The sequence below is a fragment of the Mobula birostris genome, unplaced genomic scaffold, assembly GCF_030028105.1.
Source record: "Mobula birostris isolate sMobBir1 unplaced genomic scaffold, sMobBir1.hap1 scaffold_458, whole genome shotgun sequence".
NCBI lineage: Eukaryota > Metazoa > Chordata > Chondrichthyes > Myliobatiformes > Myliobatidae > Mobula > Mobula birostris.
The window spans coordinates 132,353-276,531 of NW_027277693.1; the positions used below are offsets into that span (position 1 = coordinate 132,353).

Below are 144,179 nucleotides of genomic sequence, written 5' to 3' on the forward strand. Positions count from 1 at the left end.
TTCAGAGTCAGTTGACTGGACAGTCCAATTTCTCAGGGAAGGCCAAATGCAAACAGGCAGCGAAGCATTGCTGTGCTCTGTTCAAGTCTCAACAAGCACTACAATAAGTATGGAGTTAAATACTATCACGATTAAATAATAATTAGATGACATTTGCATATTCTCAAGCGCAATTGCTGTATCTACTGCACTACCAAATCTGTGTTTGTGATACAGGGGGTCCCTGCATTCTCTTTGTCTACAAAGTGTCTCATGAAATTCAGGATATTCGAAATGCCCTTCACTGGGTCACAGGTAAATACTTAATAAGACCATGGAATATAGGAGCAGAATTAGGCCATTTGGCCCATCAAGTCTTCTCCACCATTTCGTCATGCTGATCCATTTCTTCTCTCAGCCCCGGTCTACTGCCATCTCCCTGTATCTCTCCATGACCTGCCCAATCATGAACCTATTAATCTCTGCCTTAAATATACCCAATGACTTAGACATTCCCACCATAGGAAACATACTCTCCACATCCACTCTATCAAGGCCTTTCAACATGCTGCAGATTTCAATGAGGTCACCTCTCATTCTTTTGAATTCTAATGCATTCCGTCATTAACATAGGCCATTCCTCTTCCAGGGAGAAGATTTTTGGAATTTGTGAGTTGAGGAATTGTCTTCCCCAAGGTCTATACCTCATCTGACTGGAGAGCTGATCGTTGGGCTGAAAATCCCAGTGGAGAAGAGTTGCCTCTTTCAGTGCTGTACCTGAGTACCAGGAGAGAGGATGGGAAGACTGACTTGTACACAGACAGCATCACCGCTACACCACCCAGACAAAAACACACTCACACTCACACTCAAGGTGGGCACAACCCAGATGGAAGATGCTGAGCCCAGGGATGATGCACCCTGTGGGTTCCTGCAGTGGGTGGGACACACACCCCTCCCACAGCAGTACCTAAATCACTCTGTTACTCTGTGTTTCAGGAGGTGAGACAGTGTGGAAGGAAGACATTTGCTCTTTTGTTGGAAAAATCCGGAGATTTTGGAGTAAACAAGATGACGACTGATCCAGGGTTATTCCATGAGGAAACCAATGTTTTTCAGATATTTTGGACAGAACTGAGTGTTACGTGGACAAGCACTGATGAAGGCCACGCAGCGATTCAGACCATCAGACAGAGTCTCATCAACAAGACAAAATCCAGAGGAGGGTCCTGTCCCGGTGGGTAAAACCTGCCTCTCCCCATCCACATGTCACGTTTCACTGTAAACTTCCCATATGGAACGTGTGTGTCTGGGGTGGGAGTGATGGGAGTCTGTCAGAACTGTACCCCAGTCAACCAGTAACCGCTCCGGGATGGGAGTATGGGAGGGAGAGAGGGTCAGAACAGAAGATCCCCATCGGTTCTAAGGTAACATCAACACCAAATCCCAGGCTACAGGTTTCTATCTGATGTGTGTGTTGTGCACTAGGGTCGAGCGAGGATCCGCAGGGTAGTGAGACTTCCTCATTGAGCAGTGAGCAACCAGATCATTTGACATCTTCAACCCGCACGCAAGAGAAGAGCGAAAAGAGCCCAGAGAAGCTTCAGTGTAACGGTGAGAAGCAAGGATTGGGGCACGACTCATGGCATAACAAGGGTGTAGATGCATTCTGTTTGCCCTTTTCCACAGGAGCTGCCTGACCTGCTGAGTTCCTCCAGCATTTTGTGTGTAATATGTTGCGTTTAAGTTGGGGACAAGTAAATCTCATGCTGACTATAAAAATATCAAGAATGCACTGGAGGTAAATCTGGAGGGCAAAGTGAGAGTATATTCAAAATTATTCAAAAAAAAAGTAAAAAATAGCTATAACAGTAAGAAACAGCTTAAAACGATTATAAGCATTGAATAGTTCCTTCTTACTCATATTTCGAAGAACATCAAACGTTAGATCATATTACTATATTAATTTTTCATGTATAAATGATTGGAAGAGACAGAAAGGATTCTGAGGAGAAGAAGAAAACAATCCACCATTTTCAAATATAATACTCCAGTAACATTTCAAAAAGAAAACCAACATTAACATTGTAGCTAAATAACTTTCAAAAAGTATTAAGAGTAAGATATACAAGGTCACTAACAGAAAAGCATCATATCATTTAAGAATATAAAGCGAACCTACATTGCAAGATCAAGGGAAAAAAAACCCTCGAACTATACAAATAAAAGACGAGAGAAAAAAAACAAAGCAATACATTAGTTAATCCTCTGCAGAGGACGACAGAGTATTAAGGAAACTTTGGGCTTCCATCGGATTTTTAAACAGGCTACGTGAGTTGTCCGGCATAACCACTCTTGGAGGGCTGGAAACAGTAATGCTATTTTATAGCCCCAGCGATAAAGTTCTGCCATCTGTGGTTTAAAAGCCATCCATTTTTTCAGTACGTCTTGGCTGTAGTCTTCAATAATTCTGAACTTGAAATCTCGAAATTCGATCATACCTTTCTTCCGAGCAGCTCGGATAACTCAATCCTTATCATGGACATAATGAAACCGAATAATAATTGGTCTCAGTCTGGCCACATTCTCTGGATTAAAACGAAATGAACGATGTGTGCAATCTAATAGTGGGGGCTCCTCCAATATATTGGAGCCAAACGCATCCATTAGCAATTTTGAGAAATATTTGGTAGGATCTCCCGTCTCAACATCTTCAGGAAGACTGATTATTCACAAATTCTGTCTTCAGGAGCGAGTTTCAAGATCGATAATCTTAGCTTGATAGCGATCCAGTTGCTGAGTTACCGAAGTTAGACTTTTTTCAAGAGTTTCAATTTTTCTATCCCTTTTGCAGCCCTCTACATCTAGTTCCGAAATTCTGACTTGATGTTGATCGAGTTCACATCTGAATATTCTTGAATCTTCTTGCATCGACTTCAACACTTCTTCAATTGTGGTGAGTCTTCGATTAACTGTATCTTCTAGAAGTTTCTTCATTAGTTCCATAGCTACCGAAACTTCCTTCGCTGTTCCAGGATCACCATCTTTTTTTCCATCCCTGCCAGGACCCTTTCCATTTTTAGCTTCTCGTCCTATGGTGTGCATTTTCAGTAAGTAAAAGTCAAAGTTCGACGATATATTTGTAGTATAATTCGTTTAGTGTCAGTATAGGTAAAGTAAATAAGAGTGGTTACATGTAAAAAAGTAAAGGGTATGGAGCGACGCCAAAGTACAGCTCACTCTATGAGTCTCCCTTCTTGAAAAAACTCCTGACTTCTAAAAGAACCTTAGATTAGAACATCAGAGTCCAACAGCATCTTGAATATCCTTGAATGGAACACCTCAACATGAGGACAGATGAGGTGGAGGCAGAGAAACTGATGGGAGAGGAATAGTCAAGATAAAGTTCAAAGTACATTTATTATCAAATTATGTAGATGCAACCCCCTTACGGGGGCTTGTATAACAACTTAACTCGTTCACTAACTCTGCGAACAGCCACATGACTCAGTGGTGAGAAGGGCAGCTTCCATAAGCAAAATACGTCTAGAGTCGGAATAATTCAGGCTTCAACCAAACCGGAACGTTGGGATGTTCAAATTAAGGATGTTGATTGTCGCAAATGCTGTGTTATTACTGTCCACACACAATTATTGGTCACCAATAAATGTCAGATCGTACACAAAGGAAGTATATTTACCAGTTTTCAACTTTACCAAACGATTAATAGGAAAGGGGGGGGGAAAGGGGCCTATTATAGTTAAACCAGTCTAAATGTGCACATAAGCACTGGAACGTTTCTGTAGTAACTGTGTGTATCACGTTGCTCACAGCGCTAAATTCCCATTGCCAACCACAGGCAGAACTTCCCTTCTTGGAATCCTTTATCTCCCAAAACACTCCTTGCATTAGATGGGATCGTCCCGGCATCTTCCCTGATGCTCTTCTCTCTTCCTCCCCAACGAAAAGACCCAAACTAGACTTACAGTCCTTCAGAAATCTCATTCCTCCCAGTTCTCTAATCTTCTCTTGCATCCCACTGGGCAGAAAGTTACAACACATGCCAAGACAATCCTGACTGGCTGACAACATTCCTAAGTTGAACAACATGGCTCCTTATCTTTAGCCAGAGCCAAAACACTCTTATTGGCAGCACACATTGTTTTTGTAGAAAACTACTAAAATAAAATAACTCACAGCATAGTAGTGAAATCCTAACCAGGTCATTATATATATTATATACAACTTTGAGATTTATCAGCGGGCAGGCAGCCGCAAAACAGAGAAACACCCTGGAACCCATTTGAAGAGAAACCTCACAGAACAGGACATCAAACACAGTGTCTGAAAAAAGGGAAGGGAGGTGTTGCAGATGGGCCAAGTTATTTCCAGGACAGGGTGGAAGCTGGAGGCAAGGTTTCTGAAATTGATGAGATCAGAATGGGTGAAGGAAGCTGCATCAATGCAGTCAGCAATGTAGTGGAGAAAGATTCTGGGAGTGTTACTGGCGTGAACTTGGAATGTGGAATCTTCCATGCCATCAATGAAGTCAAAGTCGTGCCCCTGGAAACACATTTGGTTTCCACCTCCTTATTCTGGATCTGCCCTCTTCCTTCCCATTCCCGATGATGGGTCTTTCCCAGAACCCGACTGATTACATCCATTGATGATGCTGCCTCATCTGATGAGTTTGGCCAGCATTTTGAGTATGTTCCTCTCCATCCCACTCCTCCACTCTCCACGTTGGCTGATCATGAGCAGATGGGCTGTTCAGGGTAATTTTCATCACTGACAGAGGGTAGTACACATCACAGGAGTCACATCACTATCACTCTTTTAGTGACCATCAGTGGGGCAGACAGAGGGTCTGAGCAGGCAACACAACACAATTTCAGTGCAATAACTGTGATCAAACGCCCTCGTTCAGGATGAGGGTCTGCAGTTTGTTTCTGGAGTCAGAGCTTCTCAGAACCGGATGGGTTGTATTCAGTAATGTGTTCAGAGCAGGTCAGGGCAGACGTGGGGAGCAGCAACATTTCAGGCTGGGTCTGGGCAGCAGATACCCCAAACGATGAGTGTGTCAGGTGATCACCAGCCTCCTCCTGCAGGAGTTCCTGGAACAGGAAATACAGACGGTCTCTATCAGTTGTACACTAACTGACATTCCTCCCTGCAGGAGTGGGAGCACAGTGCAGGAACACGGAGATGATACACACTTCCTCACTCCAAGCCTACCCACTGGACCAGCTGTGCTCAGTGACACCGACACCGACGGAGATTAATAACATCACACAGAAGTCAACAGAAGCCTCGGATCCTGTCCAGTGAGACAGAATGGAAAGTGAAGGGATTATGTTGACTTTGTAAAGAGCTTTGTTCAGCCAACTTCTGGGAGACTACACATGGTTCTGGTCACCGTGGTGAAGTGAAGGTTCACACTGAATAGTCACAGATCAGAATCACTGCACCGGCTGGGAAAGGGAAGTCTCAGGGTTGTCCTGTGGGACAGAAGGTTACAGACGTGTCTGATGGGGATAAGATACCTCCACTTGTGTCTGGAACTGGATATAGGGTCATTAATACAGGGTAGTCACTGAGAGATCAGAAAGAACTCAGGGAAACTTCTCCCCCAGAGAGAGAGAGAAGGTGGAACTAACCCCACCCCCACTGGGAATGGCTCAATAATCAGATATGGATGAATTAGAAGGATAGAGAGGGGTGTGATGGACAGGGGCGGGAGAAAGCTGGTGTTGCACAGAAACACCAGCATTAACCAGCGAGGATAATTGTTCCGATTCCCTGCTCTAAACACCATTGAACCCTGCCCAGTGCAGAATGTGGGACCGAGTCACTGAAGATACAGGTAGATGAGCAGCAGTGACCAGCAACTGGAGAACATCTGGACTCTCCTGCCCTGGGAAAAGGCTGTGGCCATCTTTGCCCTCTCATGGTTTTCAATACCACTGTATGATCACCGCCATTAAGTTCCAAGGAATCCTCACCTGTCCAATCTCTCGCTATTAACTCAGGCCTTCCAAACCTGGCAATATTCTTGTAAATCTTCCCTCCCACTTTCAAATCTCCTACTATCTCTTCCTCCAGTTAGTCCTAACGAAGGGTCTCGGCTCGAAACTTCGACAGTACCTCTTCCTATAGATGCTGCCTGGCCTGCTGTGTTCACCGGCAATTTTTATGTGTGTTGCTGGGAACTCCAGCATCTGCAGGTTTCCTTGTGTTTGCGCTTCTAGGCGGTATGTTGCCTACCAAGCACCAGGATCCAGAACATCTCATATCGAGTCCTCGGCATCCTTAAACAGCCTGAGTTCTTGGTCCGTGTATGTACCAATGATATAGGAAGGAAGAGTGACAAAGTTGTGTAAAATGAGTTCAGAGAGTTAAGCGTTAGGTTAAAGATCATTGAGCTCTGTTCCAAGGAAGGCTGAACCTGTACAGATGTGGTTTACACTGAAACGGGAGGGGGACTAATATCCCAGTGGGAAGGCTTGCTAGTACTGCACTGTTGGGGGGAAGGGGGAGAGTTCAAACTAGAGTTGCAGGAGGATGGGAGCCAGGGTGCCAGAACAGATAGTTGGGAAGTTGTGGAGACAGATGTTATTAAGACCTTTGACAAAGTCAGGAATCAAAATGCTGAGCATGGTGTGAACACCAGCCTGAGATGTATATATTTCAATGCAAGAAGTATTGTAGGAAAGGCAGAGGAGCTCAGGGTGTAGATCAACACATGGCATTTATTGTAATCATTAGTTAGACAGTTGCAGGAGGGGTAAGACTAGCAGCTCAATATTCTGGGGTTCCATTGCTTTAGACGGGAAGGATTAAATGGGGAGAGGTGGCATTACTAGTCAGGGAAAATGTTACAGAAGGTCTCAGACAGACTGGACAAGTCATCTAGTGAGGCTTTATGGGTGAAAATGAGAATTAGGAAAGGTATGACCATGTTAATGGGGCTATATTATAGATGAAGCGCTATTCCATCCCAGTGGATGAAGTTGAAATTATTTCACCAAGCACAGATGATGAAGTCTTTTCAACCACTGATTCACAAGCCACAGCGATTCGCTTTGGAGAGAGTCATCATACCCCAGGTCAGACGAGAGATAACCCAGGTCAGGTTTCAGACCACAGTACCCAGGTAGATTCTTCGCATGATGGCGGTGGTGAGGAGGTAGAGAAGAAGAGGAAGGTCAAGTGGCCAGCAATGGCAAATGAGAAGGCTTGGCGTGTGTTTGATGAGGATATCAGTATGATGTTGGAGAACACGCTCAGGGGAACATCAAAGAGAAAGTTGGAAGTGATGGCGATATGATTTACAATGTTGGAAAGCACCGGTTTGGTTGAGTTTAAGAAAGCAAAGCCAACACAGACACCAGGCAGGCACCAAAGAGAGTTTAATAGGTTGAGCAGAGAGCTTAGATCATTGAGACAGAGGTGGAAGGTAACAAGTGAGGCTGACAAGCGAGGGCTTGCTGATCTCCGAGAGCATTTTCGATTAAAGTTAGCATCACTCCGTCGTGCAGAGCCACAACGTAAAAAGAGAAAGAAGAGAGAGAAGGCAAGAAAGTCATTCTTTGAGAACCCTCACCAGTTCACAAAGAAATTGTTTGAACAAAGTAAAAGCGGGCAGTTTAACATCTCACAACAAGAACTTGAGGATCACCTGGCAACCACATACTCTAACGAACAGCAGGAGGCTCCTTTGCTTGACATTTCAGGGCTTGTGAAGCCTACCAAGCCAGGAGTGAAGTTCGATCTGTCAGAACCCAAACTGGCAGAGGTTGAACCGTTCATCAGAAAGGCAAGGTCAGGTTCAGTGCCAGGACCTCATGGAATGCCATATAAGGTGTTCAAGAAGTGTGAAGAGCTGAGGAAATAATTGTGGAGATTGTTAAAGATGGTGCGGAGACAAGGTGTTGTTCCTTTGTCATGGAGTGAGGCTGAAGGAGTTTACATCCCAAAGGAAGAGAATTCTACTACATTGAATCAGTTCCAACTAATTTCACTCCTGAATGTAGAGGAGAAGATTATGTTTGGCATTCTAGCAGAAAGAATATCTTCATTTGTGATAGAGAATGGATTGGTAAATACGTCTGTGCAGAAGGCAGGAATACCAGGCTTCCCAGGATGCCTTGAACATACTAGTCTGATATAGCATACCATCCAGGAGTCGAAGAGGTTGAGAAGAAATCTGGCTGTAGTTTGGCTTCATCTTGCAAATGCGTATGGTTCTGTTCCCCATGCCCTAATTGAGTTTGTGATGGAATTCCTATGGATTCCTGCTAAGGTGAGGAACTTTGTTATGCAGTACAACAACGATTTCCGAATGAGGTTTCCCACTCATCAGTTTACAACTAGGTGGCAGAGCTTCGATGTTGGAATCCCAATGATATGTGTGATTTCACCCATTGTGTTAGCCATGGAGGTCATTGTGAGGGCTGCAGAATCAGTGGGACCAGGTGCTGCACTTGATGGCGGAGGGAAGTTACTACCAATACGAGCATTCATGGATGATCTCACCCTTTTGGATCCCAGCACAGAGGCAGTGGCAAGTGTACAATCTAGACTCGAGGAGCTAATGGATTGGGGAAGAATGAAATGAAGACCTAGAAGTCAAGGAGCCTTGTTCTTAGGAGCTAGTTGACTTTCATTTCACCTTTTGTGGAGAGGAGATTCCATCCATTCAAGACCAACCAGTTAAGAACCTCGGGCAATGGTACACAGGAGCTGAGAGACACAAAGAGGGTTCAAGAGACAGGAGAACAGATCAGCAGAGGTCTGATGTCTGTCGACAAGTGTGGCTTGCCTGGCAAGTTGAAGTTGTGGTGCTTGCAGTACGGACAGATGCCACGGATAATGTGGCCACTAACTGTCTATGAAGTGGCAATGTCCCATGTTGAGGCAATGGAACAGAAGATCAACGGGTATGTGAAGAAGTGGCTTGGAGTACCAAGCAGCCTTACCAATGTTGCAATCCACAGTAACCAGACAAAGCTTACCATCCCAGTGCAATCCCTTGTTGAAGAGGTCAAGGTAGCCAAGGTAAGATCATTCTTGATGCTCCGGGACTCAAAAGACCCTGTCTTCAAGAACACCCAGCCGAATGTGAGATCAGGCAGGAAGTGGTCAGCCCATGTAGCAGTTGATGAGGCAGAATCTAGATTGAAGTACAAGGAGATGGTTGGGGCCATCCAGCTAGGCTGCCAGGGACTTGGATGGACAACCCACAAGTGGTGGTCATCTTCTACAGGTAAGGAGCGCTGTGAGCTTATAACACAAGAAATAGGAGAGTTAGAAGAGGAGAAGAGGTTAACTAAAACAGCTGGCCTGGCCAAACAAGGGGCTTGGACCAGGTGGGAAAGTGTTGAACAACGACATCTATCTTAGAATGTTCTGTGGCAGATGGAACTGCTCCACATTTGCTTTCTATACAGAGCAGCGTACGATCTGCTCCCAACACCTGTCAACCTCAGCACCTGGTATGAAGATAAGACAGACAGGTGTGCTGCTTGTGGCGAGAAGGGAAGATTTCAACATGTCTTGAGTGCATGCAGAGTCAATCTCTCCAGTGGCATGTGCACTTGGAGACATAACAACATTCTCAAAGTTGTAACAGAAGCGGTTGAGCAGAGAGTACTGCAGCACAACTTATCTCATGCCCCATGCTGCACAGAACATCGCATATCATTTATGAAAGAAGGCTCCAAGTCAAGGGTGTACAGCGCAGGCTCACAATCAAGCATACTTTCTTCAGTCAATGATTGGTGTGTCAAGACTGACCCGAATGGGAAAGGCAGTTTCTTGGAGCAAATAGCTTTCACCACATTGCCTCCAGATATAATCGTATGGTCTGACACCAGTAGGGAAGTGGTTATTGGGGAGACAACATCAATGAAGCCCATGAGTGCAAGTTAACCAAGTATGCAGAATTAAGATCAAAGTGCAGAGACAGAGCGTGGAAGATCTCATGCTACCCATTCAAAGTAGGTTGCCGTCGCTTTACTGTTTTCACTTTCCAGAAGTGGCTGCGTGACCTTGGCTTCACTAGAAGAGAGATCAAGTCAACCAGCAGGGCTGCAGCAGAGAAAGGATTATCATGGGTGTGGACCAAGTATCTCCAGAGGGGCAGATATTCGGACAGTGTATACATCTTTTGCAAACCCTTCAGTAGTTGCATAAACACCTAAAGAGCAGACCATCTGTTGGATGGAAGCGACCAACAACTCTGACTGAGGCAGATGCCAAGTTTTTAAGCTCACCAGTGGGAGGTGGTGCTTTAGCACTGCTGGCCCACCACCTCGAGGGAGTCTTGATCATAAGTGGGCTGAAGCTCCTGAAGACAGGTGGCAGATCAACTGATGATCCCACTGGTGATAGCACAGGACATTTAACATTTCAGTCCAAGTGTATTTTCCATTCTTAGAGGACACAGCAGTCCACAGGATTTAGAGGAATAAATTTGCAGAGGGATCACAGACTGGTTTTTGCTGTTGCTTGCACAGTGGGGGTGGGTTGGGGGGGTTAATGTTTTTATTGCTGCTTTTGCAAAGGATGGGGGGCTTCAGGGCTTCAATGCTCTTCCATTCATTTTATGGGTTCTCTTGTTTTGTGGATGCTTGTGAAGAGTACGAATTTCAGATTGCAGACTGCATACATTCTGTGATAAGAAACAAACCCAAATCTAATCTAAAAAATAAAGCTGTGGTGATGGATCATTTTAACTTTCCACATGTTGATGGCGACTCCTGTACTGTAAAAGGTAATGCCATTACTATCAATTAATGAAAAGGATAATCTGGTCATCAACTTGAGATTCTAAATTGGAGAAAGGCCAATTTTGATAATATCAGAAAGGATCTGGCTAGTGTAGGTTGGAACAGGCTTGTTTCTGGCAAAGGTGGTAAGTGGGAGGCCTTCAAAAGTGAAATTTTGAGAGTACAAATCTTGTATGCGCCTGACAGAATAAGAGGCAAGGATAAAAGGTTTAGGGAACCGTGGTTATTGAGGCCCTGGCTGAGAAATAAAAGGAGGTGCATAACAGGTTCAGGCATGAAGGAACAATTGAAGTACCTGAGTATAAGAAATGCAAGAGAACTCTAAAGAAAAAGATCAGGTAGGCTAACAGAAGGCATGATATTGCTCGAGTAGACTAGATGAAGGAGAATTATAAGGGCTTCTACAGATACGTTAAGAACAAAAGGATTGCAAGGGGGAAAGGTAGGTCCTTTGGAAGATCAGAATTGTAATCTATGTGTGGAGCTGAAAGAGATGGGAGAAATTTTAAATGGATTGTATTTACTCAGGAGATCATCGCAGAGGCTATAAAAGTAAGGCAAAACAGCAGTGAGGTCATGGAACCTATACGGATGACAGAGGAGGTGGTGGTTGCTATATTGAGGCAACTTACGATGGACATATCCTCCGGGTCTGACAAGATGTTCAATCAGATCCTTTGAGAAGAATTGCAGAAATTGCAGGGGCCCTAACAGAGATATTGAAATCATCCTTAGTGACAAGTGAGGTACTGGACGATTGGTAGATAGGTAGTGTTGTTCCGGTGTTTAAGGAAGGCTCTAAGAATAAACCAGGAAATTATAGTCCTGTGAGTGTCACAATAGTAGTGGGAAAAGTATTGTAGGCATTCTAACAGACATGATATATGAGTATTTGGATAGACAGGGACTAACTGGGGACTGTCAGTATAACTTTGTGCATGGTAGGTCATGACTAATCAATCTTATGGAGTTTTTCGTGGAAGTTACCGGAAAGATGATGAAGACAAGGTGGTGCATGTTGTCTACATTTGACAAGATTCCACATGGGAGGTTCCACATGAAGCTTCAGTCACTTGGCATTCAAGATGAGGTAGCAAATTGAACTGGACTTTGGATTTGCGGGAAAAGCATATCATTTCCACTCTGACTTGAGGCCTGAGACCAGTGGAGTGCTTCAGGGACCAGTGGTGAGTCCATTGTTGCTTGTCATCTATATCAACCATCTGGATGATAATGTGGTTAATTGGATCAGCTAACCAAGATAACCAATGACACGAAGACTGGGGGTGTAGTGGACAGTGTGGAAAACTATCAAATCTTGTAGCAGGATCTGGACCAGCTGGTAAAATTAGCTGAAAAATGGCAGATGGATTTTAATGCAGGGAAGTGTGAGGTTTTGCACTTCTGGGGGGCCAGCCAGGGTAGGTCTTGCACAGGGCACTGAGGAGTGCAGTAGGACAAAGGAATCTGAGAAAACGGGTCCATAATTCTTTGAAAGTGGTGTCACAGGTAGATACGGTTATAAAGAAAGATTTGTCACATTGGCCTTCACAGATCAATGTTTCAAGCATATGTGTAGAGATGTTGAAATTTTATAGTTCCGGTCAACTACCTACAAAAAAGATGTAAGCAAGGTTGAAAGACTACAGAGAAAATTTACAAGGATGTTGCTAGGTCTGGAGGACTTGAGTTGTAAGGAAAGATTGAATAGATTAGAGCTTTATTCCCTAGAACGTAAAAGACTGAGGAGAGATTTTCCTCAATCTGAGAGATATACAAAATGACGAGGGGTATAGATAGGGTAAATGCAAGCAGGCCTTTTCTACCGAGGTTGGGTGACATGACAACCTGAGGTCATAGGTTAAGGGTAAAAGATGAAATGTATAAGAGGAACATGAGAGGAAATTTGTTCACTCAGTTGGTGGTGAGAGTGTGGAATGAGCTGCCATCTCAAGTGGTTGAAGTGATTGTGATTTTGAAGAGAAGTTTGGATAGGTACATGGATGGGAGCACTATGGTCTGGGTGTAGGTTGGTGAGACTAGGCAGGCTAAATGGTTCAGTACAGACTCGCTGACTCTATGACTGTGACAGGAGAAGGGACAAAGCCGGGTTACTGGTGCCTTAGAACCAGTCACTTTGGGCAGATGGGGTCATCAGTCATGGTTGCCAGCTCATCTATAGAAAGAAAACTCTGATCTAAAACATCTGATGCCTTGCAGTATAGCCATTGATGATGGGAAGGCATTGGAAGTAAACCCGAGGAAAAAGTCTGGAGCTGGAGATCCTAAGGCAGTCAAACGTTGAGCTCAATGCTGAATGCAACTCCTGTGACACCACTGGTGCCAAAATATCAGTTTCTGCTGCTCCTTTGGATTCACCTGCTGTGTGGAGAGGGGGAGCTGCTGCATGGGCAACAGCCTGATCTCCAGATCATACTGCCCGAGCTTGTGTATCACATAGACAGCTACGATGCAGCGTCCATGGTCAACCCCAACCAACAGAGGGTCTGGCCTCACTGACAAGGAAAACCCCATTCAAATCTGTAGATAAGAGTTCATCAAATAGAAAGTTATTGTTCAATACTCCACCACCAAGATAACCAATGAGAAAACATTTATTCAAGTAATGCAGAACAAAGAAGCTTCTTGAGATTTCCAGAATTATACACCGTATAGCCACTAGAGGCATATTAAACTGTTATGTACACATAGAACTATTTAAAATACAAACAGATAGTTAATTATTAAACAGTGGAAGTGTGGCTGTAGAATGGGGTTACAAGTGCATTTAAGGAAATGGGGATTTAAGCTCCTTATACCAACTATCTTGCTGGCAAGCATGCAGTCTCTGGTGAATAAAATTGATGATCTCAGAGCAAGGGTGCTGAATCAGAGGGACATTAGGACCGCGTGTGTCCTTTGTTTCACTGAGTCCTGGTTAACCCCTTCCTTACCGCATGCAGCGATTCAAATTGACAGGTTTACTATACACCGTCAGGATAGATCGATAGAGTCTCTCAAAAGCAGGGGTGGTGGAGTATGCCTCATGATCAACTCTCCTTGGTGCACAAATATATCAGTGCTGTCCCAATTCTGCTCACCAGACCTGGAATATCCAGCAGTTAAGCGCCGTCCTTTTTACTGACTACGGTAGTTCTCCGGGGTCATTTTGGTAGCCGTCTACATTCCACCTCAGGCCAGTATTAATCAGGCTTTAGGTGAACTGAGCAATGGGATCAACATGCACAAACAGCACATACTCATGCCATCACCATTGAATACTTTGTTTCAGTATTCACTATGGAAAAGTATCTTGGAAATTATAGGGATGACTTACAGCGGATTGAAAACCCTGAGCATACAGACATTAAGAAAGAGGATGTGCTAGAGCTTTTGGAAATCATCAAGTTGGATAGGTCTCCAGGACAGGATGAGATGTACCACAGACTACTGTAGGAGACGAGGGAGGAGATTACTGAGCCTCTGGCAGTGATCTTTGCATCATCAGTGAGTACGAGAGAGGTTCCAGAGCATTGGAGGCTCACAGATGTTGTTCCCTCATTCAAGAAAGGGAGTAAAGATAGCCAAGGAAATTATAGACCAATAAGTCTTACTTCCGTGGTTGGTAAGTTGATGGAAAAGATCCTGAGAGGCAGGATTTATGAACATTTAGAGAGGCATCGTATGATTAAGAATAGTCAGCATGACTTTGTCAAAGGCAGGTCATGCCTTACAAGCCTGACTGAATTTTTTGAGGATGTGACTAAACACATTGATGAAGGTAGAGCAGTAGATATAGCTGATATAATGTATATATAGATATAGTGTATATGGATTTCAGCAAGGCTTTTAATAAGGTATCCTATGCAAGGCTTATTGAGGAAGTAAGGAGGCAAGAGATCCAAGGGAACCTTGCTTTGTGGATCCAGAATGGTTGTAGACAGGTCATATACTGCATGCAGGTTGGAGACCAGTGGTGTGCCTCATGGATCTGTTCTGGGACCCCTTCCCTTCGTGATTTTTATAAATGACCTGGATGAGGAAGTGGAGGGATGATTTAGTAAATTTGCTGATGACACAAAGGTTGGGGGTGTTGTGGATAGTGTGGAAGGCTGTAAGGTTACAGTGGGACATCGATATGATGCAGACTGGGCTGAGAAGTGGCAAATGGAGTTCAACCCTGATAAGTGTGAAGTGATTCATTTTGGTAGGTCAAGTATGATGGCAACATATAGTATTAATAGTAAGACTCCTAGCAATGTGGAGGATCAGAGGGATCTTGGGGTCCGAGTCCATAGGACACTCAAAGCTGCCACGCAGGTTGACTCTGTGGTTAAGAATGCATACGGCATATTGGCCTTTAACAACCGATGGATTGAGTTTAAGAGTTGAGAGGTAATATTATAGCTATATAGGACCCTGGTCAGGCCCTACTTGGGTTACTGTGCTCAGTTCTGGTCACCTCACTACAAGAAGGATGTGGAAACCATAGAAAGGGTGCAGAGGAGATTTACAAGGATGTTGCCTGGATTGGGGTGCATACCTTATGAGAATAGGTTGAATAAACTCGGACTTTTCTCATTGGAGCAATGGAGGATGAGAGGTGACCTGATAGAGGTGTATAAGATGATGAGAGGCATTGATCATGTGGATAGTCAGAGGCTTTTTCCCAGGGCTGAAATGGCTATCATGAGAGGGCACAGTTTTAAGGTGCTTGGATGTTGGTACAGATCAGATATCGGGATAAGTTTTTTACTCAGAGGGTGGTGAGTGTGTTGAACAGACTGCCAGTGTCGTGATGGGGGCAGATACGATAGGTACATGGAACTTAGGTACATGGATACTGGGACAGGTAGGTGGAACTTAGAAAAATAGAGGGCTATGGGTCATCTCTAAAGTAAGTACACATTCGGCACAGCATGGTGGGCTGAAGGGCCTGTATTGTGCTGTAGGTTTTCTCTGTTTCTATGTTCCTACGTTGTTGCAGGTATAAAGAAGGCAAGACAGCAGCTATACTTCATTAGGAGTTTGAAGAGATTTGGCATGTCAAGCGGGAACAGTGACCATCCATAACTGTAACCAGCTGTAGCAGTGACAGTTATTAAAGTTGACTGGCTCTAACTGTGAGCATCCATAACTGTGCCCGGCTGTAACTATGACTGACTGTAACTGTGACAGAATGTAATTGTGACTGACTGTAACTGTAACAGTGATGATCCATAACTGTGACTGGCTGCACCAGTGACCGGCTGCAGCAGTGACCAGCTGTAACTGTGACCAGCTCTTACTGTTATTGCTGGATCTGTGAATGGCTGTAACTGCGACCGGCTGTAACAGTTACCTTCTGAATCTGTGACTGGCTGTATCAGTGACCAGCTGTGACAGTGATAGGCTGTAACAGGGATGATCATAACTGTGACCTACTGTAACAATGAATGCCTGTAACTCTGACCACTGTAACTGTGACCAGATGTAAATGCGTCTGGCTGTAACTGTAACCAGCTGTAGAGTGACTGGCTATGACTGTGACCACTGTAACAGTGAATGGCTGTAGAGTGACTGGCTGTAACTGTAACCATTGGAACAGTGACCAGCTGTAACAGTTGAAATCCTGAGGTTTCCTTGGCTGCATAAGTCCAGGGAAGACACTCTCTGGTCCCACCAAATTTGAGAGATTGAGACGGCTCTCCCACACCAAACCCAGTTTGTGTGGATGCTGTGTAATTTGCTACCCTGTTACAAATTAATGCATGAAATAACAGACAGTACACTGCATACGAGTCAAGGCATTATATATATATCAATCTTAACTAAAGGGTTAGTAAAGAAAAACAAAACAGAAAGGGCCCATTTTAATTAAACAATCAAATGTGTATAAGTTGGAGCTCAGATTTTCATCATATTGACCAAACCTTGATCGGTCTCGCCCTTGGCTTCGATTAATCACGGTCCCCTTCAGGTCGAATTCTATGACCTCCTCTCTCCAGCGTCTTCTATCTTCAGCTCCAGCTGAACAAAAGCCCTAAGCCTAGCCTTAGCGCCTCTCCCCAGAGAAACGTCCCCTCAGCTCCACCATCCTAATTGGATGGTACACAGTTCTCCTCATCCCTTATCTTCAGCAATGACCCAAACAAGCTGAAAACAGAACAGACTGCTCTTACAGAGCTGCTAAATGAAATACATACAGCACAACAGTAAAAATGTGAAACAGGGCATTACACTCTCCCCCCTCCAAATTAGTCATGTCCTCATGACTTTGAAATAATTTGTCATTCCATATTAATAACACCGTTTCCAAAAGAATCCCGTGATGTGAGAGCCTCTAGTCTATTTGTAAATGGTAGTGTAATGCCCTGGTTCATATTTTTTACTGTTATACTGTAGGTATTTCATTCAGCAGCTCTGTAAGAACTGTTTGTTCTGCTTCCAGTCTGTGTGGGTTATTGTTGCAGATAAGGGATGATGTGGAATGTGTTCCATCCAATTAGCAGGAGGTTTTTCTTGGTGAGGGACAGTAACATTGGTCTTGGGATTTTGTTCAAGAGGAGATGAAGAGAGAAGACACTGGGGAGCTATGTTCCCTCTAAGCTGTGCGCATGTGCGCACGCACACACACACACGTTTTCCAACCAGGGCACAAAGGAAATTAATGTGCGCACAAAAGGCTAGTTACCTAAAATAATGTTAAAAGTTAAAGTCTGTCACGAGCCTCGTGGCCCATCAGGCCGGTGCTTATGCCAGTTTCCAACTAAAATAATGTAGTAATTAATAATTAGACTTATTGAAAATAATCTTTTAGCTGAATGTTTCTGTTAACTAGTTAGTCGGATTTCAAATACCACAATGCACGTCACTAATTTACGTCACCTCACCCTTCCTGTTCTGGATTGTACAGCTGCATCATGGCGGCAGCCATCTTTGGCGGACAGTGTTCATATCGTAAAGTTTATAAAGATCTGTTTCAAATCCTGTAGATAGCTTACTAAGTTTATATTGAAAGAGATCATTCAAATAACCCTGTGGTTAAATACTGTCACAAGAAATTGATAAATATCACAAACAAAGTAACTTCACAGGTTTTAAGTGATATCTCTGATGAACTGGCTGCACTGTGCAAGATTCTGCAAAAGAGTGGCCTGACACCGATTGATTCACTTCATTTTGCATGAGGCAAAATTAACAAGACAAGAAAGCACTATCTGGGAGACAATGGTTCGTGGAGTGACAAAGTTAAAATTTTGCTAAACCAACAACATGAAAAAAACGTCACAGTAGATACAAGTTTGCTGTTGACTTTTATAAATAGTCTTTGTGTTCACTTAGAAGAAAGGTTTCCTGGAGAGGAGGTACAAGAATGGTCAGCTTTTGATTTCTCCGCGATTGCAGATTGTGACTTCACATTTGGTGATGAACAAGTTAATGCCTTATGTCTAAAATATCATGATCTTCTAGCTGAAAATACTGTAATAGAGAGTTTTATGATTTCAAATTTTTCGTGAAAGAAAAAATTAAATCCGAACTGATTTCAAACTTTACTCAAATGGTGGCATTTGTACTTCAAAATGAACAGTTTTACGACCATGCACAGTTGATGGACATTGGGGGAACCTTTCTTGTATCTAGTGCGGACTGTGAGCGAGGTTTTAGCCTAATGAATCAACTCAAGAACAAGCTGAGAAACCGTTTAGGTGAATGTCATTTGGATATGTTAATGAGAATCAAAAGCTATCAATTGGATGGAAGTTCTATTAGTCTAGATAGAGTTTACAATGAATGGGTAAATGCCAAAGGCAGGAGAGAGAAAAAAATAACTGAGGGACTTAAATATGTATGTTATCTTGCTGCTATTCTGTGCAGTTTTATGTCAAATATTTTGTAAACCTACATAAACTGTGTCATGTGTGCATTCAGTGCGCACCTACTTTTGTCACAGGAAAAAAATTTGCACAACATAAGATTTTTGCGTACACTGACTACTAAAAATTAGAGGGAACATTGCCGGGGAGTATTGCTCGTAGCATACGATCCGGTGGGGGACCCGTTTGTTCAAGATGGGTTGCGAGCTACGTTTGGAAGGTGGCGTGTGCTTTCACATTGATCGAGGACCCTGCGCATGAGTGGAAGAGCTCCAGCTTGTGCACATTTGACTGTTTAATTTGAATGGGCCCTTTTCTTTTTGATATTCTTTACTAACCCTTCAGTTAAGATTCATAAATATAATTCCTGTAATCGTATGCGGTGTACTGTCTGTTATTTTGTGCCATTAATTTCTAACAGGGTAGCAAACGACACAGCATTCACACAAACTGAGGTTTGGGCTGGGATCCGGTGCGCCTCAATCTCATGAGTTTTGTGGGGCCGGACGTTGTCTTCCCCAGACTTACACAGCCAAGGAAACCGGGGTGTTTCAGTAGTTCCATATCTCACTGGGGGATAGTCGTAGCACTCTCTTCCCCCAGTGCTACATGGGCCAGTCTATCTGGGGGTCTCCTAACTCTCTGAGACCTTCTTATCCCATCATCTTCAATATCAGACTTCTGGCCTACGTGGCGAGGCCTCCGCCTGTCTGTCACTCGTGCCTTCCTGCAACTTGCATCCCTCTTCACTACATAGGGCGTAGTCACCCAGCGGTCAGCTAACTTATGCTACCCAGGTAGCCCCCAATTCTTTATGAGGACTTGGTGTCCAGGCATGAGTTGGGAGAACCAAATCTTTTGATCATCCCTCCTCTTGTTTCCTTCATTCTGCTTGGCAGCTGCGACCCCAGCTAATTCATAAGCCATTTTCAGCTCCCTTCTCATATCAGACACATACTTCTGATAGGTCTTTGGTGGTAATTCACCCTCATCAGTCCCAAAACAAAGGTCGATGGGTAACATTGCCTCGTGCCCAAACATCGGATAATATGGCAAGTATCTGGTAGCTTCATTTCGTGTACAGTTGTAGAAGTGGATCAGATGTCCAATATGTTGACTCCACTTTTTCTTCTTGCTGATCTTCAAGGTTCCGAGCATATCTAACAAGGTCCGATTAAACCTCTTGGGCTGGGGATCACACTGCGGATGATAAGGAGTTGTCCTTGGGTTCTCAACTCCAAGCATGCTCAGTAACTCATAGATGAGTCTGCTCTCGAAATCCCGTCCCTGATCACTATGTATCTATGGATTGGGAAAACCACGCCAGTACTAGACCTCAAGAGAGAGAATTTGTAGAGTATCTAAGGGATGGCTTTTTAGAACAGCTTGTTGTTGAGCCCACTAGGGGACCAGCTGTGCTGGATTGGGAGTTGTGCAATGATACAGAGATGATAAGAGAGCTTCAGGTTAAGGAACCCTTAGGGAGAAGTGATCACAATATGATCGAGTTCACTTTGAAATTTGAGAAGGAGAAACTAAATTCCAATGTGTCTGTATTTCAGTGGAATAAAGGAAATTACATTGGCAACTAAACAATGTTGACTGGAAAGGGACGCTAGTAGGATGGACAGCAGAGCAGCAATGGTTTGAGTCTCTGTGAAAAATAAGGGAAGTGCAAGAGAGATATATTGCAAATAAGAAGAAATTTTCAAATGGAAGAAGGACACTACCATGGCTGACAAATGAAGTCACAGCCAAAGCAAAAGCAAAGTAAAAGCATACAAGGAAGCCAAAACTAGTGAGAGATAAGGGATTGGGAAGCTTTTAAAAACTTGCAGAAGGAAACTAAGAAGGTCATTAGGAAGGAAAAGATGAATTATAAAAGGAAGCTGGCTACTAATATCAAAGAAGCTACTAAAAGCTTTCTTAAATAAATAAAGGGTAAATGACAGTAGATATTGGACCAATAGAAAATGACATTGGTGGTATTGTAATGAGAGACACAGAGACAGCAGAGGAACTGAATGCATATTTTACATCAGCCTTCACAGTGGAAGACATTTGCAGTATACTGGACATTCAAGCATGTCAGGGAAGAGAAGTCTGTGCAGTGAAAATTACGACTGAGAAGGTGCTCAGGAATGGTCTGAAGGTGGATAAATCTCCTGGACCTGATGAAATGCACCCCTGGGTTCTTTAGGAAGTAGCTGGATAAATTGCAGAGGCATTAGCAATGATCTTTCAAGAATTGATAGATTGTGGCATTGTACTGGATCACTGGAAAATTGCAAATGTTACACCACTATTTAAGAAGGGTGGGAGGCAGCAGAAGGTAAACTATAGACATTTTAGCCTGACATTAGTGGTTGGGAAGTTGGTGGAATTGATTTTCTAGGGATGAGATTACAGAGTATCTGGAGGCATATGACAAGATAAACCAAACCAGCATGGTTTCCTGAAAGGAAAGTCCTGCCTGACTAACCTACTGCAATTTTTTTGAGGAAATTACAAGCAGGGTAAACAAGGAGATGCAGTAGATGTGGTGTAGTTGGATCTTCAGAAGGCCTTTGGCAAGGTGTTGCATATGAGGCTCCTTGGCAAGATAAGAGCTCATGGAATTACAGGGGAGTTACGAGCATGGGTGGAACATTGGCTGATCGGCAGAAAACAGAGAGTGGGAATAAAGGGATCCTATTCTGGATGACTGCCAGTTACCAGTGGAGTTCCACAGGGGCTGGTATTGGGACCGTTGTTTCTTTACAATGTATGTCAATGATTTGGCTATGGGATTCATGGATTTGGGGCTAAATTTGCTGATGATACAAAGATAGGTGGAGGAGCAGATGATGCTGAGGAAACAGAGAGCCTGCAGAGAGACTTAGATAGTTTAAGGGAATGGGGAAAGAAGTGGCACATGAAATACAATGTTGGAAAGTGTATGGTTATGCACTTTGGTGGACAAAATAAATGGGCAGACTATTATTTAGATGTGGAGAGAACTCAAAATGCAGAGGTGTAAAGGGATAGATCCTTGTGCAGGCTACCCTAAAGGTTGACCTCCAGGTTGAATCAGTGGTGCAGAAAGTGAATGCTATGTTGGCATTCATTTCTAGTGGTATGGAATGTAAGAGCAGAGATGTGATGTTGAGGTTCTATAAGGCACTTGTGAGACCACACTTGGAGTATTGTGTGCAGTTTTGGGCTCCTTATTTTGGAAAGGATATACTAACATTAGAGAGTTTGGAGAAAATTCACGAGAAGGTTTCCAGGAGTGAAAGTCTGAGGAACGTTTGGCAGCTCCTGAGCTGTATTCCCTGGAGTTCAGGAGAATGAGGGGGGAATCTCATTAAAACGTTTTGAATGTTAAAAGGCCTGAGCAGATTAGATATGGCAAAAATATTTCCCGTGGTAGGGGATTCCAAGACAAGAACGCATGACTTCAGGATTGAGATGCAGGGAAATTACTTTAGTCAGAGGATGGTAAATCTGTGGCATTTGTTGCCACGAGTGGCTCTGGAGGCCAAGTCATTGGGTTCATTTAAAGCAGAGATAGATAGGTTCTTGATTAACCAGGGCATCAAAGGGTCTGGGAAGAAGGCAGGGTAGTGTGGATGACTGGAAGAATTGGATCAGCCCATGATTGAATGCCGGAGCAGACTCGATGGGCCGAATTGCCTACTTCTGCTATATCTTACGGTCTTATTGCTGGGAACTTATTCCAACCCACCCTCCCCGCCCCCGAGACGCCAGGCCATTCCCTCATTGGGTCTCTTCCGGACGTCCCTCTCCGCTTAGGTACCCGAGGGCTCACTCTCTGAGGGGTTTCCCGTCGTTCACACTCCCGCCTGAAGTGTCCCTCTTCACCATAGTTTTTTTTATTTCAAAATATACTTTATTCAAAAATAAATATATACAATAAACCATTCAATAACTTCCCATCCTTTACATACGTTTCCATTATAGTCAGTACATATCCGTATTTATAGCCACCCACGTGGCACTCCAGTAGTTCAGCTTACCATATCATTGTTGAGGGGTATACTCCCCGCCCCCGCCCCTCCCACTCCCACGGGTGGAGAAGCCTATACTGTGGTCCTTCCCCACCGGGCCCTTGCGGTGGCTGCACCGAGTTTCAGTGCGTCCCTCAGCACGTACTCCTGCAGCCGAGAATGTGCTAGTCGGCAGCATTCTCCCACGGACAACTCCATGTGCTGGTAGATCATCAAGTTTCGGGCCGACCAAAGAGCGTCTTTCACCGAGTTGATGATCTGCCAGCAGCACCGGATGTTGGTCTCCGTGTGCGTCCCCGGGAACAGCCCGTAGATCAGAGAGTCCTCTGTTACGCAGCTGCTGGGGATAAAACGTGACACCAGCCCGTCCATCCTCCTCCACACCCTCTTTGCGAACTGGCAGTGTCCAAAGAGGTGGGTCACAGACTCCTCCTCACTGCAGTCCACCCGTGGGCAGTGGGGTGCGGAGACGACATTCTGGGCGTACAGGAGGGCTCTGACTGGGAGGACACCTCTCACCGCCAGCCAGGCGAGGTCTTGGTGCCTGTTGGTGAGATCTGGCGATGAGGCATTTTGCCAGATGAACTGGACAGTCTGCTCAGGGAACCACCCCACTGTGTCCATCACGTCCTTCTCCTGCAGTGCCTGCAGGACATTACGTGCTGACCACTGCCTGATGGCCCTGTGGTCAAAGGCGTTCTCCTGGAAGAACTTTGCTACGTAGGATAGGTATGCCGGCAACGACCAGCTGACTGGGGCGTTGCGCAGGAGTGGGGCCAGACCCATCCTTCACCAGTTATAACAGACAATACCGGGCGTTTCCGTTCTCGCGGAATCCCGGTCACTAGCGGCCCTCTGCGTAGTCCGTCCCCTCGGGAGGGTCCGCATCCCTATCTTTGTCAGGGAGGCCTCACCCACTGATAACGACCGGACATCCCAGTTCTTAACTCTGCCACAAGCTCCTTTACCACTCCCCGAGGTGGGCTATCACTGGTCACTTCAGCGCAGAGGACCATGCCCTGCTGATGGAAGATCAGCATTTCAAATCAGACCACTTCTTCCCGTCACTCTGCAGAAACGAGAGAGCCCTGTCTTTGAAGTCTCCGCCCCCAGCTACGGGAGATTCGGCGTGTGATTCCACTCGGTCTCCTACACTCTCCTCCTCCCGGAAAGTATAGACAGCCCACGACCTCACCCCTTCCTGGTGCTCCAATAATACCGGGCAGATCCAATGCCGTTACCTCAGCGCTAGTCTGAACTAAAGCAAAGTCTTTGCTCGCCACAGTCGTAAATGCTCCTATTGCTAAAAGTTCAAATTAACAATTTATCGGAAATACAAATATCTACCCCACCCAATACACACGCATTCGTTACCAGTAACCCGATGGATTCGCACCACCGCTCAATCCCAGCAGCGTCCATAATCACGTATCTTAATCGCATTACCGGACAATAGTTTAACACACACCCACTGGATCAATGCTCAGGGTAATCACACAGCATCCTTCGAAATCGATCCCGGACGATACCCCACAGCGAAACCTCGTGGTTTCTTTGGCTGCGTAAGTCGAGGGAAGGTACACTCCAGTCCCACCAAACTCGCGAGACTGAGACGGGTTTCCAGAAAGAAACCCTGGTTTGTGTGCATACTGTGTAATTTGCTAACCTGTTACAAATTAGTGCCACAAAATAATAAACAGTGAACTGCCTACATTTCAAGGAATTATATTCATGAATCTAAATTAAATAGTTAGTAAAGAAAAATGAAAAGAAAAGGGACTATTTTAATGAAACAGTCAAATGTGCACAAGCTGGAGCTCAAAGTTTCATCATATTCTGCGACCCTTGATGGATCTTGACCCGGTTTCATTGAATCACGGTCCTCTATGGGTCGAATCCTACAACCTCCTCTCTCCAGCATCTTCTCTCTTCAGCTCCAGCCGAACAAAAGCCCAAGCCCGTCCTTAGTGTCTCTCACCAGAGAAACATCCCCTCAGCTCTACCATCCTAATTGGATGGCACACAGTTCTCCTCATCCCTTATCTTCAGCAATGACCCAAACAAGCTGAAAACAGAACAGACTGCTCTTACAGAGCTGCTAAATAAAATACATACAGTATAGCAGTAAAATTATGAAACAGGGTAGTACACATTGACTGGCTGTAACAGTGACTAGCTGTAAAGGAGACTGCTGTAACTGTGACTGCTGTAACTGTGACAGGCTGTAATAGTGACAAGCTGTAACAGTGACTGGTTGTAACAAGGTCCATCCATAACTGTGACTGGCTGTAACAGTGACTAGTTGTAAAGGTGACTGCTGTAACTGTGACAGGCTGTAATAGTGACCAGCTGTAACAGTGACTGGCTGTAACAGGGACCAACCATAACTGTGACCAGCTACAGCAGTGACTGGCTGTAACAGTGATCAGCTGTAACAGTGACTAGTTGTAGCTTTGACCAACCATAACTTTGAGCAGCTGTAACTGTGACTGGATGTAACAGTGACCATGTGTAAGTGTGAATGGTTGTAAATTGTGAATGGCAGTAACTGTGTGTGACTGGATATAACAGTGACCATCCATAACACTGACCATGCATTACTGTGACAGGCTGTAATGTTCACAGGCTGTAGCAGTGACCGTCTGTAACTCTGACTGGGTGAAGCTGAGTGTAGCTATAATGGTGCTTGCTGGTAACTATGACTGACTATAAAAGTGACTGGCTGTAACTGTGACTGCTAGCACTGTGACCGGCTATAACAGTGACTGGCTGTAAACTGTGACCAATGCATCTGTGACTGCCTGTAACAGTGACCATCCATAACTGTGACCAGCTGTAGGAGTGATGAGCTGTAACAGTGACCAGTTATAACTGTAACAATCCATAAATGTGAATGGTTGTAAATGTGCCAACTGTAATAATGAATGGCTGTACCTCTGACCACTGTAACTGTAACAGTCTGTAACTTTGACCAGCTGTGACTGTAACGGCTGTAACTATGACTGACTGTAACTGTGACAGGCTTTAATAGTGACCGACTGTAGCAGTAACTGTCTGTAACTGTCTGTGGCCGTACCTGTGACTGGCTGTAACTGTGACCAACTGAAACAGTGACCATCCATAACTGTGACCGACTGAGCAGTAATCTGATGTAACACTGACGAACTGTAACTGTGGCTGGCTGTTACTGTGACTGCTCTAACAGTGACCATCCATAACTGTGAAAGGTTATAACAGTGACTATCCATAACAGTGATCAGCTGTAAAAGTGACTGGTTGTAAGTGTGACCATCTGTAACTGTGAACTGCTGTAAATGTGCTAACTGTAACAATGAATGGCTGTACCTCTGACCACTGTAACTCTAAATGTCTATAACTTTGACCGGTTGTAAATGTAACAGGCTGTTACTGTGACCAGCTGTAACAGTGACCATCTGTAACTGTGACTGGCTTTAACTGTGACCGACTGTAACAGTGACCATCTATAATTATGACTAACTGTAACCATCTGTGTCTGTAACTCTTACTGCTGTACCTGCAACTGACTGCAACTGTGACCACTGGAGACTCCGCCTGCTGCCCAATGGAGTGACACACATTTTATGTGTCTGCATTTAATTCTTCCTTTTCCCCAGTTTAAACTCTGAATTTTTAACTTTTATTAGTCGGATCTCAGAGGAGAATAGTTGTTATTACGTCACAGTCTTTAAGAAGTGGAAAGCAGGTCTCTGAATCCAGCAATGGAAAGAGAAAATCTTCGAAAGAAAAATCAGAGGATATGCCTGTTTGGGCTGAGCTTTTAGAACATAAGTTGATGGCTCTCGACAAGAAAACAGATTACAACACATCTGAGTTGAAGTTGTTATGACAGAGCTTTCAAATTGTCGAGGAAAATATTATTTCCTTGAATTCTGAACTTAAAGAGTTGAAGCGTCAGATAGCGGATATTTCAGCCCGCTTGGAACAGTCTTAACGTAAGATTATCGATCTGGAAGCAAGATCTCGGCGGAATAACATTCGAATTGTTGGACTGAAGGAAGGATCTGTGAGTGGGGATCTATTGGACTATTTTGCTAATTCGTTTCAATCTCTGTTTCCGGATAGTTTACCTTAGCCTCCTGATATTGAAAGCCTCCTGCATAGAATTTTCACTTCGAAATCTCAAGATCCGAAACCAACGTCAGTTTTGGTCTGCTTTCTTCGTTTCAAGGTTAAAGACCAAATCATGAAATATGCAAGGAAACACAGAGTTTTGAAATTCAAGATTCATTTTTATGAAGATTATCCACAGGAAGTTATGGAACAGCGGTTCAAATTCGTTCCAGCTATGAAGATAGCCCATGATAAGGGATTATCCCCATCACTTTGCTATCCAGCCTGATTAAAATTATTTCCTAAAGATTCGACTCCACGTGTTTTTCTGGATTCCAAGGCGACAATGGACTATGTTAATTCTATTCTGGAGGTGGCCGAGGTTTGAATGGCTTTAGGTCTGCTGAATAACTGTTATTTTTAAAAGAAAACAAGCTTTGAAGATTTCTGATTTGTTGAAGATGTCCTTTGATTGATGGACCATTTAAAGAAGATGTGAACTTTTTGATCTGACTGATGAATGACTTTTACGAAATCTGTTTGGTTTACAGAGTGAATTAACATAGCGGACAGATTGTTAATCAGTTTGATTATTTGTTTCTATCCTCCTTTTTTTCATTAATTAAGTGATAGTTTTCATAGTTTATAAGGACTTTTTCTTATTTATAGTGGGAAGTGCTTAGTAGATAGATAATTAGTTTTAGTTTTGCTTCTAAAAACAGTTTTTTTTAATTGGGTGTGTAAGTCATATGGAAAATGGCACCAATTTTTCTTCGTTAGAGATTACATAGACATTTTTCTTTTTGTTTAATTTTATTGTTTTGCTGTTTTTGGAGATTGTTTTTGCATTCCCCAGTTTATTTTTAATGATTAAGTATAAACATTTTTTTTTCCCTCTGCAGGGCTTTCTTATTTTAGGGCTGTGTGTGTTATTTTTTGTAAATGGTGGGGGGGTGGTGGAATTAAGGAAAACTTTTAAAATCGCTATTAAAAAGTGGGCAGCTCACGGAGTCTGTTTCTCTTTTTTTTATTTCTATAGGGACGCATTTCAGCTTTTCTTTTTTTGCCGAATCTCGGGCTTTTGGGCTAGTGGGAGGATTGGGGTTAGTTCTGAGCTATAGGATTCATTGTAGGATCAATTTTAGTGTTTTTATTGTATTTTTCCCATTACAGAGTTCCGGAGCACGCGTGTTTTGTATATGGTTATACTTATCACCGCCAATTTCGATTAGCCTGCATTGGTATGCGTGTATTTATGTGTTTAAAAAAAATAAATTTTCTTTTTGATAACTAAACAGATAAACATCATTAGTTGGAACATACATGGCTGGAATAATCCTATTAAGCGAAAGAAGACTTTAAAAATCCTCAATCGATTCCAACCCAATATAATTTTTGCTCAAGAAACGCATATCAGAACGGGTGATCAAAATAGAGTTTTTAAAATGTGGAGGGGCCTTCAATTTCGTGCCACTTGTCAAAACAAGACAAAGGGAGTATCTATTTTTATTAAATCTAATATTCTATTTATCCAAGAAGACATTGTGTCAGATACTAATGGTAGATTTTTAATTGTTAAAGGAACAATTTGTAATAGAAGAATTGTCCTGGTTAATCTATATGGACCTAATGTAGATGATCCTTCTTTTTTTAAAAAATGTATTGGTTTTATTGCCGGATTTAAATGAATATAGGTTATTAATGGGTGGTGATTTTAACTGTTGTTTGAATCCTTTGATTGACAAGATTTCAACCAATCAGGGGCTTCCGAGTTGTTCAGCATCACATATTAACTCTTTTTTTAATTGATTATGGCCTGGTTGAAGTTTGGAGACATCTACATCCTAATGACAGAGATTATTCTTTTTTTCACATGTTCACAGAAAATATTCGAGAGTTGATTATTTTACAGCGGATTTCCGTTTTTTGTCTCCAGAAATGTGAATATGATGCTATCGTTGTTTCGGATCATGCGCCTTTATGCTTAGCTTTTGAATTGAATGATGTCGGTATTGCAAATTTGCCTTGGCGTTTTCCAGAAAATCTATTACAAAGTTCGAACTTCGTCAAATTTATTGAGACTCAGATAAAAGATTTTTTTTTCTTTTTAACAATACGGGAGATGTGTCGAAATAAATAATATGGGATACATTTAAAGCATATTTGCACGATCAAATAATCTCCTATTTAGCTAAGCTTAAGAAACAGACAAAAACAGAGTTAGATCCGATTTCAAAACAAATTAAGGACTTGGATAATATTTCTGCAGTCTCTCCTAACATTGATTTATTTAAACCAAGGGTTGAACTACAATCACAATACAATTTACTGTTAAATTATCCTATTGAAAGAAATTTGCTTAAATTGAAAAGTCAATTTTATGTGTTTGGAGATAAAAATAATAAGCTATTAGCAGCTAGAGCCAAAAGACAAATTTTAAACATTCGCAAGGGAGACAGTAGTTTAGCTTGTAATTATGAAGACATTAATAACATTTTCAAGACTTTTACATTGCACTTCATAAATCTCAGTTTCCAGCTGATCCTTCTAAAATGAATGCCTTTTCACAAAACATTGATTTTCCTCGAATTTCTGTTGAAGACCAACAAACTCTTGCTACTCCTATCACTGAAAACAAAATTCAGAAAGCTATTCTTTCAATACAATCTGGTAAAACTCCTGGATTGGATGGTTATTCTGTAGGATTTTATAAACAATTTGAGAAATTGCTTTCTCTATATATGTTGGAAATGCTCAAAGATTCCCTTTTGATAGGAGAGTTACCTCCCAAATTTTATGAAGTTTCTATTTCTTTAATTCTTAAGAAAGATAAAGACCCTACTGACTGTGCTTCATATAGACCTATTTCATTATTAAATGTGGATGCTAAAATTCTTTCAAAAATAATGGCTATTCGACTGGAGAATATTCTAGCTAAAATGACCTCTCAGGACCAAGCAGGTTTTATAAAGGGCCATTATTCCTTCTGTAATACTCGGGGACTGTTAAATGATATATACTCATCCTTTTCTAAGACTCCCCAAAGTGTCATTTCCTTTGATGCTGAAAAGGCATTTAATAGAGTTGAATGGAAATACTTATTTAACATTTGAGAGAAATTCAACTTTGGTACTACTTTTAATAAGTGCATTAGAATGATATATAAAAGCCCTATTGCAGATCTTTTTTTTTGACTCTCGTGGGGTACGAGACAAGGATGTCCGTTAATTCCCTTGTTATTTAATTTGGTGCTGGAACCCTTGGCCATTGCACTTCGTGAAGCTAAAGATATCCATGGAATTTCCATAAATGGGACTATTCAGAAGATTTCCCGTTATGCTGATGATCTCTTTGTTTATGTTTCGAATCCTGAAGAATCCATTCTTAGTTTATTGAAATTATTAAATGAATTTGGAAAGTTTTCAGGATATAAACTAAACCTTTATAAAAGTGAATTATTTCCTTGGAATAATTCTGCTTCTATATATGATGACATTCCTTTTAAAGATACGGACTCTTTTAAATATTTAGGTATTATTATCACTAAAAATCATAGAGACCTTTATAGAGCTAATTTGGTTCCTTCAGTGGATTTTATGAAGCAATTATTTTGTAGATGGAATCCACTTACACTTTTGTTAGCCAGCCGAATTCATGCAGTTAAAATGATGATCTTACCAAAATTTTTATATGTATTTCAAAATATCCCTTTTTTTTTAACTAAGACGTTTTTTGATCAAGTTGATTCTATTATTTCATCTTTTGTTTGGAATAATAAAAGACAAAGAATTGGAAAATATCATTTACAAAATATAAAAATGGATGGAGGTCTTGCTCTGCTTAATTTAAGAATGTATTATTGGGCTGTTAATATATGTTATATATGTTCTTGGTTATATTGGGCTGATAAAAATGAATGACCACCCTGGGCTGATTTGGAATTGAAAGCTGTGAAACAGTTTCACTTAACCTCATTATTAGGAGCTTCTTTACCTGTACGACTGGCCAAAATTGCTAATCTAAATGTATATCCTATGATTAAGCAGTCATTACGAATTTGGTACCAGTTTCATAATTTTTTTAATCTTAAAATATTTAACCTTCTTAGCTTAATTTATCAAAATTATTTATTTAAACCTTCATTAAGTGATCCTACCTTTCTTCTTTGGAGGAATAAAGGAGTTTATTCCTTCATGGATCTTTTCCAAGATGGCCGATTGATGTCTTTTGGGAAATTAGTAACTAAATACTCGCTCTCGTATTCACATTTCTTGCAATATCTTTCTTCAGATCAGACATTTCTTACAAGAATATTTAAGTAATTTTCCATATATACAGGATTGTAACCATATAATCATATAGAAATTACAGCACAGAAACAGGCCATTTCGGACCTTCTAGTCCATACCGAACTCTTACTCTCACCTAGTCCCACCGACCTGCACTCAGCCCATAACCCTCCATTCCTTTCCTGTACATATAGCTATCCAATTTAACTTTAAATGACAACATCGAACTTACCTCAATCACTTCTGCTGGAAGCTCGATCCACACAGCTACCACTCTCTGAGTAAAGAAGTTTCCCCTCAGGTTACCCCTAAACTTTTGCCCTTTAACTCTCAACTTATGTCCTCTTGTTTGAATCTCCCCCACTCTCAATGGAAAAAGCCTACCCACGTCATCTCTATCTATCCCCTCATGATTTAAAATACCTCTATCAAGTCCCCCCTCAACCTTCTACCTTCCAAAGAATAAAGGCCCAACTTGTTCAACCTTTCTCTGTAACTTTGGTGATGAAACCCAGGTAACAGTCTAGTAAATCCTCTCTGTACTCTCTCTATTTTGTTGACATCTTTCCTTGAATTCGGTGACCAAAACTGTACACAATACTCCAAATTTGGCCTCACCAATGCCTTGTACAATTTCAACATTACATCCCAACTCCTATACTCAGTGCTGATTCTGACCTGTCATATATTATTTTAAAAATGAACCCTTTAGTAAAAGGTTTTATTGGGAAAATTTATAATTTACTGTTACAACAGCACAATTACCCTTCATTTAAGATTAAGCAAGATTGGGAAAGAGAGCTTAACATGACCTTGATAACAGATGATTGGTTGTGAATTTTGAAGTTGGTTAACTCTTCTTCCATCTGTGTCAGTCACTCTTTAATTCAATATAAGATAGTACATCTTTACTATTTGACAAAGGGGAGACTGTCCAAAATGTTTCCTAATGTTGATACTCATGATAGATGTAAAACTGAGACAGCTACATTGACACATATGTTTTGGTTGTGTTCTGCATTGAAACAGTTTTGAAAATCTATTTTCTCTACAATCTCTAAAGTTTTAAAAATTAATTTACAACCTAATAAATTGACAGTTTTGTATAATCCCTCAATATATTCATGGTATTTCTATATCAGACCAACATGTAATTGCATTTGTCCCATTATTGGCCAGAAGGGCTATTTTGTTGAAATGGAAAGATGTCTCTGCTCCCACTTTGATACAATGGTTCTCTCACGTGATGTTATGTCTTGGTTTGGAGAAAATCAGAAGCTGAACTTTTGATCCTTGATTTGATTTCAAGAAAAGGTGGGGTTCATTTGCCCGCTACTATCATCTAATTTGAGTTAATTAAGATTGTTTCCTTCTGATTTTTGTTTAAATGGATTTGAGTCGGCGGATTGATGTTTTTCTTTTACGGAAGATTGTATGGCGTATAGCTCCGGGGTTCTGCTCCCAATGGGTTTTTTTTTGCAGTTTTTTTTTTTAGTTAGTCGGGTTTTTTCTTTTAGTTTTTAGTTAGTAGGGGTTCATTTTTTTCCTTTTTTTTCTTCTCAAAAAATATTCTTAACAATTTATTTTTTCTTATTATTATTGATATACTGTTTAGCTTTGTCAATTAGTTATTTGGTAATTTAATTCTTCATTGTACATATTGACATGTTGACTTGATTACCTTAATGTATTTTCTTTTTGTTGATCTTTAGTAATAATTAATAAAAATATTTAAAAATAAAATAAATAAACTGTGACCACTGTAACTGTGACTGGCTGTAGCTCTGAGTGCTGAGTGCTGTGACTGCTGTAACTGTAACTGTCTATAACTGTGACTGACTGTAACAGTGATTGTCTGTAACTGTGTCTGACTGTAACTGTGACAACTGCAACAGTAACTGGCTGCAACAGTGACTGGCAGTAACAGAGACCAGCTGTATCTGTGACCGCTAAAACTGTGTCAGGTTGAAAATTTGAGTGGCAGTAATTGTGACAGGATGTAGCAGTGACTGGCTGAGCAGTGACAGCTGTGACTGTGACCACTGTAATTATGACTGCTATAACTGTGACTGGCTGTAACAAAGACAGGATGCAGCAGTTACTGGCTGCAACAGTGACCATCTGTAATTGTCTCTGGCTGTAACTGTAACCGACTGTAGTGGTTACCATCCGTAAAGTCACAGTCTGTAACTGTGACTAGCTATAACTGTGACTGGCTGTAACAGTTACCAGCTGTAAAAGTCACCATCTGTAATTGTGACTGACTGTAACTATGACAGGCTGTAACATTGACTGTCTGTAATTGTACATGGCTGTAACTGTAACTGCTGTATCTGAAACTGGCTGTACCTGTGAGTGATTTTCACTATGACTGGCTTTAATTGTGACTGGCTGTAACTGTGGCTGGCTGTAAAGGTGACTATCTATAACTGTGAACAAATGAGCAGTGATTGGCTGTAATGTTGAACGGCTGTAGCAGTCACCAGTCATAACAGTGACCATCTGTGATTGTGACTGGCTGAAGACAGTGACCGGCTTTAAGAGTGACTATCCGTAACTGTGAATGGCTGTAAATGTGCTAACTGTAACAATGAATGGCTGTACCTCTGACCACTGTAACTGTAAATGTCTGTAACTTTGACGAGCTGTAACCGTGACAGGCTGTAGCAGTGACATAACCATAACAGTGAATGTCTGTAATTGTGACTGTAACAGTGGTCAACTGTAATAGTGACTGTCTGTAGCTGTAACTGGCTGTAACTGTCTGTGGCTGTAACAGTGACTGGCTGTTACTTTGACAGGCTGTAACAGTGACCATACGTAACTATGAATGGCTGGAAATGTGCCAACTGTAACAATGAATGGCTGTACCTCTGACTACTGCAACTGTAATTTGGGCCAGTTGTAACTGTAGCCAGCTGTAACTGTGAACAGCTGTAACAGTGACCGTCTGGATCTGTGACTGGCTGTAACTGTCCGTGGCTGTACCTGTGACTGGCCGTAACTGTGACCGCTGTAACTCTGACCATCCATAACAGTAACCATTTGTAAATGTCACTGGCTGTAGTGTGACGAAAGTACACATAGACTAAGATGTTAACTGTCCTGTGCTGGCACCAGTCGGATCAGCAGTTGGTCTGCCATCTGTCTTCAGGAGGAAGAAAGATAAGGAAAACTATGGAGCAGCATTTGGAGATGTTAATGAAGGGACGGGAGAGTTTAACGGAAGGAGACACGGTCTGAGAGCTGTCAAGATCGGCTCCTCTTTGAACCCTGAACTGTTTGAAGTGATGGACAGGCGATACCCCAGCAGGGGGATAAAAAGGGACAGGTTCGCTAAGGCAACACACACACGACACCCCGAGGTAACGAGACCCTGGAAGCGGTGCGCCTCTGGTCGCGGGACCAAGCCATAGACGCACAGAATGGAAAGGTCCGATTGGCGGGAACCTGGTGTGTGTCCACCCTTGCCTGGGTGCCAGGTTCACTGCAGAGGAGCGATCGTATCTGAAAACGGAGGGGTCACAGTCGGTGACCTCAGAAGACATTACAAAGGGCTCGCCCGAAAGCTGACTGCGAAGAATATTTAAGGTCTGTGTGGAAGCCGTTTGAATATTCATTCGCTTTCTCTCTCTCTCTCCCACAGCAGTGATTACTGTGAACTGAACTGAACTCAATTGAACTGAACTTTGCGTCACTTTGAAACTGGTCATTTACCCCTAGACGACGATAGAGCTTGATTGATCCTATTATCCTAGTTCTGTGGACATGTGTGTTTATCATTGCTGAACTGTTGTATTCATTATCCTTTTGATTAGAGTACTGTGTTGCTTATTTCTTTAATAAAACTTTCTTAGTTCCAGTAATCCAGACTCCAACTGAGTGATCCATTTCTGCTGGTTTGCCAACCCAGTTGCGGGGTACGTAACATAAGTGGGGTTCTCGTTGGCGATTTTGAACGCTAAAATTGATTGGGTTAAAATTCCCGAAAGAAAGAAAACACAAACAGCAGAAATGGAGATTGAGGAATTTCTAAAGGTCCCGACCTTGGAGGCATTAGAGGATGCCAGGAAAGTGGAATTGGCAGCTGTGGCCAAACGGTTGAATCTTGTTAAGGGGAAGTCGACAATGAGGAGAGAGGAGATACACAGAGCTGTCGTAGAGCACTATGTATCTAAAGGTGTGTTTCCCCAAGGGGAACTGGAGGTGGTGGGTGTCTATTGAAAAACCTGGTGGAGACGCGGTACAGGTGCAGCTTGAAAAACTGAGACTCGAGCACGAGTTCCGGGTACGGCAGTTAGAACACGAAGGGAAAGAGAGACAGTTACAATGGCAAGAGAGAGAGAAACAGTTGGAGCGAGAAGAAAGGCAGTTGGAGCGAGAGGAGAAACAGAGGGAAAGGGAATTTGAGCTGGAGAAGTTAAAGATAAGGGCAGAGCAGGGGCCCATGCCGAAGCAAGGTGGAGGGTTCCGGGCGACCCAGGAGGTTAGGCTGGTTCCCCCATTTGACGATACCAATGTGAATTGGTACTTTCTCCATTTCGAAAAAGTTGCTACAAGTCAGGACTGGCCGAGGGATAAGTGGGCTGTTTTGTTTCAGAGTGTACTGAAAGGGAAAGCCCAACAAGCTTACTCAGCTTTGTCCACGGAAGATGCCCAGAGGTATGAGGTGGTGAAAGAGGCCATCCTCAGGATTTATGAGTTGGTCCCGGAGGCATACCGGCAGAGGTTCCGGAATGCGAGGAAGCAGTGGGTCCCATGTATTTAGAGTTTGCCCGTGAGATGCAGACATATTGTGAGCGTTGGTGCGCCTCGAAGGGGGTAGAGGGGGATTATGACAGACTGCTACAGCTGATCCTGATTGAGCAGTTTAAAGGTTGTGTCCCTGAGGGTATGAGACCCTACCTAGATGAGAAAGAGGCAGCCACTTTAGCCGCAACTGCTAAGTTAGCGGATGAGTACACGTTGACGCATAGAATGAAGTTTGCCCCGAGTAAAGGCTACCAGAAGGGTAGTCAGGATGGCGGGGAGAGTCCGCCAGAAAAGTCAGAAAATAAGCCGGGGACTAGTGAGAAGGATAAAGTAGACCAGGAGCAGTCTGGTAGGAAGTCTCCTGGGGTCATCTGTTATAATTGTGGGAAAGTCGGACATTTTGCGTCCAGGTGCTTTGCCCCAAAGAAGGAGACGGGGAAAGGAAAAACGGCGATTTTGACTGGCTGTATCGAGCTGGTAAACAAACCGCCAGGAGAGGAAAGGTCTGCCAAAGTTCAGGAAGGGCGCGAGAGGTTTATCTCTGCCGGATTGGTGTCAGTGAAGGAGGGGTTAAACCCAGTTCCAGTGCGGATCTGGAGAGACATGGGAGCATGTCAGTCATTGATATTGAAGAGTATATTAGAGTTTAGCTCAGAGACCCAGACTGGGGAGGTCAAGGTAAAAGGTACTGGGGGAGAGACAGAAGCAGTCCCTTTGCACCAGATACACCTACAAAGCAACTTAGTCTCTGGACTAGTCACGATCGGGGTGAGGCCCGAATTACCGATGAAAGGTGTGGAAGTCTTGCTCGGTAATGACCTCGCCGGGGGAATCATGTTCCCAGCCGTGAGATTGACAGGTCAGCCTGCCAGCATTGAGGCCCCGCCCATGGACTCACAGGTTCATCTCGGGACTGCCGAGGTAAATTTAGCTGAGACGTACCAGGAGGAGGTAGAAAGTGAAAAGAAAGAGTGTAGTGAAACAAGAGGTAGTGAGGGAGCTGAGACAGACTTAGCATTAGCCAGGAAGGAATTTGTGCAGGCGCAGGAGCGAGATGAGGGGCTGATGGTTTTGGCGGACACAGCTCTCTTTGACGCAGAATTAAGAAGGGAGCCAGTAGGCTATTGTGTGGAGGAGGAATTGCTAAGGAAGAAAGGGAGACCAAGTACCGTACCCGCAGATGAGGAATGGGGGGTGGTGAAAAAGAGTTATGGGGATGAGATTTTTAACCTGGCCCACGAGGTACCCCTCGGTGGACATTTTGAGGTGCTGGAGGAAACAGTTGGTGGAATCATGAAAGCGGTTTACCGGCTATACAGGAGGACGGATGTTATTGATTATGGCAGATGCGAACTGAGACGGTCATAGGCTTTTGATATGCTAACGAACCTAGTCGGTGTTAGCGCGGAAATCAATGTAGCTAGGGTCCCCCTGATAAGGAAAAAAAAACACTTTGAATAGATGAGTATGGTATCGACCAGATGGGAGAAGGCTATTGTTTTGGCCAGCTCTGCTGATAAGGTCTCTCCCTTAATCCCCGAACAAAGCGACCCTTTAGGAGAGCTAATTAAACGGCTCGCACACGTGCGTTTGATTGTCCCGAGGCGATGCAAAGAACTGAGACATTGAATGGTGTTTGTCACGCTAGGTCAGTCTAGTGAGCAACAGCCCTATAGAATGAGTAATTCAGTGACGAAAGGGCTAACGAACACAGAAGTGTATATTGGCGATGTAATATAGCTGCCTGAAGCCAGCTTGATAGCGAACCTTGAAAAAAAATGAGTTCGGCCACACGAAGGTCACTTATCTGGGAATTGTGGTGACACAGGGGCAGCTGTCAGCGATGCAAGCTAAGGTGCGGGCTATCTCTGACATCCCAACCCCGACAGACATGAGGGCCCTCAGAAGGCTCTTGGAGATGGTGGGGTACTGTAGGAAGTTTTGCAATAACTCTCCTACTAAGCCCTTGCGAAAGAAAACTAAGTCGGGATGGGACGACCCTTGTTATTGTGGTCTGGGACGAATCCCAATGAGAGGTTACATTGATCGCAATTCATCAGTGTTTTTGGCCACTATGAAGTTTGCTAAGTTGGAGCCTGGTTTAAGGGATTATTAATAACACATATAAAAGGAACAGAAAATGTGATGGCTGACTGTCTACCAGGTGTTGACAACTTAAAATTCGCTGTATTAGCCAAATAGCTGATGAAAATGTATATTTGTGTGTATCAAATAATGTATTCATGTTTGTAATTTTTACCCCGGTAAAAATCCTTAAAGGTGAGGGGTGTGACAAAAGTACACATAGACTAAGATGTTAACCGTCCTGTGCTGGCACCAGTGGGATCAGCAGTTGGTCTGCCACCTGTCTTCAGGAGAGAGAGAGATAAAGAAAACAATTGAGCAGCATTTGGCGATGTTAATGACGGGACGGGAGAGTTTAACAGAAGGAGACACGGTCTGAGAGATGTCAAGATCGGCTCCTCTTTGAACCCTGAACTGTATGAAGTGATGGACAGGAGATACCCCAGCAGGGGGATAAAAAGGGACAGGTTCGCTAAGGCAACGCACACACGACACCACGAGGTAACGAGACCCTGGAAGCGGTGCGCCTCCCACAAGTCGGTGGGAAGTTTTGTAGGGCTGGTCGCGGGACCAAGCCATAGACGCACAGGGTGGAAAGGTCCGATCAGCGGGAACCTGGTGTGTGTCCGCCCTTGCCTGGGTGCCAGGTTCACTGCAGAGGAGCGATCGTATCTGAAAACGGAGGGGTCACAGTCGGTGACCTCAGAAGACATTACAAAGGGCTCGCCCGAAAGCTGACTGCGAAGAATATTGAAGGTCTGTGTGGAAACCGTTTGAATATTCATTCACTTCCTCTCTCTCTCTCCCACGGCAGTGATTACGTGAACTGAACTGAACTCAATTGAACTGAACTTTGCGTCACTTTGAAACTGGTCATTTACCCCTAGACGACGATAGAGCTTGATTGATCCTATTATCCTAGTTTCTGTGTACATGTGTGTTATCATTGCTGAACTGTTGTATTCATTATCCTTTTGATTAGAGTACTGTGTTGTTTATTTCTTTAATAAAACTTTCTTAGTTCCAGTAATCCAGACTCCAACTGAGTGATCCATTTCTGCTGGTTTGGCAACCCAGTTACGGAGTACGTAACAGTAGCAATAAGCATTTGTAACAGTGACCATCCATGCCAGTGACTGGCTGTAACTACCTGTGGCTGTAACTGTGACCGCTGTATCTGCAACTAGCTAAAACTGTGACCTCTGCAACCGTGACTGGCTGTAAAAGTGACCACTGCATCGGTGACTGGTTGTAACTATGACTGGCTGAGCAGTGACCAGCAGTACGAGTGACGGCTGTAGCTGACCAGCTGTAATTAAGACAAGCTGTCATAGTAATTGGCTGTAACAGTGACCATGACAAGGTTTAACAATGAATGGCTGTACTGCTGACCACTATAACTGTGACTGTCTGTAGCTGTGACCAGTGGTTACTGTGACTGCTGTGCCAGCTAGTAGCGCAGTGGCATCAGTGCCAGACTCCGGAGCGAAGGCTCCCAAGTTCAAACCCAGTCGGCTCCCCCCGAGCACGCTTTCCATCCATCCCGGGTTGAACGTCGATCTAGCCACTCGGCCTCGCAAAAAACAAGGGTCAAGCCAGGAACGTCCATACCGTGACCCGGTTAATCCGAAAGGGGACCAATTCTGACACTACACGCCAGACAAGAATGGCTGACTGTCTGGTGTGACAAGCTATGAAATGACTGTGACTGCTGTAACTGTGACTGACTGCAACAGTGACTGGCTGTAATTGTGACCGCTGTAACTATAACCAACTCTAACAGTGACCAGCTGTAACAAAGGACCATGAGCATATGGTTTGCCTTTATCCTGCCCAGTGGTCTGGGCCAGTTAATTTGAGAAACTGATTCACCCTTCAGCTTTGCATGGGAAAAAACTAGAGAAGAATAGAACCGATTATACAACTTTACTAAAAGTCTACAGACAGGTGATTATACAAACATATAAGCAAGCATAAAGAATGCTAAAACTACAGGGAAAACAATAAAAATATCAATCCCACAGCAGTGTCCATGCTCCTGAAAATGGATTGGTTTCACGGTGCTGGACAAGGTCGGCTGTGGCCATTGCTTTGAGAAATCGGTCAATGTTTCTGACTATATTATCCAGGACATACAGGGCCAGGATGCATTTTATCATCTCGATCTTTCCACCTCTCCACTGATTCGAAACCACAAACATGAAACGCCTCTCCATCCCAGTGCATTCTGCCAACATCTCAAACTGAGGGAAAGGAAGGAGAGAGAGGGTATTAATGGAATTATAAACTCCACAGGCTTCAGATTCACGGGCAATGGTAGCAGTAACGGAGACGGAGAGAGCTGTTCCATTGGGATGGGCTTCAGCTGAACTGTGTTGTGGCCAGTGTCCTGGGGAATCACGTGAATACTGTGTAGACCAGGCTTCAGACTAGACAGAAAGGGGAGGGTTCCAAGGGCAGAGTGCTCAGTAACTGAAGAGGAAGTGAGAGACCGGTGGCACAGAGGAGCGAGGGGGGATTTGACAAACAAAGTGTGGCAGGAGGGGGCAGAAAATATCAGTAAAATGAGGCAGCACAAAGTAAAGCCTGAGTAATAGAGTTTAACACGTGGCTAAGGAGATGGTGCAGGAGGAGGAGGGCTTCAGTTTATTGGATCATTGGGCTCTCTTCCAGGGAAGGTGGGACCTGTACCGATGGCATGGTTTGCACCTGAATTGGGGAACGAATATCCGAGCAGGAAGGTTTGCTCATGCTGCAAGTGGGTGGGGGTGGTGTTTAAACTAGAACTACACAGGATGGGAACCAGAGTGCCTGAACAGATAGTGGAGTGGTTGTGGGGAAAGATGTTGCTGATCTGACACACAAGGTCAGGAATCAAAAAGTTGACCACGGTGGGACTAATGTTCTGAGTTTGTATATTTCAATGCAGGGAGTATTATAGGAAAGGCGGACGAGCTTAGGGCATTCAAAGTACATTTATTATCAATGTATGCATAAATTATACACCCTGAGCACCCGGAATCTGCCCACAGCCTCGGTCTCAGTTCGTCAGACAGCGGGACAAATCACCGTGAAGCTCGCAGACACGAAATGCGAAGCAGCCGGAGCAGTCTCACAGGTTCAGGGTGAAAGGTGAAAAGTGTAAGGGAAACATGAGGGGAAACGTTTTCACTCAGAGGGTCATGAGAGTGTGTAACGAGTTGTCAGCACAAGTGGTGCATGCAAGCTCGATTTCAACATTGAAGAGAAGTTGAAAACAGATGCAGAGAGATTTCTTTAGCCAAAGGGTGGTGAATTTGTGGAATTTGTTGCCACATATAGCTGTGGAGGCCAGATCATTGTGTGTATTTAAGGCAGAGATTGATAGGTTCTTGATTGGACATGACATCAAAGGTTATGGGGAGAAGGCCGGAAACTGGGCTTGAGGAGGAGATAGAAAAAAAAAGGATCAGCCATGATTGAGCAGACTTGATGGGCCAAATGGCCTAATTCGGCTCCTATGTCTTATGGTCTAAGTTTGGATTGGTACATGGATGGTAGCGGTTTGAAGGGCCATGGTTTAGGTGCAGGTCGATGCGAGTAGGTAGTTTAAATGGTTCAGCACAGATCAGATGGGCTGAAGGGTCTGTTTCCGTGTCGTATTTCTCTACGACTCTCTGACTCGAAGCATAATTTGGAGTATTGTCTGCAGTTTTGGTCACCTACCCACTGGATAAGTGTTTGGAGAGTCGGGGGTCAAGAGTGCAGGGAACTGGGACAGAAGGAGATGAGGTCAGAGACAGATCAGCTGAATCATAGTGACTGGGACAGGATAGAGAGGCCCAGTGACCTCCTACTGCCTCCCGTGTTTAACTCCTGTGTTTACCTCTCCGCTGTCAGTGGGATCATGCTATGCACAGATGGGTGCTATGTTTCCCACACCAATGTCAGCAACAACAAGGAACTGAGTATTAACTTTAAAACGAAGAAACCAGAGACAAATGAGCTAGTCCTCTTCGGGGTTCAGAGGTGGAGAGCTTCAGCAACTTTAAATTCCTCAGTGTTACTATTTCAGAGGACCTGTTCTGGACCCAAAAATTAAATGTGTTTACAAACAGAGCACAGCAGCACCTCTACTTGCTGAGAAGTTTGTGAAGATTTGGTATGACATCTAAAACTTTGACAAACTTCTATGGTTGTGTAGCGACAAGTCTACTGACTGGCTTCATCACAGCCTGGTGTGGAGACACCAATGCCCTTGAATGGAAAATCCTACAAAACTAGCAAGTATAGCCCAGTCCATCACGGGTAAAGCTGTCTCCACCATTGAGCACATCGATATGGAGCGTTGTTGCATCATCTGGGACACATTCCACCCAAGACATGCTCTCTTTCTGCTGCTGCTCTCAGGAAGAAGGTACAGGAGCCCCAAGACTCATTCCACTGGGTTCAGGAAGTTATTACCCCTCAGTCATCAGGCTCTTAAATCAAAGTCGATAACATCACAAAACTTCCCCCCTTCATTGAGACGTTCCCACATCCTCCGGATTCACTTTCAGGGATACTGTCTCATGGTAAAATGGAGGTAAGGAGGAAGTTTTTAGCCAGGGAGTAGTAAATCTGTGGACAAAGAGCTGTGGAGGCCAAGTTCATGGGTATATTTAAAGCAAAAGTTGATAGTTTCCTGATAGTTGATAGTCTGTTACACCCAGGGAAAGGTTTCACTGCGAAGCTAACGGTCGTTCTGTTAAGTAGTGTTTGGGTTATGGTTGGAGATAACAGGTGCTTTGCAATGTGAGCTGACCAATGAGGGGAGTGGGTTTTGTGTTGTGTGCCTGACATCGGTGTGAGCTGGGTCCTTTGTTTGGCAGGAGATGAAGGGAGAAGTCTGTTTAATTATAATGGGCCCTTTTTGCCTCTTCCTTCTTTTTTACTAACCCTTTAGGTAAGTGAAGATTCATAAATATAATTTTTTCAATCGTATGCAGTGTGCTGTCTGTTATTTATGACACTGAGCTGTACAGGGTAGCAAATTACACAGAGGCTTGGGGTGACAGAACATCACAATCTCATGGGTTTGGCGAATCAGAGTGTGTCTTCCCTTGACTTACACAGCCGGGGGGGGGGGAGTCATTGTGGGGTTATCAACCAGGATGGATTTTGTTGGATGCTGTGTGATTGCCTGAGTATTGATCCAGTGGGTTGTGTGTTTAAGCCTGTGCTAACCTATTGTCCGGTAAAGTCATTACAGTACGTGGTTATTAACACTGCACGGGTTGTGTGGTGGTGAGAATCCACAGGGTTACCAGTAACGAGTGCTTGTGCAATGAGTGGGGTAGACACTTGTAGCGCCAATGAATTGTTAATTACGACTCTGTGTACTGGTAAAACATTAGGAACAGTTACGATCGTGGAGCGGTAGTTTGACAAAATGGCAGGCAAAGATTTTGTTTCAGTTCAGACACTCGCTGAGGTAACGACAGTGGATCTGCCCGGTTCTATCGGGGCCCAGGAAGAGGGAGGGGGCCTTGGGCCATCCATACTTTCCGGGAGGAGGGGAGTGTAGACGAGGGTGCCGAATCGGAAACTCAGTTTCCCGGAGCTGGGGGTGGAGAATTTAAAGACAAGTTGCTCTCGTTTCTGCGGAGCGAGGGGAAGGAGTGGTCTGACGTGGAAGGTCTAATGAGTCCTCCAGCAAGGGCTGAGCATTCTGAGTTGGTATTGGCCCTTGCCTCCCTGCCAAATAAATGGCAAAGTGCCCAGGTGCAAAGTGCCAGTTGTCATAGGCTGAGGATGTTCTTGGGAATAACGCCCACCCATCAGGGAAGTGGGGTATGAGACTTGGGCAGAGCAGATCTCTCAGATGCTGGATGAGTGCCAGAGCTCTGACGACGTAAAAAGACAGCAACTGGCAGAGAGTCACGGTGACTGGTGCCTGCAGAAGTGGAAGACGTCTAGTAGCATCTGCGGAAGGTGAAGGAAGCTGGGATCATCACTGAGTTCAGAAGCCGCAATACGTCTCCAATAGTGGTGGCCAGGAAGAAGAATGGGAAGGTACGGATGTGTGTGGACTATAGAACTCTGAACAGAAGTACCATCCCGAGAACTGAGGACAGGCTGGCCTGCCTGAGTGGTGCGAAGTGGTTCAGTGTGCTAGAATGGAGGAGCGGGCATTATCAAATCCCCATGAGTGAGGCTGACAAAGAGAAGACGGCATTTATATGTCCACTGGGATTCTTCCAGTTTGAAAGCGAGTCCCAGGGCATATCTAGAGCCCTGGTGACTTCCCAGCATGTCATAGAGAAAACAGTGGTGGATACGAATTTGCTTGAGGTGTTATTGTACCTGGATCATCTCAGAGTGTTTGGGTTCACCTTACAAGAACATGAAGTGAGGCTACTGAAGATGCAGGGCTTCCTGAAAACTCAAGGGTTAAAACTTTCCCTGGACAAGTGCCGGTTCTGCAAGACGTCTGTTAGCTATGTCGGGCATATAGTCTCATGTGATGGAGTAGCACGGATCTGTCTAGGATAGAGGCAATGACTACATGGCCAAGCCCCAGACTGTGACTGCCCTGTTCTCATTGTTTGTGTACTGTGGGTACTATCAGAGGTTCGTGAAGTACTACTTTAAAGTGAATCACCCTTTAAACCAGCCTCTGTGCAGTTACCCTCCCTTGGGGCTGAAAGGAGAGGATGGTAAATATTATCTTAGCCCTGCAGAGCCTTTTAGAGTGAGATGGGATGTGAAATGTGAAGAGGACTTTCAGTTGCTGAAGGAGTTGCTGACGAAAGCGTCTGTACTGGCTTTTGCAGTCCCCATTTGCTGTATGTATTGCATACAGATGACAGCAGAGAAGGCTTAGGGGTATTCTGTATCAGGATCAGGGCACAGGGTTGAGACCTGTTGTGTTTGTCAGCTGAAGTCTGTCACCCCTAAGCGAAACTACCCACACACAACTGAGTTACAAGCAATGAGGTGGGCTGTGGTGGATAAGCTAAGTGACTATCTTTATGGAGCCAAGTTTGAGGTGAGGACGGACAACAACCCATTAATATATATCCTGATCTTGGTGAAATTGGATGCCACGGGCCATTGGTGGGTGGCGGCATTATCTGCCTATGATTTCAGCCTGAAGTACCATTCGGGAAGTAGCAACATTGATGCCGATGCGTTGTCCCAGCGTGTACATGAAGGGCTGGACAGGAGCAGAGAGTGGGAGAGTGTTCCTGCCCCTGGAGTGACAGCCATGTGCCCATTTTCTATCACAGTAAGGCAGAGGAAAGGCAAGGGCAGAATCGAGCGGCAGATCATTTGGGAGCTTCTCATGCTGCCATTCCAGAAGCTCACTACAACCTGACTGCTCCGAAGACAAAGCAGTTGCCAGAATTGAGTCCCTGGGAAGTGGCAGCCGCTCAGGGAAATGACCCGGACATAGGCACCATTTGGTCAGCGGTTGTGGAAGGGGACATGGCACAAGAGGACAAGATGAAACACTCTGCAGTGTCTCTACTACTGAGAGAATGGCTCAAATTGGAGTTGATGAACCAGATCCTATCCCAGGTCACGTCACCTCTGGACCAGCCTTGGCATTCTGAGCTGGTTCTGTGTGAGAAATATCAGTGGATTGTGTTGAAGTCACTTCATGATTATTCCAGCTATTTGGGGGTTGATAAGACGTATGGATTGCTCAGAGATCAGTACTACTGACCCCAAATGAAGCTGGAGGTCGAAGAGTTCTGTAAGTCATGGATTCAATGTATACGGAGGAAGACGCTGCCTATGAGGGCTGCACTATTGTTCCATTTGCAGAGTGTGAGGCCACTTGACCTAGTGTGCATGGATTTCCTATCAATAGAGCCCAATGTCAGCAACATGGTCAATGTCTTTATCGTTACGGATCACTACAGCAGATATGCACAAGCTTTCCCTACCAAGGATCAGAGGGCATCCACCCTGGCCAAAGTGTTATGGGAGAAGTATTCCATTTATTATGGCTTCCCTAGGTGGATACATATTGATCAGGGATGGGATTTCGAGAGTAGGCTCATACATGAGTTTCTGAGCATGCTTGGAGTCAAGAAGTCGAGGACTACGCTTTATCACCAGCAGGGTGATCCAGAGCCTGACAGCTTCAAACAGACTTTGCTAGACACGTTTGGAACCTTGGAGATCAGTAAAAAGAACAAGTGGAGTCACATGTTGGACATCTGGTCCACTGCTACAACTGTACACAGAATGAAGCTACTGGGTATCTGATGTTTGGGCATGAAGCAAGGTTGCCCGGTGACCTCCGTTTTGGGATTAGCGAGAAAGATCTACAACAGAAGACTTATCTGAAATGTGTGTAACATGGTCTAAGTTTTCACTGCTGTGTAATATGAGGTAAGGTTGCACTGATAACATAATGGTTTCTCTGTAGCAGCAATGTTTGGGTTATGACGAGAGATAACGGGGTCTGGAATACTGTTGTTCTTTCTTGTGAGTCTGGAAGAGAGATTTTCACGGGCTTTTTCTGGGGAGAGTTGGGGACAGAAGACACGAATGGAGGGAGTTGGTAGACCGCCAGATGGAGTGGACTTGGAGCGAGGGTCCGAAGGGCAGCGACGATCGGTGGAGGTCGATGGTGGAAGATGGGCTTATCAGTGAGCTCCAACATTGTGCAAGAGACTGTTTCATAAGAATGGGCCCTTTTTCTTTTCTAATTGTCTTTATTAACCATAGAGTCAAAGTAAGATTTATAAAGCTTAATCATTTAATCACATATTGTATACAGTTTGTTATTTTGGAGTACTGATTTGTAACGGGACACATCGCGCAGCATCCACCCAAACAACATTTTTTTAAGTTTGGCTGGGCTGGGGGCTATCGCCCCCTATATTAAGCCGCTAGCTGAAGTGAGAGTTACATATGTGTCTGATATGAGAAGCGATCTGAAAAAGACTTGTAAACTAGCTGAGGTCTCAGCTACCAAGCAGAATCAAGGAAATAAGAGGAGGTATGATCAAACAGTTAGGTTCTCCCAACTAATGCCTGGAGACCAAGTCCTCATAAAGAATTTGGAGCCACCTGGGAAGCACAAGTTGGCTGACCACTGGAGTCTACGCCCTATGTCACGGAGAGTCAGGTGCCAAATGTACCAGTTTTCTTGGTGAAACCAAAGGATGGGAATCGGCCCGTCAAGATTCTCCATCAGAACTACATTCTACCTCTGGGGCATGAGGTACGTGTTGACCCAGAGCTTGACCCAGACCATACATCGAGAAGAGGACTCTGCGGGGATGAGGGTGAACTGAAGGACCAGCAGCGGAAAGAACTAGACCAGACCATCCCCCCGAATGTGATACAGACTCGGAGGATGAGGTAATGGGTGTGGTATATTCTGCCCTTCGCAAACTCCCCAATAATTGATGAAGAGTTTCCCAACCCTTCTCACACTGAAATGGGGGGAACTAGCAGAGGACAGGCAGGTTTACGGTTAGAAAATAACGGGATGCTGGACTCTAAAGCAACTGGGCATGAAGCCGAGCTCATCCAAGTGACGAGGGGACCTGAGTTGGGAGGCATGAGAAAGGGACGGGGAGGGGGCTTCCCAGGTAGACAGGAAAGAGCCCAGGGAGTGTCTGAAGCTGAAGAAGTAGATGAAGGGGTAAGGAGATTTCAAAGAATCAGGAGATCCCCAGACAGACTGGCCTATATCGCACCTGGGGAAGAGAGTGTGGCACCTATCCCCTTGGTGAGATATGTCACTGCCATGTACACCTGGGATGGATGTTGTGCTTTGTATTACGGGGTGACAAATCTCAACACCATGAGGACATGACTAATTATATTGGAGAGAGAGTGCAATACCCTGGGAAAGGTTTCACTGCTAACGTAACGGTCGTTCTGTAGAAGCCGTGTTTGGGTTATGGTTAGAGATAACGGGTGCTTTGGAATGTGAGCCATCCAGTGAGGGGAGTGGGTTTTGTGTTGTGTACCTGACACCTGTGTGATCTGGGTCCTTTATTCAGCGGGAGGTGAAGGCAGAAGATGCTGAAGAGAACCAGTGATAGGATTTGACCCAGTAGGGAAATCGTGATTCGATGGAGCAAGCTGCCGAGATCAACTGAGGATCAGTGAATGTGGATTTTGGGAAGAGTTGAGCTCCAACTCATGCACATTTGACTGTTTAATTATTATGGGCCATTTTTGTTCCTTTCTTTCTTTTCATTACTAACCCTTCAGGTAAGTGAAGATTCATCAGTATAATTCCTTTAATTGTATGCAGTGTGCTGTCTGTTATTTCTTGGCACTGAGTTGTAACAGGGCAGCAAATTACACAGCATCCACACAAACCGGGGTCTGGGGTGGAAGAGCCGTCTCAATCTCACGGGTTTGCAGTACCAGAGTGTGTCTTCCCTAGACTTACGTAGCCAAGGAAACCGGGGGATTTCACTGGAAAGCAGCATCCACCATCAGGGACAAACACCTCCCAGGACATGCTCTCTTCTTGCTGCTGCCATCAGGAAGAAGGTACAGGAGCCCTAAGACTCACTCCACTGGGTTCAGGAAGTTGATACCCCTCAGTCCTCAGGCTCTTGAATCAAAGTGGATAACGCCACTCAACTTCACTTGCCCCCTTCATTGAGATGTTCCCACACCCACTGGACTCACTTTTAGGGACTCTTAATCTCACATTAAATTGGAAGTAAGGAGGATTTTTATTTTTAGCCAGACAGTAATGAATCTGTGGACAGAGAGAGGTGGAGGCCAAGTCCATGGGTGTATTGAAGGCAAAAGTTGATCATTTCTTGATTGGTCAGAGCATCAAAGGTTCTGGCAAGAAGGCAGATGTATGGGGTTGAGTGGGATCCAGGATCAGCCATGATAGAATAGCTTGATATTTATTGTTTAGTTATTTATTTTATTATTATTTCTTCCTTTTTGTGTTTGCAGTTTGTTGTCTTTTACACACTGGTTGATCACACAGGTTGGTGCTGTCAACCACTGATCCTGTTATGGTTAATATTCTGTGGATTATTGAATATTCCCTCAGGAAAATGAATCTCAGGGTTGTATATGGTGACATTTATAATCTTTGATCATAATTTACTTAGAACTGAGGTTTCTCCTGTGGTTATAAATACAATGGCATGGAAATGATGGTTCACTGTTACCCGTCCGAGTCTGATCAAGGATGGACAATAAATGGTGGATGTGTCTGCACACTCACAAAGTGGGACCGTTACACTGTAAAAATACCATATTGATATCACTTCTCCGATTCTACAGATTATTACCTTCCTCTGCAGTGGCTCATATTCATAAATCCATGCATTGTGTTTCTCTGGTATCCCTAATAATTCAAACTTGGTCCCAATCACAACCCTGTGAATATCTGGAAAAGAGAGATGATCCAGATATCAATATGAAGCTGCAATGCTGAGGTGACAATAGTTACACAGACCAAAAGAAAGCACTTACATTTCTGTGCCACGATCGCCTGTAACTCCTGAAACTCTTCCATTTTATCGTCACTGATGCAGTCTATGGTGTTGATATTAAATATGAATGCAACTCCGTGAATTACATTTTCCGGAATAACAGGGTAGTTGGAAACATCCGAGTCAGGGTTGAAACTGTGTAATTAAGTGAGACAATGAAGAACTGGTTACAGAGGAAGCAGCAAGAACAGTGCAGTTCACAATCACTCAGCACTGAGTTACCAGTCCCATCAGACAAAGCCCAGAGATCACAGTCACTGATCTACTGAGATCCAGACGGGCTCTGACATCACTCTTGCTTCAGGGATCAATGGGATCTCTCTGTCCCTGTCAATCTCCAGCTGGGAATGTTGCTCTGTCCAGTTCACTGTTACTTTTCAGTTCCTTTCATTGTGGGTCCACCCTGTCCCCACGAGCTGTTTAGAATTTGCTCTGAGCTCTTCAATACTCAGTCCCTTCCTCTGTGTAATGTATCAACATTTTTTACCTAAATGTCAGGGCATTATAATGAAGTTTCCAGATGTTTCAGAAAGAGTTTGGTCCTTCACACTGCAGGATGATACAGTGTGTAAGCTGATGGCAAATTTAATCCTGAGGAAGGTGAGTTGTTCCGTCTCCATCAGTCATCGTGGTTATCCCTCGTGGTTGAGGATGATGTCTTTGTTCTGCTGATTTATTTATGGGCTCTCAAGTGGTTAGTCTCCATCAGTATTGTGGGAGAGACAATCATGTGTATTGTATCCAGGTTAGTGGAAGATAGAAAGGTAAATGGAGAGTTCAGCAGCTTTTGTTCATTTTATTTTCCTTTGGCCATTCAGCCAGTCTAGTTCATTCCAGCTCTCTGTCAGTTCACACTTCCCTCATCTCCCCATCAACTTCCCACCATTCTGACAACCCACTGGAAATGACAGCAGCAGACTGACCCCACAGTGTCCAAAATGGATGCCAGCAGAAGGCAACTGGTGGGAGACAAGGAGGAGCTGCTCCAGGTGAGTTGGAGCAGGGGTCGGACCATCATCGGGGCAGGTGACCCTGTGACCTTCACTAGCAGTGGAGTGGATGCTGGGGTCATGTGTTGCTGGGATTGATCCATTTCCCCATCACTGCTCCGTCTTCTGACCTGTACCATGTGGAGGATGTCAGCACAACACTCAGTCCCCCCTCACATGGACAAGAGCTCAACGTGTCCCAACAATGTGTAGAGGGCAGGTGAGGTGGGAACGGCTGGCGGTGAGACACGAAGGAGAGAGATATGGAACTCGCCAACCAAACTCTGTTACTCCAGGAATAATATCTGTCACTCTGGCCTTGTGTGTTACTCTAGGAATAATATCTGTCACTCTGTCCCTATGTGTTACTCCAGGACTAATCTGTCTCCGTGTCCCTGTGTGTTACTCCAGAACTAATCTCTGTCACTATGTCCCCATGTGTTACTCCAGGACTAATCACTATCACTGTGTCCCAGTGTGTTACTCCAGGACTAATCTCTGTCACTATGTCCCCGTGTGTTACTCCAGGACTAATCTCTGTCACTGTGTCCCCGTGTGTTACTCCAGGACTAATCACTATCACTGTGTTCACAAGTGTTACTGTTTGTTTGGTGTTTCCATATAATTTCTTTTACAGAGTGCCACCCTCCCTCAATCCACATTGTAGCTTCATCCCAATCGGAATATGGACCCAGACTTCTGAACCATGACTATTTCATCAGAAATTTTTCTTGGGAGTTATTTCTCCCTTCTCTCTTTGAGGTTGCTCAGTGTTTAATGGGTTGTGGGAATCAGGAGTATAAAGTAACAGAAGAAACTCACGTTTGTTCCTTTGGGAACTCTTCCTTCCAGGATCATCTGTAACACTCTCTTTGTCCGATCAATGTTTGCCAGAGCATTCCATCCAGATGAATCCCAGAACTTTAAACCCCCTGCTCTGTAGGACCTGAGCTGTAAATTTTCAAGAAGATGTACATTTGTATGGCACCTTTCATGGAGAGTGAAATCTGTGTAATGTAGAACACGGAGCAGACAGTGTTTACACAGCAAAATCCCATAAACAATAGAACAGTGATCAACTGGAGATCTGTTTTTTGTCATTGGCTGATGGCTAAAAATGTGCATCGGGACACAGAAGAACTTTCTTTTCCCTCAGTAATGGGGCATTCCAATCTGAGGGAGAACTCCTTGCTCTTCCCTCAGTGACAGGACATCCCAGTCTGTGGGAGAACTCCCTGATCTTCTCTCGGTCACATGATGTCTCATGACACAAGGAAACTCCGCTTCTCTTGCTGCCCTGGGACTGTTTACATTCCCCTGAGAGGGCAGGTGAATCCCTGGTGTACAGACCCAGAGACACTCTGACTGTAGCAATGTTATCCTGAATCTCTGGCTTCCCCTTTCAAACTGTAACATTCCAGTTCACCGAGAAATCCTAATTAATAACAGTCTTGGAGTGAGAGAGCAGAAATGTGGAGAATACTCAGCATATCAGGCAACATCTGCGGAGAAAGGAACAGGGAGTGGTCTCAAGAGAGGGAATTTGTAGAATGCCTACAACTTGACCTATTAGAGGAATTTGAGGTTAAGCCCACTCAGGAAAAACTCATTCTGGATTCGGTGTTGTGAAATAACCTGGGTTTGATATGGGAGTTTAAGATAAAGGAACCTTTTGAATGCAGGATTCATAATATGATTGTATTCACCCTGAGGTAAATGGGGGAAAAAGAAAAAATTGATGTCTCAGTTTTACAGTGGAGTAAAGGGAATGACAGAGGCATGAGAGAGGAGCTGGCCAACGTTGATTGAAAGGGGACACTAGCAGAGATGGCAGCAATACAGCAATAGATGGAGTTTCTGGGAGCAATTCAAAAGGTGCAGGATAGATTCATCCCATAGTGGGAGAAGCATTCTAAAGGGGGTGGGGGCGTAATGAGGTAACTATTTCTAACAATGAATGTCAAAGACAGCAGTAAAACAAAAGAGAGGGCATATAATGTAGCAAAAAGTAGTGGGAAGTTGGAGGATTTGGTTTATTTTAAAAACCAGCAGAAGGCAGCTGAAAAGTCCAGAAGCAGAGAAAAGATGAAATTTGAGGATAAGCTATACAAGAATATAAAAATTATACCAAAAGGTAAATAGAGGCAAGAGTGGGTATCAGCCCACTGGAACATAATGCAGGAGAGGATGTAACGGGGAACACAGAACTGGCAGATGAACTCCATAAGTAGTCTGTCAGTCTTCACTGTGGAAGACACCAGTTGTATGCCAGAGAGTCAGGGACTAGGAGTGAGTGTAGCTGCTGTTAGTAAGGATAAGGTGATGGGAAGTGGAAAGGTTTGAATGTAGATCAGTCACTGAAACCTGATGAACTGCAGCCCAGGTTCTGAAAGGGGTTCCTGAAGAGATTGTGGAGGCATCAGTAGTCATCTTTGAAGAAACACTAGATTCTAGATGGGTTCTGGAGGACTGGAAAATTGCCAATGACACTCCATACACCCATTTTCCCAAACTGTCTCAGTTCTCTCATGGGCTCCCTGCTTCCTCAAGACTACCTGCCCCTCCACCTGTCTTCATATCATCCACAAAACTGGCCACAGAGCAATTAATTCCATCTTAAATCATTCACATAGAACGTGAATAAAAGCATCCCTGTGTAACACCACTAGTCACCAGCAGATAGCCAGGAAAAGCCCTATCTATTCCTACTCTTTGTCTCCTGCCAGACAGCAAACTTCTGTCCATGCTAGTAATTCTAGTGTAATACCCTGGGCTATTAACTTGTTTAGCAGTTTCATGTGTGGCCCCTTGTCAAAGGCCTTCTGAAAATCCAAGTAAACATCCAGTCTTTACTTTGTCTATCCTGCCTGTTATTTCCTCAAAGAATTCCAACAGATTTTTCAGGTAAAATTTCCCCGTGAGGAAATCATTCTGATTTTGGCCTGTTTTGTCACGTGCCTCCTGGTGTAGTGAAACCTTGTCCTAGATGATGGAGTCTCACATTTTCCAGCTACTGGCCTCGGGCTATTTGGCCTATAATTTCCTTTGCCTCCCTCCCTTCTTAATTCCCCAGCAAAATGTACACTGATATCAGAGAGTTGGGTTTAAATGCACCATTCCCAACCTCGGGATCTCCCGAGTGCTTTCCAGCCAATAGATTGGAGTGGGGTGACCTTTCACTCCCGCTGGTGTGGACATGAGGGAGACAGAGAAAGGGCGGTGAATTCACAGTGAATACAGCAACATAGAATGCCTGTGTATTTATATTAAAGTGACAGCAGTGTGTGTACCTCTTTTGTGAGAGACCGGGGATTCATCCCCGTCGGGACACAGGTTATGGTTGTCCCTTCTGGATCCAGAGCCGAGAGGAAGGTGTTGATGGTGGATGATTTCCCAGCCCCCACCAGGCCGACGAGCAGGATGTTTATACAGGAGTTTCCACAGCCCTCAGGGGGTTTGTAGTTACACAAATTGTTCCTCAGAGTCTCCAGATTCCTGCCAGAGGCCAGGGAGACAGAGCATCAGCTGTCTGGGTGAAACGGGTTAACAAATTAACACCCCGATTATGGGAACCTACCGTTTGTCCATGGTTGGGGAGTGAAAACAGCCATCCTCTGAAAACTCTGAAATGCAATGTGAAAGTATTAATTTATTTGTTTTTTCATCTCGAGAATTAGGGGTGGCGTGCTCTCAGTAATGGACTGAATATAGAAACTCACTGCTTCCCATGTTTGGTGTGTAAACCCAGTGATCGGTGCCGGTGTGCTGACTGCGCTTTAGCCTGTGGGGATCCAAGTCTGTTTCTTGCTTGCACTTTCACTTGGCTTGCGGCTGCTCAATGTGCAAACTTGGGTAGGGTGATCAAGTGAAGCAGGAACCAGTAAAGAATTTTACAGTGAGACTACATTCATTCTGCCTTTGCTGTCATCCAGATTCAGCGACTCCACCCAGGGAGTACATGTTAACTCACAAAAAGAACCCTTCCTGTTTACAGTACAATCACCCACCAACAGGAAACATGACAGTTAACTTGTTCCCAAATTAAAGAAGTAGAAAAGCCCTTAACTCAGCAGTGGAGTTATAGGGACACCGCTAATACAGTGTTTACGTGGCAAGCTATTCTTGTTTTACGAGGCTGAGTTGCTAGCTTGACGCTCAACCCGGCACGGATGGAAAGCGTGCCCAGGAGCGGCCCAACTGGGTTCGAACTCGGGAACCTTCGCTCCGGAGTCCGGCGCTGATCTCACTGCGCCACCAGCTGGCCATAAACACAACGTATTATGTACAAAATGATGGAGGAACTCAGCAGGCCAGACAGCATCAATGGAAAAGAGTACAGCCGATGCTTCAGACTGAAACCCTTCTTCGGAACTCCTGTTTGTGAACACACTGTGCGTTTGCCTGTCCTCTTGACTGCAACTTCAATCTCTCTCATCAGGCAGGGTTCCTAAACCATCCAGTCTCTGTACACAAGAGGAACATAATACATCTACACCTTTGATATGCCACGACTCGTGCCCCAATCCTTGCTTCTCATCGTTACACTGAAGATTCACTGAGCTCTTTTCACTCTTCTCTTGTGTGCAGGATGAAAATGTCAAATGATCTAGTTGCTCACTGCACAATGAGGGAGTCTCACTGCCCTGCGGATCCTCGCTCGACCCTAGTGCACAACACACACATCAATCAGAAACCGGTAACCTGGGAGTTGGTGCTCAGGGTACTTTAGAACCCACGGAGATTTTCTGTTCTGAGCCTCCCTCCCTCCCTCCCATCCCAGTCTGTCACTGACTGACTGGGATACCGTTCTGACACTTTCCCATAACGCCCACCCCAGACACACCTGCCCTAGGGCATTGAATTGGAGACTGAGGGAGTACAGAATGAGGCTAATCGGCCAACTATTTAATACACCAAGAATGAGGTTATTCGCCCAATAGTTCTGTGATGACCGATATGCCCAGCTGGATAAACCCAACTTCCTGAAGTCAACATTATTCGCTTAACCCTGCCTTTACATGCATCTATCCAGGTGCCCCTTCAATGATACCATTGTACCTGCTGCACCCACTTTCTTGGGCAGCTCAGTCTATATACTCACCACTCTATCGGTGAAAGAATTGCCCCTCAGGTCCTATTTAGACCTTTCCACTTCACCCTAAGTGACTACAATGTCTGACTGACTACAGTTAGTTCCATCATTTTCTCACACAAGACACACATCAATCATATCCCTCACAGTCTATATAGAAAGGTTACAGTGAAGCGTGAGGCGTGACAGGAAGAGACAGGTTTTACCCACCGGGAGAGGAATGTTCTCTCGATCTGGTTCTGTCACTGAGACTCTGTCTGATGGCCCGAATGGTATTTGGACAATGGCACTGAACTTTCTTCCTTTTGAGAATATCGCTGGTTTCTCTCCAAAGTACTCGATGAACTGCTGTTCCCTCATGGAATAACCCTGGACAGGTCCTTAACTTCTCCTCTCCCACATCTTGGGATTTCTGCAACAGAATCACAGCACAAGTGTCTTCCTTCCGCGCTCTTCCGCCTCCTGCAACACAGAGTAACAGAGTGTCTGGGTGCTGCTGTGGGATGGGTGTGTGTCCCACCCACTGGGTACATCAGCCCTGAGCTCAGCACTTTCCACCTGGGGCTGTGCCCACCTTCCTGCCCCCGTGTGTGTTCAGTTGATGCTGACTATGTACAAGACAGCCCTCCCATCCCACTACTGGCACTCACCTCCCCACACAAGCTACAGCACTGACAGTAGCATCATTTTTCCACTGGGACTTTCATCCCAGGAATGATCTCCCCACTCGAGCACAGAAAGTTCCAAACACCATTACACACAGGGGATGGGAACCGACCCATGTCCTGGAGAATGTTACACCAGGATCCACAGTCCATTACCTCACAGCTGTTTGTGGGAGCTTGCTCTGCACCATTATACATCCCCATCACAATGATAACTACTGTGAGATTTGGTGGCAGGGCAGCACAGGACATGACAAAGATAAGGAAGGTGCTACATCAATGCAGTGCCACTGTCCTACTGCGAACCAAATCCTAAGATGACACACAGTCATAATTATTGTATCTCAGAGGAACAGAAGAGCCAGTAGTCAGCAGAAATCTCCAAGGGAAGGGGATACCACGGAAGCGAATTAACTTCATGACTTCACCTGTGGACAGGACGAGAGTATCTACCTGTGACCCACTGCAGGGCATTTCGAAAATCCTCAATTTCATGAGACACATTGTAGACAAACAGGACACAGGGAATCCTTGGCCTTTCACACTGGTTGATATTCAGCTTCTTCACAATCTCTTCATGGACGGATCCTCGACCGTAACATTGCACTGTAAAACACAGAACCTGTGCTCACTCAGTCTGCCTCACACCAGCACATTTCACTCAAGGTGATTCCTAGTAACAAAAGGGAAGGGGATAGATTTAATGTTCCTCCAAGCTCAGTGACGGGCACCCATCAGCATGGGAATGGGCTCTGTTTCACTGTCAATCTGTCAGCAAATGGGAGTTCTCAAGGGATGTGAAAGCAGCAGGTTAAGTGGGGTAGTTTACAGAGGCGGGGAGGAGTGTTGCAGACAGTGGAGACCGCAGAGATGACATGGAGTGTAGGTTCCAGAGTGGGTCAGAGAGATGGGGAGGGGTCACAGATACTGGAGTGTTGTAGGTGTTGCTGAGGGTCACAGAGAATGGAAGTGCTGTAGGGTCCATTTGGGCTCAGAGAGTGGGATGCGTAGGGAACAGAGAGGAAGGGAAAACAGACACACCGACAGGGTGAGGTATTGACGTGGGTGAGATAGTAAGCACCCTGACTCTCACAATGCACAGAATACCATCCGTGGAAGCATCGGGTCCACTGATACAGAGCCACATCCAACCTACAGGGACCTGTCACTGGGAGATGGCAGGATGTGCCCTGTGGAGGCCCTTCAGCCCATTGAGACATTGGACAATACAGCAGGATACAGGCCCTTTGGCCCAACCACTCCTCACTGGCCATGGTGCCCATCCAGATTGTCCACATTGTCTGCATTACAACTGTATCTCTCCAAGTCCCACTCCCTCCATGTACCTATCCCAGTGCTTCTGAACGGATACTCTTGTACCTGCCTCAACCACTTCCCCTGTGAAAAAGACCAAAGACCAAAGCATAGTTATTATCAAAGTACATATATATCACCATATACACCCCTGAGATTCATTTCCTTGCTGACATACTCAATAAATCCATATTGGAATAGTAACCATAATAGTTTCACATACTCTCCACTGTCTGGGTGAGAAAGTTATCCCTTAGGCCCCTTTTAACTCTCTCCCCCTCACCCTTAACCCAGGGACTCTAACTGTGGATCCTCTGACCTGGGGAAAATGCTGTTACCATGAACCTTATCTTGCCCCAATAATTTTATTTACTTCTCTATTCTGTCTTCCACAACACCCTTCCTCACTATCAGCAGCACCCTCTAATTTTGCGTCATCCACAGATTTACTGATCAAGCCTTGTGCACTGGCACTCGAATCATTTCTCAAAATAGTAATGAAAGAAACCCAACACTGATCCCTGCAGAACACAGCTCATCAGCAGCCTCCATTCCGAAACACAACCTTCAACCACCTCCCTCTGCTTTCGTCCTCCAAACCAATTTTGAATCCACCAATCTTGTCTAGATTCCTAACCATCCAGATTACCCTACCCGGTAAGATCTTGCCGAAGGCCTCACTGAACTACAAATAGACAACAACCACTGCTCTGCCCTCATCTGCATTTTCAGTCATCTCTTCAAATAGATTGAATACTGTTCACTAAGCAGAGCCTTTCATGCACAAAACCGTGCTGACTCTATTTAATCTGACTCCGTCCACTCAAATGCTGGTACACCCTGTCCTTCAGAACTCCCGTAGGTAACTTCCCCACTACTGATTTCGCACTGACTAGTGTGTCATTCCCTGGCATGAACTTCCTGCTCTTCTCAAACAACCAAACATGAGCTTCCTTCCAGTCTTCTGCAACTTTTCTGGTGGCAAATGATGAGACAATAATCTCAGCAACAGACTCCACAATTTCTCCTCTCACCACCCACAAATTTCAAGGAAGCACTCACTCTGGCCCTGGGGATTCATCCACCAATACACGGTAAGGTTGCAAATATCAACCTTTCTGGAAATATGACCAGTCTCCAAAACTTCTCTACCTAATTCCCTTGAGTAATCATGATTATCTCCTCAGTGAAAAAGGAGAAATATTCGTTAAGAATCTCACCCATGTCGTGCAGGTTAAGACACAGGTAGCCCTGCTAATGTCTGAAGGGATCTACTCACTTGGTAACCACCCTTTTACTCATGATGTGGCTGCAAAATCTCTTGGGATTTTCCTTTACCTTTCCTGCCAGAGCCTTCTCACACCCTCTCTCTTTGCCATCATGATTTCACTCGATTGTTTTCTTATTCATTTGGGATTAAAGGATTACCCAAATTAGGTGCATGACCTAATTGAACTATATCCTTTCATATTTTTCTTGATCAAAGTTTTTATATCTCTCATATTTTTGTATCCACCGAACTGACTCTCCATGATTTCATGCAATGCTTCCTACTAGACCAACAGACCATGCGAGGTCTTATTGTAGGTTCTGCTAAATGGACAACATTCTCTGCCCGAACCTCATCTACCATTTTGGTCATTCTACAGACAGCTCTAAAGAGGTTCAACTGCACAACGTTCCACTCACAACATCATGCAAACTCCTCCTAATCAGTCTCTGTCTACCCAAATACTGGGACATCCTATCCATCGAATTGCCCAGCACTAACTTCCCCACAATTGACGTCAGGTTCACCGGTCTGTCATTCCTTGGCTTATCCCTTCCATCGTTCTTAATCTATGGAACAACATTGATCTCATTGCATTCTTCAGTGGCATCGTTCCCCAGTAACAAACAAGGAAGGAAATATCTCTGTAAGGGCCTCCGCTGTTTCCTCTCTAGCCTCCCATGGAGTCCCAGGAATCACTTAGTAAGGCCCTGGTGATTTATCCACTAAAATGCACTGTAAGTCTGCAAATAGCTTCTCCCTAGGAATATGTATGTCCCCCAATCCATCTTAACATGCTTCCCTCATCCTTTGAGCAATTGTGATTTTCAGTAAATAGGTTCAACAATCATTGAGAAGAAATATTTTTTATAATTTCAACCTATCTGCCCCCTCAAGTTATAGACAGCCTGCTGATCCCCAACATGAACTTCTCCCTGACTAACCATCCTTTTAATCTTTACTGAGCTATAGAACCTCCTAGAATATTTCTTAATCTTATCTGTCAGATCCATCTCATACCCTCAATTTGCCCTCCAGATTTACCTCGTGCATTCTTGATACTTTATAATCATCATGAAGTTGACTTGTCCCCAAATTAAACACAATGTATTATGTGCAAAATGATGGAGGAACTCAGCAGGCCGGGCAGCATCAATAGAAAAGAGTACCGCCAATGCTTCGGACTGAGACCCTTCTTTGGGACTCCTGTTTGTGAACACAATGTATGCTTGCCTCTCCTCTTGACTGGAACTTCTTCTCCGAGCTCTTTTCGCTCTTCTCTTGCGTGCAGGTTGAAGATGTCAAATGATCTGGTTGCTCATTGTACAATGAAGGAGTCTTGGAGTCTCTTCTTGGCGGCGTATGGAGTAAGACTTTTTTGTCATAGCTCCATCTTCACAACTTACTTTCCACTGCTAGATTCGTTTTAAGTTTGAAAATTTATTATATTTGCTGAAGAATTTATGATTTAATTACAGTGGCTGATATTCGATCTGGAACTGAATTAAGAAATGGCAAAACTCTGCCCGAACCTCAACATACAAAGAAATCAGAGGAACTTTCTACTTCAGAAAGAATGCTCTCTTTAATAGTGAAGATCGGTGCGGTGGATACCAAAATCGATAAATTGACAAATGCTAATGAAATGCTTGAAAATACCATTCTTGCTGTTCAGGAATCTTTGAAGAATCTGGAAGATCGATATCAGACGTTTAAGCAGAGCACTCATAGAATTGAAAGGGAACTGGAGTTAATGAATCAAACTATTAAAGAGCAGGATTTGAAGATGTCTTTTATGGAAAAGAAAATTAATGAGACTACTTCGGAGCTATTAAGGATTAAGACGAAAACGATTGATCTGGAAAGCAGAAATCGCAGGATGAATTTACAAAACTGGGTTTGCCTGAAAATACGGAAACCGGTGAGTCATTGAAGTTTTTTTCGAACATGTTATATTCATTCTTTAGTGACATTCTCGAAGCCTGTCCAGTATTGGACAGAGTCCACCGAATTCGACCTCCTAAGCCTTCAGCTGAAACGAAACCACGTCCTGTAATCCTGTGTTTCCATTATTTTACAACCAAATAAGCTATTCTTCGGAATGCAAGGAAAAGGGATAAGCTAATTTATAACAAAGTTATGATTCATATAGTTGAAGATTTTACTCCAGAGATTTATGCTGAAAGAATTAAATATTAGGAAGTTATGGCGTAACTTTTTAAAATTAACTGCCGCCTGTCTCTGCGTTATCTGGCTCGTCTGATGATTACTCCACCCAATGCTCATATAAAATGGATTGACTCTCCAGGAGACAGTTGGAAATTTATAAAAGAGTTTCAGTCCACTTTGTAAGCAATTTGAAAAGCTGATCCTTAGCTGGGAGTTGTTTGTAACACCGTCGATGAAAGTCTGCTCCACGTTTTATGAATGCCCAGAACCAAACTTGGTTGACTCACTTAGATCTGCTGTTGTTTGCTTTAACAGTTAATGTAGTTTTGAATTTAACATATATATATTTACTTACCTTTTCTTTGATTTGTAAGTCTTTAATATTATTTGTAGTATATTAGTTGCTTGGATTTATCCTTTTTTTTGAATACATGGCTGCGTATTTTAAATGGATTTAAGATGGCCGTCGTTAATTCGGTCTTAACTTTTGTTAGACATAATATGAAAATATTTGGAATCTGTTTACTTTATGTATTCTTTGTTATTCCTTTTTGCTGGTGGTGACCTTTTACTTTGTAAGCAGGCGCGGCTATTTGGAGACAGGGGTTAAAGGTTATTAGAATAGCATGCTGTCCGCCTATTGGATGGTTTCTGAGTTTCCGGAGGAGGAGGGTGGATCTATTAGATTAGTTCTTTTTTCACTGGGCATTCCTGAGGAGTTTTTCTTTGTCAATCATTTTGCTTGTCTTTCTGATCGAGTCAAGCTTCGACCTTTGTTCCAATATAGGCTGCACCTGCGCATTAAATTACTTTATAAAATTTTTAAAATAAACTTTAAGTATGGATCTCAATAAAATTAATATAACATCTTGGAATTTAACTGGTATGAACCAACCTATTAAGCGCAGAAAGATTTTTAAGAATTTAAAAACACTTCATGCAGATATTATTCTAGCGCAGGAGACTCATTATCTGTAGGCAGGATGAAAATCGTTTTTTTAAATTTTGGAAGGGACCCTTATTTCATTCTTTATCAGTAAATAAAATAAGAGGGGTATCTATTTTTATTCATTCTAAAATCCCCTTTGTTCATTTTAATACTGTTACTGATTTAATTGGAAAATATTTAATTGTCACTGGTCTGTTATGTGGTCAAAATGTGGCTTTGGTGTGTGTATATGCACCTAATATAGATAGCCCTGAATTTTTTAGGACCCTATTTTCTGTATTGCCAAATTTAAATGAATATAAGTGGATTATGGGCGGTGACTTTAACTGCTGTCTCAATACGTCGATTGACAGATTGTTCACCAATCCGTCACTTCCTAATAAAGCTGCAACTTGTATTAATTCTTTTTTATTAGAATATGGTTTGGTGGATATTTGGAGATTTAAATATCCTAAAGAAAACGATTTTTTCTCTTTTTTTCACATGTATACCATAAAGATTCAAGAATTGATTATTTTTTGCTGGACACACGATTGGTGCCCCTGTTGCTGAGTGTGATCATGCACCTATGAAACTAACTTTGAAGTTTTCTGATACTCTTTGGATACCTCAGTGGAGATTTAATGTTTCATTGTTACAAGATTCAACTTTCATAAATTTTATTAAGGAGCAAATTTCTCTACTTCTTGAATTAAATGCAACTGAGGGAGTGTCAAATTTGGTTATTTGGGATGCGATGAAACCTTTTCTTAGGGGACAGATAATTTCATATTCGGTAGATTCAAGAAGGAAAACTGAGGTGGAACTTTTGCTGATCACTAATAGGATTAAAGAAATAGATAAAGTTTCTTCAGTAAATGCCCAGTGAAGATCTCTTTAAGGAAAGGATGGAACTCCAAGCACAGCATGATTTTCTTTTGACTTTTCCCATTGAACAGCAACTTCTTAAATCCAAAAGCCAATTTTATATATATGGAGACAGGTCAGGCAAATTATTATCTGGTCAGTTAAAAGCAAATATGGTTAAAGACAGATCCTGAAAATACGAAGACCTGATAGAACTGAAACGGTACCTCCTTATGAAATTAGTAATATATTTATGGATTTCTACTCGAATCTTTATAAATCTGAACTTTCAGACAATATTACTTTCATGAATAGTTCTTTGCAAAAATTGAATACACCTAACATTTCTATTCAAGATATGAATACATTAGATGCACCTATTAAACAAGAGGAAATAGCAAGGGCTATATCCTCTTTCCGATCAGTTAAGGCTCCGGGACCAGATGGATATACAGTGGAATTTTATAAGACTTTTACTGATACACTTATACTTCATTTATGTCAAATATTCACTGATTCTATATCCTCTGGGACTCTCCCGAAAACTTTTTATGAAGCTTCAATCTCTTTAATTCCTGAAAAAGATAAAGATTTATTTGAATGCACTTCTTATAGACCAATTTCTCTATTGAATGTGGATTTTAAAATCCTTTCTAAGATCTTCGCTGATAGACTTGAGAGTACTTTACCTACTGTTATTTCCAGTGACCAAACTAGATTTATTAAAAATAGATAATCACATTTTAACATTCGAAGATTACTAAATATTATTCATTCTTCTCCATCTAAAGAATCTGAATGTGTTGTTTCTCTTGATGCAGAGAAAGCCTTTGATAGGGTGGAGTGGTTTTACTTATTTGAGGTCTTGGAAAGATTTAATCTTGGCCCGGGATTTATTTCCTGGATTAAATTGATCTATCATGCTCCTATGGCTGTGGTTATAACTAATAATCAAAAATCAAAAATCTCCCCATTTTAGATTATATAGGGGTACTCGGCAGGGATGTCCTCTTAGCCCTTTATTATTTAACTTGGCCTCAGAACCCCTTGCTATTGCTCTTAGAGATTCTAATACTGTTCAGGGTATTAAGAGAGGGGACAAAATACACAAGGTTTCGTTATATACAGATGACCTGTAGTTTATATTTCAGCTCCTAGGAAATCTATTCCTTCTATGTTATCTACATTTTCTGAATTCAGTAGTTTTTCTGGGTATAATTTAAATTTACAGAAAACTGAGTTACTTCCTATTAATGCAAACACGAGGAATTCTGCAGATGCTGGAAATTCAAGCAACACACCTAGTTGCTGGTGAACGCAGCAGGCCAGGCAGCGTCTCAATCCTGACGAAGGGCCTCGGCCTGAAACGTCGACTGTACCTCTTCCTAGAGATGCTGCCTGGCCTGCTGTGTTCACCAGCAACTTTGATGTGTGTTGCTTGTATTTCCAATTAATAATTACTTGGATCCATATCATCAAGTACCTTTCAGTATCGCTAAAAATTACTTTACCTATCCTGGTATTAAAGTTACTAAAAATTTTAAGGATCTCTATAAATATAACTTTTTTTTACATTAATTGATTACACCAAACAAATGCCTTCTAAATGGTCACCTATGACATTATCATTAACAGGTCGAATTAATGCTATTAAAATAATAGTTTTACCATATATATTTCAGGCAGTTCCTTCATTTGTTCCTAAAAAGTTCTTTGACAGAATAGATTCTATAATCTTATCTTATATTTGGAACAATAAAAATCCTAGATTGAGTAAACCCTTATTGCAGAAACTAAAAAAAGGATGGTGGTATGGCTTTGGCAAATTTTAGAATGTACTATTGGGCAATTAATATTCGATATATTACTTTTTGGATTCACTATTCAGATATATATGAATGTTCTTCATGGTTGGATTTGGAGGAAAAATCGGTGAAAGGTTTCTCTTTGGCCTATTTACTGGGAATTCCTCTTCCCTTTTGTTTTCGAAGATTAGTAGACAAGATTTTAATCCCATTATTAAACAGACATTAAGAATTTGGTTTCAGTTTCGTCGATCTTTTGAGTTGAATAATTTTGTTCTTTCTAGTAATATCCATCTCAATTATTTTTTTAAACCATCAATTTTGGATAAGGCCTTTTTAATTTGGAAAACCAAGGGAATTATAACTTCTTCAGATTTGTTTTTAGGGGACTGTTTAATGTCTTTTTCTCAGTTAGTGGATAAATATGATTTATCTAATGTACACTTTTTTAGATATTTACAAATTACGAATTTTTTACGTGGTTTGTTGCCATATTACCCTTCTGCTTATCAATCTAATATGACAGATGCTCTCTTTCAGTTTAAACCATTTCAAAAAGGGTTGATAGCTATAATCTATAAATGGTTATTGAACTCACGAATGATACCTAATGATAAAATTAAACGTGCTTGAGAATCGGAAATTCAGGAGTCATTTCCAGATAATCAATGGAGTAAAATTTTTCGTTTGGTTAATAACTCATCTATTTGTGCCCGTCATTCCTTGATACAGTTCAAGGTAGTGCACCGGGCCCATATGTCAAAGGATAAACAAGTGCGTATTTTTTTCAAATATCAATCCTATTTGTGACAGATGTAATATTGAGGTGGCCACTTTAACTCTTATGTATTGGTCTTGTATAAAGCTAGATAACTTTTGGAGAGATGCTTTTAAAATGCTATCAAAAGTCTTGGATCTGGATCTACAACCTAATTTTCTTACGGCAGTTTTTGGGATTGTCCCAAAGGAAGCAGGAAACATTCCTGTTTCCGCTCAACGTATAATATCCTTTTCGACTTTACTGGCTAGGAGAGCCATTTTACTGAATTGCAAGGATTGTAATCAACTTACAGTCTTTCATTGGCTTTCCTCCATTATGTGCTGTTTAAGTTTAGAGAAAATAAGAAGTCGGACATTTGATAGATCCTTTAAATTTGAGCAAATCTGGCAACATTTTATTCAATATTTTCATTTAATTTGATTTATTACTCTTCCAATTTTTTTTTTTGCAGTTTCAGATTTGATCAGAAAATCTTTTTTTTTGGTCATATCCTCAGAATGGACTGCCCAGTCCCTTCTTTTTTGTTTCTTTATTTTTGTATAGTGTAGTGGGGGTCTTTTCCCTTCATTTAAAATTCCTATTTATGAACTGATAAGAGGAGAATTGCTGTTTTCTTTTTTATTATATATTATATACTAGCTTAACACTATGTATGATTTTGATGATGTCTATCTCAATCTTGGTTTGTATTGCTGTTGATATATATATTTGAGATAATTCTCCTCGTTTGTATTTATGCTCCTTGTAAATTAATAAAAAGATTAATAAAGAAAGAAAGAGGAAGTCTCAGTGCCCTCCGGATCCTCGCTCGACCCTAGTGCACAACACACATATCAATCAGAAACCTGTAACCTGGGATTTGGTGTTGATGTTACATTAGAACCGATGGGGATTTTCAGTTCTGACCCTCCCTCCCTCCCACACCCCCATCCCGGTGTGTCACTGACTGACTGGGATACAGTTCTGACAGCTTCCCATCACACCCACCCCAGACACATCTGCCCTAGGACATGTAATTGGAGACCGAGGGATGTACAGAATGAGGCTATTCAGCCCATCGTTGAATACACCAACAACGAGGTTACTTGCCCAGTGAGTCTGTCATGACCAATATGCCCAGCTGGATAATCCCAGATTCCTGCAGTCAACTTTATCCGCTCTAATCCTGCCTTTTCATGCATCTATCCAGATGCCCCTTCAATGATACCATTGCACCTGCTGCACCCACTTTCTTGGGCAGCTCGATCTATATACTCACCAGCCGATGGGTCAAAGAATTCCCCCTCTGATTGTCCAAATTGTCTGCATTACAACTGTATCTCTCCACGTCCCACCCCCTCCATGTACCTATCCCAGTGCTTCTGAAAGGATACTCTTGTACCTGCCTCAACCACTTCCCCTGTGGAAAAGACCAAAGACCAAAGTACAGTTATTATCACAGCACATATCTATCACCATATAAAACCCTGAGATTCATTTCCTTGCTGGCATACTCTATAAATCCATATTAGAATAATAACCACAATAATTTCACAGACTCTCCACTGTCCCTTTTAACTCTCTCCCCTTCATCCTTAACCCAGGGACTCTAATTGTGGACTCCTCTGACCTGCGAGGGACATGCACCCTATCTTGCCGCTATGATTTTATTTACTCCTCCATTCCGAATTCCACAACACCCTTCTTCACTATAATTAGTACCATTTAATTCTGTGTCAACCACAGATACACTGATCAAGCCTTGTGCACTGGCATTCGAATCATTTCTCAAAATAGTAATGAAAGAAACCCAACACTGATCCCTGCAGAACACAGCTCATCAGCAGCCTCCATTCCGAAACACAACCTTCAACCACCTCCCTCTGCTTTCGTCCTCCAAACCAATTGTGAATCCACCAATCTTGTCTAGATTCCTAACCATCCAGTTTACCCTACCTTGGAAGACCTTGTCGAAGGCCTCACTGAACTACAAATAGACAACAACCACTGCTCTGCCCACATCTGCCTTTTCAGTCACATCTTCAAATAGATTGAATACTGTTCAATAAGCAGAGCCTTTCATGCACAAAGCCGTGCTGACTCTATTTAATCTGACTCCGTCCACTCAAATGCTGGTACACCCCGACCCTCAGAACTCCCGTAGGTAACTTCCCCACTACTGATTTCACACTGACTGGTGTGTCGTTCCCGGGCATGACCTTCCTGCTCTTCTCAAACTACCAAACATGAGCTTCCTTCCAGTCTTCTGCAACTTTTCTGGTGGCAAATGATGAGACAATAATCTCAGCAACAGACTCCACAATTTCTCCTCGAGCCACTCACAAATTTCAAGGAAGCACTCACACTGGCTCTGGGTATTTATCCACCAATACACGGTAAGGTTGCAAATATCAACCTTTCTGGAAATATGACCAGTCTCGAAAACATCTCTACCTAATTCCCTTGAGTAATCAAGATTATCTCCTCATTTTAAAAGGGGAAATATTCGTTAAGAATCTCACCCATGTCGTGCAGATTAAGACACGGGTAGCCCTGCTAATGTCTGAAGGGATCTACTCACTTAGTAACCACCCTTTTACTCATGATATGGCTGCAAAATCTCTTGGGATTTCCCTTCATCTTTTCTGTCAGATCCATCTCACACCCTCTCTCTTTGCCCTCATGATTTCACTCCTGATTGTTTTCTTAGTCATTTGGCATTAAAGCATTACCTGACACATGACATAATTGAACTATGTCCTTCCATTTTCTTCTTGACCAAAGCTTGTATATCTCTCATACTTTTGTATCCACCAATCTGTCTGTCCAGCATTTCATGCAACGCTTCCTACTGGACCAGCCTACCATGCGAGGTCTTATTGTAGGTTCTGCTAAATGGACAACATTCTCAGCCTGAATCTCATCTACAATTTTGGTCATTCCACAAACAGCTCTAAAGAGGTTCAACTGCACAATTTTCCACTCACAACACAATGCAAACTCCCCCTAATCAGTCTCTATCTACCCAAAAACTAGAACATCCTATCCTTCCTATTGCCCACCACTAACATCCCCACAATTGACGTCAGGTTCACTGGTCTGTCATTTCTTGGCTTATCCCTTCTATGGTTCTTAATCTATGGAACAACATTGACCTCATTCCATTCTTCACTGGCATCATTTCCCAGTAACAAACAAGGAAGTAAATATTTCCGTAAGGGCATTCGCTGTTTCCTCTCCAGACCCCCACGGAGTTCCAGGAAGCACGTAGTAAGGCCCTGGTGATTTATCCACAAGGAATCACTGTAAGTCTGCAAATACCTGCTCCCTGGAAATATGTATGACCCCAATCCGTCTTAACATGCTTCCCTCATCCTTTGAGCAATTGTGATTTTCAGTAAATCAGTTCAGCAATCATTGAGGAGAATATTTCTTATAATTTCAACCTATCTGCCCCCTCAAGTTATAGAGAGCCTGCTGATCCCCAAGAGGAACTCTTACTAACCATCCCTTTAATATTTACTGAGCTACAGAACCTCCTAGAATTTTTCTCAATCTTATCTGTCTGATCCATCTCATACCCTCACTTTGCCCTCCAGATTTATCTCAAGTGCATTTTTTATATTTTTATAATCATCAAGAGATGAACTTGTCCCCAAATTAAACACAATGTGTTATGTACAAAATGATGGAGGAACTCAGCAGGCCGGGCAGCATCAATGGAAAAGAGTAAAGCCGATGCTTCAGACTGAGACCCTTCATCGGGACTCCTGTTTGTGAACACAATGTACGCTTGCCTCTCCTCTTGACTGGAACTTCAGTCTCTCTCATCAGCCAGGGTTCCTAAACCATCCAGGCTCTGTACACAAGAGGTACATAATACATCTACACCCTTGTTATGCCATGAGTCGTGCCCCAATCCTTGCTTCTCACCGTTACACTGAAGCTTCTCTGAGCTCTTTTCGCTCTTCTCTTGCGTGCAGGTTGAAGATGTCTGATGATCTGGTTGCTCACTGTACAATGAGGGAGTCTCACTGCCCTGTGGATCCTCACTCGACACTGGTGCACAACACAGACATCAATCAGAAAACCTGTAACCTGGGATTTGGTGTTGATGTTACCTTAGAACCGATGGGGATTTTCTGTTCTGACCTTCCCTCCCTCCAATAACCCTATCCCAGTGTGTCACTGTCTGACTGGGATACAGTTCTGACATTTTCCCATCACACCCACCTCAAACACACCTGCCCTACGGCATGTAATTGTAGACCGAAGGATGTACAGAATGAGGCTATTCAGCCCATCATTTAATACACCAAGAAAGAGGTTATTTGCCCAGTGAGTCTGTCATGACCAATATGCTCAGCTGGATAAACCCAATTTCCTGCAGTCAACTTTATCCGTTCTAACCCTGTCTTTTCATGCATCCACCCAGGTGCCCCTTCAATGATACCATTGTACCTGCTGCACCCACTTTCTCGGGCAGCTCGGTCTATATACTCACCGCCCTACGGGTGAAAGAATTGCCCCTCAGGTTCTATTTAGACCTTTCCAATTCACCATAAGCATATGCCCCAAGCTTTGGACTCTCCTGACGTGTGGGAAAGACTTGGCATACACCTTATCCTTGTCACACCATGATTTTATATATTTCTATATTATCATTACCTCCAACATGACAAGAAATAATGACCTAGTGTGGATAACCCCTCCCTATTACTCAGCACAGGCAACAGTCTTGCAATTCTCTGCCCAATTTCCAGTTTCACCACATCTTTCCTAGAAAAGGGAGACCAAATTTCTGCACCATGTTCCATTTGCAGCCTCACCAATGACATTTTCAATGGCAACATAATGTCCTAGCTCTGTACCCCACTGTTGAATGTCAGTGTCCTAAATGTTATTTTCTCCCAACATGTTCCCGCAGCTCAGGACATAAGGAGACGTTCTGAGCTTCTAAAGTGAGCTATTTCTCCTTAGTTATTATTTTAATAAACACACATCAAAGTTGCTGGTGAACGCAGCAGGCCAGGCAGCATCTGTAGGAAGAGGTGCAGTCAACGTTTCAGGCCGAGACCCTTCGTCAGGACTAACTGAAGGAAGAGTGGGTAAGGGATTGTTTGCGTTATTATTTTAATCTTTAATTTGTGTCAGATCAGATTAAAGATCTGTTTTTGTGTTACATCTACATTGAAACATTGAAACAGTCAGTGAAATGCTCATTTGCCTCGATGAACAACACAGTACAAGGGTGAGTTGGGGGGGGGGGGCGCCCGTACCTGTCACTGTGATCCCACTACCAACATAGCATGCGATCAGCTTACTCACACTAACCCTTTCCAAAATGGCAGGAAACTAGAATACTCAGTGGAAAAGTACTGCAGTCATGGGGAGAAAGTATAAACTCCTTAAAGGCAGCAGAGGAATTTAAAACGTCACCAGTGTCAGCCCTACAGGTAGAAATGGGAATAATGCCTTTGGAAATAAGAAGGATGCAACTGATGGCAAACTACTGGGCTAACTTGCAGGGGCACAATGATTCTCACCCTACTAAAGGAGTGTTGCAGGAGTGCTGGGAAAATGGGAGGTTTCAGAGGGATACCTTTAGTCGGGTAGGGAATGATATCGCGAAAGAATGTGGAGTGTTTGATCTGAGGATAAGTCCTTCAGTAGTTTATCCGGTTGTAGCTCCATGGAAGCTTGTATGGCCTGACATAGACTGGCATTTGTTAGAGGTAAAAAGGAAAGAAAGATATAAAACAGATTTGGTAAATGCATTTAACTGTCATGTGATGGAAACTTATAGTGATTATACTCACATTTATACAGATGGTGCGAAGGAACCTGAAACAGGAGTGACAGGGTTTGGGGTGGTAATACCAGCAAAAGAAATTGGAATCAGCAGAAGAACATCTAATAAGTTAGGGGTGTTTACGGTGGAGATGCTGGCAGTGTTGGTTGCATTGCAATGGGTGCAGAAAGCCAGACAAGCCAAAGCATTGATATGTTCAGATTCATCCTCAGTTCTAGCAAGTTTAAGGTCTTTTCACACAAACAGTCGGCAAGATGTACTTTATGAAGTCCTTCAGTTAGTTACAAGAATTGCAAATCAGGGAGGTCAGGTAAAATTTCTATGGGTTCCAGCACATGTAGGGGTGAAGGGGAATGAGAGGGTGGATGAGTTGGTAAAGAGGACGTTAAAGAAAGAAAATGTGGAAATGCACATTAGTATCAGTAAAGCAGAGGTTAAGTGTGTAATCTGGGAAAAAGTCAACCGAATGTGGCAAGAAAGATGGGACAGGGAGGGAAAAGGGAGGCATTTATATCAAATACAAAAGATTGTTGCAGGTACTAGGGTAGGTAATGGAAACAGAAGAGAGAAAATTGTGTGGACTAGGTTAAGGCTGGGGCATTGTGCATTAAACAAAACATTGAAAATGATAGGGAAACACCAGACAGGATTGTGTGAGGAATGTCAGGAAGAGGAGTCAGTAGAACATGTAGTTTTGTGTTGCAGGAAGTATGGGATACAGAGAGAAATGATGAGAATTAAATTAAGGGAGTTGGGGGTGCAGGAATTCACATTAAAAGGGTTGCTGGGCATGGGTGCGAGAGCACAAGTCCGGGTATTTTTAGCGTTTTTAAGGGGTACAGGGTTTTTTTTGTAGGATATGACGAATAAACAGGAATAGGATACTAGGATGGTCAAAGATGGGAGGGTGAAGTGTAGGTTTGTATATATATATATATATGTGTGTGTGTGTGTGCGTGTGTGTGTGTGTGTGTGTGTGTGTGTGTGTGTGTGTGTGTGTGCATGTGCGTGTGTGTGTGTGTGTGTGCGCGTGCGCGGTTGGGTGAAGGGATTTAGAATGTATGTCTAGTGCACATTCCGGAGCAGAGGGTGGCGGTAATGCACCATTAGGCTGGATGCCAACCGCCGTAAAACAAGATACAGACAGACAGAATTGAACACATATGGCTGCCACTGTAAAGTTTACACTAATCACTACAGAACTTCTTGGGATTTTTCTTAGCTTTATCTTCTAGATCGATCTCACACCCCCTCTTTTTGCCTCCTGATTTCCCTCTTGATAGTATTCTTAGTTATTTGATGTTAAGGGATTCACTGGAAAATAACCTAAATGCACCTTGTCTTTCCATATTTTTCTTGACCAAAGCCTGAATATCTCTTGTCTTGACAGGTTTACCCTCCACTTCAGCAGGAACATACTGCCTCTGCAGGCTCGATATTTCTCAACTCCTGCCCTAATCGCTCAGGGCGAGCGCCAAGCCTGTATTCTCACCGTTACACTTCTCCGAATTCCTGCTTCTCTTCCTTTGGCTCCATCCTGAAGAAATCGAACAATCCAATTGTTCATTCACCACTGAAGGCTCATCACCCGGCAGACTGTCGTCCTGCACTACTGGAATGCCTACACGTCAGTCAGGAGCCTTTAAGCTCAGAATTGTTGCTAAATTGACCTCCGTACCCAAAGACATTTTGGACTGCGAACCTCCCTCCCTCACCCAGCAGTCACTGCCTGACCGACTATAGTTCGTTCCATCATTTTCCTACCCAAGACACACATCAATCACATCCCTCACATTCCATGTGAGAAGGTTTCAGTGAAGCGTGAGGTGTGACAGGGAGAGACGGGTTTTACCCACCGGGGGAGGAATGTTCTCTGGATCTGGTTCTGTCACTGAGACTCTGTCTGATGGCCCGAATGGTATTTGGACAATGGCACTGAACTTTCCTCCTAATGAGAATACCGCTGGTTTCTCTCCAAAGTACTCGATGAACTGCTGTTCCTTCATGGAATAACCCTGGATGAGTACTTATCTGCTCCTCTCTCACATCTCGGGATTTCTGCAACAGAATCACGGCACAGATGTCTTCCTTCAGCACTCTTCCGCCTCCTGTAACACAGAGTAACAGTGTGTCTGGGTGTTGTGGGATGGGTGTGTGTCCCACCCACTGGGTATATCAGTTTTGAGCTCAGTACCTTCCACCTGGGGCTGTGCCCACCTTCCTGCCCCCTGTGTGTGTCCAGTTGATGCTGACTATGTACAAGACAGCCCTCCCATCCCACTACTGGCACTCACCTCCCCACACAAGCTACAGCACTGACAGTAGCATCATTTTTCCACTGGGACTTTCATCCCAGGAATGCCCTCCCCACTCAGGGGCACAGAAAGTTCCAAACACCTTACACACAGGGGAAGGGAACCGACCCGTGTCCCGGACATTGTTACACCAGGATCCACAGTCCGTTACCTCACAGCTGTTTGTGGGAGCTTGCTCTGCACCATTATACATCCCCATCACAATGATAACTACTGTGAGCTTTGGTGGCAGGGCACCACAAGACATGACAAGGATAAGGAAGGTGCTACATCAATGCAGTGCCACTGTCCTATTGTAAACCAAATCCCAGGATGTCACATAGTCAGAATTATTGTACCTCAGAGAAAGGGAAGAGCCAGTAGTCAGCAGAAGTCTCCAAGAGGAAGGGGATACCACGGAAGTAAATTGACTTCATGACTTCACCTGTGGAGAGGACGAGAGTATCTACCTGTGACCCACTGCAGGGCATTTTGAAAATCCTCAGTTTCATGAGACACATTGTAGACAAACAGGACACTGGGAATCCTTGGCCTTTCACACTTGTTGATATTCAGCTGCTTCACAATCTCCTCATGGACGGATCCTCGACCGTAACATTGCACTGTAAAACACAGAACCTGTGCTCACTCAGTCTGCCTCACACCAGCACATTTCACTCAAGGTGATTCCCAGTAACAGAAGGGAAGGGGATAGATTTAATGTTCCTCCGAGCTCAGAGTTGGACACGCATCAGCATGGGAATGGGCTCTGTTTCACTGTAAATGTGTCAGCAAATGGGAGTTCTCAAGGGATGTGAAAGCAGCAGGTTAAGTGGGGTAGTTTACAGAGGTGGGGAGGAGTGTTGGAGACAGTGGAGACCGCAGAGGTGACAAGGGGTGTAGGTTCCAGAGTGGATCAGAGAGATGGGGAGGGGTCACAGATACTGGAGTGTTGTAGGCATTGCTGAGGGTCACAGAGAATGGAAGTGCTACAGGGTCCATTTGGGCTCAGAGAGTGGGATGTGTGTAGGGAACGGAGGGGAAGGGGAAACAGACACACCGACAGGGTGAGGTATTGATCTGGGTGAGACAGTCAGCACTCTGACTCTCACAACACACAGAATACCATCCCTGGAAGCATCAGGTCCACAGATACAGAGCAACATCCAATCTACAGGGACCTGTCACCGGGAGACTGCAGGATGTGCCCTGTGGAGGTCCTTCAGCCCATCGAGACATTGGACAATACAGCAGCATACAGGTCCTTTGGCCCAACCACTCCTCACTGGCCATGGTGCCCGTCCAGATTGTCTGCATTACAACTGTATCTCTCCATGTCCCACCCCCTCCATGTACCTATCCCAGTGCTTCTGAACGGATACTCTTGTACCTGCCTTAACCACTTCCCCTGTGAAAAAGATCAAAGCCCAAAGTACAGTTATTATCAAAGTACATATATATCACCATATACACCCCTGAGATTCATTTCCTTGCTGGCATACTCAATAAATCCATATTAGAATAATAACCATAATAGTTTCACATACTCTCCACTGTCTGGGTGAGAAAGTTATCCCTTAGGCCCCTTTTAACTCTCTTCCCCTCACCCTTAACCCAGGGGCTCTAATTGTGGATTCTCTGACCTGGGGAAAAAACTGTTACCATGAACCTTATCTTGCCTCGATGATTTTATTTACTTCTCTATTCTGTATTCCACAACATACTTCTTCATTATAAATAGCACCCTTTAATTTTGCATCATCCACAGATTTACTGATAAAGCCTTGTGCACTGGCATTCGAATCATTTCTCAAAATAGTAATGAAAGAAACCCAACACTGATCCCTGCAGAACACAGCTCATCAGCAGCCTCCATTCCGAAACACAACCTTCAACCACCTCCCTCTGCTTTCGTCCTCCAAACCAATTGTGAATCCACCAATCTTGACTGGATTCCTAACCATCCAGTTTACCCTACCTTGCAAGACCTTGTCAAGGATCTCGCTGATCTACAAATAGACAACGTCCACTGCCCTGCCCACATCTGCCTTTTCAGTCATCTCTTCAAATAGATTGAATACTGTTCAATAAGCAGAGCTTTTTATGCACAAAGCCGTGCTGACTCTATTTAATCTGACTCCGTCCACTCAAATGCTGGTACACCCTGTCCCTCAGAACTCCCGTAGGTAACTTCCCCACTACTGATTTCACACTGACTGGTGTGTCATTCCCTGGCATGAACTTCCTGCTCTTCTCAAACAACCAAACATGAGCTTCCTTCCAGTCTTCTGCAACTTTTCTGGTGGCAAATGATGAGACAATAATCTCAGCAACAGACTCCACAATTTCTCCTCTCACCACCCACAAATTTGAAGGAAGCACTCACTCTGGCCCTGGGGTTTCATCCACCAATATACCGTAAGGTTGCAAATATCAACCTTTCTGGAAATCTGACCAGTCTCCAAAACATCTCTACCTAATTCCCATGAGTAATCATGATTATCTCCTCAGTGAAAAAGGGGAAATATTCGTTAAGAATCTCACCCATGTTATGCAGGTCAAGACATATGTACCCTGCTAATGTCTGAAGGGATCTACTCACTTGGTAACCACCCTTTTAGTCATGATATAGCTGCAAAATCTCTTGGGATTTCCCTTCATCTTTTCTGTCAGATCCATCTCACACCCTCTCTCTTTGCCCTCATGATTTCACACTTGATTGTTTTCTTGGTCATTTGGTATTAAAGCATTACCTGGCGCATGACATAATTGAACTATGTCCTTCCATTTTCTCCTTGACAAAAGCTTGTATATCTCTCATACTTTTGTATCCACTAAACTGTCTGTCCAGGATTTCATACAATGCTTCCTACTGGACCAGCCTACCATGCGAGGTCTTATTGTAGGTTCTACTAAATGGACAGCGTTCTCAGCCTGAACCTCACCTACAATTTTGGTCATTCTACAAACAGCTCTAAAGACGTTCAACTGCACAATTTTCCAGTCACACCATGCAAACTCCTCCTAATCAGTCTCTGTTTATCCAAATACTGGGACATCCAATCCCTCCGATTGCCCACCACTAACTTCCCCACAATTAATGTCGGGTTCACTGATCTGTCAATCCATGGCTTATCCCTTCTATCATTCTTAAACTACAGAATAACATTGACCTCATTCCATTCTTCAGTGGCATTGTTTCCCAGTTACAAACAAGGAAGTAAGTATCTCTGAAAGGGCCTCCGCTGTTTCCTCTTTAGCCTCCCACGGAGTCCCAGGAAGCACTTAGTAAGGCCCTGGTGATTTATCAACTAGAATTCACTGTAAGGCTGCAAATACCTTCTCCCTGGAAATATGCATGACCCCAATCCGTCTTAACATGCTTCCCTCATCCTTTGAGCAATTGTGATTTTCAGTAAAACAGTTCAGCAATCACTGAGGAGAAATATTTCGTATAATTTCAACCTATCTGCCCCATCAAGTTATAGAGAGCCTGCTGATCCCCAAGAGGAACTCCTCTCTAACCATCCTTTTAATATTTACTGAGCTATAGAACCTCCTAGAATTTTCTTTAATCTCGTCTGTCAGATCCATCTCATACCCTCACTTTGCCCTCCAGATTTACCTCAAGTGCATTTTTTATATTTTTATAATCATCAAGAGATGAACTTGTCCCCAAATTAAACACACTGCATTATGTACAAAATGATGGAGGAACTCAGCAGGCCGGGCAGCATCAATGGAAAAGAGTACAGCCGATGCTTCAGACTGAGACCCTTCTTCGGGACTCCTGTTTGTGAACACAATGTATGTTTGCCTCTCCCCTTGACTGGAACTTCAATCTCTCTCATCAGCCTGGGTTCCCAAACCATCCAGGCTCTGTACACAAGAGGAACATAATACATGTACACCGTTGATATGCCATGAATCGTGCCCCAATCCTTGCTTCTTACCGTTACACTGAAGCTGCTCTGCGTTCTTTTCGCTCTTCTAGTGCGTGTCGGTTGAAGATGTCAAGTTATCTGTTTGCTCACTGCTCAATGAGGAAGTCTCAGTGCCCTTTGGATCCTTGCTCGACTCTAGTGCACACCACACATATCAATCAGCAACATGCAACCTGTGATTTGGTGTTGATGTTAACTTAGAACCCATGGGGATTTTCTCTTCTGACCCTCCCTCCTCCCACGCCCCAATCCCGGTGTGTCACTGACTGACTGTGAAACAGATCTGACAGTTTCCCATCAAACCCACCACAGACACACCTGCCCTAGGGCATGTAATGGGAGACTGAAGGATGTACAGAATGAGGCTATTCAGCCCATCGTTTAATACACCAAGAACGAGGTGATTTGCCCAGTGAGTCTGTGATGACCAATATGCTCAGCTGAATAAACCCGAATTCCTACAGTCAACTTTATCCGCTCTAATCCTGTCTTGTCATGCATCCACCCAGGTGCCTCTTCAATGATACCATTGTACCTGCTGCACCCACTTTCTCGGGCAGCTCTGTCCATATACTCACCACCCTATGGGTGAAAGAATTGCCCCTCAGGTCCGATTTAAGACCTTTCCGATTCACCCTAAGCATATGTCCCAAGCTTTGGACTCTCATGACATGTGGGAAAGACTGTTGGCATCCACCTTATCCTTGCCACACCATGATTTTAAATGTTGCTGTATTATCATCACCTCCTACATGACAGGAAATAATGACCTACTGTGGATAATCCCACACTATTGCTCAGTACAGGCAACAGTCCTGTATTTCTCTGCCCAATATCCAGATTCATCACATCTTTCCTATAAAAGGGTGACCAAAATTCTGCACCACGTTTTATTTGCAGCCTCACCAATAACATTTTCAACAGCAACATAACCTACTACTTCCACACTCAACAATTGAATGCCAGCGTGCTAAATGCTATTTTCTCCCAACATGTTCCTGCAGCTCAGGACATAAGCAGAACTTCTGAGCTTCTAAAGTGAGCTATTTCTTCCCAGGTATCATTTTAATTCTAAAATAGTGACAGATCAGATTCAAGATATGGTTTTTCTGTTACATCTACATTCAAACATTCAATGAAATGCTCGTTTTTCTGGATGAACAACACAGTACAAGGATGAGGTAGGGGCGGCCATAAGTGTCACCCTGCTTCCAGTGTCAACATAGCATGCCCACAACTTACTAACAAAAAGGCTTTGGCACCGTAGCAGGAATCTAGAATACCCAAGGGAAAGCCACGGCAATCACAGAGAGAAAGTACACACTCTGTCAGGACAACAGAAGGAATTGAAATGCCATGAGTCGTGCCCCAACTTCGCTTCTCACCGTTACACTGAAGCTGCTCTGCGTTCTTTTCGCTCTTCTCGTGCGTGTCGGTTGAAGATGTCAAGTTATCTGTTTGCTCACTGCTTAATGAGGAAGTCTCAGTGCCCTTTGGATCCTTGCTCGACCCTAGTGCACACCACACATATCAATCAGCAACATGCAACCTGTGATTTGGTGTTGATGTTAACTTAGAACTGATGGGGATTTTCTGTTCTGACACTCCCTCCGCTCACGCCCCAATCCCTGTATGTCACTGACTGACTGTGAAACAGATCTGACAGTTTCCCATCAAACCCACCACAGACACACCTGCCCTCGGGCATGTAATGGGAGACTGAAGGATGTACAGAATGAGGCTATTCAGCCCATCGTTTAATACACCAAGAACGAGGTGATTTGCCCAGTGAGTCTGTGATGACCAATATGCCCAGCTGGATAAACCCAATTTCCTGCAGTCAACTTTATCCGCTCTAACCCTGTCTTTTCATTCATCCACCCAGGTGCCCCTTCAATGATACCATTGTACCTGCTGCACCCACTGTCTCGGGCAGCTCGGTCTATATACGCACCACACTATGGGTGAAAGAATTGCCCCTCAGGTCCTATTTAGACCTTTCCGATTCACCCTAAGCATATGTCCCAAGCTTTGGACTCTCATGACGTGTGGGAAAGACTGTTGGAATCCACCTTATCCTTGCCACACCATGATTTTAAATGTTCCTATATTATCATCACCTCCTACATGACAGGAAATAATGACCTACTGTGCATAATCCCACACTATTACTCAGTACAGGCAACAGTCTTGCAATTCTCTGCCCAATATCCAGATTCATCACATCTTTCCTATAAAAGGGTGACCAAAATTCTGCACCACGTTTCATTTGCAGCCTCACCAATAACATTTTCAACAGCAACATAACCTACTAGTTCCACACTCAACAATTGAATGTCAGCGTGCTAAATGTTATTTTCTCCCAACATGTTCCTGCAGCTCAGGACATAAGCAGAACTTCTGAGCTTCTAAAGTGAGCTATTTCTTCCCAGGTATCATTTTAATTCTAAAATAGTGACAGATCAGATTCAAGATTTGGTTTTTCTGTTACATCTACATTCAAACATTCAATGAAATGCTCGTTTTTCTGGATGAACAACACAGGACAAGGATGAGGTAGGGGCAGCCGTAAGTGTCACCCTGCTTCCAGTGTCAACATGGCATGCCCACAACTTACTAACAAAAAGGCTTTGGCACCGTAGCAGGAATCTAGAATACCCAAGGGAAAGCCACGGCAATCACAGAGAGAAAGTACACACTCTTTCAGGACAACAGAAGGAATTGAAATGCCATGAGTCGTGCCCCAACTTCGCTTCTCACCGTTACACTGAAGCTGCTCTGCGTTCTTTTCGCTCTTCTCGTGCGTGTCGGTTGAAGATGTCAAGTTATCTGTTTGCTCACTGCTCAATGAGGAAGTCTCAGTGCCCTTTGGATCCTTGCTCGACCCTAGTGCACACCACACATATCAATCAGCAACATGCAACCTGTGATTTGGTGTTGATGTTAACTTAGAACCGATGGGGATTTTCTGTTCTGACCCTCCCTCCTCCCACGCCCCAATCCCGGTGTGTCACTGACTGACTGTGAAACAGATCTGACAGTTTCCCATCAAACCCACCACAGACACACCTGCCCTAGGGCATGTAATGGGAGACTGAAGGATGTACAGAATGAGGCTATTCAGCCCATCGTTTAATACACCAAGAACGAGGTGATTTGCCCAGTGAGTCTGTGATGACCAATATGCTCAGCTGAATAAACCCGAATTCCTACAGTCAACTTTATCCGCTCTAATCCTGTCTTGTCATGCATCCACCCAGGTGCCTCTTCAATGATACCATTGTACCTGCTGCACCCACTTTCTCGGGCAGCTCTGTCCATATACTCACCACCCTATGGGTGAAAGAATTGCCCCTCAGGTCCGATTTAAGACCTTTCCGATTCACCCTAAGCATATGTCCCAAGCTTTGGACTCTCATGACATGTGGGAAAGACTGTTGGCATCCACCTTATCCTTGCCACACCATGATTTTAAATGTTGCTGTATTATCATCACCTCCTACATGACAGGAAATAATGACCTACTGTGGATAATCCCACACTATTGCTCAGTACAGGCAACAGTCCTGTATTTCTCTGCCCAATATCCAGATTCATCACATCTTTCCTATAAAAGGGTGACCAAAATTCTGCACCACGTTTTATTTGCAGCCTCACCAATAACATCTTCAACAGCAACATAACGTACTACTTCCACACTCAACAATTGAATATCAGCGTGCTAAATGCTATTTTCTCCCAACATGTTCCTGCAGCTCAGGACATAAGCAGAACTTCTGAGCTTCTAAAGTGAGCTATTTCTTCCCAGGTATCATTTTAATTCTAAAATAGTGACAGATCAGATTCAAGATATGGTTTTTCTGTTACATCTACATTCAAACATTCAATGAAATGCTCGTTTTTCTGGATGAACAACACAGTACAAGGATGAGGTAGGGGCGGCCATAAGTGTCACCCTGCTTCCAGTGTCAACATAGTATGCCCACAACTTACTAACAAAAAGGCTTTGGCACCGTAGGAGGAATCTAGAATACCCAAGGGAAAGCCACAGCAATCACAGAGAGAAAGTACACACTCTGTCAGGACAACAGAAGGAATTGAAATGCCATGAGTCGTGCCCCAACTTCGCTTCTCACCGTTACACTGAAGCTGCTCTGCGTTCTTTTCGCTCTTCTCGTGCGTGTCGGTTGAAGATGTCAAGTTATCTGTTTGCTCACTGCTTAATGAGGAAGTCTCAGTGCCCTTTGGATCCTTGCTCGACCCTAGTGCACACCACACATATCAATCAGCAACATGCAACCTGTGATTTGGTGTTGATGTTAACTTAGAACTGATGGGGATTTTCTGTTCTGACACTCCCTCCGCTCACGCCCCAATCCCTGTATGTCACTGACTGACTGTGAAACAGATCTGACAGTTTCCCATCAAACCCACCACAGACACACCTGCCCTCGGGCATGTAATGGGAGACTGAAGGATGTACAGAATGAGGCTATTCAGCCCATCGTTTAATACACCAAGAACGAGGTGATTTGCCCAGTGAGTCTGTGATGACCAATATGCCCAGCTGGATAAACCCAATTTCCTGCAGTCAACTTTATCCGCTCTAACCCTGTCTTTTCATTCATCCACCCAGGTGCCCCTTCAATGATACCATTGTACCTGCTGCACCCACTGTCTCGGGCAGCTCTGTCCATATACGCACCACCCTATGGGTGAAAGAATTGCCCCTCAGGTCCTATTTAGACCTTTCCGATTCACCCTAAGCATATGTCCCAAGCTTTGGACTCTCATGACGTGTGGGAAAGACTGTTGGAATCCACCTTATCCTTGCCACACCATGATTTTAAATGTTCCTATATTATCATCACCTCCTACATGACAGGAAATAATGACCTACTGTGCATAATCCCACACTATTACTCAGTACAGGCAACAGTCTTGCAATTCTCTGCCCAATATCCAGATTCATCACATCTTTCCTATAAAAGGGTGACCAAAATTCTGCACCACGTTTCATTTGCAGCCTCACCAATAACATTTTCAACAGCAACATAACCTACTAGTTCCACACTCAACAATTGAATGTCAGCGTGCTAAATGTTATTTTCTCCCAACATGTTCCTGCAGCTCAGGACATAAGCAGAACTTCTGAGCTTCTAAAGTGAGCTATTTCTTCCCAGGTATCATTTTAATTCTAAAATAGTGACAGATCAGATTCAAGATTTGGTTTTTCTGTTACATCTACATTCAAACATTCAATGAAATGCTCGTTTTTCTGGATGAACAACACAGGACAAGGATGAGGTAGGGGCAGCCGTAAGTGTCACCCTGCTTCCAGTGTCAACATGGCATGCCCACAACTTACTAACAAAAAGGCTTTGGCACCGTAGCAGGAATCTAGAATACCCAAGGGAAAGCCACGGCAATCACAGAGAGAAAGTACTCACTCTTTCAGGACAACAGAAGGAATTGAAATGCCATGAGTCGTGCCCCAACTTCGCTTCTCACCGTTACACTGAAGCTGCTCTGCGTTCTTTTCGCTCTTCTCGTGCGTGTCGGTTGAAGATGTCAAGTTATCTGTTTGCTCACTGCTTAATGAGGAAGTCTCAGTGCCCTTTGGATCCTTGCTCGACCCTAGTGCACACCACACATATCAATCAGCAACATGCAACCTGTGATTTGGTGTTGATGTTAACTTAGAACTGATGGGGATTTTCTGTTCTGACACTCCCTCCGCTCACGCCCCAATCCCTGTATGTCACTGACTGACTGTGAAACAGATCTGACAGTTTCCCATCAAACCCACCACAGACACATCTGCCCTCGGGCATGTAATGGGAGACTGAAGGATGTACAGAATGAGGCTATTCAGCCCATCGTTTAATACACCAAGAACGAGGTGATTTGCCCAGTGAGTCTGTGATGACCAATATGCCCAGCTGGATAAACCCAATTTCCTGCAGTCAACTTTATCCGCTCTAACCCTGTCTTTTCATTCATCCACCCAGGTGCCCCTTCAATGATACCATTGTACCTGCTGCACCCACTGTCTCGGGCAGCTCTGTCCATATACGCACCACCCTATGGGTGAAAGAATTGCCCCTCAGGTCCTATTTAGACCTTTCCGATTCACCCTAAGCATATGTCCCAAGCTTTGGACTCTCATGACGTGTGGGAAAGACTGTTGGAATCCACCTTATCCTTGCCACACCATGATTTTAAATGTTCCTATATTATCATCACCTCCTACATGACAGGAAATAATGACCTACTGTGCATAATCCCACACTATTACTCAGTACAGGCAACAGTCTTGCAATTCTCTGCCCAACATCCAGATTCATCACATCTTTCCTATAAAAGGGTGACCAAAATTCTGCACCACGTTTCATTTGCAGCCTCACCAATAACATTTTCAACAGCAACATAACCTACTAGTTCCACACTCAACAATTGAATGTCAGCGTGCTAAATGTTATTTTCTCCCAACATGTTCCTGCAGCTCAGGACATAACCAGAACTTCTGAGCTTCTAAAGTGAGCTATTTCTTCCCAGGTATCATTTTAATTCTAAAATAGTGACAGATCAGATTCAAGATTTGGTTTTTCTGTTACATCTGCATTCAAACATTCAATGAAATGCTCGTTTTTCTGGATGAACAACACAGGACAAGGATGAGGTAGGGGCAGCCGTAAGAGTCACCCTGCTTCCAGTGTCAACATGGCATGCCCACAACTTACTAACAAAAAGGCTTTGGCACCGTAGCAGGAATCTAGAATACCCAAGGGAAAGCCACGGCAATCACAGAGAGAAAGTACACACTCTTTCAGGACAACAGAAGGAATTGAAATGCCATGAGTCGTGCCCCAACTTCGCTTCTCACCGTTACACTGAAGCTGCTCTGCGTTCTTTTCGCTCTTCTCGTGCGTGTCGGTTGAAGATGTCAAGTTATCTGTTTGCTCACTGCTCAATGAGGAAGTCTCAGTGCCCTTTGGATCCTTGCTCGACCCTAGTGCACACCACACATATCAATCAGCAACATGCAACCTGTGATTTGGTGTTGATGTTAACTTAGAACCGATGGGGATTTTCTGTTCTGACCCTCCCTCCTCCCACGCCCCAATCCCTGTGTGTCACTGACTGACTGTGAAACAGATCTGACAGTTTCCCATCAAACCCACCACAGACACACCTGCCCTCGGGCATGTAATGGGAGACTGAAGGATGTACAGAATGAGGCTATTCAGCCCATCGTTTATTACGCCAAGAACGAGGTGATTTGTCCAGTGAGTCTGTGATGACCAATATGCCCAGCTGGATAAACCCAATTTCCTGCAGTCAACTTTATCCGCTCTAACCCTGTCTTTTCATGCATCCACCCAGGTGCCCCTTCAATGATACCATTGTACCTGCTGCACCCACTGTCTCGGGCAGCTCTGTCCATATACGCACCACCCTATGGGTGAAAGAATTGCCCCTCAGGTCCTATTTAGACCATTCCGATTCACACTAAGCATATGTCCCAAGCTTTGGACTCTCATGACGTGTAGGAAAGACTGTTGGCATCCACCTTATCCTTGCCACACCATGATTTTAAAAGTTCCTATATTATCATCACCTCCTACATGACAGGAAATAATGACCTACTGTGGATAATCCCACACTATTACTCAGTACAGGCAACAGTCTTGCAATTCTCTGCCCAATATCCAGATTCATCACATCTTTCCTATAAAAGGGTGACCAAAATTCTGCACCACGTTTCATTTGCAGCCTCACCAATAACATTTTCAACAGCAACATAACCTACTAGTTCCACACTCAACAATTGAATGCCAGCGTGCTAAATGTTATTTTCTCCCAACATGTTCCTGCAGCTCGGGACATAAGCAGAACTTCTGAGCTTCTAAAGTGAGCTATTTCTTCCCAGGTATCATTTTAATTCTAAAATAGTGACAGATCAGATTCAAGATTTGGTTTTTCTGTTACATCTACATTCAAACATTCAATGAAATGCTCATTTTTCTGGATGAACAACACAGTACAAGGATGAGGTAGGGGCAGCCGTAAGTGTCACCCTGCTTCCAGTGTCAACATAGCATGCCCACAACTTACTAACAAAAAGGCTTTGGCACCGTAGCAGGAATCTAGAATACCCAATGGAAAGCCACGGCAATCACAAAGAGAAAGTACACACTCTTTCAGGACAACAGAAGGAATTGAAATGCCATGGGTCGTGCCCCAATCTTCGCTTCTCACCGTTACACTGAAGCTGCTCTGCGTTCTTTTTGCTCTTCTCGTGCGTGTCGGTTGAAGATGTCAAGTTATCTGTTTGCTCACTGCTCAATGAGGAAGTCTCAGTGCCCTTTGGATCCTTGCTCGACCCTAGTGCACACCACACATATCAATCAGCAACATGCAACCTGTAATTTGGTGTTGATGTTAACTTAGAACCGATGGGGATTTTCTGTTCTGACCCTCCCTCCTCCCACGCCCCAATCCCGGTGTGTCACTGACTGACTGTGAAACAGATCTGACAGTTTCCCATCAAACCCACCACAGACACACCTGCCCTAAGGCATGTAATGGGAGACTGAAGGATGTACAGAATGAGGCTATTCAGCCCATCGTTTAATACACCAAGAACGAGGTGATTTGCCCAGTGAGTCTGTGATGACCAATATGCCCAGCTGGATAAACCCAATTTCCTGCAGTCAACTTTATCCGCTCTAACCCTGTCTTTTCATTCATCCACCCAGGTGCCCCTTCAATGATACCATTGTACCTGCTGCACCCACTGTCTCGGGCAGCTCTGTCCATATACGCACCACCCTATGGGTGAAAGAATTGCCCCTCAGGTCCTATTTAGACCTTTCCGATTCACCCTAAGCATATGTCCCAAGCTTTGGACTCTCATGACGTGTGGGAAAGACTGTTGGAATCCACCTTATCCTTGCCACACCATGATTTTAAATGTTCCTATATTATCATCACCTCCTACATGACAGGAAATAATGACCTACTGTGCATAATCCCACACTATTACTCAGTACAGGCAACAGTCTTGCAATTCTCTGCCCAACATCCAGATTCATCACATCTTTCCTATAAAAGGGTGACCAAAATTCTGCACCACGTTTCATTTGCAGCCTCACCAATAACATTTTCAACAGCAACATAACCTACTAGTTCCACACTCAACAATTGAATGTCAGCGTGCTAAATGTTATTTTCTCCCAACATGTTCCTGCAGCTCAGGACATAACCAGAACTTCTGAGCTTCTAAAGTGAGCTATTTCTTCCCAGGTATCATTTTAATTCTAAAATAGTGACAGATCAGATTCAAGATTTGGTTTTTCTGTTACATCTACATTCAAACATTCAATGAAATGCTCGTTTTTCTGGATGAACAACACAGGACAAGGATGAGGTAGGGGCAGCCGTAAGTGTCACCCTGCTTCCAGTGTCAACATGGCATGCCCACAACTTACTAACAAAAAGGCTTTGGCACCGTAGCAGGAATCTAGAATACCCAAGGGAAAGCCACGGCAATCACAGAGAGAAAGTACACACTCTTTCAGGACAACAGAAGGAATTGAAATGCCATGAGTCGTGCCCCAACTTCGCTTCTCACCGTTACACTGAAGCTGCTCTGCGTTCTTTTCGCTCTTCTCGTGCGTGTCGGTTGAAGATGTCAAGTTATCTGTTTGCTCACTGCTCAATGAGGAAGTCTCAGTGCCCTTTGGATCCTTGCTCGACCCTAGTGCACACCACACATATCAATCAGCAACATGCAACCTGTGATTTGGTGTTGATGTTAACTTAGAACCGATGGGGATTTTCTGTTCTGACCCTCCCTCCTCCCACGCCCCAATCCCTGTGTGTCACTGACTGACTGTGAAACAGATCTGACAGTTTCCCATCAAACCCACCACAGACACACCTGCCCTCGAGCATGTAATGGGAGACTGAAGGATGTACAGAATGAGGCTATTCAGCCCATCGTTTATTACACCAAGAACGAGGTGATTTGTCCAGTGAGTCTGTGATGACCAATATGCCCAGCTGGATAAACCCAATTTCCTGCAGTCAACTTTATCCGCTCTAACCCTGTCTTTTCATGCATCCACCCAGGTGCCCCTTCAATGATACCATTGTACCTGCTGCACCCACTGTCTCGGGCAGCTCTGTCCATATACGCACCACCCTATGGGTGAAAGAATTGCCCCTCAGGTCCTATTTAGACCATTCCGATTCACACTAAGCATATGTCCCAAGCTTTGGACTCTCATGACGTGTAGGAAAGACTGTTGGCATCCACCTTATCCTTGCCACACCATGATTTTAAAAGTTCCTATATTATCATCACCTCCTACATGACAGGAAATAATGACCTACTGTGGATAATCCCACACTATTACTCAGTACAGGCAACAGTCTTGCAATTCTCTGCCCAATATCCAGATTCATCACATCTTTCCTATAAAAGGGTGACCAAAATTCTGCACCACGTTTCATTTGCAGCCTCACCAATAACATTTTCAACAGCAACATAACCTACTAGTTCCACACTCAACAATTGAATGCCAGCGTGCTAAATGTTATTTTCTCCCAACATGTTCCTGCAGCTCGGGACATAAGCAGAACTTCTGAGCTTCTAAAGTGAGCTATTTCTTCCCAGGTATCATTTTAATTCTAAAATAGTGACAGATCAGATTCAAGATTTGGTTTTTCTGTTACATCTACATTCAAACATTCAATGAAATGCTCGTTTTTCTGGATGAACAACACAGGACAAGGATGAGGTAGGGGCAGCCGTAAGTGTCACCCTGCTTCCAGTGTCAACATGGCATGCCCACAACTTACTAACAAAAAGGCTTTGGCACCGTAGCAGGAATCTAGAATACCCAAGGGAAAGCCACGGCAATCACAGAGAGAAAGTACACACTCTTTCAGGACAACAGAAGGAATTGAAATGCCATGAGTCGTGCCCCAACTTCGCTTCTCACCGTTACACTGAAGCTGCTCTGCGTTCTTTTCGCTCTTCTCGTGCGTGTCGGTTGAAGATGTCAAGTTATCTGTTTGCTCACTGCTCAATGAGGAAGTCTCAGTGCCCTTTGGATCCTTGCTCGACCCTACTGCACACCACACATATCAATCAGCAACATGCAACCTGTGATTTGGTGTTGATGTTAACTTAGAACCGATGGGGATTTTCTGTTCTGACCCTCCCTCCTCCCACGCCCCAATCCCTGTGTGTCACTGACTGACTGTGAAACAGATCTGACAGTTTCCCATCAAACCCACCACAGACACACCTGCCCTCGGGCATGTAATGGGAGACTGAAGGATGTACAGAATGAGGCTATTCAGCCCATCGTTTATTACACCAAGAACGAGGTGATTTGTCCAGTGAGTCTGTGATGACCAATATGCCCAGCTGGATAAACCCAATTTCCTGCAGTCAACTTTATCCGCTCTAACCCTGTCTTTTCATGCATCCACCCAGGTGCCCCTTCAATGATACCATTGTACCTGCTGCACCCACTGTCTCGGGCAGCTCTGTCCATATACGCACCACCCTATGGGTGAAAGAATTGCCCCTCAGGTCCTATTTAGACCATTCCGATTCACACTAAGCATATGTCCCAAGCTTTGGACTCTCATGACGTGTAGGAAAGACTGTTGGCATCCACCTTATCCTTGCCACACCATGATTTTAAAAGTTCCTATATTATCATCACCTCCTACATGACAGGAAATAATGACCTACTGTGGATAATCCCACACTATTACTCAGTACAGGCAACAGTCTTGCAATTCTCTGCCCAATATCCAGATTCATCACATCTTTCCTATAAAAGGGTGACCAAAATTCTGCACCACGTTTCATTTGCAGCCTCACCAATAACATTTTCAACAGCAACATAACCTACTAGTTCCACACTCAACAATTGAATGCCAGCGTGCTAAATGTTATTTTCTCCCAACATGTTCCTGCAGCTCGGGACATAAGCAGAACTTCTGAGCTTCTAAAGTGAGCTATTTCTTCCCAGGTATCATTTTAATTCTAAAATAGTGACAGATCAGATTCAAGATTTGGTTTTTCTGTTACATCTACATTCAAACATTCAATGAAATGCTCGTTTTTCTGGATGAACAACACAGTACAAGGATGAGGTAGGGGCAGCCGTAAGTGTCACCCTGCTTCCAGTGTCAACATAGCATGCCCACAACTTACTAACAAAAAGGCTTTGGCACCGTAGCAGGAATCTAGAATACCCAATGGAAAGCCACGGCAATCACAAAGAGAAAGTACACACTCTTTCAGGACAACAGAAGGAATTGAAATGCCATGGGTCGTGCCCCAATCTTCGCTTCTCACCGTTACACTGAAGCTGCTCTGCGTTCTTTTTGCTCTTCTCGTGCGTGTCGGTTGAAGATGTCAAGTTATCTGTTTGCTCACTGCTCAATGAGGAAGTCTCAGTGCCCTTTGGATCCTTGCTCGACCCTAGTGCACACCACACATATCAATCAGCAACATGCAACCTGTGATTTGGTGTTGATGTTAACTTAGAACCGATGGGGATTTTCTGTTCTGACCCTCCCTCCTCCCACGCCCCAATCCCGGTGTGTCACTGACTGACTGTGAAACAGATCTGACAGTTTCCCATCAAACCCACCACAGACACACCTGCCCTAAGGCATGTAATGGGAGACTGAAGGATGTACAGAATGAGGCTATTCAGCCCATCGTTTAATACACCAAGAACGAGGTGATTTGCCCAGTGAGTCTGTGATGACCAATATGCCCAGCTGGATAAACCCAATTTTCTGCAGTCAACTTTATCCGCTCTAACCCTGTCTTTTCATGCATCCACCCAGGTGCCCCTTCAAAGATACCATTGTACCTGCTGCACCCACTTTCTCGGGCAGCTCTGTCTATATACGCACCAACGTACAGGTGAAAGAATTGCCCCTCAGGTCCTATTTAGACCTTTCCGATTCACCCTAAGCAGATGTCCCAAACTTTGGACTCTCATGACGTGTGGGAAAGACTGTTGGCACCCACCTTATCCTTGCCACACCATGATTTTAAATGTTCCTATATTATCATCACCTCCTACATGACAGGAAATAATGACCTACTGTGCATAATCCCACACTATTACTCAGTACAGGCAACAGTCTTGCAATTCTCTGCCCAATATCCAGATTCATCACATCTTTCCTATAAAAGGGTGACCAAAATTCTGCACCACGTTTCATTTGCAGCCTCACCAATAACATTTTCAACAGCAACATAACCTACTAGTTCCACACTCAACAATTGAATGCCAGCGTGCTAAATGTTATTTTCTCCCAACATGTTCCTGCAGCTCAGGACATAAGCAGAACTTCTGAGCTTCTAAAGTGAGCTATTTCTTCCCAGGTATCATTTTAATTCTAAAATAGTGACAGATCAGATTCAAGATTTGGTTTTTCTGTTACATCTACATTCAAACATTCAATGAAATGCTCGTTTATCTGGATCAACAACACAGTACAAGGATGAGGTAGGGGCAGCCGTAGTGTCACCCTGCTTCCAGTGTCAACATGGCATGCCCACAACTTACTAACAAAAAGGCTTTGGCACCATAGCAGGAATCTAGAATACCCAAGGGAAAGCCACGGCAATCACAGAGAGAAAGTACACACTCTTTCAGGACAACAGAAGGAATTGAAATGCCATGAGTCGTGCCCCAACTTCGCTTCTCACCGTTACATTGAAGCTGCTCTGCGTTCTTTTCGCTCTTCTAGTGCGTGTCGGTTGAAGATGTCAAGTTATCTGTTTGCTCACTGCTCAATGAGGAAGTCTCAGTGCCCTTTGGATCCTTGCTCGACCCTAGTGCACACCACACATATCAATCAGCAACATGCAACCTGTGATTTGGTGTTGATGTTAACTTAGAACCGATGGGGATTTTCTGTTCTGACCCTCCCTCCTCCCACGCCCCAATCCCTGTGTGTCACTGACTGACTGTGAAACGGATCTGACAGTTTCCCATCAAACCCACCACAGACACACCTGCCCTCGGGCATGTAATGGGAGACTGAAGGATGTACAGAATGAGGCTATTCAGCCCATCGTTTATTACACCAAGAACGAGGTGATTTGCCCAGTGAGTCTGTGATGACCAATATGCCCAGCTGGATAAACCCAATTTCCTGCAGTCAACTTTATCCGCTCTAACCCTGTCTTTTCATGCATCCACCCAGGTGCCCCTTCAATGATACCATTGTACCTGCTGCACCCACTGTCTCGGGCAGCTCTGTCTATATACGCACCACCCTATGGGTGAAAGAATTGCCCCTCAGGTCCTATTTAGACCATTCTGATTCACACTAAGCATATGTCCCAAGCTTTGGACTCTCATGACGTGTAGGAAATACTGTTGGCATCCACCTTATCCTTGCCACACCATGATTTTAAATGTTCCTATATTATCATCACCTCCTACATGACAGGAAATAATGACCTACTGTGGATAATCCCACACTATTACTCAGTACAGGCAACAGTCTTGCAATTCTCTGCCCAATATCCAGATTCATCACATCTTTCCTATAAAAGGGTGACCAAAATTCTGCACCACGTTTCATTTGCAGCCTCACCAATAACATTTTCAACAGCAACATAACCTACTAGTTCCACACTCAACAATTGAATGCCAGCGTGCTAAATGTTATTTTCTCCCAACATGTTCCTGCAGCTCAGGACATAAGCAGAACTTCTGAGCTTCTAAAGTGAGCTATTTCTTCCCAGGTATCATTTTAATTCTAAAATAGTGACAGATCAGATTCAAGATTTGGTTTTTCTGTTACATCTACATTCAAACATTCAATGAAATGCTCGTTTTTCTGGATGAACAACACAGTACAAGGATGAGGTAGGGGCGGCCATAAGTGTCACCCTGTTTCCAGTGTCAACATAGCATGCCCACAACTTACTAACAAAAAGGCTTTGGCACCGTAGCAGGAATCTAGAATACCCAATGGAAAGCCACGGCAATCACAGAGAGAAAGTACACACTCTTTCAGGACAACAGAAGGAATTGAAATGTCATGAGTCGTGCCCCAATCTTCGCTTCTCACCGTTACACTGAAGCTGCTCTGCGTTCTTTTCGATCTTCTCGTGCGTGTCGGTTGAAGACGTCAAGTTATCTGTTTGCTCACTGCTCAATGAGGAAGTCTCAGTGCCCTTTGGATCCTTGCTCGACCCTAGTGCACACCACACATATCAATCAGCAACATGCAACCTGTAATTTGGTGTTGATGTTAACTTAGAACCTATGGGGATTTTCTCTTCTGACCCTCCCTCCTCCCACACCCCAATCCCGGTGTGTCACTGACTGACTGTGAAACAGATCTGACAGTTTCCCATCAAACGCACCACAGACACATCTGCCCTAGGGCATGTAATGGGAGACTGAAGGATGTACAGAATGAGGCTATTCAGCCCATCGTTTAATACGCCAAGAAGGAGGTGATTTGCCCAGTGAGTCTGTGATGACCAATATGCCCAGCTGGATATACCCAATTTCCTGCAGTCAACTTTATCCGCTCTAACCCTGTCTTTTCATGCATCCACCCAGGTGCCCCTTCAATGATAGCATTGTACCTGCTGCACCCACTGTCTCGGGCAGCTCTGTCTATATACGCACCACCCTATGGGTGAAAGAATTGCCCCTCAGGTCCTATTTAGACCATTCCGATTCACCCTAAGCAGATGTCCCAAGCTTTGGACTCTCATGACATGTGGGAAAGACTGTTGGCATCCAGCTTATACTTGCCACACCATGATTCTTTATATTTCTATATCATCACCACCTGCTGTGTTACAACGAATAATGACCTAGAATGGAAAACCCCTCCCTATTATTCAACACTGGCAACAGTCTTGCAATTCTCTGCCCAATTTCCAGTTTAACCAAATCTTTCCTCTTAAAGGGTGACCAAAACTCTGCACCATGTTCGAATGGCAGCCTCACCAATAACATTTTCAACGGCAACATAATGCTCTAGTTCCGTATTCAATGCCCAACTAATGAATGTCAACGGGCTGAATGGTACTTTTTCCCAACATGATCCTGCAGCTCAGGACAGAAGCAGACCATCTGAGCTTCTAAAGTGAGCTATTTCTCCTCAGGTATTATTTTAATCTTAAAATAGTGACAGATCAGATTAAAGATCTGTTTGTGTGTTAGTTCTACATTGAATCATTGAAACATTCAGTGAAATGCTCGTTTGCCTCAATGAACAACACAGTACAAGGATGAGCTGGGGGGTGCGCCCGTAGCTGTCACTGTGATCCCATTACCAACGTAACATGCGATCAACTTACTTACACTAACCCTTTGCGAAATGGCAGGAAACTGAATACTTCATGGAAACCTACTGCAGTCATGGGGAGAAAGTACAAACTCCTTAAAGACAGTGGTGGGAGTTGAACACACATGGCTGCTACTGTAAAGTTTATGCTAATCACTACAGAATTTCTTGGGATTTTCCTTAACCTTATCTTCTAGACCCATCTCACACCCTCTCTCTTTGCCCTCCTGATTTCCCTCTTGATAGTATTCTTAGTCATTCAATGTTAAGGGATTCACTGGGAAATAACCTAATTGCACCTTGTCCTTCCATATTTTTCTTGACCAAAGCCTGAATATCTCTCGTCTTGACAGGTTTACCCTCCACTTCGACAGGAACATACTGCCTCTGCAGACTTGATATTTCTCAACTCCTGCCCTAATCGCTCAGGGCGAGCCCCAAGCCTGCATTCTCACCGTTACACTTCTCCGAATTCCTGCCTCTCTTCCTTTGGCTCCATCCTGAAGGAATCGAACAATCCAATAGTTCATTCACCACCGAAGTCTCATCGTCCGGCGCATTGTCACCGCGCCCTACTGGAAAACATACACATCATTCAGAAGCCTGAAGATTTATCTCCCTTATGTCACTGTAAGGCTGCCAATACCACCTCCCTGGTCATAAGACTGTCCACCAAAACATTTCCACGTTTCCCGTATTTCTTGAGCATGCTCAGTAAACACTGAGGAAAAATACATTTTAAAACCACACCCATCTCCAGCTGCAGAAGACATCGGCAGCCTTGCTGATATCTAAGGGAACCTACTCTCTTGCCAGCCACTCTTTTACTCTTGATTAAACGTCTTGGGATTTTCTTAACCTCACCTGCCAGATTCATCTTTTACTCTCTCTTTTCTCTGATGATCTTCCTTTTGAGAGTATTCTGAGCCTTTCTAATTCAAGGGATTCACAAATCCTAGACCAAAACATTCCTTCAGTTAGTCCTGACGAAGGGTCTCGGCCTGAAACGTCGACTGCACCTCTTCCTAGAGATGCTGCCTGGCCTGCTGCGTTCACCAGCAACTTTGATGTGTGTTACCAAAATACTCTGTGTGTTTCATTCTTTTTCCTGATCAGAACTTGACAATCTCTCATCATCCAGAATTCCCCACACTTGCCAGGTTTACCGTTCACCTCAAAGGAACATATTGCCCCTTAACTCTCAATCTCTCTGCAGTCATGCCCCAAGCCTGCCCTCTCACCGTTACAGTTAAGCTTTTCTGAGCTACTGCCATTCGTCTCTGGGCTCCAGATTGAAGAACTACGAGAAGCCGATCGTTCATTTGACACTGATAGGGTCTTACCACCCTGCAGATCTTCACTCCACCCTATTGCACAACACAAACAGCATATTGTTACCTGGGAATTGGTACTGAATTGACCTCAGGACCCATGGGGGATTCCTTCTCTGACCCACCCACCCTCCTTCCTGCTGTATCTTCTGACTGACTGGGGTACAGACCCATCACTCTCCCCCCACTACCACCCCAGACACACATCTGACACGTCCCTTATGTTTGTAGTGGGAAGTTTACAGTGTAAAATGAGGTGTAGCAATAGAGAGTCAGGTTTTACCCACCGGAGCAGGAACCTCCTCTGGGTCGGGTCCTGTCGATGAGACTCTGTTTGACAGTCTGAATCACTGTGGGGCACTGGTACGTCTTTGATCTACTCCACCAGCTACTGGAATCCATCCAGAATACACGAAAAACTTTAGTTCCCTCATGGAATAACCCTGAATTTTTTGTTATCTTCTCCTCTCTGACAGCTGTGGATTTCTGCAATAGAATCACGGCACAGATGTCTTCCTTCTGCACCAAACCTCCTCCTGAAACACAGAGTAACAGAGTGAGCTGGGTGATGCCGTGGGAGGGCTGTGTGTCCCTCAGGGTACATCAGCACCTTCCACCCAGGGCTGTGCCCTCCCTCCTGCCCCCTGTATGCCCGGGTGGTGTTGTGGTGATGCTGTCTGTGTACAAGGCAGTCCTCACACCCCCACTACAGGCACTCACGTCCCACAGGAGGTACAGCACAGGGATTTTCAGCCCAACCACCAGCTCCCCTATCAGGTGCACAGAAAGATCCACATACACCATTTCACACAGAGCGAGGGAGCCCAAGTGTGTGTCCCGGACAACGTTGCATCAGAATACCTGGTAGATTGCCCCACTGATGTTTGTGGGAGCTCGTTGTGCACCAATACACATCTCCCATCACAATAACAACCTCTGTCCCCTCGACAGATACAACTGGGCAGGACATTATCATCTTCAGAAAGCCATTTCATCAGTGCATGTCCCTGATTTATAAATGAATCAATCACAAGGAACACACACAGTGTTAGTGTGCTCCTCAGGTAGGGAAGAGCCAGCAGAGATCAGAAGCCCCAAAAGGGAAGGGTTTTCATGGAAATGTTATCAGTCAGTGACTTCACCTGTGCTAGAAGAAATAAACAGGTAGACTATTTTCTAACTTGCGAGAAAATTCAAAAATCTGAGGACTTAGGAGTCCTTGTGCAGGTTAATTTGCAGCTTGAGTCATTGGTGAGGAAGGCAGGTACAATGTTAGCATTCATTTCAAGAGGACTAGAATATAAAAGCAAGGATGTAATGTTGAGGCTTTATAGAGCATTGATGAGGCCTCACTTGAAGAATTGAGTGATTTCGGCCCCTTTTATAAGAAGGGATGTGCTGACATTGCAGAGGACATTCATGAAAACAATTCCAGGATTGAAAGGCTTGTCATATGAAGAGTGTTGATGGCTCTGGGTCTGAACTTATTGGAATTCAAAAGAACGAGAGGTGACCTCATTGAAACCTACAGAATGTTAAAAGACCTTGATTGAGTCGATGTGGAGAGTATGTGTCCTCTGGTGGGGGAGTCTAAAACCAGAGGACACAGCCACAAAATTGAGGGAATGGAGATGAGGAGAAATTTCTTTATCCAGAGAGTGGTGAATCTGTGGAATTCATTGTCACAGGTGGCTGTGGAGGCCAAATCATTGGGTATATTTAAGGTTCTTGATTAGTCAGGGCATGAAGAGATACCGGGAGATGGCAGGAAATTGGAGCTGAGAGAAAGAATGGATCAGCATGATAAAATGGTGGAGCAGATTTGATGGGCCAAATGGCCTAATTCTGCTCCTATATCTCATGGTCTTATTAATTATTTACCTGTGACCCAGTGAAAGGCATTCTTAATATCCAGAATTTCATGAGACACTTTGTAGACAAAGAGAACACAGGGAACCTCTGGCTCTTCACAATGGGAGATGTCCAGCTCCTTCACAATCTTCTTATGGATCTCTCCCCGACCGTAACATTGCACTGTGAAACACAGAGTGTGAGTTCATCTCCCAGTCTCAGTGTGTCACCCAGAGATGCACCCGGTCTCACTTCTCCCACATGAGGGGTAGGATGTTACAGACAGGTAGATGATAGTGTAGTGGGGTAGACGGAGGATAGTGGGGATAGTGGAAAGTGTGGGGGCAGGAGGGAATGGTAGAGATTGGGATGGAGAGGTGAGGAGCGTGGGGATGGAGGGATGGGGGTGGTGAGGGCAGTATCCCCCATCCCTTTCCCCACTGTCACTCACCTAACACTCTCTCCACAAACTCTACGTCCACACTAGACCGGATAATTTTGAAAATGCCGGTTTCGCGTAAAAACCACAGGCGTCACACTAGGCATTTTTAAAAATACTTCTGTCCACATTAAAACAGATATTTGGGTGAATCTCTTCCTACTAGGCATGCGCAGGACACACAGAAAACAAGCGAAGAGGAAACGGAGACACGAGGAAATCTGCAGATGCTGGAAATTCAAGCAACACACACAAAAAATGCTGGTGAACGCAGCAGGTCGGGCAGCATCTATAGGAAGAGATACTGTCGACGTTTTGGGCCTGACCTGCTGCGGTCACCAGCATTTTTTGAAGAGGAAACGGTATACTTGGTGCGCGTTTGTCTAGTTACAGACTAGAAAAACCCGTTACCCATACACACTACGCCGGATATTAGTCGCTTTCAGATTTATTCACTCTGGAGAGCAAATCTGAAAATCTCCACACTAGACCAGATAAATCCGTAACCGAAGATTTTTCTCTTCGTTTTGACACTGAAATGGCGTTTTCCTCCCGCGAAAACGGAGATGTTCAGAAACACTCTCCAGAGTGAATAAATCTGAAAACGCCTTACATCCGGTGTAGTGTGTACGGAGTAACTGGATATTTTTAAAACCGCTGTCATGACGTGCCGGAACAAATGGTGGCGGCAGCGCGGCATTTCATTGTTTTCCAGAACGCAACCTCCAATACCACAACAATATGACAATGGATGTGTAACAGCCTAATGTAACATTGTATGGAAATACAAGATAACACTGATGCTTTATTAATGTATTGTTTGTGCAAACATTCAATAGATGCAATTGTCACTTTTGCCCAGTAATTCGTTTTATTGCACGTGTTAAATACAGCAAAATAAAACACAAAGACATGGCAACAGTAAAGGGAAACAAATGAGGGACAGCAAATTTCACTTTTGCCCAGTAACAAGCCTTATTGTATTTAGTTGTAGCTGTCGTCCCTTTCACCGAAGAGACTATGGCTATAGGAAATGTTTCTGGACAAAGGCGCAGCAAGTCTTTTGTTTGGCAATTTCCTTTTGAGTTTTTCTAGTCTGTAACTGGACAAACGCGCAACAAGTACTGTATCCCGGTTCCTCTTCGCTTGTTTGCTGTAGCCTGCGCATGCCCAGTAGGAGAAGATTCGCCCAAATAGACCGGATAATTTTGAAAACGCCGGTTTCGAGTAAAAACGACAGGCGTCCACATTACGCGTTCTTCAAAATACCTCCGTTTTCATTAAAACGGATATTTGGGCGAATCTACTCCTACTGGGCATGCGCAGACACATCCGCAGAAAACAAGCGAAGAGGAAAAGGTGTAATATTTACGTTTCCGCGGCAGCGTTGTGCTATTTCCATAGAATAAAGCTAGAGTACCAACAACAACAGCGAAAGAAAGTTTTCAACAATGTCTTCGAGGAATACTAAGAAAACCTCCGCTGGAAAAATCAGACCGGACTTCTTCGTTTAGACAGACAATGAAGACGAGCTGTTTCTGCGAGTTACAAACGACTACAAAGTCAGCAAAGCAGTAGAGATATTTAATTCCAAACAAACTATTAACGTAGACAATAAAGTAAACAACACACGCATGAAGCCGTCCTCTATCCAAGATCAACAAGAGATTCGAATCTTCTGCCGCCAGACCTGCGCAGTAATGACACTAATAGTTTTAAAGATAGACTCAATCAAATCAATTTGGGGGATCTAGTCAAAAAAGCTCACTCTACAATTTAAGTCTCACGCCGTTCACGCGACTGTGCGTTATGACAGCCGTCCGGCAGTGCTTGCGCAGTACCAAGCAGAAGCAGAAAAAACATTGTTGTTGTGGTGTTGTCATTATAGCGTTTGTAGATATCTCCATTATCCCGTCCTCACTACAACGCGAAACAATCGTTTTCAAATTTACACCCTCTGGAGAGTGTTTTCGAAAATCTCCGTTTTCGGGGGATGAAAACGCCGTTTCAGTGTGGACGGAGAGTCAAAACGAAGAGAAAAAGCTTCGTTTTCAAATTTATCCGGCGTAGTGAGGTCGCTTAATGTGGACAGAGGTATTTTTTTAAAACGCCTAGTGTGGACTCCTGTCGTTTTTACGCGAAACCGGCGTTTTCAAAATTATCTGGTCTTGTGAGGACGGAGCCTCATCAGTCAAAGTCCTCTCCCTCTGTCAAATATCCCTATCTCGCCCCGTCCCATTTCCATCACACCGCCCTCCCTCTGCTTCCCCGAACGCCTCTCCCTCACCCCACCCGACCTCTCTTCCTGTCCCTCCGCCTTGTTCTCCCACATTCACCAACTCCTCCTTCCCCTCACCCGCCGCCCTGTCACCCCCACAAATCACCCTCACCCACCGTTGCACCGAATCCCCATCCTGCACGTATTTCTCCCACTTTCTGATCAGTCATTTCCGTGTTTACGCACACGAGGGCGGGGCCTTCCACCATACTCCAATTCTATTCGTCTGAGAAGCTGGCAGTCAGCGCGACAACTCTCTGTGAATGGATAGCAACACTTTGAAACTCCACCGACTGTCATTGGTCGAGCCGACCGCCTGTCATGGCGTAGAGGCGGGATCTGGGTTACAGCCCCGCCCCCTGGCGCCGAGGTGTTCTATTGCAGGGGCGCAGGATGGAGCTGGATGGAGAACGGCTGAAGCTCCAACTGCTGGGCCGGAGTTACGAGTACGCTGCTGGCTGTGGGGTGTTGTGGGGGGCATTCTGTGGGAATATTGACCGACGGCCTCTATAGGTCCGGAACGATATTCGTACACGGTCCCTTGCAAACTCTGATAGAATGGCAGGGAGGGAGACTAATGGTGACGGCAATAGCACGGAGTGTGGGTGGGGAGAGGGACTGAGAACAGGAAGGTGAAGGGTCGGAAGAAAAAGAAAGGAGGTGTGTCTAGTGTAGGCGGATCGGAAAGTGAGGGAGGTGAAGTTGAGGAGGAGGGCCCGAGGGCAAAATTGCTAAATGTAGTGGTAAGATTTGAGCGGGAAGAGGGAGTAAAGAAAATCGATCCTTGAGTGGGGATGGACGAATGAACAAGGCATGTGGTATGTGGAGTTGTGGGTGGTAGGTGCAGGCGAAGGAAGGGTGTAGACAGCAGTAACCTGTGTTGTTCATCCATGTGTTGAACTGTAGGGGGAGGAGGGCAGAGGGGAGGTGTTGGCGCTGAGGGAGCATTGGGTGCCTTGGTACCTGGGCTGGTGTGCAGAGGGGGTGTGACAGGAGGGCAACTGTCAAACCTATTGAAGAAATGGTGCATCTCTACTGTGCATCTGCAGAGGGACGTGAGTATAGATGTGCACAGACCAGCTCTCTTCAGCCGCTCAGAAAGTGGAGACATTGGTGAGCTTTCCTGTGGAGGATGTGTTCTGGGACCATGTGAGATGTGCATTCCCAGGACTCTGAAACTGCTCAAGTTTCTGCCAGAGTGTCACTGATATAAAGAGGGTGTGAGTTCTCCTCAATAACCATCTCTTTTGTCTTGTTGACATTGATGAAGAGGTTATTTGCCTGGCACCAGGCCTTGAGCTCTTCCACCTCCTCTCTGTAGGCCATCTCATTGTTGTTGGTGATGAGCCCCACCACTGTCATATCATCTGATTTGGGTCAGAACTGATCTCTGCTTGTCTTCATTCCTCTGCTGTCACCTTTCTCCATCTTCACTGCTTCTCCAGCCATCAAGTGTTCACTTTCCCCTCCACTTTATACTTCCCCCTCCCCAATACAGTCTCCACATGCAGACTTTCACTACCCTCTGCCTAAAGAAGTTCTGACACATCAGTTTGAAACCACCAGCCCATTATCTTTAGTTATTTCCCTTGTTCCAGACCCTGATGAAATCATCCAAAATCTCCCCTGTCAAAACAGTCTTAGACCTTTGAATAAGGTCACTCCTCATTCTTCTAAAGTCTAAGCAATGCAGACACAAACTGTTTAGTCTTTCTTGACAGCACAGCTTTTGCCAATCTGGTGATCCCAAACCAGAAACCATCGGATAACCTCAAGATCTATTACACACTAAAAACTGGTGACCCTGACCTTGACAAGAAACCAAGATACAACCTCAGGAAAGTAATCAGCGATGCCGTGAGACAACACCAGTGTAACATCAAGTTCCAACATGATGTCTGTTATGTCAAGGCTTACATGCAAGAACAGACTTCAAAATGAACTTGGGCAGCATCGTGTCAAGAGCACATCGATTCCAGATGAGTTTTTCGTGTCCATCCACACTTTGAACAGAAATCACCACCCAACCAACAGACTCCAGAGTATCTGAATCTACAGTCACCATTGTAAACGTAAGATCAGTATTCAGGAGGGTGAACTCACGGAAAGCATCCGGCCTGGATGGTTTTCCTGCCCATATCCTGAGATCATGTGGGGATCAGCTGGCAGGGTTATTTGGAGGTACTTTTATCCACTTCCTGCTGCAATTTGATGTTTTCACCAACTCTAGGAAGACCACTGCATACTGGTACCGAAGAAAAACAAGGTAATGTGCCCCTTATCGATTACCGCCCAGTAGCTCTGACATTATCATGATGAAGTGATTCGAGGTGTTGGTCATGGATCAGTCTAATCTAGTTTTCCAGACAATCTCAACCAATATTGATTTGCCTACCACTGCAATATATCCATATGTATAAGTCAACACCCCCTCCAACCTCCTCCCCCCATTCTATACTCAATTCAGGGGCATTTTAACAGTACAGACACCCATGCCAGACTGTTGTTTGTTGTCTACCATTCTGCCTTCAGTGCCAGAATTCCAAACAAACTCATCACCAAACTCAGGGATCTGGGAATCAATGCCTCCCTCAGAAACTGGATCTTCGACTTCCTGACCAACAGACCACACACAGGAAGGACAGGCAGCAACACAAACACCACGATTATTAAGAACATTGATTCTTCACAAGGTTGCATGCTCAGCCCCCTACTCTACCCTGTTCACCTTTGGGACTGTCATCTAGTGCCTCTGACATCCACCATTATGAGGTGTTTCAAGAGGTTTGTCATGACGCACATTAACTCCAGCCTCCTAGACAACCTCAACCCACTGCAATTCACCTACCACCATGTTCTCTGGTAACCACCATCTCCCTGGTCCTGTACTCATCCCTGGAGCACTGGGACAGTGAGAACACCAACTTTAAAGATTGGTTGTCATTTCAGCTCTGTGCTCAATACCATAATTCAAAGCAAACTCATCTCCAAACTCCTAGAGCTGGGAATCAACACCTCCGTTGGATCGGTGACTTTCTAACCAACAGATCACAATCAATAGGGACAGGCCCATTTGGTGACTTTCTAACCAACAGGCACAATCAATAGGGATTGTCTCACCTCTGCCACGATTATTCGCAAAACTGATGGTCCAAAAGACTGGGTCCACAGCCCCACACACCACTCCCTGTACACTCATGTCTGTGTGGCCAGATTCTGCTCTATCTCCATCTACAAGTTTGTAGATGAACTTAGTGAGTTGTATGTAAAATCACAACGAGTTGGAGTACAGGAAGGAGATAGAGTACCCAGTGACAAGGTGTCATGATAACAACCCTTTCCCTCGATGCTAACAAAATGAAAGAGCTGGTGACTGATTAAAGAAAGAGGAGCAGTGTACATGTTCCTGTCTACATCAATGATACTGATGTTCAGAGATTCAAGTTACCAGGATTAAACATCACCTATACCCTGTCATAGTCCACCTACATCATCATCACGTCAAAGAAAGCTCTCAAATGCCTGTAATTCCTCAGGAGGTGGAACTGGCTCACAGCGTGCCCTCAATCCTCATGAATTTTTATCTATGCACCATAGAAAGTATCCTATCTAGACTCACCACGGCTTGGTATGGCAACTGCTCTGCCTAAGAAACAAGAAACAGCAGAGAACTGAGGACAAAGCTCAGCACATCACGGAACACAAACTCCTCTTTCTGAACTTAGTCAATATTTCTTGCTGCCTCAGTAAAATATCCAGCAGAATCAAAGACATGAATATGCACATGTCAACTAATTACTATTTCATTGTGATGGTATTTAACTCCATTCTTTTCAATGTAGCGCTTATCGAGATTTGAGCAAAGCACAGCAATGTTTCACTGTCTGCTTGCATTCAGCCTTGCCTGGGAAATTGGACTGTCAAGTCAACTGACTCTGAATACTAGCGGTAATCATTTATAATTAGTTGTTTCTTTCCGCTGCAGTGTTGGCTTTGCTTTCTATTTGAGAGTTTTAGTTAATGGCCCTGTTTGGCCGAGTGTTTATTGTTTTCTTTACCATCTAACTCTGTTGTAGGGGACAAGCTACAGACAATGGAATCTGTTCTCAGATTCCTCAATGTTACGGAAGCATTGAGGCAGATAATCTTGTGCTGAAAAGCCTAGTCTCATCAGGTGGAATTGGTATCATCCCTAGCTGCAACGGTTGAACAGCTCACTGCAGCCAATCGGACACGGGTTTCTGCGATTTCCACTCTCTCGGCTGCCATCCACCAGCTCACTGTGGACAGCCAGCATCAGCTGACAGCCATTAACGCTCTTGCCAATGTAATTCAGCATCTTTTGGCCGCCTCAGTCCCACTCCCAGCATCTCACAGGTCCTCCTTTTCTGCTGCCTGGACAATCTCTGCTATTAATGATCCTGCTCCTGTGCCCGGACCAGAACTGACTCTCATCTTCGGACTCTCACAGTCTCCTATGTTGGTACAGGAACCGAGAATTCCACCACCAGACAGATATTCTGGTGATCCTGACAGCTGCGCGGAATTTTATTAGCCAATGCGCGACGAAATTCCAAGCCCAACCTGGTCATTTTGATTATGATGCACGAAAGCTGGCGTACATGGTCAATCTTCCAGATGGACATCCACTCTGCCTGCTAAGTGCTTTACGGGAGCAAAGCTGCCTCACAGCCCAGTCATTCCGACATCTCATGGCGGTGTTAAGGAGGGTTTTTGGTCTTCCAATACAGGGTTAGGAGGCCACCTCCGACTGTTGGACCTGCGCCAAGGCAGAGGAATGGCAGGAGCCTATGTAGGCAAATTCCACACACTTGCAGCAGAGATAGGTGGGAATGAGAGAATTCTCATCACTGCCTTCCAGTGTGGACTGAACGCAGGGGTCTGGCACAAGATCGCTGTCCAGAATGAGCAGGATAGTCTGGATGACCTGTTAATCTGGTTTTTCGAGTGTACAACCGGGTAAGTGGGTGGCACAGGGAAAGAATGTTTCAAGCTTCTTACACAGCATCTGATCACCGTCATTCCTCGCCCTCTCTCTCTCCTTCACCACCCAGCACCCAGTCTACGGAGGAGCCTATGCAAGTAGGGATACACCTGTCTCAGGAGGAACGAGAGTGGCACAGGAGAACAGGTTCCTGCCTCTACTGTGGCGATCCAGGACACTTCCGGGTGGCATGTCCCCAGCACACATTAAAAGAGAATTCCCATCAGCAGGGAGAGGAATCGTGATGGGTTGGTGCTGTCTTCAGTCAGCTTCCCCAAACTGTGTAATGCTCACAGCTTCCTTGTCATGGAGGTCTCAAACACATGAACTTAAAGTATTTATCGACTCCGGTGCAGTCGGGAATCTCATGGACATCTCTCTAGCTCAAAGATGGGGAGTTCCGACTTGGGAATTAAGAGAAAAGATCACCGTCAAGCGTTGGACGGTTGACCTCTGGGCACCGGCCAAATCCACCATTGCTTTGTCTTGTGGTCTAATCTGAAAGAATACGTCATGTGAGTGTTCTGTCATATCTTCTGCCTTCACTCACATTTCCTCAACTGACATATCTTTGTGTATTTAATATTTCAGTTATACTCAATTTGATATATTTAAGGAATTGCGTCTATATATATTGGTTGATTAAACATTCTTGTTTGTTTAAATAATCTATAATGTGTTATATGTACAGATACATGAATTACATACGTCAACATGCTACCACGTGATACGTGCGCACCTCACTTAAAGTAAACTTGACGTTGGACCCATCTTTTTGGACTCCCATGTCTTCCTTTGAATTGGTTTAATATTTTAAAATTACCAACAAAAACAATCTTGTCCTCACATTGTTTGACTGGAATATCCAGAGGGACCTACTCTCTATCAACATTAAACTGCTTAAACAAACAGTTACACAAACACGAGGAATTCTGCAGATGCTGGAAATTCAAGCAACACACATCAAAGTTGCTGGTGAACGCAGCAGGCCAGGCAGCATCTCTAGGAAGAGGTACAGTCGACGTTTCGGGCCAAGACCCTTCGTCAGGACTCAGAACAAACAGTTAATCAGTTGAAAACTGAAACCTATTTCCCTCATAAAATCATTCCCCAGAATATGTTCTTGAGCAGTTGGCAAGTTGATGAGCAGAACTGAGTGGGACACACTCAGTTGTCCCAACTGTATGTTCAGTGGTGTAGTCAGCTGCCCTGCTGTGAATGTCCTGTAAATCCAGATAAAATAATATTATCTTGCACTTCCCAATGGTTCACTGACTGTGGATTTATTCAGGGTGGTTCAAGAGCCTCTGGTGTCCCAAAACAGTTTATATGACAGCCTCCTACCCGAGCTTCTACAAGAGGTCGACCCGCACCAGCCCACCCTGTGGTGCACTCCAATGTAACTGAGGCCTGACACCGTCATTGTGTACTTGAGACCCCACAGGTAACTCGGCAGAGGGTTGTGGATTTCCATCGGCACCCTGGACATGACATTGCGGTAATGTAGTTGAACTTCTGGGGCAATAAAACTTCTGTTACATCCTGTCCTTTCCCAACCCGTCTGGGTTGTGGGCAGACCCTAGCAAAATATTTCCATGGGGTCCAGTATTCATAACAGGAGGATTGTCGACATTCTGACCGCGTCCTTGACCACCCCTTCCAGTAGGTGGTGCTGCTGAGCGTGACGATGGCTTACCCTGTTAGACACCCCGTCCCCCTTCATTCTGCCGCTACACACCTTGTTCTCCCATAGGGGACATTTTAGAACCTGTTTCCCCTTATCCTCCATCATACCTTTCTCCCTTCCCTCTCCCATTCTCGTTTCATCCTTCTGAGAAACCATGCTTCAGTGTGTGTGCATCTGTGGGATCATACATTTCACACACTCTTCTGCTCTCCTCAGTACTGTGTGATACCAGAGTCTTCAGCCAGTTAATACTCTGTTGTTGAGTCAAATCTCACCTGTCCAAAATGGAAATATAAACACTTGAGAAAACTGACCATAACTTTGTCACAGATGCAGTGGGGTGCTCTCCTTTTCACGGTCTACACTTATGTAGAGCCTCCACTGGGTTACTTTGATTAGTTCCTGCAGCTTTTAATGGAGTGTCCAGTAAATCACACAGTGTCCCTTGGCCTTGTGCCTGTTCCTCTGGCAGGGCTGAGGGAAACACTGGTTAGACACCGAAGTGTTAACTTCTGCTCCTTTGCTCCATCTAAACTGTGAATTATCTTGTGCTGCTGACTGAGCTGGAAAAGGTCTCGAGGATCGTCTTCCAGCCTACACTTTGATATATTCATAGTTATCGCACTCAACTGGGCCACGCCAAAAGGTGTTGTGTCACATCTATGTCAGGATGCTGTTTCTTGACTGTAGCTCAGCGTTTAACACCATCACTCCTACAGTCCTAATCGATAAAATACAGAACCTGGGTCTCTGTGCCTCCCTCTGCAATTGGAGCCTCGACTTCCTAACTGGAAGACCACAATCCATACGGATTGGTATTAATAACTCCTCTTGCTGGTAATCAACACTGGCACACCTCAGGGATGTGTGCTTAGCCCACTGCTCTACTCTCTCTATACCCAGGACTGTGTGGCTAGGCATAGCTCAAATGCCATCCATAAATTTGCTGATGATGCAACCATTATTGGCAGAATCTCAGATGGAGATTAGAGAGCGTACAGGAGCAAAATATACCAGCTAGTTGACTGGTTTCACAGCAACAACCTTGCATTGAATGTCAGTAAATCCAAACAGCTGATTGTGGATTTCAGAAAGGGTAGGACAAGATACCATGAACCAATCCTCAGAGGGATCAGAAGTGGAGAGAGCGAGCAATTTCAGGTTCCAGGGTGTCAAGCTCACTGAGGATCTAACCTGGTCCCAATATATCGATGCAGCTGTAAAGAAGGTAAGGCACTGGCTATATTTCACCGAAGACACTCTAAAACTTCTGCAGATGTACTGTGGAGAGTATTCCAACACTGCTGTAAATAAGAAACTGCTGACAGAGCATAGGTGCTTTACAAAGCGATTTCCCAATCTATATTGGGTTTCACCGATATACAGGAGGTCACACTGGCAGCACCGGACACAGTATATGACCACAACAAACTCACAGGTGAAGTGTCTTCTCATTTGGAAGGACTGTTTGGGCCCTGAATGGTGGTGAGGGAGGAGGTGTAGGGGCAGGTGCACCGTCCGCCAGTAAAAGCAGGATCTCCCAGTGGCCACCCATTTTAATTTCACTTCAAATTCCCATTCAGATACATCAAACCATGGTCTCTTTCACTGTCATGATGAGGCCAGCCACCCCTCCTTCTTCCGGTTTCACCTATCACCTTGTGTTTCACTCTCTCCCCACCCCAACCCATTTTTAATTCTACTCATCAACTTTTCTCCCCCAGTCCTGCTGAAGGGCCTCGGCCATAAACATCGACTGTACTCTTTTCCGTGGAAGCTGCCTGGCCTGCTGAGTTCCTCCAGCATTCTGTGTGTGTTGCTCTCATTTCCTTTCTTCTGCCTCCCTCCCGTTTGGAAGTGTAGAGTGACATTTACAATTTTCCAGTCCTTTAGCACCATGCCAGAACCTACTGATTCTTGATAGGTAATTACTAATGCCTCCACAATCACTTCAGCTACCTCTTTCAGAACCCTGGCGTGTAGTCCATCTGGACCAGATGACTTATCTACCTTCAGACATTGAGGCTTCTGAAGCACCTTCTCCCTGGTAATAGCAACTGCACTCACTTTTGCCCCGTGATGTTCTTGAACTTCCAGCATACTGCTAGTGTCTTCCACAGTGAATACTGATACAAAATACTTATTCAGTTCATCTACCATTTCCTCGTCCCACATTACTACCTCTCAGCATTATTTTCCAGGCTCCAATATCTAATCTCAACTTTCATTTATTCTTTATATATCTGAAAAATCTTTTGGTATCGTCTTTGATATTATTGGCTAGATTACATCCATCTTTCCTCTTTTCCATCCTTATGGCTTTCTAAGTTGCCTTCTGCTGGTTTTTAAAAATGTCCCATTCCACTATATTCCCACTGATATTTCTCTATTATATGCCCTCTCTTTTGTTTTTATGTTGTCTTTGACTTTCTTTGTCAGCCACAGTTTCTTCATCCTGCCTTTATAACACTTCTTCTCTGAGATCGTGTATCTGCTGTGTGCCTTCCTAAATGTTCCCAAAACTCTAGCTATTGTGGTTCTGCCATCAGCCCTGGTAGGTCCCCTTTCAATCAACTCAGGCAACCTCCTCTCTCATGCCTCTATAATTTATTTTACTCCACTGTAATACTGACAGATCTGACTTCAACTTCCCCCTCACAAATTGCACAGTGAATTCTATCATTTTACGATTACTGCCTCCTCAGGGTCCCTTTATCTGAAGCTCCCTTATCAAATCCAGTTCATTATGCAACACCCAAACCAATACAGCCTTTCCCCTTGTGGGTTCAACCTAAACCTGCTCTCACAAGTCATCTTGTAGGCATCCTATGAATTCCATCTCTTGAGATCTAGAACCAACCTGATTTTCCCAATCACTTCAGTTAAATTCAAGTTTAATTGTCATTCAACCATATATGAATACTCATGAATACAGTCAAATGAGACAGTGTTACTCAAGGGCCAAGGTGCAAAACACAGCACCAACAGTCACTCCCAGCACACATAGCATGTATAGGGTAGAACAATCCAGCCACTCTATAAAAGAGTCCAAACTCAAGCCATCAAATGCTGCTGCAATCAGCAGATGACCACAACAGGGCGTGTCTTCTACCAAGTGAACATTAGGGGAGCTGGGGAGCAGCAGCCACTCCAGTGCGGACACTGCGCGACACTGCCCCCGGTGGAGCACACTGGCTCCAACACCTCTCTTCTGATGGCTGGAACAGGTGATACTGTGAATTTAGGCCTAGTCTTTGCACATACAAGATGGTAACTACATATAGTATAACAGTAGAATATGACCATGCAATGTATATTTATATTTAGTACTGACTCTGAATTCATTGCCAAGTAAACACCGGGGGGTGGGGTAGCACCAGCTCCAGCCTGGATGCTACTCCAAATTATCTCCCCTGGTGGGACACATAGGCTCCAACTCCTCTCTCCTGGTGGCTGTAAACTGGCAACACCATGGCTTGAGGCTCTGGGTCCATTGAATGCCACTGAAATCTGCCATCATCCACAAACAGAGCTTGTCTCCTGCTGAGCAAACACTGGGGAGTGGGGAGGGTCAGCACCACTTCCAGCATTTCACCACAACACCGCCCCCAGTGGAGCGCAATGACTCCAACGCCTCTCTCCGGTCGGCTGTAAACAGGCGACGTCTTGGCTTGAGGGTGAGCTCTCGCTATGACTGAGGCCACACATCCCCTCTGCCATGCGACCTTGCTCACCGCCAGTAAATCTATAAATCCAATTTATGGCATTCCACGTTAACAATGCATTCCATACTACCCCTCTGCTTATCTGCCTGTCCTTTCCATACAGGAAATTATAGGCCAGTGACTCTCACATCAGTTGTGGGTAAGTTTTTGGAAGGTATTCTAAGTGACTGGATATATAGTTATTTTGATAGACGTGGGTTAATTAAGGATAATGAGATTGGCTTTGTGCTTGCGAGGTCATGTCCAGCCAATCTTATTAGATTAGACTAGATTATGAGGACACACAGTCCTCTTTTATTATCATTTAGTAATGCTTGCATAAAGAAATGATACAATGTTCCTCCAGTATGATATCACGGAAACACAAGACAAACCAAGACTGAAAAAAACTCACAGAAACCACATAATTATAACATATAGTTGCAACAGTGCAAAGCAATACCGTAATTTGATCAAGAACAGACCATGGGCACGGTAAAAGAAAAAGTCTCAAAGTCTCTCGGAAGTCCCATCATCTCACGCAGACTGTAGAAGGAAGAAAAACTCTCCCTGCCATAAACCTCCAGTGCTGCAAATTTGCTGAAGTAGCACCCTGGAACCACCCGACCACAGCCGACTCTTGAGTCCGTTCGAAAACTTTGAGCCTCCGACCAGCCCTCCAACACCGAGCACCGAGCACCATCTCTGCCGAGCGCTTCGACCCCGGCCCCCGCTGCCAAGTAATAAGCAAAGCTGATGAGTTGGGGCCTTCTCCTCTGGAGATTCTCGATCGCACAGTAGCAGTGGCAGCGAAGCTGGCATTTCAGAAGTTTCTCCAGATGTTCCTCTGTGCTTCGCACATCTGTCTCCATCAAATCAGGATTGTGCACGGTACCTACTTAACAAATAGCAATATCATTTCGGAGCGGCAGTGCGCGCTGCGCCACGCTGCCATCTTCTCCTCCTCTCCATATATAGAGATATAAGGAGCTTTTTGAGGAAGTTAACAGGAAAGTTGATAAAGGCTTGGCAGTGGATGTTGTCTACGTGGACTTCAGTAAGGCATTTGACAACATCCCATTTGGGACGCTGGTCAAGAAGGTTTAGTTGCTCGGCATTCAGGATGAGGTAGTAAATTGGATTAGACATTGTCTTTGTGGGAGAAGCCAGCGAGTGGTGGTAGAGGGTTGCCTCTCTGGAAGCCTGTGACTGGTGGTGTGCTGCAGGGATCGGTGCTGGGTCCTTTGTTGCTTGTCATCTGCATCAGTGAACTGGATGATAATATGGTTAACTGGATCAGCAAACACCAAAGGTATGGTAGACAGTGAGGAAGGCTTTCATGAAAAATGACAGATGGAATTTAATGCAGACAGGTGCGAGATATTCCACTTTGGTAGGACAAACGAGGGTAGGTCCTACACAGTGAACGGTAGGGCACAGAGGAGTGTGGTAGAGCAAAAGGATCTGGGAATACAGGTCCATAATTCATGAAAAGTGGAATGACACGTAGATAGGTTCGTAAAGAAAGCTTTTGGCACATTGGCCTTCATAAATCGATGTTTTGAGTACTGGAGATGGGATGTTATGTTGAATTTGTCATCGTCGTGGCTATCCCTCGAGGTCGAGGATGATGGTCTTCATTCTGAAGAAGTGGCCCACGGAGTGAAGACGCCTCTGTGCGTATATTTGTTTAACGTGTACTTGATGTTGCACTCCAAGGAGCACACGATACTTCATAAATCAACCAACTGATTCCAATGGCATGGAAACCACGACGATTGGAGCTGATGGATTTGTTGCAGCCTTTATCATCCTTCACAGCCATTGAGTTCGAGCTAACAAGCTGTTCATGAGACGGTTCGCAAAATGTTGGTTAGCGAACAATCTCGCACTCCATCAGTAAAAGGCAAGAACAAAATCATTGGAGTTGTCCATTTCCACAGTCCTCACCCATTTCTTATTTGAAGCGATGCTTCCATTTCCTAAAGCCATTCCCAGGCTAGGTGCACATGACTCTGGGAAACCACTGTTCCCATGGGAAGGCAGGAACTCCATCGGGGATTGAGTGATATGGGAAACAATGGCAACATCAGCTAATCAAGGAGCAAAGATGAAGCCGACGTGTTGGACAGGGGAGGGGACATAGAAACATAGAAACATAGAAAATAGGTGCAAGAGTAGGCCATTCGGCCCTTCGAGCCTGCACCGCCACTTATTATGATCATGGCTGATCATCCAACTCAGAACCCTGCACCAGCCTTACCTCCATACCCCCTGATCCCCGTAGCCACAAGGGCCATATCTAAATCCCTCTTAAATATAGCCAATGAACTGGCCTCAACTGTTTCCTGTGGCAGAGAATTCCACAGATTCACCACTCTCTGTGTGAAGAAGTTTTTCCTAATCTCGGTCCTAAAAGGCTTCCCCTCTATCCTCAAACTGTGACCCCTCGTTCTGGACTTCCCCAACATCGGGAACAATCTTCCTGCATCTAGCCTGTCCAATCCCTTTAGGATCTTATACGTTTCAATCAGATCCCCCATCAATCTTCTAAATTCCAACGAGTACAAGCCCAGTTCATCCAATCTTTCTTCATATGAAAGTCCTGCCATCCCAGGAATCAATCTGGTGAACCTTCTCTGTACTCCCTCTATGGCAAGGATGTCTTTCCTCAGATTAGGGGACCAAAACTGCACACAATACTCCAGGTGTGGTCTCACCAAGGCCTTGTACAACTGCAGTAGTACCTCCCTGCTCCTGTACTCAAATCCTCTCGCTATAAATGCCAGCATACCATTCGCCTTTTTCACCGCCTGCTGAACCTGCATGCCCACTTTCAAAGACTGGTGTATAATGACACCCAGGTCTCGTTGCACCTCCCCTTTTCCTAATCGGCCACCATTCAGATAATAATCTGTTTTCCTATTTTTGCCACCAAAGTGGATAACTTCACATTTATCCACATTAAATTGCATCTGCCATGAATTTGCCCACTCACCCAACCTATCCAAGTCACCCTGCATCCTCTTAGCATCCTCCTCACAGCTAACACTGCCACCCAGCTTCGTGTCATCCGCAAACTTGGAGATGCTGCATTTAATTCCCTCATCCAAGTCATTAATATATATTGTAAACAACTGGGGTCCCAGCACTGAGCCTTGCGGTACCCCACTAGTCACCGCCTGCCATTCTGAAAAGGTCCCATTTATTCCCACTCCTTGCTTCCTGTCTGCTAACCAACTCTCCACCCACACCAATACCTTACCCCCAATACCGTGTGCTTTAAGTTTGCACACTAATCTCTTGTGTGGGACCTTGTCAAAAGCCTTCTGAAAATCCAAATATACCACATCCACTGGTTCTCCCCTATCCGCTCTACTAGTTACATTCTCAAAAAATTCTATGAGATTCGTCAGACATGATTTTCCTTTCACAAATCCATGCTGACTTTGTCCGATCATTTCACCGCTTTCCAAATGTGCTGTTATCACATCTTTGATAACTGACTCCAGCAGTTTCCCCACCACCGACGTTAGGCTAACCGGTCTATAATTCCCCGGTTTCTCTCTCCCTCCTTTTTTAAAAAGTAGAGTTACATTAGCCACCCTCCAATCCTCAGGAACTAGTCCAGAATCTAATGAGTTTTGAAAAATTATCACTGATGCATCCACTATTTCTTGGGCTACTTCCTTAAGCACCCTGGGATGCAGACCATCTGGCCCTGGGGATTTATCTGCCTTCAATCCCTTCAATTTACCTAACACCACTTCCCTACTAACATGTATTTCGCTCAGTTCCTCCATCTCACTGGACCCTCTGTCCCCTACTATTTCTGGAAGATTATTTATGTCCTCCTTAGTGAAGACAGAACCAAAGTAATTATTCAATTGGTCTGCCATGTCCTTGTTCCCCATGATCAATTCACCTGTTTCTGTCTGCAGGGGACCTACATTTGTCTTTACCAGTCTTTTCCTTTTTACATATCTATAAAAGCTTTTACAGTCCGTTTTTATGTTGCCTGCCAGTTTTCTCTCATAATCTTTTTTCCCCTTCCTAATTAAGCCCTTTGTCCTCCTCTGCTGAACTCTGAATTTCTCCCAGTCTTCAGGTGAGCCACTTTCTCTGGCTAATTTGTATGCTTCTTCTTTGGAATTGATACTATCCCTAATTTCTCTTGTCAGCCACGGGTGCACTACCTTCCTTGATTTATTCTTTTGCCAAACTGGGATGAACATTTGTTGCAGTTCATCCATGCAACCTTTAAATGCTTGCCATTGCATATCCACCGTCAATCCTTTAAGTGTCATTTGCCAGTCTATCTTAGCTAATTCACGTCTCATACCTTCAAAGTTACCCCTCTTTAAATTCAGAACCTTTGTTTCTGAATTAACTATGTCACTCTCCATCTTAATGAAGAATTCCACCATATTATGGTCACTCTTACCCAAGGGGCCTCTCACGACAAGATTGCTAATTAACCCTTCCTCATTGCTCAAAACCCAGTCCAGAATAGCCTGCTCTCTAGTTGGTTCCTCGACATGTTGGTTCATAAAACCATCCCGCATACATTCCAAGAAATCCTCTTCCTCAGCACCTTTACCAATTTGGTTCACCCAATCTACATGTAGATTGAAGTCACCCATTATAACTGCTGTTCCTTTATTGCACACACTTCTAATTTCCTGTTTAATACCATCTCCGACCTCACTACTACTGTTAGGTGGCCTGTACACAACTCCCACCAGCGTCTTCTGCTCCTTAGTGTTACGCAGCTCTACCCATATCGATTCCACATCTTCCCGACTTATGTCCTTCCTTTCTATTGCGTTAATCTCTTCTTTAACCAGCAACGCCACCCCACCTCCCCTTCCTTCATGTCTATCCCTCCTGAATATTGAATATCCCTGAACGTTGAGCTCCCATCCCTGGTCACCCTGGAGCCATGTCTCTGTGATCCCAACTATATCATAATCATTAATAACAATCTGCACTTTCAATTCATCCACCTTATTACGAATGCTCCTTGCATTGACACACAAAGCCTTCAGGCGCTCTTTTACAACTCTCTTAGCCCTTATACAGTTATGCTGAAAAGTGGCCCTTTTTAATGCTTGCCCTGGATTTTTCGGCCTGCCACTTTTACTTTCCTCCATAGTACTTTTTGTTTCTACCCTCACTTTACACCCCTCTGCCTCTCTGCACTGGTTCCCATCCCCCTGTAGTGAACTAACCTCCTCACGCCTAGCATCTTTAATTTGATTCCCACCCCCCAACCATTCTAGTTTAAAGTCACCTCAGTAGCCCCCGCTAATCTCCCTGCCAGGATATTGGTCCCCCTAGGATTCAAGTGCAACCCGTCCTTTTTGTACAGGTCACGCCTGCGCCAAAAGAGGTCCCAATGATCCAAAAACTTGAATCCCTGCCCCCTGCTCCAATCCCTCAGCCACGCATTTATCCTCCACCTCATCGCATTCCTACTCTCACTGTCGCGTGGCACAGGCAGTAATCCTGAGATTACTACCTTTGCGGTCCTTTTTCTCAACTCCCTTCCTAGCTCCCTATATTGTCCTTTCAGGACCTCATCCCTTTTCCTACCTATCCTCAAACTGTGACCCTCATTCTGGACTTCCCCAACATCGGGAACAATCTTCCTGCATCTAGCCTGTCCAATCCCTTTAGGATTTTATACGTTTCAATCAGATCCCCCCTCAATCTTCTAAATTCCAATGAGTACAAGCCCAGTTCATCCAGTCTTTCTTCATATGAAAGTCCTGCCATCCCAGGAATCAATCTGGTGAACCTTCTTTGTACTCCCTCTATGGCAAGGATGTCTTTCCTCAGATTAGGGGACCAAAACTGCACACAATACTCCAGGTGTGGTCTCATCAAGGCCTTGTACAACTGCAGTAGTACCTCCCTGCTCCTGTACTCAAATCCTCTTACTATAAATGCCAGCATACCATTCGCCTTTTTCACCGCCTGCTGTACCTGCATGCCCATTTTCAATGACTGGTGTATAATGACACCCAGGTCTCGTTGCACCTCCCTTTTTCCTAATCAGCCACCATTCAGATAGTAATCTGGTTTCCTATTTTTGCCACCAAAGTGGATAACTTCACATTTATCCACATTAAATTGCATCTGCCACGAATTTGCCCACTCACCTAACCTATCCAAGTCACCCTGCATCCTCTTAGCATTCTCCTCACAGCTAACACTGCCGCCCAGCTTTGTGTCATCCGCAAACTTGGAGATGCTGCATTTAATTCCCTCATCCAAGTCATTAATATATATTGTAAACAACTGGGGTCCCAGCACTGAGCCTTGCGGTACCCCATTAGTCACTGCCTGCCATTCTGAAAAGGTCCCGTTTATTCCCACTCTTTGCTTCCTGTCTGCTAACCAATTCTCTATCCACATCAATACCTTACCCCCAATACCATGTACTTTAAGTTTGCACACTAATCTCCTGTGTGGGACCTTGTCAAAAGCCTTTTGAAAATCCAAATATACCACATCCACTGGTTCTCCCCTATCCACTCTACTAGTTACATCCTCAAAAAATTCTATGAGATTCGTCAGACATGATTTTCCTTTCACAAATCCATGCTGACTTTGTCCGATCATTTCACCGCTTTTCAAATGTGCTGTTATCACATCTTTGATAACTGACTCCAGCAGTTTCCCCACCACCGACGTTAGGCTAACCGGTCTATAATCCCCCGGTTTCTCTCTCCCTCCTTTTTTAAAAAGTAGAGTTACATTAGCCACCCTCCAATCCTCAGGAACTAGTCCAGAATCTAATGAGTTTTGAAAAATTATCACTAATGCATCCACTATTTCTTGGGCTACTTCCTTAAGCACTCTGGGATACAGACCATCTGGCCCTAGGGATTTATCTGCCTTTAATCCCTTCAATTTACCCAACACCACTTTCCTACTAACATGTATTTCGCTCAGTTCCTCCATCTCACTGGACCCTCTGTCCCCTACTATTTCTGGAAGATTATTTATGTCCTCCTTAGTGAAGACAGAACCAAAGTAATTATTCAATTGGTCTGCCATGTCCTTGCTCCCCATAATCAATTCACCTGTTTCTGTCTGTAGGGGACCTACATTTGTCTTTACCAGTCTTTTCCTTTTTACATATCTATAAAAGCTTTTACAGTCAGTTTTTATGTTCCCTGCCAGTTTTCTCACATAATCTTTTTTCCCCTTCCTAATTAAGCCCTTTGCCCTCCTCTGCTGAACTCTGAATTTCTCCCAGTCCTCAGGTGAGCCACTTTTTCTGGCTAATTTGTATGCTCCTTCTTTGGAATTGATAATATCCCTACTTTCTCTTGTCAGCCACGGGTGCACTACCTTCCTTGATTTATTCTTTTGCCAAACTGGGATGAACAATTGTTGTAGTTCATCCATGGAATCCTTAAATGCTTGCCATTGCATATCCACCGTCAATCCTTTAAGTGTCATTTGCCAGTCTATCTTAGCTAATTCACGTCTCATACCTTCAAAGGACGTGAGGAGACTCAGCACAATGTCCACAGACTCACAGGGAAGGTGAAGGAAAGGGAATTGAATGGAGGTCAATAACATGCCCTGGTGGAACAATGCGACCGAATTTCCCCGGTGGAAAGTACCAACATGTTTCCTGTTCGTGGGTGATTGTACTGTAAACAGGAAGGGCTCTTTTTGTGAGTTAATGTGTACGCCCTGGGTGGAGTCGCTGAATCCGGACGACAGCAAAGGTGGAATGAATGTCGTCTCACTGTCAGATTCTTTATTGGTTCCTGCTTCACTTGATCACCCTCCCCAAGTTCGCACATCGAGCAGCCACAAGCCAAAGTGAAAGTACAAGCAAGAGAAACAGACTTGGATCCCTGTAGGCTAAAGCGCAGTCAGCACATCGGCAATGATCACTGAGTTTACACAACGACAAACATGGGAAGCAGTGAGTTTATATCTTCAATCAGTTACTAAGACCACTGTAGCTGTCCCACCATCACCCCCCCCGCCCCAATTCTTGAGGTAAAAATAAAGAAGTTAACATTTTCACATTGCATTTCAGGTTTTTCAAAGGACGGGTGTTTTCACTTTCCAAATGTAGCCCTCCTGGTAAGCCTCAGGGTCGCTCAACTCGCTGTCTAGGGAAAGCAGCCCTCGGCCCCACCAAACTGGATAATGAAGTTTGTGTGGATGCTGTGTGATGTACTACACCCCGCCAAATAACAGACAAAAACACCATATACGATCAATTGATTACAATTTATAGATATTACTGGAAATATAAAATTAATACAGATAAAATATAAAAGGAAAATAAAAGGCGACAAACTTATCAAAGTTCAATCTCTTCGTGCACAAACATTTGGAGCTCTAGTAACGATCCTCTGTCCCCCATTCGATCCCCTCTGACCACCTCGACCCACCGCCTGGTACCAACCACAGTGGTTGACCAGGCGCTCCCCACGAGTCTGTCTTCGTCACCTCTCCTCGCCTAAGACCCTAGATCTCGGACTCCAGCTCGGGGTCCGCCCCGTCGGCCAGCTCAGAGCATCCCATCCGCTCTCTCTGTCTCCATCGCGCCTTCTCCCCAAAAACCTGCACATCACAATAGCTTACAGACACACTAGAAAGAATAACATCTCTCACAATTGGTTCGTTAGCTCTCTTATCAATAACGTAACCCAGACAAGCTGCTAGCGAGAGAACTTTCTCAGCAGTTAACATAACAAAGAAGCCATTTTAATTAGCCTACACAGTAACATAAAAGATGGACAAACGGTAGGTTCTCATAATCAGGGTGTGAACTCGTTAACCCGTTTCACCCAGACAGCTGATGCTCTGTCTCCCTGGTCTTTGTCAGGAATCTGAACACTCTGAGGGACTACTTGTGTAACTACAACCCCCCTGTGGACCATGGAGACGGTATAAACATCCTGCTTGTCGGTCTGGTGGCGGCTGGAAAATCATCCATCATCGACATATTCCTCTCAGCTCTGAATCCACAAGGAATGACCATAACCTGTGTCCCAACGGCGATGAATCCCTGGTCTCTCACAAAAGAGGTACACACACTGCCATCACTTTAATATAAACAGACAATATACCTTTGCTCTATTCACTGTGAACTCACCGCCCTTTCTCTGTCTCCCTGATATCCACATCAGAGGGAGTGAAAGGTCACCCCACTCCAAACCATTGGCTGGAAAGCACTCGGGAGGTCCCAAGGCTGGAAACGGTGCAGTTAAATCCAACTCTCTGATATCAGTGAACAATTTGCTGGAGAATTAAGAAGGGAGGGAGTCAAATAGTCCGAGGCCAGTGGCTGGAAAATGCGAGACCCCATCAACTAGGGCTACGTTCACGCTACGCCGGATAATTTTGAAAACGCCGGTTTCGAGTAAAAACGACAGGCGTCCACACGAAGTGTTTTTCAAAATATCTCCGTCCACATTAGGCGGATATTTGGGCGAATCTCCTCCTACTGGGCATGTGCAGGACACGCAGAAAACAAGCGAAGCGGAATCGATGTACTTAGTGCGCGTTTGTCCAGTTACAGAGTAGAAAAACTTTAAAGGAATTGCTCTTGGCTCTCGCACAGGAGGACTTAAAACTTAAAAAAAAACAAATACTGGAGCGTATGGAGGCAACCGACAGGGAGTTCACGGACAGTATGACCCAGCTGAAGACGAACATTGAAAAACTAACTCTGTTACATTAATAAAGCACCTTGTTAAATGTATAAAACGTCTGCATCAGCGTTATCTTTTATTTCCATACAATGTTACATTAGGCTGTTACACATCTATTGTCAGAGAAGTATTTGCATAAATAGGTAAACCACCTTCATACAAGCAAGGACAGAAAACAGGGCGAAGTGAGTATACTTATTTATTCAGTAAGCTATGGGTCAACTGACTTCAGTCTCGTCCGTCTGTTCTGAAATTGTTAGGTGGTGGCGTTCAAGAAAACAACGAACATCTGTTCCAGCACATCATGACAGCTTTTTTAAATAGTCAAAAAAACTCACTTTACAATTTAACTCTCACGCCGTTCACACCGACTGCGCGTTATAACTGCTTGCGCAGTACCAAACAGAAGCAGAAAAAAGCATTGTTGTTGTGGTGTTGTCCTGACAGCGTTTTAAAATCTCTCCGGTTACCCCGTACACACTACGCCGGATATTAAGCGTTTTCAGATTTATTCACTCTGGAGAGTGTTTTCGAAAATCTCCGTTTTCGGGGGCTGAAAACACCGTTTCAGTGTGGACGGGAGGGCAAAATGAAGAGAAAAAGCTTTGTTTTCAAAATTATCCGGCGTAGTGTGGACATACCCTAGGATAAGGTTTCACTACACCAGGAGGCACATCGCCATAGAGGCCAAAATCAGAATGATTTCCTTACGGGGAAATTTTGCTTGAAAATTCTGTTGGAATTCTTTGAGGAAATAGCAGGCAGGATAGACAAAGTAGAGATAGTGGATATTTACTTGGATTTTCTAACAACCTTTGACAAGGAGCCACACATGAAACTTCTAAACAAGTTAATAGCCCATGGTATTGCAGGAGAGTTAATAGCATGGTCAGAGGTTTAGCTGACTGTCAGGAGACAAGGCGTTGGAATAGATGGGGCTTTTCCTGGCTGCCTGCTGGTGACTTGTGGTGTTATAAAGGAATGCTTTTATTCACATTCTATGTGAATGATTTAAGATGGAATTGATTGCTTTGTGGCCAATTTTGTGGATGATACAAAGATAGGTGGAGGGGCAAGTAAGCTTGAGGAAGCAGCGAGTCTGTGAAAGAACTGAGACAGATTGGGAGAATCGGTGTATGGAGTGTCATTGGCAATTTTCCAGTCCAAACCAGTTTAGAATCTAGTGTTTATTCAAAGCTGACTACTGATGCCTCCACAATCTCTTCAGGAACCCTTTTCAGAACCTGGGCTGCAGTTCATCAGGTTTCAGTGACTGATCTACATTCAAACCTTTCCACTTCCCATCACCTTCTCCTTAGTAACAGCAGCTACCCTCACTCCTAGTCCCTGACTCTCTGGCATACAACTGGTGTCTTCCAGAGTGGAGACTGATACACTACTTATGGAGTTCATCTGTCATTTCTGTGTTCCCCGTTACTACATCTCCAGCATTATTTTCCAGCAGTCTGATATCCACTCTTGCCTCTCTTTGACTCCATATATCTGAAAAATCTTTCTGTATGATTTTTATATTCTTGGACAGCTTATCCTCAAATTTCTTCTTTTCTCTGCTTCTGCATTTTTCAGCTGCCTTCTGCTGGTTTTTAACTCTAACTTCCCACTACTTTTTGCTACATTATACACCCTTTCTTTTGTTTTACTGCTGTCTTTGACTTTCCATGTTAGCCATGGTTACCTCATTACACCCACAGCCCATTTAGAATACTTCTCCCACTATGGGATGAATCTATCCTGCACCTTTTAAATTGCTCCCAGAAACTCCATCTATTGCTGTACTGCTGCCATCCCTGCTAGTGTCCCCTTTCAATCAACTTTGGCCAGCTCCTTTCTCGTGCATCTGCAATTCCCTTTACTCCACTGTAAAACTGTTACATCCATTTTTTGTTTCTCCCTCCAAAACCTCAGGGTGAATTCCATCATATTCTGAACCCTGCCTCCAAAGGGTTTCTTTACCTTAAACTCCCAAATCAAATCCAGTTTATTTCACAGTACCTAATCCAGAATGACCTGTTCCTGAGTGGGCTTAACCTCAAAATCTTCCAAAGGGTCAAGTTGTAGGCATTCTACAAATTCCTTCTCTTGAGAAAATTCCATGTTCCTTTCTCCATGGATACTGCCTGATATGCCAAGTATTCTCCACTTTTCTGCACTCTCACCCCAAGACTGTCCTTATTAATTTGGTTTTCTCACTGAACTGGAACAGTGCAGTTTGAAAGGGGAATCCAGAGATTCAGGATAACATTTCTGCAGTCAGATTGTCTCTGGGTCTGTACACCAGGGATTCACCTGCCCTCTCAGGGGAATGTAAACAGTCCCAGGGCAGCAACAGAAGTGGAGTTTCCTTGTGTCATGAGACATCAAGTGACCAAGAGAAGATCAGGGAGATCTCCCACAGGGATGTCCTGTCACTGAGTGAAGAGCAAGGAGTTCTCCCGCAGATTGTAATGTCTCATCACTGAGGGCAAGGCAAGGAGTTCTCTTGTGTCCCAGTGCACATCTTTAGCCATCCGTCAACTACACACACCAAATCTTCAGTTGATCACCATTCTACTGTTTATGGGATTTTGCTGTGTAAACACTGTCTGGCCTGTGTTCTACATTACACAGAACTTCACTCTCCATAAAAGGTGCCATACAAATGCACTCTTTTTTGAACATTTACAGGTCAGGTCCTACAGAGCAGGGAGTTTAAGGTTTTGGGATTCAATTGATGGGATGCTCTGGCGAACACTGATCGGACAAAGAGAGTGTTACAGATGATCCTGGAAGGAAGAGTTCCCAAAGGAACAAACGTGAGTTTCCTCAGTTACTTCACACTTCTGATTTCCACCTCCTATTAAACACTGAAAAACCTCAGAGGGAGAAGGCAGAAATGGCTCTAAGAAAAGTTTCCAACAAAAGAGCCATGGTTCAGAACACTGGGTCCATGATCTGATTGGAATGAAGCTATAACCTAGGCTGAGGGAGGCACCCTGTAAAATAAGTTATATGGAAATACCAAACAAAGAGTAACAGAGAATAAATACAGTGACAGGGAGTAGTCCTGGAGTAACAGACAGGGGCATAGTGATAGAGATTATTCCCAGTGTAACACAGGGGGACCCAGTGACAGTGATTCATCCTGGACTAACACAGGGGGACACAGTGACAGTGATTGGTCAGGGAACTCTGTACCACTTTCCCTGGTGTCTCACTGTTAGTTGTCCCCACCTCACCTGCCCTCTACACATTGTTGGGACATGTACAGTTCTTGTCCCTGTGAGGGAGGACTGAGTGTTGTGCTGATACAGGTCAGGAGATGGACCAGTGATGGGGAAATGGATCAATCCCAGCAACACATGACCCCAGCATCCGCTCCACTGCTCATGAAGGTCACAGGGTCACCTGCCCCAAATATTGTCAGACCCTCTGTTCCAATTCAACTAGAATAGCTCCTCCTTGTCTCCCATGTTGCCTTCTGCTGGCATCCATTATGGTCCAACCTCTCCACCGTGTGGGGTTTGATGTTGGGATTCTGTGTGTGGTCATGAGATCATGTCTAACTTCCAAACTGATGTGGGAACAGACACTCAGGAGTCAATGGCCATGGGCCAACACAAGAAGGGTGTTGAGGTCCAGACTAGATCAGTTCTGCTTACTGAATTGGAGGAGAAGGCTGGGGTTAGTGGATGATCAGCTGCAGTGGGGTGTGTTTGCTCTTGTAGGATTTTGGGAGTAAAATATGTGAGAGTCGTTTTATGCGCTTAACAAGATTTGCAGTCATATATAACCATATAACTATGTAACAGTTACAGCATGGAAACAGGCCATCTCGGCCTTTCTAGTCCGTGCCGAACACTTACTCTCAGCAAGCGTCTTACTTTCATTTCAGAATAAACAAAAGCAGTCATCTTAAACTAATGTCATTACATCAGACACAATCTCTGAAAGTGAACACTAACTCAATGATGGTGTTTGTGAATCATGTAGAACAGTTTCTGTGATGAACAATATGTGCCATCTGTCACCCATCACATTCCCCTACACTCTGTTCCTGTTCTTATCTCTCTTCATTCGTCAAAGCCACCATCCCCAGATCAGTCTGGTCAGCCATTGCTGTAATCCTTCCTTGGGTAAGGAATCCTGAACTGTGCATAAGCCTCACCAGGACCCAAAAGAATTGGAGCGAGTCATCTGTACTACTGTGTGATACAGTGATGGAGCAGTCAGTAGTGCTGCCTCACAGATCCAGTGATTCCGATTCCATCCCAGCCTCTGGAGCTGTCTGTGTGGTGTTTGCACATTCTTTCTGTGACAATGTGGGCTTCCCCCCGATGACCCTGGTTTCTGGCTCCCACATCCCAATGACGTGCAGGTCATTGGGTCAGTCTGCTGCTGTCATTTCCAGTGGGTTGTCAGAATGGTGGGGAGTTGATGGGGAGATGAGAGAAAGAGTAAGGGCTAGCATAGACTAGACTGTCAGAATGGCTGAAGGGAAATAACATGAACAAAAGCTTACTATGTACCTTCGTATAACCTACTAACCTGGATACAATACACACGATTGTCTCTCCCACATTACTGATGGAGACTGAACAGCTCACATTCCTCGGGATTAAATTTCTCATCAGTTTACACATGACCAAACATCTGTATCATCCTGCAGTGTGAAGGACCAAACAGTTTCTGAATCATCTGCAAACATAAGAACATAAGAAATAGGAGCAGGAGTAGGCCATCTGGCCCATCAAGCCTGCCCCACCATTCAATAAGATCATGGCTGATCTGTCTGTAATCTCAGCTCCAAAATCACCTGCCTTTTCCCCATAACCCTTACTTCCCCTACTATGTAAAAACCTATCGAACTGTATCTCAAATATATTTAGTGAAGAAGCCTCAACTGCTTCCCTAGGCAGAGAATTCCACAGATTCACCACTCTTTGGAAAAAAAATTCTCCTCACCTCCTTCCTAAATCTTCTCCCCTGAATCTTGTAGCAATGAGGGCCAACATTCCACTTGCCATCTTAATAACCTGTTGTATATGCAAGCCAACTTTGCGATTCATGAACACTCCCAAGTCCCTCTGCACAACAGCATGCTGCAATCTTTCACCATTTAAATAATAATCTGCTCTTCTATTATTCCTTCCAAAGTGGATGATCTTGCATTTACCAACATTGTATTCCATCTGCCAGACCTTGGCCCACTCATATAACCTATCTAAAACCCTCTGTAGACTCTCCACATCCTCTGTACAATTTGCTTTTCCACTCAGTTTAGTGTCATCAGCAAATTCTGCTACACGACCCTCAGTCCCCTCTTCCAAATCATCAACGTAACTGGTAAACAGCTTCAGACCCAGCACCGACCCCTTCAGCACCCCATTCCTCACTGACTGCCAACCAGAGAAACACCCATTTATATCAACTCTCTGCCTTCTATCGGTTAACTAATCCACTATCCATGCCAATACACTTCCTCTGACTCCATGCATCCATATCTTAATTATAAGTCTCTTGTGCGGCACCTTATCAAACACCTTCTGGAAATCCAAGTATACAACATCCATCTGTTCCCCTCTATCCACTGCACTCATTATGTCCTCAAAGAACTCCAGTAAGTCTATCAAACAGGACCTGCCCTTTCTGAATCCATGCTGCATCTGTCTAATGGAACCACTCCTTTCTAAATGTTTCATTATTTCTTCCTTAATGACAGCTTCAAGCATTTTTGCCGACTACAGATATTAAGCTGACTGGCCTATATTTGCCCGTCTTTTGCCTACATTCTTTTCTAAAAAGTGGTGTTTCATTTGCTGTCTTCCAATCCACCGGGACCTGCCCAGAGGCTAAGGAGTTTTGGTAAATGATTACCAACGCGTCTACTATAAGCTCCACCAATTTCCTCAGCTCCCTGGGATGCATCCCATCAGGACCAGGGGACTTATCTACCTTCAGACCCTCTAGTTTGCTCAATACTATCTCTTTAGTGAGAGTGATTTTATCGAGGTCTCACCTCCCATTTCATCCATAACATCATTCTTTGGCATATTAGATGTGTCCTCCACCGTGAAGACGGAGACAAAATAGCTGTTCAATGCCTCAGCCATTTCCTTATCACCTAATATCAATTTCCCCTTCTCATCTTACAAGGGACCTACGTTGACTATAGCCACCCACTTCTGCTTTACATATTCATAAAAACTTTTGCAGAGAGCTTGTGGAATGGTGTCATCAGAAGCTCCCAAATGACCTGCTGCTTGATTCTGCCCTTGACTTTCCTCTGCCTTACCATGATAGAAAATGGGCTCATGGCTTTCACTCCAGGGGCAGGAATGCTCTCCCACTCTCTGTCCCTGTCCAGCCCTTCATGTACATGCTGGGACAATGTATCAGCATCAATGTTCCTACTTCCCAGCTGGTACTTCAGGCTGAAATCACAGGCAGATAATACCACCAACAACCATTGGATGCCTGTGGTATCCAATTTCACCAAGGTCAGGATATAAGTTAATTTCGTCAGCAGCTCCTTCAGCAACTGAAAGCCCTCTTCACATTTCTCATCCCATCTCACTCCAAAAGGCTGTGAAGGGCTAAGATAACTTTTACCATCCTCTCCTTTTAGCCCCAAGGGAGGGTAACCACACAGAGGCTGATTTAAAAGGCGACTCACTTTACATTAGTGCTTCATGAACTTCCGATAGTACCCACAGAACACAAGCAATGAGCACAGGGCACTCACAGTCTGGGGCCTTGGCCATGTGGACATTGCCTCTATCTTAGACAGATCCGTAACTACTCCATCCCAGGAGACTATATGGCCGACATAGCTAACAGGCATCTTGCAGAACTGGCACTTGTCCAGGGAAAGTTTTAACCCTTCAGTTTTCAGGCAGCCCAGCATCTTCAGTAGCCTCACTTCATGTTCTTGTAAGGTGAACCCAAAAACTCTGAGATCATCCAGGTGCAGCAACACCTCAGGCAAGTTCATATCCCCCATTGTTTTCTCTGTGACATGCTGGGAAGTCACCAGGGTTCTCGATTTCCCCTGGGGCACATTTTCAAACTGGAAGAATCCCAGTAGACATATAAATGCTGCCTTCTCTTTGTCAGCCTCACTCATGGGGATTTGATAATGCCCGCTCCTCAAGTCTAGCACACTGAACCACTTTGCACCACTCAGGCAGGCCAGCATGTCCTCAATTCTCGGGATGGTACTTCTGTTCAGAGTCCTCTTGTCCACACACATCCGTATCCTCTCATTCTTCTTCCTGGCCAGCACTATTGGAGACTCATTCAGGCTTATGGACTCAGTGATGATCCCAGCTTCCTTCAACTTCCACAGATGCTACTAAGCATCTTCCATCTCTACAGGCACCAGTCGCCGTGGCCTTTCTCTGAACGAGGTGTCCTCTTTCACCCAGATGGTGTGCCGAGTGCTCTTGGAACAACCCGCATCAAACACGTCAGTAGAAAAGACATCTTCCTGCTTCAACATCTTCTCTCTCAAAATTTTCTTACAACCTCCAGGTACTGGGGAGTCACCATATTTGAATGACTCATTTGTCAACTTTCCCTTTTTCAGAGAGAATTTCTCTCCGGCTCGTCTCACAGGGACACTAGACATTACTGTCACTGGAGAGAGTTGAGCCATTGACATCCCCCGCCTGAGAGTGACCTCCCTCTCCGAGGTGTTCCTGACAATCACTGTCATCCTGTTCACCTGCACAACCGAGGGCTTCTGCAGTTCGCGCCTCACCAGAACCCCAGCAGGTAAACAGGACTCGTCTTCATGGTCTTCCAGAGCACCCACCAAGTGGGCTTCAGCCTCAGGTATTCCGGGAAATTTACTGTTTCCCATCACTTCAGCTACTTCCCCAGGCCGTCACACGACTGGTTTTGACTGGGTGAAGCACACAGTCTCTCGTTTATGCTCGACATCCAGCCCAGTGTGGCCACACACTTCCTCAAAAGCAGCTCGGCACACAGGGTGAACGGACAGAGTTTTCAGAGAGCTCTCTTCAACTTTCTCCCTGCAGGCTCCCACTAGCCTCCTCACAATAGGAGTATTCGTCCCCACAAGAATTGAAGCTTCACCCTTCTCGACCGGGTCCAGACCCCAGATCGTCAATGGCAAATGTGTCAAATACCGGGTGTAAAACGAACTGTACGGCAAAGTAACCTGAGAGCTTGTGTCATGTATGCCTCTGTAGCGGGGTGCTACACACGGCGCTAGAATAACCACACGGAGTCGGTGAGTTGGAGTTGCGATAAAGAGATTTCAAACTTCGCGGCCTGCTTTAAAGCCTTCCCGTTCCCGCCCTCCCTGCGTGGGACTGCTGTGGGAAATGCATATTCCCAGACCCTTTCCGCGCACGGGATTTTCCCCCTGCTGGTGAAGATGGCCTGGCGCCCTTTTTGGGGCCGACCCTCTGCCTGCGCGCGCTGTTTCGTGAGCCGGTTCGTGTGTGCTAGAAAGTGGGTCGCCACATAACGCCCCTATCCTGCAGAATCGGCGATACCTCCCCCAGTGTCCACAGTCTGGATCGGCCTCTGTTCGGGAGGTCTGCCCCTGCGCCGCGGTGCCTGAGCCTGGACCGGCTGCGTCAAGTCCACATGGGCTGGTTTGAGTCGGTCCACCGTGAAAACCTCCTCTCCCCCCAGTGTCCAGCACGAACGTGGACCCGTTGTTCCTGATCACCTTAAACGGCCCCTCGTAGGGCCGCTGTAGCGGTGCCCGGTGTCCGCCCCGTCGTACAAAAAGAAACTTACAGTTCTGCAGGTCTTTGAGTACGCAGGTCGGGCTCTGTCCGTGCTGTGAAGTGGGGATGGGGGCCAGGTTACCGAGCCTCTCACATAGTCTGTCCAGGACTGCTGTGGATTCTTCCTTGGGTCGCCACACCTCCAGCATAAATAGCCTCAGTCTGTAGCGGTCTACTGGAGCTTGCCCCACTAAGCCTTCACAAATAGGGTTTTCTTTTGCTTTAGGGTGTCCCTAGATCCAGTGGGTTGTGTGTTTAAGCCCGTGCTAACCTATTGTCCGGTAAAGTGATTACAGTATGTGGTTACGAACGCTGCAGGAGTTGAGCGGTGGTGCGAATCCACGGGGTTACTGGTAACAAATGCATGTGTATTGAGTGGGGTAGACATTTGTAACCCCAATGAATTGTTAATTCGGACTCTGTGTACCGGTAAAACATTAGGAACAGTTACGATCGTGGAGCGGTGGTTTGACAAAATGGCAGGCAAAGACTTTGTTTTAGTTCAGACACTCGCTGAGGTAACGACAATGGATCTGCCCGGTTCTATCGGGGCCCAGGAAGAGGGAGGGGGCCAGGGGCCATCCATACTTTCCGGGAGGAGGGGAGTGTAGACGAGGGTGCCGAATCGGAAACTCAGTTTCCCAGAGCTGGGGGCGGAGACTTTAAAGACAAGTTGCTCTCGTTTCTGCGGAGCGAGGGGCCACAAGTCTCCTGCCTCCAGCCTCGCCTCGCCTCGTCTAAAGTCTCCCGCCTCCAGCATCCTGCCAAGCCTCGCCTGAAGTCTCGAGTCTCCAGCCTCCTGCCAAGCCTCACCTCAAGTCTCCTGCCTCCAGCCTCCTGCCAACCCTCGCCTTAAGTTTCCTGCCTCCAGCCTCCATCCTCGCCTCATCTAAAGTCTCCTGCCTCCAGCCTCCTGCCAACCCTCGCCTTAAGTTTCCTGCCTCCAGCCTCCTGCCTAGCCTCGCCTTAAGTTTCCTGCCTCCAGCCTCCTGCCAAGCCTCGCCGCAAGTCTCCTGCCTCCAGCCTCCTGCCAAGCCTCACGTCAAGTCTCCTACCTCCAGCCTCCTGCCAAACTCGCCTCAAGTCTCCTGCCTCCAGCCTCCTGCCAAGCTCGCATCATCTCCTGCCTCTAGCCTCCTGCCAAGCTCGCATCGTCTCCTGCCTCCAGCCCCCTGCCAAGCCTCGCCTGAAGTCTCGAGTCTCCAGCCTCTTGCCAAGCCAAGCCAAGTCTCTAGCCTCCAGCCTCTTGCCAAGTCAAGTCTCTAGTCTCTAGCCTCAAGTCTGAAGTCTCCAGCCTCATCCTGCCTTCCTGCCAAGCCTCGTCCTTGCCTAGTTCTGGGGTCCGAGCCAGAGGCAAGACCCAGATACTAGGTTCTTTTCGAGCTCTGGCTTGGAGTTGAAGCCCGGGCTCCTAGCTCTCTTGTCCAGTCCTGTTTCAGGTTCCTGGTTTTCCTGTCTAAGTCCCTGCCATTGCCCTGTATCCTAGTCCTGTCCCTAGTACTTCAGTGTCTGTGTCTTGTACTTTGGTCCATTCCCAACCACCGCCCTATGACACTGTTCCTGTTCCTGTTCTTATCTCTCTTCATTCGTCAAAGCCACCATCCCCGGATCAGTCTGGTCAGCCATTGCTGCAATCCTTCCTTGGGTAAGGAATCCTGAACTGTGCACAAGCCTCACCAGGACCCGATAGAATTGGAGCGAGTCGTCTGTACTACTGTGTGACACAGTGATGGAGCAGTTAGTAGTGCTGCCTCACAGATCCAGTGATTCCGATTCCATCCCAGCCTCTGGAGCTGTCTGTGTGGTGTTTGCACATTCTTCCTGTGATGATGTGGGTTTCCCCCTGATGACCCTGGTTTCTGGCTCCCACATCCCAATGACGTGCAGGTCATTGGGTCAGTCTGCTGCTGTCATTTCCAGTGGGTTGTCAGAATGGTGGGGAGTTGATGGGAGATGAGAGAAGGGTGCCCTGACTAACAGCTAGTATAGACTAGACTGGCTGAATGGCCTCAGGAAACAAATATGAACAAAAGCTGCTGAACTCACCATTGACCCTCTTATCTCCCAGTAACCTGGATACAATACACACGATTGTCTCTCCCACATTACTGATGGAGACTGAACAGCTCACACTCCTCAGGATTAAATTTCCCATCAGTTTACACACTGACCAACCATCTGTATCATCCTGCAGTGTGAAGGACCAAACAGTTTCTGAATCATCTGCAAACTTTGCTATCACGTCTTGACATTTAAGTAAAAATGTTGATTCATTAAACAGACCCAGGGTGTGAGTATTGAAGAGCTCAGAACATATTCTGAAACAGCTCGTGGTGACAGAGTAGACCCACAATGAAAGCAACTGAAAAGTAACAGTGAACTGGACAGAGCAACATTCCCAGCTGGAGATTGACAGGGACAGAGAGATCCCATTGATCCCTGAAGCAAGAGTGAGGTCAGAGCCCATCTGGATCTCAGTAGATCAGTGACCGTGACCACTGGACTTTGTCTGATGGGGCTGGTCCCTCCAGTCAGTGTTCACCTCAGTGCAGAGTGATTGTGATCATCAGTGTTCTTGCTGCTTCCTCTGTAACCAGTTCTTCATTGTCTCACTTAGTTACAGCATTTCAACCCTGATTCGGTTGTTTCCAACTATCCCGTTATTCCAGAAAATGTAATTCATGGAGTCGCACTCATATTTGACATCAGCATCATAGACTTGATCAGTGATGATAAAATGAAAGAGTTTCAGGAGTTACAGATGATCGTGGCACAGAAATGTAAGTGCTTTCTTTTGGTCTGTGTAACTATTGTCACCTCAGCATTGCAGCTTCATACTGATATCTGGATCATCTCTCTTTTCCAGATGTTCACAGGGTTGTGATTGGGACCAAGTTTGAATTATTAGGGATACCAGAGGAACACAATGCATGGATTTATGAATACAAGCCACTGCAGCAGAAAGTAATAGTCTGTAGAATCGGAGAAGTGACATTGGTGTGGGAAACATAGCACCCAATCTGTCAATAGCATGATCCCACTGACAGTTGTGATGACAAACCAAGTTATCAGAAGATTGATGCTGATGAGAGAGATAAGGGAGACAAATGGAGAAATGGTCAAAATGTTAATGAGAGAGGAGAGAGATAACGAAAAGAAACACAATTCAGAATATTGACAGACCGGTTGCTTTGAACCTGAACTGTTTGAAGTTTGATGGACAGGCGATACCCCAGCAGGGGGAAAAAAAGAACAGGTTCGCTAAGGCACAACAGACACCATGAGATCACGAGATAACGAGACTCTGGAAGAGCGGTGTGCCCCCAAAAGTTGGTGAGAGTTTGGAGGTCTGGTTCGAGGAAACTGATCATAGGCGGACAGGGTGAAAAGGTACGATCGGCGGGAACCTGGTGTGTGTCCACCCCTGCCTGGGTGCCGGGTCCACTGCGGAAGAACGGTCGTATCCAGAACGGAGGGGTCACAGTCGGTGGCCACAGATGACATAAAAGGGTCCCCCCGAAAGCCAACTGCGAAGAACATCAAAGGTCTGCTTGAATCAAAATTTGCATTCTCTCTCTCTTTCTCCAACGGCACAACAGCGATTACCGCAAACTGTACTAAGCTGAACTGAACTCTGCGTTACTTGAGACTGATCATTTTACCCCTAGACTGCGATAGAGCTTGGTTGATTCCTGTTACCCTAGTTCTGTGTACGTGTGTGTTTTATCATTGCTAACCTGTTGCATTTATAACCTTACGATTAGAGTACAGTGTTATTTATTTCTTTAATAAAACTTTATTAGTTTCTAGTAAACCAGACTCCAACTAAGTGGTCCATTTCTGCTGGTTTGGCAACCCAGTTACGGGGTACATAACACCTCCTACCACCTCCCGTGTTTATCTTCTGTGTTTACCTCTCTGCTGTCAGTGGGAACATGCTATCTACAGACGGGTGCTATGTTTCATACATCAATGTCAGCATCAACAAGGAACTGAGTATTAACTTCAAAAGAAGGAAACCAGAGGTTCATGAGCCAATCCTCTTTGGGGTTCAGAGGTGGAGAGCTTCAGCAACTTTAAATTCCTCAGTGTTGCACCTAATCTGTGAACAGCATGATCCCACTGACAGTAGAGAGGTAAACACAGGAGGTATTTGCTTTGAGACTCCCGTTAAGCAGACAAATCTCAAGGTTCTGTAATTTATGCATACTTTGATAATAAATATACTTTGAATCCGTTGGATACCCTAAGCTCATCCACCTTTCCTACAATACTCCCTGCATTGAAGTATACAAAACTCAGAACATTAGTCCCACCATGGTCAACCTTTGATTCCTGACCTTGTGTGTAGGCTCAGCACCATCTTTCCCCACAACCACTCCACCATCTGTTCAGGCACTCTGGTTCCCATCCTGTGTAGTTCTAATTTAAACACCATCCCCACCCACTTGCAGCACGAGCAAACCTTCCTGCTCGGATATTCATTCCCCTCCAGTTCAGATGCAAACCATCCCGTCTGTACAGGTCCCACCTTCCCTGGAAGAGAGCCCAATGATCCAATAATCTGAAGCCCTCCTCCTACTGCACCACCTCCTTAGCCACGTGTTAAACTCTATCACTCAGGTTTTACTTTGTGCTGCCTCATTTTACTGATATTTTCTGCCCCTCCTGCCACACTTTGTTTGTCAAATCCCCCCTCACTCCTCTGTGGCACCAGTCTCTCACTTCCTCTTCAGTTACTGAGCATTCTGCCCTTGGAACCCTCCCCTTCCTGTCTAGTCTGAAGCCTGGTCTACACAGTATTCACGTGATTCCCCAGGACACTGGCCACAACACAGTTCAGCTGAAGCCCATCCCAATGGAACAGCTCTCTCCGTCTCCGTTACTGCTACCATCGCCCGTAAATCTGAAGCCTGTGGAGTTTATAATTCCATTAATACCCTCTCTCTCCTTCCTTTCCCTCAGTTTGAGCAGTTGGCAGGATGCACTGGGATGGAGAGGCGTTCCACGTTTGTGGCTTCGAATCAGTGGAGAGGTGAATGGATCGAGATGATAAAATGCATCCTGGCCCTGTATGTTCTGGAAAATATGGTCAGAAACATTGACCGATTTCTCAAAGCAGTGTAATGGTCACAGCTGACCTTGTCCAGCGCTGTGAATCCATTCCCATTTCAGGAGCACAGACACTGCTGTGGGATTGATGTTTTTATTGTTTTCCCTGTAGTTTTAGCATTCTTTATGCTTGTTTTTATATTTGTACAATCCCCTGTTTGTCCGTAGATTTTCAGTAACTTGATGTATTAGTAGTTCCATTCTTCTGTAGTTTCTATCCTTGCAAAGTTGAAGGGGGAATCAGTTAGTATCTGCTAAAAGGGTTTCTCAAATAAACTGGCTCAGCCCACTTGGCAGAATAAAAGCACACAATGTGCTCACGTTCCATTGTTACAGTCGGCCACGGTTACAGATGGTCTCTGGTGCAGCCGGTCACTTGTACAGTCGGTCACTGGGACAGCCGGTCATTGTCAGAGTCAATCACTGTTACAGCCGGTCACTGTTACAGATGGTTACAGTTACAGGGGTCAGAGCAGAGCCATTCATTGTTACAGTTGGTCACTGTTAGATCCGGCCAGAGTTAGAACCAGTCACAATGACAGATGGTCACATTTACAGCCGGTCACTGTTGCAGCCAGACACAGTTACAGGTGGTCACAGTCACAGCCAGTCACTGTTACAATTGGTCACAGTCACAGCCAGACACAGTTACAGATGGTCACAGTTATTGCCAATCATTGCTTCAGCTGCTTCACTGTTACCGTTAGTCACGGGTTGTTACTGTTGTGTTCTCTTGTTCCTTCTGCACCTTACCTGCTGAGGTAGACCGACTCTGTCTGACCTGCACCATTATAAACAACTAGTGAAACTGTGGTAAACGTAAGATCTGTGCCTCATTCTTGATTTCTGAAGAAGCTGCTGGACGTCACCCCCAGATTGAACAGAATGGACAGGAGCACAGTAAGGGAGCGAGAGGTCACAGCTTTAAGCTGCGGTTATTTCAGTGCAATCAGCTTATTGGGCAAGTCGGATGGACTCAGGATATGGATTGGCACTGGGAAATGGCATATCACAACCATCAACAGATACGTGTTGAGGGAAGGGTAGGGTGGACAGCTCAATGGTCCAGGTACAGATGCTACAGGTGTGACTGAGGTACAGGTAAGAGAGGAGGAGGGGGAGATGACATTTGGCGAAAGAGGACATAAAAATGGCTTTGCTTGGGAGATCATCCAGTGAGACTGTTAGAAGTTTTGGAGAAGGATTCAACTGGTTCAGAGGTTCGACTGTGAAAATGATCCAGCTTCAGACCACACTCTCTGCCTTAAACTGGTTCAGTAGCTCCAACCTGTAAACCCTCCATCTGCTGAGCTGCAACATGTAGGGGATTGGAAGCTGGGGATTTATCGATTTCACAGAAATATTCAGTAAATCTCATGAAGCCATGAGGACAGTTCGGAATGCTGGCTGTCTTTGGAAATTACTTCAGCAGGAAAACTTCACAATGTTGACTCCAGAGATGAAATGAAAACAGAGAAATTAAAGATGCTGGAATGTGGAGCTATTCCTGACTCAGGGACTCAACCATAAAATATAGGATCAGAATTAGGCCATTTGGCCCATCAAGTCTGCTCTATTCATTTCGTCATGGCTGATGCATTTCCCTCTCAGCTCCAGTCTCTTTCCTTCTCCCCGTATTCCTTCATGCCCTGTCCAATCAAGAATCTATCAAATTCTCTGCCTTAAATATACCCAATGACTTGGCCACCACAGCTGACTGTGCAATGAATTCCACAGACTCACCACTCTCTTGCTAAAGTTATTCCTCCTCCTCTTCATTCTAACTGGATATCCCTCTGTTCTGAGGCAGCATCCGCTGGTCTTAGACTTCCGCATCATAGGAAACATCTTCCCCACAACCAGTCTATCAAATGTTGAAAGGTCAGAAGATATCAAAGGCTCCTCATATGACAAACCTTTCAATCTCAGAATCATTTTTTTGAACCTCCTTTGAACCCTTTCCAATGTCAGCACATCCTTTCTTAGACAAGGGCCCAAATCTGCACTCAATCTCCAAGTGAGGCTGCACCAGTGCCTTATAAAACTTCAACATTATATCTTTGCTTTTATATACTAGTCCTCTTGAAATGAATGCTAACATTGCACTGCCTTCCTCACCACCGACTCCACCTGCAAATTAACCTTTAGGGAATCCTGCACAAGTACTCCCAAATCCCTTTGCATCTCAGATATTTGAATTTTCTCTCCATTTAGAAAACAGTCTGCACTTTCATTTTTTCTACCAAAGTGTGTGACCATGCACTTCCCAACACTGCCTTCCACCTGCCAATTCTTTGTCCATTTTCTGAATCTAAGTCCTTTTATAGCCTCTCTATTTCCTCAAAACAATCTTCATACAGGCCACAAACTTGGCACAAATCCATCAGTTTCATCATCCAAATCATTGACATATAACATAAAAAGTTGTCCCAACACAGATCCCAATGGAATACCAGTAAACACCAGCAACCAGCCAGAAAAAGCTCCCTGTATTCCCATTCTCTGGCTCTTTCTAATCAGGCAATGCTAGTATCTTGTCTGTAATACCATGGGCTCTTGTTAAGCAGACTCATGTGTGGCGCCTTGTCAAACACCGTCTGAAAATTGAAGTACACAACATCCACTGAATCTCCTTTGTCTATCCTGCTTGTTATTTCTTCAAAGAATTCCAAATGATTTGCCAGGCAAGAACTATGTTGACTATAGGCTATTTTATCATGCACCCCCAAGTACTCCAAAACCATATCCTTTACAATCAAATCCAATACTAATGCTTCCACAATTTCTTCAGTCACCTCTTTCAGAACTCTGGGATGGACACCATTTGGTCCTTGTGATTTATCTATTCTCACACCTCTCAATTTCTCAAGAATTTTCTCCCTTCACACACTCCTGCCCCATGACAGTCTCCAACTTTTGGCATACTGCCAGTGTCTTCAGCAGTGAAGAATGATAAAATAAACTTTTTCATGTCTCCTGTGACTACTACTACAAAACCATTTTGCAGCAATCTGATATCTACTCTGGCCTCTCTTTTACACATTATATATCTAAAGAAATTTTTGTTATCTCCTTTAATAATATTGGTTCGTATTTCATCTTTTACTTTGTCATGACTAATTTAGAGGGAGGGCGAGAGAGAGAGTGAGTGAGAGATAGAGAGAGAGATCCCTGCAGAAAGGGATCGAGGGTGGATGAGAAGTTGTGTCTGGAGTTGGAGTCCTTTTGTAGATGGTAGAAACATAGAAACAAAGAAAACCTACAGCACAATATAGACCCTTCGGCCGACAATGCTGTGCCGAACATGTACTTACTTTAGAAATTACCGAGGGTTACCCATAGCCCTCTATTTTTCTAAGCTCCATATACCTATCCAAGAGTCTATTGTCTCCACCTCCACCTCTGTTGCTGGCAGCCCATTTAACACACTCACCACTCTCTGCGTAAAAAACTTACCCCTGACATCTCCTCTGTGCCTACTTCCAAACACCTTAAAACTGTGCCCTCTCATACGCAATCTCAGCCCTTGGAAAAAGCCTCTGACTATCCACGCGATCAATGACTTTCATCATCTTATACACCTATATGAGATCACTTCTCATCCTCCGTCGCCCCAAAGAGAAAAGGCTGAGCTCACTCAACCTATTCTCATAAGGCATGCTCCCCAATCCAGGCAACATTCTTGTAAATCTCCTCTGCACCCTTTCTATGGTATCCACATCCTTCCTGTAGTGAGGTGACCAGAAATCAGCACAGTCCTCCAAGTGGGGTCTGACCAGGGCCCTATATAGCTGTAACATTACATCTCGGCTCTAAAACTCAGTCCCACGGTTGATGAAGGCCAATGCACCGTATGCCTCAAACTCCACCCCTAAAAGCCCACCCCGCAATCTCCATCCCTCCATCTCCACACCTCAAACTCCATGCCCCAATCCCCACGCCTCAGAAGATGTGTTGGATGAGGATGCTCATGGGTGGTAGCTGAGAATCCTGATTCTGTTGTGTTGGGTGTCTGAGAGTGAGGGCTGATGTGTGAGAAATTGAGGAGATGTGGGTGAGGCAGCTTTGATAAAATTAGAAGGGAAACCCCATGTTCAATAGGAGAACATTGTTTAATTCTTAGATTAGACATACACAATTCTGCACAATTCTGATTTGATGGAGACAGATGTGAGAAGCATGGAGGAACATCTGGAGAAACTTCTGAAATGCCCGGTTCGCTGCCACTGCTACTGATCGATCGAGAATCTCCGGAGGGAAGGCCCCAAATCCTCGGCTTTGCCTGTTGCTGGCAGGCCAGGGATGCGGTCGAAGTGCTCGGCAGAGGTGGTGCTCGGTGCTCAGTGTTGGAGGGCTGGTCGGAGGCTTGGAATTTTCAGACGACTCAGAGTCAGGCTGTGGTCAGGTGCTTCCAGGATGCTGCATCGGCGACGTTGGAAACTCATGGCAGGAAGAGAGTTTTCTTCCTTCTCCGGTCTGCATGAGATAATGGGACTTTCGAGAGACTTTGAACTTTTTTTTACCGTGCCCATGGCCTGTTCTTCATCAAGTTATGGTATTGCTTGCACTGTTGTAACTATATGTTATAATTATGTGGTTTTTGTCAGTTTTTCAGTCTTGGTGTGTCTTGTGTTTCTGCGATATCACATCGGAGGAACATTGTGATATTTCTTAATGCATGCATTACTAAATGACAATAAAAGAGGACTGCGTGTCCTCATAATCTAATCTAATCTAATCTAATAATTGTTTTCTCTTTGCAGTTGAAACATTAATTATCTGTTTGTATTTTAAACAGTTCTCTTTGCACATAACAGTTTAATATGTTATAGGTATAGCCACTATATGTTAGTGGCTATACGAAATGTAATTCTGGAAAACTCAAGAATCTTCTTTGTTCTGCATTACTTGAATAAGTGCTTTCTTATTGGTTATCTTGGTGGTGGAGTATTGAACAATAACTTTCTATTTGATGAACTCTTATCTATTGATTTGAATGGAATTTTCCTCATCGGTGAGGCCACTGTTGGTTGGGGTTGACCATGGACAATATATCCTAACTGTCTACATGAACAATAACTTCCTATTTGGTGAAATCTTATCTATAGATTTGAATGGGATTTTCCTTGTCAGTGAGGCCAGGCCCTCTGTTGGTAGGGGTTGACCATGGATGATGCATCCCAGTTGTCTATGTGATACACAACTCGGGCAGTATGATCTGGAGATCAGGCTGTTGCCCATGCAGCAGCTCCCCCTCTCCACACAGCAGGTGAATCCAAAGGAGCAGCAGAAACTGATACAGTTTGGCACCAGTGGTGTCACAGGAGTTGCATTCAGCATTGAGCTCAACGTTTGACTGCCTTAGGATCTCCAGCTCCAGACTTTTTCCTCGGGTTTACTTCCAAAGCCTTCCCATCAATGGCGAAACTGCAAGGCATCAGATGTTTTAGATCAAAGTTTTATTTCTAGTAACCTGTAACCTGGCTTTGTCCTTTTTCTTGTCACAGTCATAGAGTCATAGAAATCAACAGCACAGAAACAGACCCTTCAACCCTTCTAGTCTATGCCAAACAATTCACCCTGCCTCGTTTCACAGACCGGCACAGACTATAGCCACCCATCTATATACCTATCTAAATTTTTCTTCAAAATCAAAATCACATCAACCATTTGCAATGGCAGCTCATTTCACACTCTCACCACTCTCTGAGTGAAAAAATTTCCCCTCATGTTCCCCTTAAATATCTCACCTTTTACCATTAACCCATGACCTCTAGTTGTTGTCTCACCCAGCCTTAGAGGAAAAAGCCTGCTTGCATTTACTCATTTTTACCCCTTAAGATTGATGAAACACAACTTACCATTCACAAAGCTATGCCGACTATCCCTGGTCAGTCCCTGTCTATCCAAACACTCATATATCTGGTGCCTTAAAATGCCTAAAAATGCTTTCCCCACTACTGCTGTCAGGCTCCCTGCCCTATAATTTCCCAGTTTATTCTTAGAGCCTTCCTTTAATCCTGGAACAACACAACCTATCTACCAATCATCCACTACCTCACTTGTCACTAAGGATGATTTCAATATCTCTGTTAGGGCCCCTGCAATTTCTGTAATTCCTCCCAGAGGATCTGAGTGAACACCTTGTCAGGCTCTGAGGATTTGTCCACTGTAATTTGCCTCAAGATGGTAACCACCTCCTCCCCTGTCATCTGGATATGGTCCATGACCTCACTGCTGTTTTGTCTCAGCTCTATAGACTCCGTGTCCATCTCCTGATTAAATACAAATGCAAAACATCCATTTAAAATTTTTCCCATCTTTCAGCTCCACACATAGATTACAATTCTGATCTTCCAAAGGACCAATTTTCCCCCTGCAATCCTTTTGTTTTTAACATATCTATAGAAGCCCTTAGAATTCTCCTTCATCTAGCCTGCTCAGGCCTTCTTTTAGCCCATCTGAAATTTTCTCTTTAGTGTTCTCTTGCAATTCTTCTACTCAAGTACCTCTATTGTTCCTTCCTGCTTGTACCTGCTATGAACCTCCTGTTATTTCCCAACCAGGGCCTCAATATCTGCCAAAAACCAATGCTCCCTAAACCTGTTTTCCTTGTCTTTTATTCTGACAGGCAGATACAAGGTTTGTACTCTCAAAATTCCACTTTTGAAGGCCTCCCACTTACCACCTTTGCCAGAAACGAGCCTGTTCCAACCCACACTTGCCAGATCCTTTCTTGCCATCAAAATTGTCTTTTCTCCAATTTAGAATCTCAACCCGATGACTAGATCATCCTTTTCAATACATAAAACTAATAGCATTATGATCACTCGATGAAAGCATTCCCCGAATAAACATCTGTCACCTGTCCTGACACATTTCCTAACAGAAGATCAAGTATTGCACACACTCTTGTTGGTATTTCTATGCACTGATTAAGGAAACTTACCTGAACAGATTTGACAAACTCAATCCCATCCATCCTTTTGCAACACGGGAGTCCGAGTCAAGATGTGGAAAGTTAAAATGATCCACTACAACAACCTTATTTGTTAGAATAGATTTAAGTTCCTTTCATATCACAGAATGTGTACAGTATACAATCTGAAATTCATACTTTTCACAGGCATCCACAAAACAGGAGAACCCATAAAATGAGCAATAGAACAATGAAGCTCCGAAACCGCCCCCCCACCCTTCGCAGAAGAAGCAGCAAAAGCATTAGAATCCCATCACACCCCCTTCGTGCAAACAACAGCAAAAACCAATCTGTGATCCCTCTGCAAATTTATTCCTCTAAATCCTGTGAACTAGATTAACATTAATATGGTCATACCTTTTCTAATTCTCAGTTCCACCCATAAAGCCTCACGAGATGAGTTGTCCAGTCTGTCTGAGCACTGCCATGATATTTCCCCTGACTGGTACCACTACCCCACCCCATTTAATCCCTCCGACTCGATCATGTTTAAAGCAATGGAACCCCAGAATATTGAGCTGTCAGTCTTGGCCCTCCTTCAAGCCAGTCTCACTAATGACTACAATATCATAATGCCATGTGTTGATCTATGCTAGACTTGGCTGCCAGAGGCTATGTGAGACACACGCCATTGGGATCATTTAACAGGTAGTGGGAGCTTATCTCCACTTCTTCCTCCGGCTATGACAGCCTTAAGGAACCATTTTCTAATCTCTATGGGTATAAAATAGCTAAACACAAAGCAGTGTCATCTTAATTTTACTTAACCTTAGCTTTTCTTGTCATTGTTCAGTTTTCTTCTGTTCTATAAATACTTAATAAAACATATGTGAAACAATAAATTTTGTGCTTCTTTCCTGACTTCTAAGAGAACCTTGGATTAGGACATCAGAGTCCAACAGCATCTTGGATGTCCTTGAATGGAACACTTCAACATGAGGACAGATGAGGAACTGATGGGAGAGGTATAGTCAAGGTAAAGTTCAAAGATCAAAGTACACTTATTATCAAATTATGTATGTGCAACCCCCTCACCAGGACTTGTATAACAACTTGTCTCATTCGCTAACTCTGCGAACAGCCACGTGACTCAGGGCAGCTTCCATAAGCAAAATACGTCTAGAGTCGGAATGATTCAGGCTTCAACCAAACCAGAACGTTGTGATGTTCCAATTAGGGATGTTGATTGCAGTGGAAAAACTACCCATACCCAACTATCGGTTGCCAATAAATGACAGATCGTACACCAGTATAAAATTACAAAGAAAATATATTTACCAATTTCCAACTTTATCTAACAGTTAACAGGAAAAATGGCCTATTGCAGTTAAACCAGACTAAATGTGCACATGAGCATTGGAGCTTGTTTCTGTAGTAACTGTGTGTATCGCTTTACTCATGGTGCTGAATTCCCATTGCCAACCACAGGTAGAACTTCCCCTCGTGGAATCCTCTGTCTCATAAAACAGCCCTTGCATTAGGTGGGATCATCCGGGTGTCTTCCCTGATGCTCTTCTCTGCACACAACCACCAAACGACCCCAAACTAGACATACTGTCCTTCAGAAATCTCATCCCGTCCAGCTGTCTACAATAGTCTCTTGCCTCCCACTGGGCAGAAAGTTACAACACTGGCTGACAAAGGAAATTAGGGATAGTATCAATTCCAAAGAAGAAGCATACAAATTAGCCAGAAAAAATGGCTCGCCTGAGGACTGGGAGAAATTCAGAGTTCAGCAGAGGAGGACAAAGGGCTTAATTAGGAAGGGGAAAAAAGATTATGAGAGAAAACTGGCAAGGAACATAAAAACTGACTGTAAAAGCTTTTATAGATATTTGAAAAGAAAAAGATTGGTTAAGACAAATGTGGGTCCCCTACAGACAGAAACAGGTGAGTTGATTATGGGGAGAAAGGACATGGCAGACCAATTGAATAATTACTTTGGTTCTGTCTTCAGTAAGGAGGACATAAATAATCTTCCAGAAATAGTAGGGGACAGAGGGTCCAGTGAGATGGAGGAACTGAGCGAAATACATGTTAGTAGGGAAGTGGTGTTAGGTAAATTGAAGGGATTAAAGGCAGATAAATCCCCAGGGCCAGATGGTCTGCATCCCAGAGTGCTTAAGGAAGTAACCCAAGAAATAGTGGATGCATTAGTGATAATTTTTCAAAACTCTTTAGATTCTGGACTAGTTCCTGAGGATTGGAGGGTGGCTAATGTAACCCCACTTTTTAAAAAAGGAGGGAGAAAGAAACTAGGGAATTATAGACCGGTTAGCCTAACATCGGTGGTGGGGAAAATGCTAGAGTCAGTTATCAAAGATGTGATAACAGCACATTTGGAAAGCGGTGAAATCATCGGACAAAGTCAGCATGGATTTGTGAAAGGAAAATCATGTCTGACGAATCTCATAGAATTTTTTGAGGATGTAACTAGTAGAGTGGATAAGGGAGAACCAGTGGATGTGGTATATTTGGATTTTCAAAAGGCTTTTGACAAGGTCCCACACTGGAGACTGGTGTGCAAACTCAAAGCACACGGTATTGGGGGTATGGTATTGATGTGGATAGAGAATTGGTTGGCAGACAGGAAGCAAAGAGTGGGAATAATTGGGACCTTTTCAGAATAGCAGGCAGTGACTAATGGGGTACCGCAAGGCTCAGTGCTGGGACCACAGTTGTTTACAATATATATTAATGACTTGGATGAGGGAATTAAATGCAGTATCTCCAAGTTTGCGGATGACACGAAGCTGGGCGGCAGTGTTAGCTGTGAGGAGGATGCTACGAGGATGCAGGGTGACTTGGATAGGTTAGGTGAGTGGGCAAATTCATGGCAGATGCAATTTAATGTGGATAAATGTGAAGTTATCCACTTTGGTGGGAAAAACAGGAAATCAGATTATTATCTGAATGGTGGCCGATTAGGAAAAGGGGAGGTGCAACAAGACCTGGGTGTCATTATACACCAGTCATTGAAAGTGGGAATGCAGGTACAGCAGGCAGTGAAAAAGGCGAATGGTATGCTGGCATTTATAGCAAGAGGATTCGAGGACAGGAGCAGGGAGGTACTACTGCAGATGTACAAGGCCTTGGTGAGACCACAGCTGGAGTATTGTGTGCAGTTTTGGTCCCCTAATCTGAGGAAAGACATCCTTGCCATAGAGGGAGTACAAAGAAGGTTCACCAGATTGATTCTTGGGATGGCAGGACTTTCATATGATGAAAGACTGGATGAACTAGGCTTATACTCGTTGGAAGTTAGAAGATTGAGGGGGGATCTGATTGAAACGTATAAAATCCTAAAGGGATTGGACAGGCTAGATGCAGGAAGATTGTTCCCGATGTTGGGGAAGTCCAGAAGGAGGGGTCACAGTTTGAGGATAAAGGGGAAGCCTTTTAGGACTGAGATTAGGAAAAATGTCTTCACACAGAGAGTGGTGAATCTGTGGAATTCTCTGCCACAGGAAACAGTTGAGGCCAGTTCATTGGCTATATTTAAGAGGGAGTTAGATATGGCCCTTGTGGCTAAAGGGATCAGGGGATATGGAGGGAAGGCTGGTGCAGGGTTCTGAGTTGGATGATCAGCCATGATCATACTGAATGACGGTGCAGGCTTGAAGGGCCGAATGGCCTATTCCTGCACCTCTTTTCTATGTTTTCTATGTTTCTATGTAACAAGACAATCCTCACTGGCTGACATAACATTCCTAAGATGAACAAAGTGGCTCCTTA

General features: G+C 44.4%; 3 protein-coding genes across 5 annotated transcripts; all 3 read right to left on the reverse strand.

The window, feature by feature from the left end:
• Positions 1-39,748: 39,748 nt before the first annotated feature.
• LOC140193228 (uncharacterized) lies at positions 39,749-75,831 on the reverse strand. The gene is made up of 12 exons (XM_072250618.1): positions 75,828-75,831; positions 73,754-73,906; positions 72,846-73,097; positions 69,111-69,236; positions 56,518-56,670; positions 55,610-55,861; positions 53,885-53,930; positions 53,598-53,802; positions 51,130-51,258; positions 49,299-49,453; positions 49,115-49,212; positions 39,749-40,096 (listed from the first exon to the last, which is right to left on the reverse strand). The coding sequence occupies exons 1-10, from the start codon at positions 75,829-75,831 to the stop codon at positions 49,442-49,444; spliced, it is 1,332 nt and encodes a 443-aa protein (XP_072106719.1). The 3' UTR covers positions 39,749-40,096; positions 49,115-49,212; positions 49,299-49,441.
• LOC140193230 (uncharacterized) lies at positions 73,819-90,386 on the reverse strand. Its single transcript, XM_072250623.1, has 12 exons — positions 90,380-90,386; positions 89,616-89,741; positions 88,240-88,365; positions 86,865-86,990; positions 85,490-85,615; positions 84,114-84,239; positions 82,739-82,864; positions 81,364-81,489; positions 79,988-80,113; positions 78,613-78,738; positions 77,237-77,362; positions 73,819-73,906 (listed from the first exon to the last, which is right to left on the reverse strand). Exons 1-11 carry the CDS (start codon positions 90,384-90,386, stop codon positions 77,274-77,276), a joined length of 1,230 nt encoding a protein of 409 aa, XP_072106724.1. The 3' UTR covers positions 73,819-73,906; positions 77,237-77,273.
• LOC140193229 (uncharacterized) lies at positions 89,654-99,725 on the reverse strand. Of its 3 annotated transcripts, none has more exons than XM_072250621.1 (7): positions 99,617-99,725; positions 96,814-96,966; positions 95,220-95,468; positions 94,057-94,173; positions 92,366-92,491; positions 90,990-91,115; positions 89,654-89,741 (listed from the first exon to the last, which is right to left on the reverse strand). In XM_072250621.1, exons 1-6 carry the CDS (start codon positions 99,633-99,635, stop codon positions 91,027-91,029), a joined length of 753 nt encoding a protein of 250 aa, XP_072106722.1. In that variant the 5' UTR covers positions 99,636-99,725; the 3' UTR covers positions 89,654-89,741; positions 90,990-91,026. The 3 variants fall into 3 exon arrangements, with proteins under 3 accessions (XP_072106722.1, XP_072106720.1, XP_072106723.1); XM_072250619.1 differs by having other exon boundaries at positions 94,057-94,176; positions 99,617-99,724; XM_072250622.1 differs by lacking the exon at positions 96,814-96,966 and having other exon boundaries at positions 94,057-94,176; positions 99,617-99,650.
• Between the last annotated feature and the right edge of the window lie 44,454 nt (positions 99,726-144,179).

Bases quoted from the DNA above. Each gene is read 5' to 3' on its own strand.
- LOC140193228 (XM_072250618.1), bottom strand. The intron at 53,931-55,609 runs GTGGGTAAAACC...ATTGCATTTCAG, and splicing joins GAGAGAACATTCCTCTCCCG to AGTTTTCAGAGGATGGCTGT. The intron at 51,259-53,597 runs GTACACACACTG...GAAAATTTACAG, and splicing joins CCCGGTCTCTCACAAAAGAG to CTCAGGTCCTACAGAGCAGG.
- LOC140193230 (XM_072250623.1), bottom strand. The intron at 82,865-84,113 runs GTGAGAAGCGAA...GGTGTGCACTAG, and splicing joins AGAGCAGCTTCAGTGTAACG to GGTCGAGCAAGGATCCAAAG. The intron at 80,114-81,363 runs GTGAGAAGCGAA...GGTGTGCACTAG, and splicing joins AGAGCAGCTTCAGTGTAACG to GGTCGAGCAAGGATCCAAAG.
- LOC140193229 (XM_072250619.1), bottom strand. The intron at 95,469-96,813 runs GTAAATAATTAA...TCTGTGTTTCAG, and splicing joins TGCCTTTCACTGGGTCACAG to GAGGAGGTTTGGTGCAGAAG. The intron at 91,116-92,365 runs GTGAGAAGCGAA...GGTGTGCACTAG, and splicing joins AGAGCAGCTTCAGTGTAACG to GGTCGAGCAAGGATCCAAAG.